Source organism: Rattus norvegicus, chromosome 20 (genome assembly GCF_021556685.1).
Source record: "Rattus norvegicus strain SHRSP/BbbUtx chromosome 20, alternate assembly SHRSP_T2T, whole genome shotgun sequence".
Taxonomy (NCBI): domain Eukaryota; kingdom Metazoa; phylum Chordata; class Mammalia; order Rodentia; family Muridae; genus Rattus; species Rattus norvegicus.
In genome coordinates, this window is record NC_141553.1 from 10,430,669 (window position 1) to 10,571,892 (window position 141,224).

The window sequence follows — 141,224 nt, forward strand, 5'->3', positions numbered from 1 at the left end:
ACACTCAGGTGGCCACTGCATAAAACGAGTGAACTTAGACAAGCCAGGCAAACTGAGGGCTTCCATCGCTCTGTCTTTACAGCTATCAGGGAAGCCACGTGTCCCGGGGTACGCTGCTGCAGATGATCTGGCTAGGCAAAGCTCCAACTAGAGACATTGTCCACTCCTCCTGAGAAAAGGCTCATTTTTTTTTTTGTCCTGAAGTCCTAACGGACCAGATGTCAGACCTCAGTCACTTCACGGTCAGTGGTCAGTTCCATGGTCAGGTTCCAGGGCAGACATCTCAGGCGCTCTGTCCTCCAGTCTTCAAAGGTGAATGACTACCCCTTCCTCTCTCCCTCCCTCGCCGCGCGCCTACCCTAGCTCCAGAACCTTGATTGCAAGGCGCCGGTCAGGACGAAGAGCTGGAGCCGGGAGGCCTTGAGTAGAAGGTCCTCAGATGGTACAGCCCGTACTCCCCGCCCGAGCTGCAGATGGTTCCACCCAGCTCCACAAACCTTTTCCCGAAGGGAGGGAGCAGAGGAGTGAGCAGAGAAGGCGTGGTCTGTAGCCCTCTAGGCCACACCCACTGCATGGTCCTGAAATGTAAGCTCTGCCTCTGGGGCGGGGCAGGCTGCTACTGGCGCCGGGGCTGGGCCACTGGGTGGGGCCAGGCTGAGTGCGCGCCGCGGGGCGGGACCGGCCTCTGCCCCGCCCCTCCTGGGCCCTCCCCGCCCCCTGCCTCGCCCCCGCCCCGCCCGCCCCGCCCCCTGCCCGCCGTCGCGCTGGGCGGGGGCGGGGCCCGGGGCCGGCAGGCCCCGCCCCCGCGGTGAATATTGATGCGGCGCGCGTCGGCGTCGCCCTCCTCCCATTGAGCGAGGCTGTGTCGCGTGGCCCGGCGTCGGCGTGACGGTTGGACGCGGGCGCGGCACTGCGGGTCCCGATTGCTGCAGCCGCTTGTCAGTGTGATGAAGATTGGCACCCAGGTAAGCTGTCACTCAACCGCTCCGCCGCCGCCGCCGCCGCCGCTCTCGCCGCCGCCGTCCCTATCAATCACACCGGCCGAGGCCGCCGCTGCCGCCGCCTCCGCCACTGCCTCTTCCGCCGCGGGCCAGGCGGGCGGTCGGGCGGGCGGTGCCCGGGGCCCCACTTGACCCGCGCCCGGGGCGGGGGCGGGGGCGGGGGAGGGGTGCGTCGATGGGGGAGGGGGCGCTGAGGCCGCGGCGCGGGGGCGCGCCCGGCTTGTTTTTCCAGTGTGGGTTCAGGGGCGCGGAAATTTCTCGAAGGCGGCAGGGCCTCCGCGCTGGGCCCGCTCGAGGCGCGCGCCTAACCGTCGCTCACGGAGCGCGGCTCGCGGGCTGCGGGGGCGCGCGGGCCGGCGGGGGCGCGCGGCGGCGGGCCGAGGGCCGGGGGCGGCGCGGCAGGAAGATGGCGGCGGGGTCGGTGGCCCTAAGGGGCGGCCCGAGCCGGTGTGAGGCTTCCCCCGGGAGTCCGCGGACGGTGACAGCGTGTCGCGCGTGTCCACCGCCCGTTGGGAAGAGCTTCTTGGGGAGTGTTTGTCCCGCTGTGCCTGCTCCGTGTGTTTCTGTAAAGGGAAGCTGTGCAGCTAGGAGCACCGAGCCGGGCGACGTCGCGGCTTCAGGCTCCGGAGGCCGCGGCCTGCGCGGTTGGTCCCGCCGTGCCACCCGGGAGCGCGGGCCGCGGGGGCCAAGTTTGAGCACACATCAGGGATTCTGGATAGTTGAGACGTAGGTGTCGGCTCGACAGGGAAGGTTCTTCCAGAAGTGACTGGGTTTTTTTGTTTTTTTGGTTTTTTTTTTGTTTTGCTTTTTTTGTTTTGTTTTAAAGATGTGGGTGCTTTCCACTAAAGGATGGAAGAACACGCCCCTAAGCAAGCCGCCTGTCTTGGCGCTAGAAAAAAAATGAGCTTTCTCTAAACACTCCAGGGAAGGATCTGACTGAGGCGGGAACGCGTTGCTAGCACGCTTTTTGTTGCTCATTCTATGTCCAGGTGAGGCAGGCAAAAGAGTCTGCAAATCCTTCCAGCCTGTGGCCTGTGTGTGCGGGGCATCCCGTTGGCAGTAGCGCGTCGAGTCTTAGATCCACCATTGTGTGAGGTACCGTTGAAACCCACGGTTCTTCCTGGCGAACTTGGGCACCAGGGCACCAGCAGCTGATGCTTCTTAAGAGATTTCCCTGTGCTTTAGAATAGAGGAAGCATGGCTGGAAAGATAGCTTGTTCCCCACAACGGTCTCTGTGATTCAGGGGGCAGCAGGTTGCCTGGCCTCCAGTTTACATTTAGTAACGGTTCTGTCGCCTTGTATCCTAACTTTAGGAAGTCCGAATTGTGAATTGTGGAAACAAAGTCACTACAAGAGTAGTAACATTCAGTTACAAGCTTGACTTTGGCCTGGCGTTGTTAAAACCAGAACTGTTGAGAGGAAAAGAGATTTGCCAAAGTTCAAAGTGTGGATCCAGAAGCTGAAACTTTTCCCAGGGTCAAAAAAAGTACCAATCGGGGCTGGGGATTTAGCTCAGTGGTAGAGCGCTTACCTAGGAAGCGCAAGGCCCTGGGGTCGGTCCCCAGCTCCGAAAAAAAGAACCAAAAAAAAAAAAAAAAAAAAAAGTGTAAAAAAAAGTACCAATCATATTGAAATAGCTCTCAAAGTATCTGACCTAGCAGGGAGGTGGTAGTGGCATCCCCCTAATCCCAGCACTCAGGAGGCGGAGGCAGGTAGATCTCTTTAGCCTGGTCTATAGAGTGAGTCCCAAGATAGCCATGAGTGCATAGAGAACCCTGTCTAAAAAGAAAAGTATTGGGCCAAAGTGTGGAGAGTCTCACTGTGCAGCTGGTCTGAGGAGAGCCCTCTAAGTCCTTTGGGACTGTGGTGAGAATTCTTTGACAACTCAAATGTTTTGTAGACATACCTCACACTGGCCCTGCTCATCTCTTGATCTGATTGCCTTCCTGGTTGAAGCTACTGTAGATAATTTTGTTTTTGTCAGTTTCTGTCCTTGTTAGAAACCCATGTACATTCAGCTGTCTTTGGTTGGAATACGGATGAATGAATGGTTAGGGCCTTCTTCATGATCTGGCTTTTTGTTGGCAGAGGTGACAAGTAATTCAAGTCATACAACAGTCAGGAGAATTTGATGTCCTGATGTCATGGTGTGGTCTAACTGTGGTGGAGGATAAGAGAGGTTAGCCAACAGCCTTTGGTGTGTAAGGCTTCCAGATAGCTATGCTGAAACCAAGTGTCTGAGTTCTGTTTCAGTCTTGTCTAGAGTGGAAGTATGTTGTGTGTAGAAAAAGTTGATTGGTAGAATGAACAGAGTCTGGACTGGATGGTCATTTGGTGCAAAGCAGACACAGGCCTGGCCACAAAGGCTGGTAAGTGTTATATTACTGAGAGGATGCTAGGTACCTCGCCTGCTACAGCCCCTGCTGTTCAGCTATTTCTGGGAATTTCCCCCAGAAGGCAGGCAGTGTAGTCAGTGTGGTGGCTGGCTTGTGGTTGAGAACTGTTTCTCTGACGTTCTTTGGTTCTTGGGACAGCATCATGGGAAGAAGATGGAGTAGCTTCTTATTCCAAGTATTTTCAGGGAGGTGTGGGGGGTGAGGAAAAACATCTGCAGAATCCTGAAAACCACAAGGTAGGAGATAGAGTTCACTGATAGAGCTCTTGCTTTACAAAGCCCTGATGTGATTCCAAACATCCCTACTCCAGATGATTTTATCATCTTGGGCCTTTCTCTGGAATGAGAGAGTGTGGTCACCCTGATGGGTAAAGTCACGAGGCCATTCTTCCCTCTTGAGTGTAGACATGGGTTGTCAGTGCTCTGTGTATATAAGGTAATTTCGGCTCAGGGTAATCCTGTCACCTAAAGGCCTCTATAAGTTATTTGGCCCACCTTCCGATAGAGGTAAGCCTTCTCTGCTGACTATACATGTGCTCAGTGGGGTAAGACAACGGAATCCAGTGGGCTCCCTCTGTAGTCACCATGTTGTCGGGTCATCACCCCGCTCCACCTCACCTTCTCTCAGTCCTCACTTTTGCCTTTTCCCCTTTTGTTAGCCATGGACATGAGTCTTCTGAGCGCTGTCTTCCTACATATCACCATCTGCACACTGACCTCTGTGCTCGAGCTGCCTTTTTAGACATCAGACGCCCCTTCTTTTTCTTCCAGCACCTTTCCGTATGTTCTTCCAGCACCTTTCTGTATGTCTAAAGGTGCCGATTTTAGATACCCCATGTAAGTGGAATAATAATTTTCCTTTTTGTGGTTGACTCATTTCACTTAAATTTCACTAAAATTGCATAATATCTTAGCTTGTGTTTGCATTTCTATTTTTTTTTTCCGGAGCTGAGGACCGAACCCAGGGCCTTGAGCTTGCTAGGCAAGCGCTCTACCACTGAGCTAAATCCCCAACCCCGCATTTCTATATTTTTAAGCCTAACAAAGTTCCATTCTATGTATGCCCTGCATTTTGTTCATCTACCATTGCTGAAATTTTGGTTCCGCCTGCGTTTTGGCTATTGTGGGTAATGTGGCCATGTACACGAGTGTGTGGATGTCTGGGCTCTGCTTTTGGGGCGTTTGATACAGTCTCGGGAGTAGATTTCCACATGTCATTGGTTACACATTGGTTAAAGAGCCATTGTGCTGTTTTTCCAGTGCTGTACTCAAGGTTTCCAGATTCCCCCCATCCTGGCATTTGGGTGTTTGGTTGTTTTGTGGCAGTAGACCAGAGCTTTGTAAACAGACAGGCTCGCCACCACTGAGCTGCACTTACAGCATCAGTTCTCTGTGTGGTTGTTTTTTAAATTGTTGTCCTTGTATGTGAGGTGGCACTTTATTGTATTAATTGCATTTTCTAATGATTGGTGAGGTTGGGTTTATTTGACATTTGTGTGTTTTCTTTGGAGAAATTCTTTAAGCTTATGTGCATATATTTTATATAAATTGTCAAAAGCATTTCTGTGTCTGGCAAATGCATGTTAACATTAATGTTTCTTACTTTAAAAATTTAAAGTTGGGCCAGAGAAATGGCTCAGCAGGTAAAAAAAGTTGTCCCCAAGCTTGACAAGCTGAGTTCAGTCCCAGATCCCACATGGTTTAAGAAGAGAAATGATTTCTACAAGCTTCCCTTTAACGTCCACACTAGCTATTACATTGTACACACATACAATAAAGAAATTAATTTAAAACAGTGTTAAGTGTCACAGTTTGGTTTTTTTTAATATCTTATGGTTATGCCTGACATATCAGGGCCTTTGAGCATCTAACCTTTGACTTTGTGTCTTCAGTCTGAAAACTGGCTTTCTTCTGATCCACTCAACATGGTACCAGCTGGCTTGACAGGGAATCTGGTATGGAAAGCAGCCGCTGCTGGAAGAAGGGCCCACTGGGGCCTCTTTCTACCATGCATTGTCGGTGTCCCTGAGCAACACTGGCAGTGCCCAAGGGAGAAAGTTTGTCCTGGGGACAGCTATGCAAGTTTTGTGTGGCAGTTTGTATTGAGGTTGGTTGGACTCAGCCTCAAAACAAATTCTAAAACCCATAAAATGCCCTTTGTTAGGGCCAAGGAGATAGTAGGTAAGTGCTTGCTGCACACGTGTGAGACCCCAAGCTCAGACCCCCAGGAACCCACATGGGGCTGATGTGGCAGCACATCTGTAAATCCTAGCACTCCCGTGAGGTGGACTGCAAAGAGACCGAGAATCCCTGGGCCAGCCTGCCTGGCAATGCAGCCACAGACAGAGTGGAAGATGACTGACCTGCATACACGAGCTGTCACATACATGCCAGCACTCACCCTCACACTAACACAGGGCCTTTGTCGTTAGAGTTTTGTTAGGTCTTTAGTTGGATTCTGTACATTTTTATTTGTTGTGTAGCCCAGGCTTGCCTCAAACCATTCTTGAGTCTCCCATTGGCTGAGCTGTCTGAGTTGGGGGTTGCAAGCATGCCACTGTGCCTGGCACAGCTTTTGTTTTAATACGATTTAATATCTGACTTTATTTGGATGTCAAGCTTTAAATGGTATGTTTTCAAGCTTTGTTTGAAAAGTAAAGCGATTTCTTGGCAGATGTTTTCCTTCAAACGAGTTACTCATTGACTGGCCATTTCTGTGCTGGGGATGAGAACCAGGGTTGTTTGTGATTTATGAGCCCTAGTCACTTGGGACTTGATTTATTTTAGGGTTTTTTGTTTTTTGTTTGTTTTTTTTTTATCATTTTTTTCATCTTTATTAACGGGTATTTCTTCTTTACATTTTCATTGTTATTCCCTTTCCCAGTTTCCAGGCCAACATCCCCCTAACCCCTCCCTATTTTTTTTTTTTTTTTTAGATTTATTTTAAGTATATGAAATACACTGTAGCTGTCTTCAGACACACCAGAAGAGGGCATCAGATCCCATTACAGATGGTTGTGAGCCACCATGTGGTTGCTGGGAATTGAACTCAGGACCTCTGGAAGAGCAGTCAGTGTTCTTAACTGCTGAGCTGTCTCTCCAGGGCCACTTAAGATTTCTTTTTTTTTTTTTTTTTTTTGGTTCTTTTTTTCGGAGCTGGGGACAGAACCCAGGGCCTTGCGCTTCCTAGGCAAGCGCTCTACCACTGAGCTAAATCCCCAACCCCCACTTAAGATTTCTTACACAACAAAACTCCCTTGACTTTGTGCTTAGGTGACTAATGCCCTGAAAAAGCTCCTAGAGAAGGTGTCCTTTCGAAGACAGACCTTTGCCAGTTTTCCTAGGGTCCTGGCACTTTCTATTAAAAGCAGGTTTAGTTGGGACAAGGACCATCAATTGGTAAGGAGGATTAGTAATAGAAGAAAATGTGGAGACAGCCTAACACACTGGAGTGCAGTCTTCAGCCGCCTTCTGCTGTCCTGTCTGTCTTTAGTGCTGAGTCTGCTTTCCGCAGACACTAGAACTGGGCTCGTCTAGAGCATGCAGATTTCCAGATTGCCGTCATTGGGCTCCCTTTGAAAGCAGGCAGGACGGGGAGCTGTCCTGTGTCAGCATCCTGGAGAGGACCACAGGAAGCTGGGCTACCCAGTGACCTGAGATGCCACCACCTGAGTTGATAAAGATTTTAGGTGGGTGAGAAGTTGAGTATTCCAGAACAGCTAGGGCTACATAGAGAACCCAGTGGGGAGAGAGAGATTAGATTCTCCTTGGTTAGCTGTGGTTTGTGTTTATGTGGCCCAAGAGCTAGGAGTTATTTTGTGACTATTTGTATGACCCTATAGCTAAGGGGCAATCAGAGAGAGGTGCGGGGGAGGGAGTGCAACGAGAGCAAGCGTGCGAGCATTCATGCATGTGTGTTGGAGACCAGCCTGATTCAACTTTTTTTTTTTTAATTGTGTTCCCTTGTACATTTTAGTGGATATTTTAAAAAGATATGTGTATGAGTGTTTTTCCCCACATGTATGTTTGTGTACCACATATGTGCCTGGGGCCTATGGAGGTTAGAAGATAGCACTGGATCCCCTGGAAGTGGAGTTACACATGATTGTGATCTGCCATGTAGATTCTGAGAAGCAGACGTCTGTCCTCTTGAGCATCATCCCATGTTGCCCAGGCTCACCTTGAACTGGGCACGAGGGATTGACCTGAAGCAGCTTCTTGGGTAGCTGGGAATGCAGGTGAGCACCTGTACACCTGCCTGATAAACATGTTTATGTGTAACTGATAATACAGGATTGTTATGGAAACCAACTGGAATCGAAGGGTTGCTATTGACTTTAGTTAGTGTAGTGTGAAAATAATCAGTTGATAACTGAAGATAGGCGAGGACAGGGACCATACCACACATACAGGATGACCAGACAGAAAAAAGTTTGTTTTTTTATGAGATAGGTTTCTTTTGTGTAATAGAGCCCTGGCTGTCCTGGACTTGCTTTGTAGACCAGGCTGGCCTCAAACTCCCAGAAATCTGCCTGCCTTTGTCTCCTGAGTATTGGAATTAAAATCGTGTTCCACCAAGCCCAGCCAGAAAGACTTTTTAACAAAGGAGAACTGGGAAATAAGACCAGGTGACATAAGCCCAAAACATCAGGAATCACAACTAGTTTGAAGGGACTCAGTCTCTCATCTGATAAAGCTCCAAATCAAGCAGAAAGATGACATCTGGCCGAACGATCTGGCTATATAAGGCAGCTACGACTGACAGGTAGAAGGGAAATAAGGGGTGGAAACACAGCCTACCAGGAGCAAGTGCTGGGCAAGACAAACTCCTAGTGTCAGTACTAGACAGAAAAGTCCTGGGGGCCACTGTGTGTCACTCAGAGTATCAGTACTAATGTTAAACTTTCTATGTCTCATTATCTTTACCCAAACTGATTATAGCAAGTATACTAACATACATACACTGGCAGACAGATGTCTCCCAGGTGGGGGTGGGGGGGAGAGTTAGTTTCAGGAAGGACATGAGTCAGGTCACTCTGTCAGGATCTCACATGCTTCACTAATCAGAAATATCTCTGGATATTGCTGGATGTCCCCTGGGTGCCAAAATTGTCTACCGTTGAGAACTGCTGATACAGAGGATTTAAACAATATGGCAAACGAACCAATAAACATGGATAGAAATTTGTGTTTAATAAATAAAATGTAAATTGTCTTCACCACATAAACACTTAGCAAAATAAGCCCTGTGTTAGGATTAAAAAAAAAAAAATCTCAAGTTTCAGAAAATTAAATCCTAGCCAGGTTTTTAGCAGTCATGAGGCAGAGGCAGGAGAATTGCTGTAAGTTCAAGGATAACCTGGGCTACACAGTGAAATCTTGTCTTAAAAAAACAGACCCATCCCCTAAAATGGAGAGAAGAGAGACTGGGTATGGTAACGTCTGCCTGTGATTCCAGTTCTAGGAAGTAGAAGCCGCATTGGGGGTTCAAAGTTCTCTTCAGTCACAAGAGCTAGTCTCAAAAACTTGAACAATCAATTCTATAAATGAGAATTTGAGACCACAGTAACACAACCTAGTTAGAACTTTGAAAGGGAAGCTAAAGATTCCTATGTAGGAACTTTGTGTGTGTGTGTGTGTGTGTGTGTGTGTGTGTGTGTGTGTGTGTAACTTCTGTGTATTTCTTGGAATAAAGAGATTGGGGGTTGGGGATTTAGCTCAGTGGTAGAGCGCTTGCCTAGGAAGCGCAAGACCCTGGGTTCGGTCCCCAGCTCTGAAAAAAAGAACCAAAAAAAAAAAAAAAAAAAAAAAAAAAAGAGATTGAAAGCTGGTACAACCACTCTGGAAATCAGTCTGGTGGTTCCTCAGAAAATTGGACATAGTACTACGCTACCTGAGGACCCAGCTATACCTGTCCTAGACATATACCCAAAAGATGCTCCAGCATATAACAAGGACACATGCTCCACTATGTTCATAGCAGCCTTATTTATACTAGCCTGAAGCTGGAAAGAACCCAGATGTCCCTCAGCAGAGGAATGGATACAGTAAATACTGATTTACACAATGGAGTACTACTCAGCTATTAAAAACAATGACTTCATGAAATTCATAGGCAAATCGATGGAACTAGAAACTATCATCCTGAGTGAGGTAACCCAATCACAAAACACACATGGCATGCACTCACTGATAAGTGGATATTAGTCCAAAAGCTCAGATTACCCAATGATACAATCCACAGACCACATGAAGCTCAAGAAGAAAGATGACCGCTGGGGATTTAGCTCAGTGGTAGAGCACTTGCCTAGCAAGCGCAAGGCCCTGGGTTCGGTCCCCAGCTCCAAAAAAAAAAAAAAAAAAAAGAAAGATGACCAAAGTGTGGATGCTTCAGTCCTTAGAAGGAAGAACAAAATAATTATAGGAAGAAATACAGAGTATGAGGGGTTGGGGATTTGGCTCAGTGGTAGAGCGCTTGCTAGGCCCTGGGTTTGATCCCCAGCTCCGAAAAAAAAAAAAAAAAAAAGAAGAAAAAAAAAAGAATAAAGAAATACAGAGTATGGAGCAGAGACTGAAGGAAAGGCCATCCAGAGACTGCCCCACCTGGGGATCCATCCCACATGCAGCCACCAAACCCAGACAATATTGCAGACCCCAAGAAGTACTTGCTGACAGGAGCCTGATATAGCTGTTTCCTGAGAGGCTCTGCCAGAGCATGACAAATACAGAGATGGATGCTCGCAGCTAAACATTGAACTGAGAATGGGGTCCCCAGTGAAAGGACTGAAGGAGCTGAAGGATGGATGCTCGCAGCTAAACATTGAACTGAGAATGGGGTCCCCAATGAAAGGACTGAAGGAGCTGAAGGGGTTTGCAACTCCATGAGAACAACAACAATATCAACCAACCAGACATTCCAGAGCTCTCAGGGACTAAACCACCATCCAAGAGAACAGGGAGGGACCCATGGCTCCAGCTGCCTATGTAGCAGAGGATGGCCTTGTCAGCCATCAATGGGAGAAGAGGTCTTTGGTCCTGTCAAGGCTCGATGCCCCAGTGTAGGGGATTGTCAGGGCGGGGACATAGGAGGGAGTGGGTGGGTGGGTGATGGAGCATCCTCATAGAAGCAAGGGGAGGGGGGATGGGATAGAGAGTTTCTGGAGGGGAAACACAGGATAGGGGATAACATTTAAAATGTAAATTTAAAAAATCCAATAAAAGGAAACAAAAAAAGAGATTCAGAAACTATCCCTTTGAAATGGGGTTTAATCTCAGCACTCACCGAGCAAAGCCAAAAGGATCTTAAGTGTTTGAGACCAAGACACATGGTGAGTTCCAGGCCAGTTAGGGCTACCCAGACCTGGTCTCAAAAAACGGAACTCTTTTTCTGACTCTGAATAAACAACGACTATAGCTGTTTTCTGTCTTACAAATGAATAACTACAGTATACATCCTCACCACCAGGATAAAGCAGACAGTATTCTGGAGGAACTAAATCCACAAGTGTATTACTGGAAAATAAGAGCATAAGCAGATTGAAGTAATCCAACGAGGGGAAATCTGATTTGGTGTTTGTTAAATTTGATCACGAAGAAATTAGAGACAGATACTTTCAAAAAAGATATGAAGGTAGATTGAAGGTGACAAATAGGAGCACATCACATTGGGCTGGAGAGATGGCCCAGAGGTTAGGGGCACTGGCTGCTCTTCCAAATGACCTGAGTTCTGTTCTCAGCACCTGTGTGGCCGCTCACAACTGTAGGAGTTCGTGGGATCTGGTGCACGCTTCTCACTTCCGAAGGCATTGGGCACACACATGGTACACAGAATGCAGGCAAAACATTCATGTATGTATAATAATAAAAGGAACACACATGCTGCTCGATGGCACTGCCTCTGGGGAGCTGTGGGTCATGTATGAAGAAAGCAGGGTTTGAGCTAACCTTCCAGGTAGAGAGCATCTTGAACAGGCTCCAGGCACAGAGGAGGGAGCTCTATGGAATTTTCGTAGAACAAGTAATTCCTGTATTGTTCAGACTTCAGGAGTCACTTAACTAAATAATTGAGCTCCTGCTGTGTACCCAGCGTTGGGAATAGTAGATGACTAGAAGCAGCTAAAGTTCCTGTCTGGAATGCACCGAAGTTTGTGCCTGGAAGGAAATGAGCTCATCAGCGACTCATCAAGAGAAGTGGTTTAGGGGGTTGGGGATTTAGCTCAGTGGTAGAGCGCTTACCTAGGAAGCGCAAGGCCCTGGGTTCGGTCCCCAGCTCCGGAAAAAAAGAACCAAAAAAAAAAAAAAAAAAAAAAAAAGACTTGGAATCTAAGCAAGAATGAGAGCTCATTAAGAAACATTAAACCTTGTAGGGCATGTGCCATACCTAGGCACCTGGTATCCTGATGGGCCCTTGAAAGGGCTTGGGCAGCTCTATAACTTTAGTTTTTTAAATCTTTTTTTTTTTTTTTTTTTTTTGTTCTTTTTTTCGGAGCTGGGGACCGAACCCAGGACCTTGCGCTTATTAAAATCTTATTTTTAATGATGGTTCTTAAACACTTGAACTTCCCTGTTGGCCTACCACCCAACCAGAGGTAGTGGGAAAGAAAGGATATGGGGGAAATGGACCTATTTAGAAAGGTTCTTTGGAGCAACTCCTGTCTGGGTTGTCTGGAAATCGGCAGTTCAGTTCACAGATTAGCAGGCAGCGGCAGCTCGATCCACTCGCAAACACCTCACTGATACACCAGCAGCCCAGTTTTGTAGAGTCAGGTGACACGATGACTTGACCTAACAGAGACAGCAAGGCCTTTGCCTCTGCTCAAGTCAGCAGGAGGGAGCTGGAGGGACACCAGGAGAAGTTCAGGGAAGCAAAAATCAGCAAGACTCAATCCACAAGTATTGCACAGCTGGCTGTACAAGCAAGCCAAGCCCTCTCTTCATCACGCCATTTAGTTCTATTTACACCCTGCAAACATCACGTGTCCTCCATGTGCCTTGCCTCAGCTGCCATCACTGCCAATCAGCCTGAGTCTGTGGAAGTGGCACACCACCAGAAGTTTCTCTCTAGGGAGTCCCCACAAATGCAGCTCAACTCTGCAGTGCAAGGCAGACCAATACGTGCGTGTCCTTAGCAAAGAATCCTTCATCGCGTGTCCTTTCACATGCTTGTTTTAGCAGAACACCCTCTCTCCTGTGTCTGCTTCAGGAAACAGTCCTTCATGAGTCTGCCTGAGCCTTTCACACCTGTGTCGACTTTCACACGTTTGCCCCAGCAAAACACCATCCAACTGACTTTCCAAAGCACCCTTCCATTTCCACTTCACAACTCCACCACTGGATCTGCTGTTTGCAGTCCTCATTCTTAAGCTGGCTCCATTCATTGCTTGTAGCTTTCCCCACAGAAATTCTGCACCATCGGTCTCCCACATATAGGGCCTCCCATCTAATGTCAGTTAATGCTCAGTTTCACATTTCACCCGGCCTCCTAGACCTTCCTTTGAACACTGGGTACAAGTCTCTGTGAAGGGCCCTGTAAATCTTGCATTTGTCACATTGGGGGTCAGAGGAGCCTGGCCAGAGCCAGGAGGAGTGCCCCACAGCCTCTCATTCCAGTCAGCCTAGGGAAGCTCCTGCAAGTTTGAAGTATCCTCCCTCCGTTTTTGAGCATAAGGTCTAGGCTCATGTTATATACCATTGCTGTTGGTACTGTGTCCCTTCAGTGGGTGGAACAGATATGTGTGGGTGCATATCACCCATGCATATCTACTTCTGTGTTTCCCTGTGTTAAAACCACGCACTCACACTCACATTCCATTTCCACAGCACTGTAGAGCGCCTTGAGCCCACCTCTGTTCCCCATCACTGGGAAGCCTGGCTCTAGTAGGGAGCTCTGGTATTTCCCTTCACCTACTGGAATCTCCTGGTCTTAAAAAAGCAAAAACAAAACACTAAAAGGCCTCCAGCATATTCAGTCGTTCCCTACCTTAGCCCAAAGTAGGCCCCTCAGTCTGTCAGTCACTTGTTTGCTCCAGGGAGCTCTGTGTAGACACTTGTGCAGGGCCTGCTGGGCATGCATTGTGAGAGGGGTTTATAGGAAATGGCCATTCTGTTCTTGGAGGAGTTGAGAGCAATTGCAGAGCTGATCTCTGTGTGGGTTGTGAGAGTCACGCAGTCGGCTGAGGATGCCTGTCCTTTCCGCTTTCAATGTTCCCTCCGTCCCTACGGTAGTGGGAAAATACGTCATATGTGTGGGTGTGTATTCATGGGTTCAGATGGGAGATAGGTCTCTCGGTCACTCTGTTCTCCCGTATCCCGATCCCCCAGGATGATGCAATAAAAGACAGGTGTCTCTGGAAAAGAGCTATGCGACTGTGAGACTGGGGACGACTGTAGGTACTAAATACTGGCCCAGTGTACCCAGGGAGTGTGACCCAGTGGTGTGTCACTGAGTACAGCCATAAGCACACATGATGTGCTCTGGAGAACAGGCATGGGGAGGCGAAGTCTCGGTTGTTGCACTGTCCCTGGCTTCCCACACGTGTCCACTGGCCATCGTCTTTAGCCGGGTTTGCCCAGGAAGCCTCCTCAGTGAGACTTAAAGTCGTTTGTGGAAAACTATCTCGCAGCAGTGGCCCCCTTGCCACGCATGGGAAGTGTCCATCGAGAGCTGTCCGGAAGCAGTGCAGCACCAGCCATTTGTGTGACGCAGTCACTTCCAGACTGACCTGATTTTGAAGGAGAACTGTCAATATACCAGTGGATTCGAGGGCTGACTACCCTGGAAGATACAGTGCCATCCACAGCCGAGCCCCTCTTCACCCAGCATGGCCGGGGAAAGGGAGTCCAGTGACTCTAGCTATTTCTGGAAAGCAAGTTGTTTAAAATACTTTTAGAAGAGGTTGGGTATGGCGGCACACACCTTCAATCCTAGTATACAGGAGGCAAAGTTGGGCAGATCTCTGAGTTCCGGGACAGCGAGAACTATGGAGAGAAACCCTATTTCAAAAACAACAACAAAATTTTATAAGGATTGTAAATGATTAAGAGCTTGCAGGGGACCTGCTCGGTCCCCAGTCCCCACGTGACAGCTACAGCTCTATTCCCTGAGGTTGTGTCCTCTGGCCTCTACATGGTACACATAAACTCACACAGGCACATACACACACTAAGATAAACTTTTTAGAGATTTTATTTTATGTATGTATGTGAATATACTATCATTGTCTTCAGACACACCAGAAGAGGGCATCGGATCCCATTACAGATGGCTGTGAGCCACCATGTGGTTGCTGGGATTTGAACTCAGGACCTCTGGAAGAGCAGTCAGTGCTCTTAACTGCTAAGGCAAATCTCCAGCTCTACCGTAAGATAATTAATCATTAAGAGCGATACTTGTATGGCTTAAGTATCTCAGACCTTCAGAGACTTACACCCCCAGCTGACTGATGGTCGAAGACCCTCATTCAGTCCCCAGCCTCCATGTGGGCTTCTGGCTTCTTAGACAAAACCCAGGAGGAAGGTGGGATGGATGGTAGAGCTCATAGCCAGCCATGCACACAGAATGGAAGAGAGGGTGGGCAGAGCTGCTGGGGGGTGGGGAGGTAGGACACTCCACCACTGGGGAGAGAATGAAGACAGGGTGGTGGGTTCAAGGGTGTGTGCCCTTGGAGACGAGAAGGAAGGTGGGGTGGACTGATGGCTGGGGATGGGCTTGGGTAGAGGCAATAGTCATGTGCCCAGATTTGCATTGTAGAAAGCCAGGTTTGGAGCAGGGCGGGACTCAGGCTCTGGCAGGCAGGTGGAAGCTGCAGAGATGGAAGCCGGAGGGGACTGTGCTGTGCTGGAGCTGAGGGAGAAGCCAGAGCTGGAAGATAGCCAGAGTGACCACAGCCAAGGACAGTGAGAGATGCTCTGGAGCAAGCTGCAGGCCTGTGGGTCTCTGTCTCAAGAACGGGGTCCGGGGATAGGTGGAACACAGATTTAACAGACGTAACAGCATTTTAGATTCAACTTGGAAGCCAGGCATAACTGCATATGACTTTAATCCCAGCACTTGGGAGGCAGAGGCAGATGAGTCTCTGAGTTTGAAGCCAGCCTGGTCTACATAGTGGGTTCTAGGATAGCCTGGGCTACACAGTGAGACCTTGTCACCAAAGGAAAAGACAAGAATATTTTTTTTTTCGGAGCTGGGGACCAAACCCAGGACCTTGCGCTTGCTAGGCAAGCGCTCTACCACTGAGCCAAATCCCCAACCCCAAGACAAGAATATTTAACTTAGTTGCCACAGTGCACTCACCCTGTCTTCTGAGTGGTTGTTCGTACACTGCTCCTTTAAAGTGTTTTCCTCCCCCTCCCAGTACAGACAGCTCATAGGAACATGGTGCTATGATGGTAGGGTTTGGGGGCCATGGTTCCTTTTTTGTCCCCCACAGTCCTTCTGCTTACCAGCTGTTGACTCAGTCCTCCTCTTCCTGATCCTGAGGAAGTTCTTAACATGGTTGGCACTCCCCCACCATGGCCCCCTGTCTTATGTCGAGTAAGCAGTTCTATTCTGATTCTCACATCATACTGTGCCCTCTTATCCTCTGACCTCCAGGTTGTCCCCTCCCACACTGTCTTCTGTCTTCCTTTTGGTCTCTTCAGTCCCTTAGCTTCATATCGTGTGTTACGTGCATTTGCTCTCTCGGGCTGCGGTGCCAAATGACCACAAGCTGGTCTACTAAACTCACCACCACCACCCTCCCACCCCCGGAAATGGGCTCTCTCATGGTCCTAGAGCCCGTGGTCAAGGTGTAGACAAGACTACTCTCCCTCTGAAGGCTCTGGTGTCAGTCCTTCCCTCTTGCAGCTTCTGGTGACCGGAGCAGTACATAGGCTTCCACTTCAGTGTGTACCGCCATCTTGCCATGGTGAGCCTCTTAGTGTGTCTCAAATCTTTCTCTCTCCTCTTATCTAGACAATCAGTTTCTCCATCCCAAGTTCAGTGGCATTCCATCTGTAAGACCCTGTTTCTAAATCTGGTCCATGCTTAGGTGCTGGGTGTTAGAGTGGGACGTGTCTTGTGGAGGACTCGGCTTATCTCCATGTGTACCCCCTGTACCCTGATGATGACCAAGTGATTCCAGCCCAGGCTCCTCTGCTCAGTTTCCGGGAAGGTATCTTGAGACCCGTCTGCAGCCTGAGATGTCCTGCTTTGTCTCCCTCCCAAGCCACGGAGCTGTTCTTAGCTGTTTGCTCACCTCGGGACCCACGGCTCTGTTCTTCCAGGTGCTCAGGTGGGAAGCTCGGACCCATCCCTGCTCCCTTAGTCCACCTGCAGGTTCCTGGCTCACCGTCTCTGACTCTTCTGCCTACAGCTCCCCACCTTGGTTCCTGTGCCCCTCAGCCATTCACTGTGGTCCGTACATGCGGTCAGCGAGTGAGTCACCCACTGCTCACACCTGCTGTTGCTTTCTATCCACCGACTTGCTGCCCTCACTGTAGCCACAAACTCCCCTGACCAGACACATCCCTACCGTCTGCTCCACTCCCTCCGTTCAACTATCTTGTCTCCTGGCTTCCTTCTCACAGGGGTGGTAGGTGACCTGCTACCACTTCAGTAGGCAGACCCTCCTCTAAGGTGTCTGCTCCCATAATCATCCTCCATCTCAACCTGGACCCTGTACCTCATCACTCCTGACACTGACTGGCCGCTTTGTCAGTAATTTGTGTCTGTGCCCAAGCTATCTGTCCTCATAGCGTCCAGTGAATTTACGTATTAGTTCCTTCCCCTAGTGTTAGGTCCTGGGCCTGTGAAAAGCTCTGGTACCTGAGGACAGCCTCAGAGCGAAGCTGCTGAGATGTATCTAGCTCATGTTTAATCAACCATGTGGCCTTGGCCCCATTATTCTGACTTCTCAGATGTAAAGTGAGCATCATGTAAGAACCCCCAGGGGCTACCATGTGCTCAAGAGGTGGCCTAGCTCTTGCTACCACTACATTGCTTTAGGGCAAAACACCTCACCCTTCTTTGAGCTATCTCAAGGTATGCTGCTCATTCTTGCCCTTGGCTTGCCCTGCTCGGGGCTGTATCTGCTTCTGTTTTGCACAGTATCGAGTATAACTGTGCTTCCTTTGGTGACCCTTAGTTGCTTGTGCTAGTGCAGAACAAGCCATATCCTTGGCCTTGGAGTGACTAGGCAAGCTCCAGCTTGCTGGTCCAGGCCAGCTGGGGCTGACCCTGTGCTGTTGCACTGCATCAGCCGGTCCCCCTCCCGTGCTTGTCAGACCCTGGCCGTCATTGCAGCCCTGTCTGAAGGTTTCTACCTCCGCTGAGCAACGCCCACTGCTTACTTACTTGTCTACACACAGATCTGTCGGGTGTTGACTGTCCTACGGGGCTCATTGTTTTCACCTTGCCCTCGCTGTTTCCTTTTTCTTTTCCCTCTGCTCTCAGCAGGTCATCCAGCCTTTCTTAGATGGCCCTTCCCTGGGGAGCCCTGCTCTGCCCACACATCCTGGGAACCCCTCCATACCTTCCTTTTCTCCTCATGCTCCTGTCTTGTGGTGCCCCTGGTGTCTCTCCTACTGTCTCCTATTCTGCCCCCCATTGTCATATACTCAAGGAGGGCTGGGCCTCTCTAGGCTGACTCCAGTGTTTATGATTGTCCCGGGACCCTACCCAATGCCTTTTATGTGGAGGAATTTACTGGCTCCTTGTTAGGGGATAAAGGGTGTGGTTGACCATATACTAGCGGGTTGGGGCCCAGCACAGTAAGATGAGTGGCTGCTAAGCAAGTGTAGTGTTCCACGGAGGGTTTGCTTAGAGTTAAGGGATTGCCCTCTCCCTGTAGAAGTATGGTTTTTAGACATTACATGGTGCTGTGGGATGAAAGACAGGGCCTGTCGAGGCAGTGTTAACCGGTGCTCTCTGCTCTCTTCCCCTAGACACCATTCGCTTCTCACTCAAGATGATCTGATGTCTGAAGTGAACTCTCATCAACCATGATGGCTACACAGACGCTAAGTATAGACAGCTATCAAGATGGACAACAAGTAAGGCCCTGACTTATTCTGCATCCTGACAACTGCCAGGCAGCCTGACCATAAATTCACACAGCACTTTATGTGACCGTTTAGTGTCCATGCTCTTGCACATCCAACTTTAAATGCATCCATTACTTACCAGAGCTAAGAGCTATTGGCTGTTTATGCTAACTCCTGAAGTGACACCACCTCCTGACCAGCCACCAACCGGTCTATGGAGGGAGTTCCAGGACAGCCAGGGCTACACAGAAAAACCCTGTTTCAAAAACAACACAATACAAAACAACAACAACAACAACAACAACAAAAGCCAAACCAAAACAGGCACTGACCTAGCATTTGTGAAGACCTGGGTTGATCTCAGCTCTGGGAAGGGAAAAAAAAAGACAGAAAAACTGGATTTTTTTTTTTATTGTGTTTTTGCAGTGTTAGTAATAGAGTTTAGAGCCTCATGCTTGGCAAACACTTTATGCCGGTCTCCTCGGCTAGGTGTGCTGAAGGTTTTGATGTTGAGACAGTCTTTCTGTGCAGCCGAGACTGGACTTGACCTCTCGATCTACCTGTGTTGGTGTCCTGAGTGCTGGAGCAGAGGTGTGCACTGCACACCTGGCTCTGGTTTGCTTAGAACGCTTGTTTGTTGCATTTAGGTGCCTGTGTACCGCAGGGCATGTGTAGAGGTCAGAGGACAAGTGGCAAGAGTCAGTTCTCCTTCCACTGTGCGGGGGCCAGGCTCTGAACTCTGCATGTCTGTCTTGGCAGCAAGTGCCTTTATCGACTGAGCCATCCGGCCAGCCCCTATTTGTTGTTTGGTGAGACAGGGTCTCAGGCTCTTGGCCTTGAACTTGTGACAGTACTGCCTCGGCCTTCTGAGTATGAGGTTACCAGTATGGCGTCCTGGTCTGGAGAGATGGCACAGCATTAAGATTGTATGCTTCTCGGGGTTGGGGATTTAGCTCAGTGGTAGAGCACTTGCCTAGCAAGCGCAAGGCCCTGGGTTCGGTCCCCAGCTCCGAAAAAAAGAAGAACCAAAAAAAAAAAAAAAAAAAAGATTGTATGCTTCTCTTACAGAGATTCTGAGCTCAGAGACTCTGAGATACCCTGGCAGCCTACAACTGCCTGCAACTCCAGCTCTGTAGTACCCAGTGTGCTCTTTTGGCCTTCAGGGTCACCTTTACTCATACTTACATATACCCACCCACCCCGTGCAGACGCGTGATTTTAAAATATAAGTAAATCGAAATAAAACAAGATGGGAACCCTGTGGCTTTATCTTCCCAGTGTAAGCACAGGCTGGCACCATCCCAGGAACGCCACCCTTAGTGGAGCTTCACTCCAGACCTTGTGTCTTGTGTGTGCTTGCACTGCTGTGTTTTGATGTTGGTAACCTCTTGCTGGTCCGCTCACTGAGGCTGTCACTGGACAGTGTTCTCATAGGTGCCGTGTGTGCACCCACAGCAGCTGAGGAGAAGCTCAGCTGACGGACTGTCCCCTCCGTACAGCTGGGTCCTTCTCAGTGCTCCCTGGGTGTTCCCAGTTGGGCTGTTGAGTGCCTACCGGACAGAGTTGGCAGAGAAGGAACGCCACCTGCCCTCTTTTGCCCCAGCCACAGGATTTGAGGGAGACCAGGGAGTCTGTCAAGGGTGTCTGGAAGCTGAGGCAAGCTCTGCCTCCCTTTCCTTGGTGACCAGTTTTGCACCATTTCTGTCTGTTTGCAGACACTTTTCTTTAGTGTTTTTACTATTTCGAGTCTGCCTTAGACCTTTTTCCTCCCCTCCCCTCCCCTCCCCTCCCCTCCCCTCCCCTCCCTTTCCCCCTCTCCCCTTCTTTTCCTGCTCTTCCTCCTCCCCCATGCACTTCCCAGTTCTCTAGTTATTGTTTTAGTACGGGGAGGGCCTCGTGTGTGGAGCTCAGGTTGGCCTCAAACCTTCTTGGTGTCTGTGGATGGTCCTCCAGCCTCCCTCCTAAGTACTGGAATTACAGGTATGTGCTACCACACCCAGCACTGGGTGGTTTTTTTTATAATGCAAATCTAATAATATATCTCCTCCCTAAGGCCTGGAATGATCCTCCACCCATGTCAGGCAAGATCCGAACTGCCCCAGCTCTGCGTGCATGCGCAGGAGCAGGCCGGATGGAGCGCCGGGGCAGCCATCGCCTTCAGACGGCTCAGGAATCTCTGCCCGGAGGCTCTGCCTCTGGCTGCTGCAGTTGCCCTCCCTCCAGTCTTTAGGTCTTTGTTCAGACTAGACCTGCCTTCTGTGTGTATCTTGTACCAGACAGAGTGGTGACAGCCTCCTGCAGCACGCCCGCTGCTCTTTCAGGGACATTCCATGTCCCCTGTGTGGATAGTCACGGCATCCTGTAATTTTTTTTTTTTTTAGTCTTTTGTTGTTTAGGATTCTTTTTTTTTTTTTTAAAGATTTATTTATTATATATGAGTACACTGTAGCTATCTTCAGACACACCAGAAAAGGGCATCAGATCTCATTACAGATGGTTGTGAGCCACCATGTGGTTGCTGGGAATTGAACTCAGGACCTCTGGGAGAGCAGTCGGAGCTTTTTTTTTTTTTTTTTTTTCTTTTTTTCGAAGCTGGGGACCGAACCCAGGGCCTTGCACTTGCTAGGCAAGCGCTCTACCACTGAGCTAAATCCCCAACCTGCAGTCGGAGCTCTTAACCACTGAGCCATCTATCCAGCCCCCTGTAATGCTTTTTTAAAAAGTATTTATTATTTTTATTTTATGTGCACTGGTGTTTTGTCTGCATGTATGTCTGTGTGAGAGTGTCAGATCTTAGACATACAGACAGTTGTGGGTTGCCATGTGGGTGCTGGGAATTGAACCCGGGTCCTTTAGAAGATCAGTCAGTGCTTTTAGCTGCTGAGCCTGTGATGCAGCCCCTGTGATGGTTTTTTATACACACGGTCAGGCCACCTTTAAAGGATTGTCTGTTAGGCTTTCATTACATATTTATTCATTTAATTTTCTGAGATTCTGAGATGGCATCTCACTGCATAGCCCTGGCTTGCCTGGAGTTCACTGTGTAGACCAGAGTGGCCTTACCCCCCCCCCCCCCCCCCCAGTGCTGGGATTAAAGGTTGGCCACCTTGCCTGGCTCCTGGCTTTGTTATTATGTGTGAGCCTGTGTGAGTGAGCTTATGTGTTCCATACCTGTGGAGGAGTCCTCAGAGGCCAGAAGAAGGTACTGGGTCCCCTAGAACTGGAGTTCACAGGTGCTTGGAGTTCTGTGGGTGCCAGGAACCAAAACCAGGTTCTCTGGAAGAATAGCTAGAGAGCGCTCTTAATTCTCTAGCCCCAGGTTGCCTTGTTTTTTGAAAGGAAAAACAAAAAAGAATTCTCCAAGTAATTCTAAAGATGGCGACAGAATGGATGTCCTTCTGGGCTGCCGGAAAGCATTGGGGGCAGCGTTGGGGGTGGGGCCCCTGGCTAGTGTGGAGACAGGGTGGCCTCTTCCTAAGATAAGTCTATCTGAGAGGCAGAGACATAGCTTGTGTAACACAGAGAACATGTTACAACCCTAGTAAACACACCTGGTCTCTTCACTGTCTGGATAAGCTGCCCTTTGTTTAAAGCTGTGTGTCGCGGCTCACTGGTTAGGAGCTCATCCCGTTCTTGCAGAGGGCTGGAGTTCGCTTCCTACAACCACGTGGTATGGTTTACGACCATCTATAACACCACTTGTGCGTGCACACAGACATACACACACTGTCTTATGCAAAACCGTGTATACGAGAGTGTGTGCTGGGGTCAGATTAGGAAGGAAGTTGCACACGAGCTACATGCCCAGCCCTTGTTCATATTTGCATAATGGCGCAGGGTTACACGTGGGAGAACCTGAACCCTGTCACAGAACTGTAGTGTTGCGTTTGAGGTTTTTGTGAGTGAATATAAGAAGAGCAGACCTTCTGTTCTCCCTCTCCCCAAGTTACTCATTGGGAGAGTGGCTAGAAGAGTCAGCTTACACTGTGTCCCTGTCAGCCACGCACAGGGCTTGGAAGCCATCACACTTCCTCATACATTTGCCCTTCATACTGTCTGCTCTTGGAGCATACGAGAGTCAAAGGTTTGCCGCTAGTGTTGTTCATGTTATGGGCAGTTATCTGATCTTCTGACAGGATAGCAGCACTGTACATGTCTTCTGTAACAGAACTTCTCCTTTTCCAGATGCAGGTGGTCACTGAGTTGAAAACAGAGCAGGATCCCAACTGCTCTGACCCGGATGCAGAAGGAGTGAGTCCTCCTCCCATCGAGTCTCAGACCCCGATGGATGCCGACAAGCAGGCCATTTATAGGTAGTGACTGGGTGTGGACTAGAGAGAATACAGTGTGAGGTGGAACTCAGGGCTGGGATCTACACTGAGCCCTTTGCGGATTGCGATGGCTCTTATAATAACGCACGAGTAGTAATAGAGACCTAAACTCAGGTAACCTTCCAGGAAGTCTTCAGAACAAGCATGGTGGTGCACACTTAGACTCTCAGCACGGGGATAGACAGTTCAAAGCCAGTTGCAGGCCAGTCTGGACTACCTAACAAAACCCTAAAAGGGAAAGAGGAGGCCTAGAGAATGGGTCAGCAAGGAAAGTCTTACCATGTAAATGAGATGACCTGAGTTTGAGTCCTAGAACCCACAGAGGGTGAGGAAAATGCCATAGATTTGTCCTCTGACCTCTACATGCAGTTCTGGAAACTGTCATTTTGCTCTCTTGACCTTATACCCAGGTATCTCCTGAGTGAGGACTCACTTCAGTTAAGTAATATCTTTTCTTGACTGGCTTCCTTCACATCAAATGGTTTATGTGAGGACTGTAATATAGAGCCTGCTGGGACTTTCTTCCTCTTTGAGGCTGTATCCTGTTTATACACCACGTTTATCCTTCAGCAGATACTGGGCACTTGGGGTTGGGTTGCCTCGTCCTTTTTAAGATGGGATCTCTCTGTAGTCCTAGCCTGCCCTGGAACTCACTATATAGGTAAAGCTGGCCTTGAACTCACAACGATCCACCTGCCTCTACCACCCAAGTGTTCTACACACCCGGCTGTGCGTCCTCCCTTTGACTGTAGTGTCCTGTGAACACAGGTCTGTAGATGCACAGCTAGCTGTACACGGGGTGTTAGAAGCTTCACTCATGATCCTCAGACTAGAAACAGCCTGGATGTTTCTCGACAGTGGTGGGCCCATGGAAAGGAAGGTATATGGCTGCAACACGTGTTCACAGGAACCCCAGCTATCTTAAGCCCTTCTCAGAAGCCTTGCATTTTGTATAATTGCTTTTCCATGACACCAAGAGAAAACTTGACGATGGTGACCTCTGCTGGAACTAGGGCTTCCAGCATGGCACACGGAAGGGAGAACAAGAAAGGCTGGGTGTCCTAGAGCTGCTCTGTGTCCTGTTTACAGTGGTGACTAGACACACTTGTAAGGGTCTAAGAACCGAGAATGGTCCATTTTATTGTTGGATAGTTCACACATACAAATTGAAATCAGGCATGGTAGTCCATGCTATAGCCCAGGCCTCAGAAGGCTGGCCTGAGAGGAGCAGGAATCAAGGCCCGTCTGGACTATGTAATAAGACCCTGTCAAATAGCAAACAAATAACAAGGAAAAGTTAATGAAATGATTAGGAATTTTGAAAAGATATTTTCATATAGTGTAAAGCTAACTCATTAAAAATATTTCATGAGGGGTTGGGGATTTAGCTCAGTGGTAGAGCGCTTGCCTAGGAAGCGCAAGGCCCTGGGTTCGGTCCCCAGCTCCGAAAAAAAGAACCAAAAAAAAAAAAATTTCATGAAACAGTTCTACTCAGAGTAGCCATACTCTGACTACTAAACGAATTAAAAAACAAGTGATGGATGGGTTGAGAGAGATGGCTCAGTGGGGAAGAGCACAGATTGTTCTTCCAGAGGACCTGAGGGATCTGGCGCCCTCTTCTGGCCTCCATGGGCACCAGGTGTGCGTGCACATAGCATAAAATTGTAAAAGAATATACAGAAACAAGTAACAGGCTGTTTAAACATCATTCATACAGGCCAGACAATGCACATCTGTAACTTCAGGGACTTGAGGCTGAGGCAGGAGAGCCTCAAGTTAGAAGCCTGACTGAAAAACAGATCCCTGTGACAGTGTGGGCAGAGGCCCATTGGTGCACACATCCCAGAGTGTTCCTGGAGGGATGTGGCACACCCTTGCTCTGTTTCCCCACAGGCACCCGCTATTTCCATTGCTAGCTTTGCTGTTTGAGAAATGTGAGCAGTCCACACAGGGATCAGAAGGCACGACGTCCGCCAGCTTCGATGTGGACATTGAGAACTTTGTCAGGAAGCAAGAAAAGGACGGGAAGCCCTTCTTCTGTGAAGATCCGGAAACAGACAACTTAGTGAGTAAAGTTGGTGTTTTGTTTCTACTTTTTGTGATTTAAATCTGTTCTTGAAGTTTACCTTCCTGGTCTCCTGGTTTCTAGCTAATTTTCCCTTTAACAATCTAACTAATTGTGCCTCCTCGTGAGGTGGGGCTCACCTCCTCGTGAGGTGGGTGTCTGAAGATTCCTTGGGGCCGACTGCTCCCACAGGGGGCGGGGGGAGTCTGCTCCACTTGAGCCGTGAGTACAGGTCTAATCTTAGAAACAGGCTTGAGTCGTCATCTGCAAAGCAGCTCCCTCCCAACACTGACACCAGTTGCTCTGCCTTCTTCCTGTCCAGCGCAGTGGAGAGAGGTCTTTGAGGACACAGCGTCCTTCTTCAAGGCACCTACACTGCCTGCCTTTGAGCCTGAGCCTCTGCCAGACTCAGATACCCCACAGCAAGGCCTTCTCTGGGTTTTGTGAATTCCCTGTGGGACTCAGGACTCAGTGGGTCTTTGGAAGCGTTATTGTCTGTGGATAAAGTGTGTCAGTGTTAGGTCTGATGCTTTACATTTCTTACTTGATCTTTACCACCTGAGAGGCTTCCGAGGTGGGCCGTGTCAGACTCTGCCTCGTGTGCTCTGAAATGCCTGTCATTTGAGCAAGAATCAGAAGAGCTTTTGGTTCTGGCCCATCCCTGGCCTGGCTCAGTCGGTGTTTTGACTGGCAGCACCATCTAAGCCCAGTTCACACTCCATAGCTTTTGCTTCTGACCGGTCTCTCACTGCATCAAGAATGTAGATGACTTCATACATGAGCCTGTGGCTGAGGGGCTGGCCTGTGCTCCCAGCAAGGAGTACCAATGACAGGGCACTGTTGGCATTTGTGACCCATTGCTTGGGAGCAAGTCTCCTCGGTGCTTGATGACATCATATTAAACAGGAGAGAAATAACACAAGAGGTTGGGATCTAGAGCTATGCAGAGTTCTCAGACTTGACACCAGACACATGATCCAGAAAGGGCAGAGCTGGAGGTTGGCCTTTGAGAGCCACCTACAGGACAGATGAAGATGTGGAGATGGAGTAGGGCGAGGCTGCAGCACAGCCATGCTGAAAGGGGCACCCTGCTCTGCGTGCGGCCCAGGTGCAGCCCGAGTAGGGCAGAGGCCAGGACACAACGCTGCTCCTCTCCTCTCGCTAGCACTGCCGCTGTCTCCATCTAATAAGTAAGCAGTGTATGACGATGGCAGCTTCTCATACAGACGATGGCACACTGTTTCCCACTTCAAAGTCTGTATTTTCCCTACCTCTAGATGGTGAAAGCAATCCAGGTCCTGCGTATTCATCTTCTTGAACTGGAGAAGGTGAACGAGCTCTGTAAAGACTTCTGTAGTCGGTACATTGCCTGTCTGAAGACAAAAATGAACAGCGAGACCCTGCTGAGTGGGGAGCCTGGAAGTCCGTACTCCCCAGTGCAGTCCCAGGTACTTTGGGGCCCAGTGTGCTTCTTGGTCATTGTGGTATTGGTCACTTGGCGTTAACTCCCGACCTCCTGCTCCTACACAATCGCTGGCTTCCGTGATGACGTAAGACCCTTACCTTGTTGTCGTCACTGTAGCCATTTCAGGGAATGTAGTCAGGGTACCAAGTGCATCCTCACTGTTGTGTAACCATCGCCACCACTGTAACTCCAGGACTCTCCCGTCTTCCCAGGGGAAGTACTCTCTCATTAGATACAACTCCTCCTGCTCTCCATGGCCCTGCCATTCTCTTTCTCATCTCTGAATTGACTAGCTGGGTTCCTCACAGAAGTAGACTCATACAGTATCTGGCAAACTTCTCAGAGCTCCCTGAAGCCTAGTCAGGGATGAGGCACCACTGTGGTATGTGCTGTTTCGTCATGAACTTTGTTTGTTTATCCCTGACAGCAAATGGTATTTTCACGTGCTGATCTGCCGTCTGTGTGACGTCTTTGCTAAAAGACGGCTTACGTCTTTGCTCATTTTGTAAACTTTTATTTCCCTTAAATTTCTGAGTTTTGAACGTTCTAATTGTCTGCCAGTGTTTATCTGCTTTGACGCCTGCTGCTAGGAGCTCTCCTGCTGGACTGCTTTTCCTTCCTGTTTGTCAAAAGCCGGGTGGGTGTTTGATGTTCTGTACCATGAGGCCGGCTGTGATTATTACAGCTCTTGGCGAGTCTCGGGCATCGGAGAGATGGTCTCCTCCCTCTACATTTTCCTTGGAACTGTTTTCGCTCTCTTCCGGTGGCTTTGCTCTCCCATATAAACGGTCAGTGCTGCTGTGTAGACCTATAGAACAAATGCCCCGTGGGCACTGACAGAATGCACTGACCCTGTGCCTCGGTTAGGGGAGCTGACTTCTTTACTCTGTGACTCTTCAGTCCAGAAACACGGCACACGGCTGCATCACCGGGGCCTTTTCATCAGTGCTTTGTAGCTCAGCACAGTGACCCCTGAGCTTTCGGAAGTACACACGAGGAGCTGGGTGTAGTGGCACCCCTAGCGCCAGCACGAGGGAGACAGAGGCGGGCAGATCTCGGTGAGTTTGAGGCTAGCCTGGTCTTCCTATAAGTCCTAGAGCAGGCAGAGCTACACACGCTGAGACTCCGACTTAGTGCACAGGGGTGTTTCTCTGAGTGACTGTACATGGGTTGTGTTTGTAAAGATTCACTTGTTTTTAGATGTGTGGGTGTAGCCTACATGAATACCTACCTTGTCTGGATTCTGAGGAGGACAGAGGAAGGTGTCAGGCTCCCTGGAACCACCGTGAGGGAGCTGCCATGTAGTTCTGGGAACCAAATCCTGCTTCCTGGAACCGCCCTGTGTGCCCTTATCTCCTGAGCCGCCCCTGCAGCCCGGGATGGCAGTTTTAGGTTTTTGTTTTCTGAAGAAAAGCAGTTAAGTTTTGGTTTGGTTTTCTTTTTGTTTTTTTGAGGCATGGGTACTTTGTGTAGCCCAGGCTGCCTTAGAACTCTGTATCTTGGGCTGGAGGGACTTATCTTAGCTCAGAGGTTAAGAGCACTGACTGCTCTTCCAGAGGTCCTGAGTTCAATTCTCAGCAACCACATGGTGGCTCACAACCATCTGTAATGGGATCTGATGCCCTCTTCTGGTGTGTCTGAAGACAGCTACAGTGTACTTATACATAATAAATAAATCTTAAAAAAAAGAACTCTGTATCTCTGTACACCAGGCTGGCCTCAAACTCATAGAGATGTGCCTGCCTCTGCCTTCCAAGTGCTGGAATTAAAGCTGCACGTCACCATATGGCTTCTTTCTTCTTTCTTCTTTCTTTTTTTAGGGTGGGGCTAGTTTTTAAAGTGCCCTAGGAAGATTCATAAGAAAACCATACAAAGCATATAAGCCTGTGTGTTTCTGTAAGCAGGTGTCGGTTGTAGAAAGTAGTGGATTTCATTTTTTTAAAGAAAGATTTGTTTATTTACTTATGCATATGAGTACACTGCAGCTGTCTTCAGACACACCAGAAGAGGGCATCAGATCCCATTACAGATGGTTGTAGCCACCATGTGGTTGTTGGGATTTGAACTCAGGACCTCTGGAAGAGCAGTCAGTGCTCTTAACCGCTGAGCCATCTCTCCAGCCCCCATGGATTTTATTTTGACATTCCACACATGTGTATGCGATGCTTTGGTCATGCGTACGGGTCTGTTAACTTTCTTACCCTCTTCCCCATCTGTCAGAGCCTCTCCCAACAGTGGATGTTTGCTCTCTGATCCTGTGGCCCTGATGAGTTCATTTCTCCACCCTAAGTAAGGTGTTTATTTGGCCATTCCCTAGTTTGTTTGTTCCTTTCACTGGGTTCTGTACACATAGGAACAGCTCTGTTTGCTCCCTTCCTGACCTCTGTGCCATTTGTTGGGGTTTCTTGCCTCATTGCATCAGCTGAAGTGTCCAGTGCTGACTAAGTGCGAAGGCAGACTTCCTCCTCTTGTCCCTGGTCGATTCTGGTGCCTCCCAGCCTGCAGTGTCAGCTTTTCTTGTGTTCATTCTGTCCTGAAGGGTTTGGTCATAGAGAACTGTTGCCCAAGCCGCGTCTAAGGAAGCTGTGATTTTTTTTTTTTTGGTTCTTTTTTTTTCGGAGCTGGGGATCCAACCCAGGGCCTTGCGCTTCCTAGGCAAGCGCTCTACCACTGAGCTAAATCCCCAACCCCGGAAGCTGTGATTTGAAGCACGGTCTCTGCTCACCTCCTTGGCTTGAACAGCAAGATGATCATATGCAGTGTGGTTGGTTGCATCTCTCTCGTTCCCAGTGGGACACTTGCTTTCTAGAACCCTGCCAGCTGAGTCTACTCTGGGGCCCTGCCCCCCCTTCCTTATCGCAACCTCATTATGATATGGCTTCCTTTGGCGTTTCGAGCATGGTTTGTCTGTGTTGTAATAATTCTCACGATGCGACTGTTCTGCCATTCAGCAGATTCAAAGCGCCATCACAGGCACTCTCAGCCCCCAGGGAATCGTGGTGCCAGCATCAGCCCTGCAACAGGGGAATGTAACCATGGCAACAGTGGCAGGTAGGACCACGTCAAATGGACACTTTTTCCACAAGCCTTTGTCTTAGATTTATTTTTATAATAAAATCATTGTAGGACAAGGGCAGATGAGGCATTTTCTGCTGTGTAGATGACTGCAGATAGAAGTATCAGGAAACGGGACCGTTTGTAGGGAGTGACAAACGTGCTCAGCATGGGTCACAGAGCCGAGTAAAGGGGACAGCACCAGAAAGAGAACAGTTACTATGAGACATAACTAGGGTGCAGCGTGTAATGTACCAGAAGGCAGAGGCAGGCGGAGTTCCGTGGTCTCCAGGACAGCCAGGGCTATATGCAAGACTCTGTTTCTAAACACAAACGAAAAGGAAAAGACCACCAGAAGACTGGAATGACGGTGTCCATTACCCAGTATTTTTAACCAAGCTCTGCATATGTGCTATCTGTAGGAGAGGGAAGCATAGACGAGAAAAGGAGGGACCTGCCAAGGGCCTGTGCTGGGGGGGATAATTCATCTGACCAAATAGTTTGACAAGTATTGCTGACCATTTGCAGTTGTTAAGAGGCTCACCAACTGGCTTTTTATTTCTTCCATAAGCACATCAGGAAGAATGGCTTTAACGAATGGCTTTAATGACTGAAACGTAGTTAATCTTAAATTCTCTTTTCCTTCTTGAGGTGGCACAGTGTACCAGCCTGTCACCGTCGTCACTCCACAAGGCCAAGTGGTCACGCAGGCATTATCTCCTGGGACAATTAGGATCCAGAACTCGCAGGTGTGTGCAGCCTTCCAGACAGACTCATTATAACTGCTGCTGGGTAGGGAGCAGTGTTGAGGGCTAAGCTGTTGTCTCCTTGTGACTGTTGTTGTCCAGTTTGTTTCCTTTCATGCTTCATCCCCTTATTGTGGAAATTTGCAATCTTCAGAGCAGTCTGAGACACCAGGGAAGCTATTCATGGCCCTGGAAGCAGCCGTGGCCAGAGGCAAGGCTGGCTTCCGTGAGTGTCCGCTGTGTGTGCTCCGCAAGACTCCCAGTCCTGGAGGTGCAGCACAGCCAGGCAGAGTTTCCAGAACCACAAAGCCCAGTCTGTACCCCTAGCCCAGGGCAGCACCCCAAGCTCTGGAAGCATCCCAGGGCTCTGCTTGGCATCCTTGGCGTGGCTGGGGTTCTGTGTTGGAGCCAGGCTCTCACCTTCAGGCGTTTGGCTTCCAGAACAAGAGGTGACCTGTGACTTGCCATGGCCATGGTCATTCTGCAGTTCCTGTTCCTTTGACCTTCCTGACTGGAAGACCCCGGAAGTTCTGGAAGCGTGGTTTTTTGTTTGTTTTGTTTTGTTTTGAATAATTTAAGACAAGGTTTAAAGTATAGTTCTCACTTGGTGCACACAGATTCACTTTGTGAGGTCTCTGTCCATGTCCTCATGAAGGATTCTCAATACCGAGCCCTGGTGTGGTCCTCATGGGCTACAGTGACTCTCAGTGTATGGGAAGTCTGGAGCTGCCATCAGGCCACACTAGAGAAAGAGACGCAGGCGACACTGACATAGGTGGGGCTTCAGAGCCCGTCTGAGCTGTGACCGCTCGGGCTCAGGCGTAGCGGAGAGTTAGGTCTCCCTGACGCTGCCGCATCTCCATGCCAGCCCTCGTCCCTGGTGGCTTTCCATGTGAAATGCTGGCAACAGCAGAGCCCTGTCCACTTTCTGACGAGTTTTCTAGGGTTGAGTTGTGCTTCCTCTAGGAGGAAGCTGCTCTAAGTCCGATGATGAGCTAGAACTGTACATGTACTCATTTGTCTTGTTGGAAAAGAAAAGGGTTTCGTTTGCTTCGGGGGATTGGGACAGGGTTCACTCTGTACCCTGCCCGGCCCGGAAAGTCTTCCATGTGCCAGAATTTCCTTAGGACATAAGGTCACTCGCTTGAATAGCAAACATTCCAGGTCTGAGCGCTTCGGGACGGGCCATGCTTTCTGACCCCCGTTCCCACAGCTTTCCACCAACTTCCCGTCACTCGGATGCCCTGTGTGGCACAGCACATGGCAGACAGGCTCTGGTCAGAGAGTGCTGGAGTTGCTGCTCTCTGGGGGGATGTCAGCCTGGGTCGGGACACTCTGACCTGGCTCTGTATGGCCTGGTAATGACAGCAGACGAGAGCTGGGACTTCCGGGAGGCGCCCACTGAGAAGTCTTTCCACTGCTAGGGTGCACCCGTGGAAAGATGGTTTTGGGAGTGAGGAGAAGGCAGAGGGAGGTTTTCATGAATCACAGGCTGGCCTTAGCCTCTGTAGAACGAAGAATAACTGTGAACCTGTCATCCTCTGCCTCCACCTTCTCAGTGTGTCATGGAGCTCGAGTCCCTGCATAGCTGCAGCCCCCTGTCCGGCAGCCCTTACCACCAGACTGGAGTGTCAGGCTTCGACTCCTCCCCTTTCACCCTTACTTGGGGTGTTGTATGAGGTGGAGTGTGTCCTCAGGGTGCTTAGCCCTCAGGGTGCCCTAGACAGACCACAGATCTGAACAGTTCTCCAGCCTTCCCAGGCCTGCTGAATCCTCCAGCCCTTTATTGCCATGCACTTGTAAGGAAAGCTTACCTCTCAATGCCCTGCTCGCCACCTTTCACTGCAGCAGGGCTTCTCTCTGACCCACACACCGTCTGTCTGCAGTTGCATCATGCCAGCTGCATTGGTGGCACCAGCAGCAGCCCGTGCTGTGCGGTCAGCAGCAGCTTTGTGCTGCACTGGCTTGCGTGCTACTTTCTTTTTTTTTTTTTTTAAACATTTATTTATTTATTATGTATACATCATACAGCTTTCTGCCTACATGTATGCCTGCAGGCCAGAAGAGGGCACCAGACCTGATTATAGATGGTTGTGAGCCACCATGTGGTTGCTGGGAATTGAACTCAGGACCTCTGGAGGAGCAGTCAGTGCTCTTAACCACTGAGTCATCTCTCCAGCCCCCTGCGTGCTACTTTCTTATTCTGTTGTGCTGGTCCTTATTCTGAAGGCTGTGGCAGAGGACACAGACAGAGATGGGAATAGTGGGGTGTGAGAGCTCCCAGGGTCCCCTCTAGTGTGGCACCCTCCGGGAACATGGAAGCTTCTTGACATAGTGGGGTACATGAACCCACACTGACAGTTGTGATCACCCTAAACTGTAGCCCCTCGGTGCACTGCAGAGGTTGGGATCTGTGTCCAGTCCCGGCCTGGAGGTGTAGGTCAACAGTCAACAGTTTAGTCCTTATCAGTGTGAACACTCTGAGGACTGTAGGGCTTGCATGATGAAAAAACGGGAATGAACCCAAGTGCCAGGCGTACCGTCAAAAGGTTAGTCTGCCCGGGGTTTCAGCACACGCCTCGCTACTGTAAGCAAGCCCAGGAGAGCCTTGGGAACGCCCCATCTGAGTGGTAAGCTATTCTGTGTGTTGGCATCTCAAGGCCTTGACGTTATTTGTCGATTGTGTGAAAGCTTCAATTGCAGTTGAACCAGGATCTCAGCATCTTGCATCAAGAGGACGGCTCCTCCAAGAACAAGAGGGGCGTCCTGCCGAAGCACGCCACCAACGTGATGCGTTCCTGGCTCTTCCAGCACATAGGGGTGAGTGTGCACTGGCTACACCACGAGGGACCCTGGGATGACTGCCCTCCTGGCTGTGTCCCTGGGGAGACTGACTAGCGCTGATTGCAGCCTAGGTCTAGGTGTTGATACTATGCTGCGGCCACAGTGGGGATTGAGCACAGGTCCCTAATAATGGCTTCAAGAAACTTAAAATGCGGCAGGGATCCCCACTGGTGGAAAGAGAATCAAGTCACTTGTGTGTCTTTGGGTCTGATGGGGCTGACTGGAGAAGAGGCAGAGGAAAGGACGTCGGAACAAACAGGCCAGCCATGGATCCAAGAGGGAGATGCCGGGAGCCACGGGCACATTTGGGCACAGTGAGGAGAGCCCATTTAGTTTATTAGTTTATTTAGTTGAAAATGAGTGACCCAGGCGGAAAGGGAGCACACAGTGTATGTGATAGAGCTGCCAGTGAGGGTGTGTCGGGTAAAGGACAGGAAGTGACGACCAGTGCAGTGATTGTGTGTGGTGCCAGTCAGGGTTCCTCACAGAAGTGCAGCATTGGGAGCGCCCCCTCCCTATTCAGCTGTCAGTGTCTTAGCACACTTCCCCTTAGTGAGTTTTTGATTTCTCCATCAACCCTGTCATAAGGACCAGTGAGGACCCCTCTCCTGTCAGGCTGTGCTGCCGATTCTCCTTGTCCTCGTTTCTTTACAGCACCTAGGTATCTAAGCGGTGGGCCGCAGTGACTACTGTCTGAGGCTGGCTCCGTGCTTCTGTGTCTGACCGCACTTCTCATCTCTTGTTTTTACATGTGTTCTAAGGACAGGCAAGTGCTTTCCTCTGGCTAATTTCTGGAACAAGCTCTCAGTGTGTGGCTAGCTGGCCTCAGACTTGCTGCTCTCCCGCATCTCGGTGCTCATGCTGCAGGTTTGCACAGCACTGCTGATCCCATTAGTTTATGAATTTTGTGTAGGACAGTGGTTCTCAGCTTTCCTAACACTGCGACCCTTTAATACAGTTCCTCATGTCGCGCTGACCCCAACCATAACATATTTTCATGGCTACTTCTTCCTTTTTTTAAAGATTTATGGGGCTGGGGATTTAGCTCAGTGGTAGAGTGCTTACCTAGGAAGCGCAAGGCCCTGGGTTCGGTCCCCAGCTCCGGAAAAAAAAAGAACCAAAAAAAAAAAAAAAGAAATCACTTCCTAGACAAGGCTGGCCTCAAATCCACAGAGATCCACCTGCCTCTGCCTCCTGTGTGCTTGGGTTAAGGGTGCGCACCACCCTACCTGGTGATACTGCTTTTTTACAGGTGCCACTCACACCGGGGCCCAGCGCTCCAAACTAAGGGATTTGACCCTGTGGTTCTAGAGAGCGTGGCTTCTTTGTCTCCACACACAGCAGTCATCAGTCCTGAGGAGTGGTTTGGGTTGTTTTGTTTTGTTTTAGTGGAATCAAAATTATTAGAGTATGTCCAGGCGTTCTGATGCTTATTTCTGGCTTAGGTTTGGGCTAGCCTGGGTATCATTCTTGGTGTGTGCATGTGTGTGTGGAGACCGGGTGTCAACACTGGGCGTCTCCTCCGCTGCTCTCCAGCTTCCGTCACCATCCTGCTCCGCACAGGGATTCCAGGCCACTCGCCATGCTCAGGTTTTACATGGTGCTGGGTCTGAGCTCAGATCTTCATCCTGGTCAGAGGCACTCCACACACGGAGCCATGGCCCAGCCCCTCGTTCTGCTTTCAGTTTTGTTTTCAGTGAAGTGTTCTGAACATGCGTCAAGGGAAGACAGTAGAGCGGACACTCTCTACCCAGACTGGCGCTTAGTTCGTTTCTTTACCGACCACATAGGTATCAGTCTGCTTTCCAAAATTATAATCGACATCTGGGACAGCCACCTCAAAGGGGAAAGGGTTTGCGTTGGCTCACAGTTTTAGAATCCCAGCCCGTGATTGGTAGCATCATGATTGTACGCCTTCGGTGGGGGTATCTAATGGCTATGGTGGGACATAGAACAAAGTACGCACCTCACAGCCAGGAGGTAGGAAAGGAGAGGGTTGGCTTCCAGTGTGCCTTTTAAGGGGACAAGCCCCGGTGGCATAAGGTCCTCCCCTTTTCACCAGCTCACAACAGTAGCAGCACAAGGGGTGGTCAGGGTGAGTACTTCAGCTTCATGTGAATCCAGCAGACTTGACCATGAGAAAGCGCTCAGTGATGTCAGCCCACCCAGGCGTCAGTTTATTCTCATGGTTGAGGTAGGTGTCATGTGTCACTCATGCATTAAATCTCAGTTGATACAGATGTGCTGTGTCAGGGCTCCGCTGACGCTGGGCACAGAGGACACCCCAGGCAGGGCTGCAGCTCGCACTGCCATTCCTGCTACTTGAGCACCGTGGGACCCTGGCTGACTGACTGTCTTCTCACCACACACTGACGGCTGCTCTAGTGCTGGATATTCTCGGAAAGAGCTGCTGCCTTCCTACCTGAATGTTTCCAAAACAAGGACTTGTGAGGCTAGAGTCCAGTGTGCTCATGTTGTGGTGACCCCCAACCACAATGTTATTTTGTTGCTACTTCAGAACTCTAATTTGGTTACTGTCAGGAATTGTAATGTAAACGTCTGATATGCAGGGTATCTGATTTGTCACACCCAAAGGGGTCACGACTTACAGGTTGAGAATCACTGGCCTAGATAATCTTGGGTTTCCCTTTCTAAAACAGGAAAGCCCATGGTAAGGGTAACTGTCTCTATTTTTAGCATCCCTACCCCACCGAGGATGAGAAGAAGCAGATTGCTGCTCAGACAAACTTGACACTGCTTCAAGTCAACAACTGGTAAGATGGCTGCTCCCACACCGCACCCACCCCTTCGCCAGAGCCCGGTCTCCTGACGTGTTCTGCGCTGCGTCAGGGACTGCGGCCAGACACAGCGTGGGTTGGGTATACTGGCGTGTGTTTTTACCTGTCCAGTGTGCTGACCCAGTGACCCTCTGCTCTCCTTTAGAAACTTGCACCTTTAACCCAGCACTCAGGGGGCAGAGCCAGTGGATCTCTGTGGGTTTGAGTCCAGTCCTGTGGTCTATGTTCTGAGTTCCAAGAGAGCTTTGTCGAGAAACTCCATCTCAAAAAAAAGCTGTACTATTACTCTCAGCCCACAGCTCGGGGACCCAGTCCCACACGAGTCTGCAGTCATTCTGCTGCGTGGCAGGACTTAGAGGTATTCCCCAGAAAGGCCCGCCTAGAGAAGCCCCCCGTGCTTACAGGCGAAGCGTCTCTGCTGAGCTTGGGTCACACTGTTGGGTGGTCGGGGGCCTGGGCAGGCGCTCCCTGTTGTGAGAGCCAGCATCCATCAAAGTAGTGCACACGTGACGGCTGCACTCTGCTGTCCATCCTGTGTCTCCCTGTCTATGAAGTTGTCAGCTTCATAGAATTAGCATGCATAAGCACACGCTTCCACTCGGAAGCATTCCTGGCCTCATATCATAGCTGTGCCACCGTGCCTGCCTGTTGCAGTTCTGGAATAACCGTCAGTCAGCCTGTTTAGTCACACAGAGGTGCAAAGGCGTTGCATTTGGTTCATTATTTATTATTTGATTAGTAATTATTTTGATCATGCTGCCTGAGTCCTTTCCTACTAAATCCTTTAAATGCAATGCTGGCAAACATGTCCAGGGATCAAGCATGTCACTATGAATACTGGGAACTGTTCTTAGCTGGCTGACCCTCTGCCCCCTGCCCCCTCTGGTGGGGTTATTGGTGACATAGTATCATGCTGTGTAGCCCAGGCTGGCGCTCCTCCTGTGACCATCTGAGTGCCTCTGTGGTTATTTTTACCTGGTTACAACATGGTGTCACATTTAGTTGATGCGTCACCCACTGACAGATGTTCCGAGAGGCGACTGGTGCTGCTGGGCCTTCTGTCTATTGGACCTCGACCTCCCCATCCACTTCCTAGGTCCCCACCTTGCCTCTCTGCCCCCTCGCAGGACTGTCTGCTCTGGAAGGATCAAAACCAGCTTTCGGTGTTTAAAGCTAGTGAAGTGGCCTTGGAGCTGGAGTTGTAAAAGCTCCTCATGTCTGTAGCCCCTCTCACTTGGCTGACCTTCCTCTTGTCACGTGGGGGTGGGGATGTGCCCAGTGTTAGCACCGGCCTCTGAGCACCCAGTGAAGCCCTGAGATGGCAGCCGGGGCATTAATTGTCCTCAGGTTGTTGGGTAGGAATCTAGGACTTCCGTGACCTGTTCTCATCCTGATACTGCACAGATGAGGGTTCTCAGAACCTGAGCACAAAGGCCGGTGCTTGTCTCTGAGTCCAAGACATTGTCTGGCTCCTGTGGAGGGCTCATGTGAATGTAGGGTGGGCCAAGCCCCTCATCCCTCTCAGCGCTGAGGAGGGTGAGCAGAGCAAGCCTGTCACAGGCTTGTCACTCCAGGTTCTGATGCGATTGGAGCAGGGTCACCAGGAGAGCCCCAGGCAGCAGGTGTCCGCCCTAACAAGCCAGCATCTGTGTCAGGAAAAGCTGACTTGGGGGTCTGGGCTCCTTCCTGTACCCCACTCGCCACATTCTCATGTTTAAAGTGGACTACTTTGGTGTCCTGGAGGCCAGAGGTTAAGCTGTGTCTTCTTAGCATGTAGTCAGTGGGAAGCTGTGTCCAGCCTGGTCAGCTCTTCTGCCTGCTGCTCTGTCTGTCTCTGTGGTTCACAGCTCAGGTGAGTTCTTGGTCTCACAGAGCAGCAAGACCTACAGTGATTTCATCACGGCGTTCGAGGGCTTCGCTGCTGGGGTGAGGGGCAGGCAGTCCCAGTCTTCTCGTTTGAAATCGTCTTCTTTACACATCCTTTTATGTGTGCATGATGGGGTGGAAGATCACATGTGCTGTGACACGCGTGTGGAGGTCAGAGGAGAACTTAATGGAGTCGGCTCTGCCTTTGCACCTTCTGTGAATCTGGAAATGGAACTCAGGTCAGCAGGGCCTGTACCAGTTGAGCCATCTCACTGGCCCCAAGACACACTTCTTACCCCAGACCCCAGCCTGTGGTGACCACAGAGCGCTGATGGTGGCTCAGCCTGCTGCTGGTAGCACAGGCGGAAGAAGGTTCTGCAGCATAGCCCCTAGAGGCTCCCTACATTAACATCTCTAGTCTTCAGAGAAGAGTCAAGTCCATGGGTTCATGTTATTGTGAATATATAATTATATATAATCCACAGGAGTGAATTAGACAGGTTAAACCATGACAGCATCATGGAAAAAATGCTTTTCCTCCTCCTCCTCTTCCCCTTCTCCCTCCTCTCCCTCCTCCTCCTCCTCCTCCTTTTTCTCTTCTCCTTGTGTAGCCCTGGCTGTCTAGAACTCACTCTGTAGACCTGGATAGCCTCGAACTCACAGAGAGATCCATGTACCTTTGCCTCCCAAGTGCTAGGGTTAAAGGCATGCGCATGCCACCATGCCCAACTAAATTAAGTTTTTAAGAAAGATCTGCCCCGCTTTTCTGTAGACCTAGACAGTCTGTGCTTGTTTGTCACTTGTTCCTCTTGTCAGCATGGCTCCTAAAGGACGCCGTCCTGTCCCAGATCCTCACAAGCCGTTTGGCTTGGGTGCCCCTCTGTCCATGCTCAGGTTCATCAATGCCCGAAGACGGATTCTCCAGCCAATGTTGGATTCCAGCTGTTCAGAGACTCCAAAAACAAAGAAAAAGCCTGCTCAGAACAGGCCAGTTCAGAGGTTTTGGCCGGATTCTCTTGCATCAGGAGTGGCACAAGCAACACCCGGAGAGCTCGCCATGTCGGAAGGTACGTCCGCCACTTCAGGTGGTAAAGGTGGGGACAACAGCCAAGTCAGCTGCTTGTCAGCCGTGAGCCCACGCAGAGCTGTGTGCCTGAGTACAGGCCCCTGTCTTTGCATCTCAGATTCAAGGCTGGGAAGACGGCTCACTGGGTAAAGGCATTTGCCACCAAGCCTAATGACCTAAGTTAGGATCCCAGGGGAGGACCAACTCTCACAAGTTGTCCTCTGACCTGCACACCAGGCCTAAAGTATATTATACTCTCACATGCTCATGGAAGTGAGCAAGATGGGAGGAGATGGTCACGGGTGGGTGTGGAGGCTCACCCGGATGGGGTGAGAGGGAAGTAAGGCATGTCTGCTGCCCGTGAGAACAGGTGCCCGTCTCCAGGCGTCCTCTGCACAGCGCTCTCCTCCATCCAGGTTTGCTTTGCTCTCCAGCCTCAGCATGGACAGCAGTCAGGCCTGTTCACCTGGCCGCTTTCTTTGTGCCCGTCTCTTGCTTTTGACCTCCTCCTCCTCCTCCTCCTCCTCCTCCTCCTCCTCCTCCTCCTCCTCCTCCTCCTCCTCCTCCTCCTCCTCCTCCTCTCCCCGTCCCAGCCATCATTCCGACGTGTCTCCAGCAGCAGCCGTTTGCGTGAGCTCTGCAGAGTCTGGCTTCTTTTGTATGTGATGAGTTTTGTTTTGGGACAAGGCCCAGGCATGCTGCCCTGGGTGGCCTTGAACCCCTGGGCTCTGGCTAGGGTATGCACACCTGCAGCTGGGTGTGTGTGAGTGTCTGTGCAGAGCCCCATCTTCCCCACCCCCATCCCCATCTTCTTCCTTCACTATGGCAATATTCTGCTATGTGCAAGGAGCTTTGGGGACAGTTTTTAATTTATGTTTTTGGAATGCTAGATGTGGAACCACTGGCCTCACTGCTACTGTCCCACTGAGCCCACCCCAGCCCCCACGCACGTGAGAGTGTGCGTGCGCCCACACACACACATGCACACAGCAGTCATTGGCATTGGTGTTCTTTCCTATCTGCTTCATGCTGAGTTGTCTCTGGAATCCTTACTGCCACTGCCCTTCCTTCACATGACACTGATCCTGTACAACATGACTTTCTCTTAGTCGTTCTATATACCTCAGCTTTCCAGAAGTGTGTGGGGGTTTTGTGCCCTCCTTTCCTGACTGACACGCAGGTGTAGGCTGAACAAGCAGGCCAGCTGTGCTAAGTGCTTTGCTCTGAGGACCTCGAAGGCAGTGACACTGTGTGCTCTGCTGCAGGTGCCGTTGTGACCATCACCACACCTGTAAACATGAATGTGGACAGCCTTCAGTCCCTGTCCTCAGACGGGGCCACCCTGGCGGTACAGCAGGTCATGATGGCGGGGCAGAGTGAGGACGAGTCGGTGGATAGCACAGAAGATGAGGGTGGCGCCCTGGCACCCACACACATCAGCGGGCTGGTGCTGGAGAACAGCGACTCCCTTCAGTAGGAACGGAGTGGAACGGCCAGTGTGGAGCCTGGACGCCGGACTCTTTACTGTTTGCACAGCAAACATTTTACAGTTTTCTTTGTAACATGTTTTATATGTAGATATAGAAGAGTGCACTTTTGTATCTCACAGCTTCAAGACGTCTTCGCTGGTGCAGCAGCTTCCTTCAGATGTGCGTGTATGGGTTTTTAATGCTAGAAACGTGATGAGTGGCCCCTGCCCCTTGAGTCCCTGACGAGATTAAGGAACAGTGCTGCCATTTTCTAAAAAATTATGCAGTTGCAATTGAGTTCTGTGGTTTACAGCAGGTCTGGGGGCTGCTGCCAGTGTCGCCCACGGGTCTGAAAGATGACCTGCACTCGGGCTGCAGAGCGAGAGGACGCTGGCCCTGGTGGGCGGTGAGTGCTCACAACACACTTCAGTTCTCTCGGGCAGCATTTGCCTGTTTCATTTGCTATATAGAAAAAGAAACTCCTATTTTTACCTTGCTGGGATTATTGGATAAAAAGCTATTTTTATAAATCAGTTATTAATTGGATTATGACTATATTGAGGATAAATTTCTAGAGAAGCAACAGCACACGCTTGTCTTTCTACTCGGAAAGTTGTGAAAGGCAGCCACCCATGCATGGCCTCCTGCTCCCTGCGGAAGAGGAGGAGGCTCACCTTAGCTGCTAAAAGGGAACAACTGTCACGTGAGCTTTGATATCTCCAGTTTCTGTTCATATATGATGTGCAGATTGTGTTTTACACTCGCTGTAGCATCTCACAGAGTGTGCTAGCATCTCACAGAGTGTGCTAGCATCTCACAGAGTGTGCTAGCATCTTACAGAGTGTGCTCTGTAGGACGTACGGTTAGTGAGGGCTCTGCCGTGCCTCGTCTGACTGCAGTTACGTGGCTGCCGCCTGGCCATGTTAACTGGGTGGTAATTTTAGATTTTTTTTTTTAGTTAAAACCCGTTATACATAGAATGTTTATTATAAACTAATATAAAGTGTGCTCTACACCACTGGCTCAGAGCTGGGGTAAACAGCAAACCCCTAAACTGTCCTTCTGACTAGAAGACACCTGGAAGTTAGAACTGTGGAGGTGCCATGGCGGTGGGCCACTGGTGGCTCTCACTGCCACTCCCCTCCTTCTTGGGTCCTCCCCTCTCCGTTCCCACTCCAGCTTCAGGACAGTTTGGGAACTTCATTTCCCAGTGTCAAGGCAGAGCAGACTGTAGGCTGAGGTCTGGTTTGATTCATTTTGGTTTACTTGGGAAGCTTTCTCTTAGGAAACAAGTGCCCGCTTCATGCTGAGCGTCTGTTTCCACAGTGCGCCGAGGCCCACCTGCTGAAAGGGAACCGCTGTGCCTTGGGCCCCATGGGTGGTAATTGCTTATGGACCAAGGTTACCCTAAGGGGAGCTCGTTAGCCAATTCACACTTTTCTGGAACACTTCACAGTCCCCCCAAATGTCTTGATTCTCTTCAGCCATTGAGCACACCTGGACAGCCAAGTAGTCAGCACGAAAAGTGGGGGCTCCTTTAGAACCACTTACGGTGCCTCCACTACAAGAAAAAGAAAACAGCAAAATAAACAAAACCTAAAAGCTCCCAGCAACTCCTTAGAGGAGAGAAGGACATCTTAAGCAGCCCTTCTCCTCCCTATTCACGACTGCTTTAGGATTTAAGTCAGGCGCACGGAAGCCTCACAGTCAGCTGGCTACACTGGGTTTAGAGCAGAGGTACATCACCCTGCGAGCCCTGCAGAAGTCTGCCACTCCCCTCCGCAAAGGATGCACAGCCCCTGCCGTCCCGCCTCTGTCCCAGCTGCTCTAGCTGGGATTTGAACACCATGACTCTCGTGTCCTTCCCAGTTGAGATCATCTTCCCTAAGCACTGAACTCTCACCTGCTAACCCCAGAGGAAACCATGAAGATCATAAGAGATCCTGGGCATGGTGACACACTCCTGTTATCCCAACACTCAGGAGCCTGAGACAGGAGGTAAGCCTGGGCTATTTAACTTGACCCTGTCTAAAAAAAAAATAAAAAAGGGTTGTAAAAGAGCTGGCACAGGGTCATATCCTTCCACCTCCCCATGCATAGAGATGCATAGAGTGAGTCCTGTGAGGCAAGCCTTGCTGGTTCATAGAGTTCCTGTCCAGCAGACTTGTCTCCCCGTTGCACCTTTTCAAGACACCTGATTACTGGGCATTGTGGCATTTGCCTGTATACAAGCACTTAGGAAGCTGAAGCAGGAGGATTGCTGGGAGGTTGAATCTGCCTCTGGTGCCTAGGGAAACCCTGTCTCACAAAACCAAGCAAAATTCCTGCTCTCCTTTCCCCTGGCCAGTGGAGAAAACCTGAAAGTACATCTCCTTTGAGCTTTGTTTAAATGGCCGGATTCTAGCATTCGTTCCCGTTAAAGTTCTCCCTAACATTGGAGCCCTTTGAATGTCTTCTGAGACCTACAGTCAACCCGTGTCATACCTGCTGTTTGGCTGCCTAGCAGAAAATCTAGACTGGTTGACCCACCCATCTGGTGGGCTCCGGTTTTCTGCTTCCTTGAGTCCAGATTGTCGAATAGAAGTGTATATGCAATATGCACCGTGACCCTTCCCGCTAGGGCTGATGGGCCACTGTGTAGCCTGCTGCGTGGCCGGCGCACCTGTGGGGGCTGCGGGAGACTTGCTCCTCCCCCATGGCTGGCAGGGAACGCCCATCCCGCAGGCCCCTCCCACAGGTAGTGACGGAACCCGCAGGCTGCCTTCTTCAGTTAAGTTCCGTCTTTGAAACTGACAATCTTTAAAATGTGAATACTGTAACAATATGTTTTCTTGGATTGTTGTCTTTAAAAGGATTTTTTGTGAAGCAACTGATTTATCAAAGAAAAAAAATTAAAACCAGAAACATGCCTCGTGGCTGATTGATTCTGTAAAGCTTGTGCCACCAAAGCGGACTTCTTCACTCCTAGGCGAGACTCTCAGAGTGCCGTACATCTTGCAGTGACAGTGAGGGTGGAACAAGCCGAGGCTACCCAGCTGTTCAGCCACATTCACACCTTCAAGGGTGTGGGCTTCCATTAGTTGGCATTTTTTAAGGAAAAAGTTGTGAAGCCGATTTTTCATTGTAACTTTTCATACGCCAAACTGTTTTGACGTAACAGGAGAATGATTCATGGGTGCAGACCTGTAACCTTTGCTGGTCCCACACTGTAAAACCCCTTTCAAGGTGTATCATGGGCACATCCAGGTGGACAGGATATGGTCCAGGGGTTGCAGGTCCCCAGCTTGTGCTTAGAGCAGTGGACCAAGGGGCCTCTTTCCTTCAGAAGTGTGTCTGAGGGCTGGGGGTGAAGCTCTCACTTGCCTGGCATATACAGAACCCTGGGTTCAGTGGCCAGCACCCATAAATGCGGCATAACCCCATAGTCCTGGCAGTTGGCAGTTAGAGGGTCAGGAAAGCAGAAGGCCACGCTCAAACCTGACTGCATCCTAAATCTGAGACAGGAGAGACCTTCTCAGACAGAAGGACATCTGAGATTAGGACTCTGGGTGGCCAGTGGCAGGAAAGGAAGTATTTGACTTTCAGAAGGAAGAGGCCTGCCGTTGTTGTCTGCTGTCTGAGGTGAGTAGATGAGACCTTGGGCCACCAATACCAGGCTCTCAAGGGTTTCCTTGGTGAGAAGGGAGAATCTGGCATCTAGTCGTCATCGAGCGTTAAAGTGACGTCCGTGGCTAACAAGATCCAACCTAGCTATTTAGACAGACACAAGCAGGTGAATGGTGGCCTAGCAGATACTTCAGGTAGGCGACACGTTTGGATTAGAGCTTAGGGTTTCGCATTTTGTTGACTTATACAGTGCTTAGCCCGCAAGCCTTCCTGTAGACTCAGAGGAAGCCTTTGCGTCACAGTTATGTGTCCCTTGTGCTGTCGGATCTCTAACCTTTGCTGGGTCCTATTATGAGCCTCTTCCCTTTTTCAGACCTAAATGTTGCCGGTACAGTGTCTCATGCCGATAATCCCAGTATTTGGGATGCTGAGGCAAGGGGATTGCAGTTCCAAGGATAGCCTTGGCGACAGCACATGGAACTACAGAAGCCGTAAAAGCAATGTTTAGTACATTTGGAGACTTTGCCAGGACTTTGATGGATCAGGTCTCTATTTTCATCTTGGTGGATGGTGCTGTAGTACATGCTGACATTCATGGCCTGGATGGTACTGCCACCATAGAGTCGGTTGTGCTAAGGTCTGGGACCCTGTTAGACTCTTCCCTCCCAGTCTTTTCCTTTCTGGCCTCTTGATGGTCTGGAGGGCCGGCGTGACCCGAGCTCAAGGAACGGTCTGGTAAATATTTGATAGGCAAGCAGCAGTTAGTGGCATAGTCTATACGAGGGTTGCCATTCTGAGTCCCATTGTTTGATCTCCGCTTGGCCATGTAAAAATAGCAATGGTAATCATACCTGGACAGGTTTTGATTGTTTTTTGAAGATGTATCTGCTTATGTCTTATGTATCTGAGTGCTCTGTTTGCATGTTTGCCTGAATGACAGAAGGGGACTAGACAGAAGAGGGCATCAACTCCCATTATAAATGGTCGTGAGCCACCATGCGGTTGCTGGGAATTGAACTCAGGACCTCTGGAAGAGCAGCCAGTACTCTTAACTGCCAAGCCAGCCCAGTTTTTAATAATTGTACTTGTATGGGTGTTTTGCCCGCACGGATGGCCTAATGCCCATGGAGGCCTCAGATTCTCTGGAGCTGGTGTTGCAGATGGTCGTGAACCACCATGTGGCTGCTAGGAGTGGCCCTCTGGAAGAACAGCCAGTGCTCCTAGCAGCTAACCCGTCTCTCCGGCCCCTTAAACGACAACTTAAATGACAGCAGCGGCTCTTAGTTACCTCCTCGCCTTTGGTAGAACTGGAATAGGGACGTATGAAATGGAGCTGGCCACCCAAGTCCTGAGAGAGACCCAGTTCTCCCCGTAAGCCATTAGACCTAGTCACATATGGCTGGGACCTGCGTGAAGCCCACGTGGACTCCTGTTCCCGATGTTGCCGGTTGGACGCAACAGCTCAGTGCCCACATCTGGTGATGTTGCCAGTCGTCCTCTGTGGCACATCCTTCCAATCTCCCGCTGGCCTCAATACCATGGGTTTGGCATGCATTTCTATGTACGTGTTGCCTGCATAGCCGAATAGCTGTTTCCCGGTTTATCCTTTCATACCCCATCTTTCATCCCTGTCTGCGTACTCCCTACCAACTCCCAACTCTGGCACTGCTTACCTTCCTCAGAGTGTGAACCTTTACCAAACCCCACCCCCTCCTGGGGCAGTCCGAGGAAAACGTTGGGAGTCCGTTCTCTTCGACCATTTGGGATCCAGGAGTGAAGCTCAGTTCACCAAGCTTAGCAACTGCAAGTCTTTCCCTGCTCAGCCACCACGCCGGCCCGGGTACTCTTTAAAATGTTCACACAGATTCGAAACAAGTCTCGCCACGCAGCTCTAGTTAGCTTCAAGACTTGTGGCAGCCCTGCCTCAGCCTCCTGAGTCTTGGGATCATATGTCACTGTGGATAGCCAATCTCTCCTCTTAAAATGCAACAGTGGGCACAACTCCTAGCAAAAATGGCTGACCACGCCTTAGATGTGGTGATGGGGATGACACCAGAAGAAGAGAAATAGGTTTGACCTCAGCAAAACTAAGTGAGGTTGAGGCCATCCCGGGCTACACAGTGAGACCCTGAGGCCCCGCCCCAAAGCAAAGTCCCTCCAGTAAGTACAGAAACAAAGACCCAACTTAAACATGGGCGGAGCACTGGGAGGTGGTGGTGGAGGGATGTACAGTTGCTAGGCAACAAATCCAAACCTTGGGGCAGGACAGGACCACAGGAAAGAGTAAGAGAGACCCAAGGCTGGGGAGGACTGAGAGCGGTGCCCAGGGACACACTTGTGAAACAGTGCAGCAAATGAACACAGGACTGCAGTGAGCCCAACCGGGCTACACCCCAGCGGGGAAATGTATTCAAGCATACCGATGCCCAGAAAATAAGAACCACCCATCCACACAATGGGCTCCCTCAGCCATGGAAAGGAACGAAACTCTGACACAGGCCATAACAGGAAAACACAAGGCACTCACTCCAGGAAAATTAGGTAGACATGACCACAGGTATGTGATTCATTTATAGGAAGAGTTGAGACAGAAAGTAGGTGCTTGTCGGGAAAGGAGGGAGATGTGAGGAGGAACTGCTAAGCAGGGTCATGACCCAGGTGGTGACACTCCGTACAGGCACGACGTTTACTTCACAGCTGTGGGTCTCAGGTCACTGGAACGCACCTTCATTTAAAACCCACATGCTCCCTTGCTGGGGCCAGCACTGCCCCCTGAGGATGAGCACAGTCAGTCCAGGGTTTGCCCTTTCTCAGGCTGGAGCCCTCTCTGGAGAGGACACTTTCCTAGGCACCCTGAGTCTTGTGGCGAGTGTAGTCTGTGCCTATCTTTCCTGGCTGCCATTCCTTGGTTCTGGGACACCAGAGGAAAGCCCACGTAAGCTACTCGGACATAGAGGATTCCTATAGGGAGCTGAGCGTTAGGAGGGGAGGGTGCTGGCCTCAGCAGCCACCTGCTGGACTTGGGTGTGGAAACCAGTCGGTGTCTCTGAAAGCCAATAAGTCCCAGCAGGGAGGATGGAAGCCAGTCCTGACTTCTGAACTCTATTTCCGGGTCTGCTCACGGGCTGCCACGAAGTTTAGCAGGTCAATGGCGGTGACAACACCAAACACCATCAGCTGCTTGCTGGACACGCCATTGTTGCGGTCTAGGGAAGAGAAATAGCTGCTGGATTAAAGGTGACAAGGCGGGACACAGAGCTGTTCTGAGGCCACCAAGAGACCATTCCCCAGACTCCAAGCTGGAGCAAAGTACCAGCTACCCTTGTTCCAGCTGAGCCACGTGGATGAAGCCAGAGAGCAGCTCCTCTCACCAGCAGAATGCTGAATGCTGTCTGGGACAGAGAACCGGAAACCAACCCAGGCTCCCCAGAATGGATGGCCTGGCAGGTGCCTCTTCTCAGCCTATGTCCACAGGCCATGTGCAGTGCCACACTACCAGGACAAGCCTCAGGCTCTCTTTCTGGCCCAGAACCCTGCCTGGCAACCAGGACGTTTTTAGTTCACTTCATCTGAGGAGACCGGAGTTTCATAATCAGCTTGGGCCTGGCCCTATACCCCACGGCCTACAGAGAGGGCCAGGCTAACAGTTTTATATCAATTCGGGAGGATGCAGGGAGCCCAGGCTTCTGTCCACACAGTCATCCAGGCATGTGAGGGCCTGAGAGGAACATAGGGGCTTCCCATGAGCAGGGCCTAGGACCTGGCCTGGTTCACCAGTTCTAAGGGGCGCTAGGCTGCCAACTCGGCCTACAGTCCTTGGCATGTACCCATCACCATAATGGTGGGCTGGGCCCTTGGTGCCAGATCCCTCTCTCTGCAGATACATGTCCTGTCAGGTCTGTCCTCAGGAGAGCCCATGCTGGCATGACTCCTCGGGAGGCTCAGCAGTCCACACAAACGAATTAAGACAGAGGCCCCCTTGGGGGAGACCCATCAGGGACAGGCATCTCACTGGTCTATCTGGAACCCCAGCAAAGGACAGAGAAACCCTGAAGAAATCAGCTGTTGCATGGGAAACACTGAAGCCGAGGGACCATTTGTCTGGTTCTGGGACCCCCACAGAGCAAGCCACAGCAAGCTCCAGTTAGGCAGCCTAGTTCCCCACACAGGGTTAGGGAGTTGTGGTAACACTCGGCTCTGTCTTTTACCCCAGCTGCCCCTGTCATTGTTGCTGCTGCTGCTGCTGCTGTTGTCCTGTTTGTTTGAGATGTTCAAAAATTAGGAGTGTCCCCACCCCCCTTAACCCAACTTTAGAGGTCCAGGTCCCTAGATGCCCTTGAGAAGCTGTGACTCTGACCCTGAGGGCCGCTTCCTAGGGGCTGGGATGGGCGAGTTGTACATACCTGTGGGCCCCCCCACCACTCCTGACCAGGCCTGGTCTCGTGCTGTAGAAGCCAAGGACGGGAGAGGGGTTAGACAAGGGGCCATCCCCCACATGCAGGCCAGCCTTAGGGCCGGATATAAGGCCCTCCCAAAATGGAAGAATGAAAGTCTCACCCCACTGAGACTTAAGGGTGTCATCCCCTCCTATGGATGTTGACATTGGAAAAGGAGCTGAGAGCAGGAAGGACAGACTGACTATTCCATACGCACAGCCCGTGGCTCACAAGATCAGTATCTCCTGGGGAGTGTCATCAAGGGTCAAGAATGTCCGCTGTCCCCAGTTCCTGTCAGACTGGTCCCCCAGCGTCCTTCAGGCTGCCTGCTGTCTTAGCCTATGGGTCTAGTATAATTCTATTCTATTTAAACAAGTGACATGGGGACTCACTGGAGCAGGAGGTGCCCTTTGGGCACGTGACTAGACTTAACAGGCACACAGGGAGAGACTCAGGATGTCAGAAGCTACGGTGGGAAGACGAGGACCATGGACTCCCCATCACCCACTAGGGAGCATGTCTGGCTACCGCACATAGCACGCATGCATACCACGAGAGCCTGGGCCAGGCATGGCCAATGTCCAGGGCTTGACATCCTGCCCCCCCACCCAAAAAGAACCCAGCACCAAAAGTGGGGTTCCACTCACATTGGATCTGCTCATGGACCACCAGGGCGAAGTGGTCCATCTCCAGGATGTGGGAGAGCATGCCCAGTGTGTCGGTCAGGTGGATCTGCAAGAGAAGCTGTGTCCATGCTGGCCCTCAGAGCCATCAGCCCCCCATAGACTGGAAGGCAAGACAGCACGACACTCTCAATAGCTGCTCAGGTGAGATTCAAGTAAACAAAAAGCCACGAGCGCACAGAGCCGTATCACGTTCAGTGTTCTGGCAACCTGCCTGAATGCTGCCTTGAGATTTGACTCCAACCCCATGGCTTCTGTTTGGAGGCCAAACTAGCGGGCAGGCCAGTGGTTGTGAGGTCTATAAAAGATGAACCAAGAGTCTAGAGTTTTTACTGGACTGCACCCAAGGTTTATGTGACAGTGGTGACCTTCAGCTGAAGGGACCTTGAACCCCGTAAGCAAGCTGTCTGGTTTCCTAGGGATGGTGAAGGTCAGGACATGATATCCCCCCTGCCTTGAAGGCCCAACTTCCTTCCGCCCCTCTGGAAAATCGTACCGGCTTGAACTGCTTGTAGAGGACTTTGCAGACTTCGTCTGATGGCCGCACCTTCCCAGCAAGCAGGGAGGACAACATGTTCCCGAGAGTCACCATCCCTAGGATGGCCCTGGAGAGAGCACAGGATTTAGCGGGGGAGAGAGACAAGGGTGAAAGAGGGGGTCTCTGGCTAACATGGAGTTCCTCTTAAGGACCTGACCCAAGAGCTGGAGAAATGGCTCAGTGACCAAGAACACTGACTGCTCTTTCAGAGAGAAGACCTGGGTTCAGTTCCCAGCACCCGCATGGCAGTTCACAACCATCTGTAAGGGCCACAAGCACTAAGCATACAGGTGGTGTACACACACACACACACACACACACACACACACACACCACTCGCTCTCTTTTTTTAAGATTTATTTACTTATTTTTTAAAGATTTATTCATTTATTTTATATAAGTACACTGTAGCTGTCTTCAGACACACCAGAAGAGGGCATCAGATCTCTTACAGATGGTTGTGAGCCACCATGTAGTTGCTGGGAGTTGAACTCAGGACCTCTGGAAGAGTAGTCGGGTGCTCTTAACCACTGAGCCATCTCTCCAGCCCAAGATTTATTTATTTTATATTTATAGATGGTTGTGAGCCACCATGTGGTTGCTGGGAATTGAACTCTAACCACTGAGCCATCTCTCCAGCCCACACCACTCACTCTCCCCCCCCCCCCCCAAGTGGGGGACCGAACCCAGGGCCTTGCCAAGCCAAGCCAAGCGCTCTACCACTGAGCTAAATCCCCAACCCCTCACACCACTCACTCTTAAAGGGGCCAAGCCTCCCACCTGGCTCTGTTGCTAGGAAACCTCATCAGGCTTCGGTGTCTGGAACTTTTCTCAGGCCATGTGCTTGGATTATGTGCCTCTTCGTTGGATGGCAAATATCTTTGGACTGTCTTAGACTTCCCAGATCCCAAATAATGACACCAAGATTTATTATTATTTATAAAAGCTTAGGCACCACACACACACACACACACACACACACACACAGAGGCAAAACACTTGTACGCATAAAAATGTAATTGGGGAGGTAGAACAGAGGAACCCACAGAGGAGGGACATAAAGCTTGGGGTTGGGGATTTAGCTCAGTGGTAGAGCCCTTGCCTAGGGAGCGCAAGGCCCTGGGTTTGGTCCCCAGCTCTGAAAAAAAGAAAAAAGAAAAAAGAAAAAAAAGAAAAAAAAAAGTTCTATGATGTCTCCCCAGGGGTCCAGGGTGACCAGCCATCAGACTTTATTTATTTATTTTATGTATAAGTACACTGTAACTGTCTTCAGACACACCAGAAGAGGGCATCAGATCCCATTACAGATGGTTGTGAGCCACCATGTGGTTGCTGGGATTTGAACTCAGGACCTCAGGAAGAGCAGTCAGTGCTCTAACCACTGAGCAATATCTCCAGCCCCGCCATCAGACTTTTGAGGATGCTGGTCAACCAGGCCTCCTTACCATGCATTCTCTGGGTGCCACCCCCTTCTTCCTAGGGCAGTCTGAGGGCCTGCATATTTCCAATGAACTGGAAGGCAGGGGGACAGAAACACTGAGACCTGAAGAGTTACTATGGCCCAGTGTCAGCTGCTCAGGGACAAGGTGGTCAGCAGGCTGTCTGTGGCTCTGGACAGCGTACTCGAACTGACCACGCTCAGCCTGTCGCTGTCCTTCCCATTTAGTGACACGGAGACAGAGACCTGGGGAACGGGATCTTGGATCCTGGCACAGTCTAAAGTCAGAGCCCTGGACTGCAGTGAGGGAGAGACTGACCCAGACTCGTTGACCACAGGTGCCTGGTCAAAACCCTTCTCCCGGAGGATGGCGATGGTGTGCTCACAGGTGACAGTGGGCAACACGGTCAGCGGTGCTGATAGGCTCAGCTCTTGGACACGCAGATGCCACCACCTGAAGGAAGGGGCGGGACAGGGCAGCAATGGAGCAGGAGATAAGGCCAGGAGAGAACCACCACGATGGGATACCGGAAGGCCTCCTTTCCTGCTCACCCAGGGATGGGGCAGGGCATTCTTACCAGGGTCTCTTCACGGAGAGCTCCTCCTTCATGAAGCCTTTCTGCAGCATCCATTTGTCACTCAAGAACTTGGACCTGCAGGGTCAGTGTGTCACCAAGGCCTCTGACCCCAGTTGGAGGTACAACCATGGTCAGGGGTGAGGTTCTGTCTTGGGTCTTACTGTTTCTGCATATATCGAAAGGATGCCAGAGCTCCAGGGAGACAGAGAACTCAGGGTTACTGGGTATCTGGATCGAAGGTCCTGAGTTCAAATCCCAGCAACCACAGGGTGGCTCACAACCATCTGTAATGGGCATCTGATCTATAATGTGATCTGATAGCCTCTTCTGGTGTGTCTGAAGACTGCTACAGTGTGCTTTAATTTTTTTTCTTTTATTTAAATTTACAATTTAATGTTTTTTTTGTTTTTTTTTTTTTTGCTTCTTTTTTTCGGAGCTGGGGATCGAACCCAGGGCCTTGCGCTTCCTAGGCAAGCGCTCTACCGCTGAGCTAAATCCCCAACCCCAAATTTACAATTTAAATGTTATCCCATTTCCCCTCCAGAAACATGCTATCCTATCCCCCACCCTGCTTCTATGAGGGATCTCCCTCACCCACCCACCCACCACTTCCCACCTCCCTGCCATGACATTCCCCTACACTGGGGCATCGAGCCTTGGCAGTACCATGGGTCTCGCTTCCCATTGATGTCCAACAAGACCATCCTCTGCTACATATGCGGATGGACCCATAGGTCTATCCCTATGTTCTCTTGGGATTGGTGGTTTAGTCCCTGGGAGGTTTGGGGGGCGGTGTGTCTCATTAGTTGATATTGTTGTTCTTCTTATGGGGTTGCAAACCCCTTCAGTGTACTTATATGTGATAAATAAATCTTTATTTTTAAAAATGCAACCAAGGAGGTTGCTTCTAGAAGCCTCTGTGATCAGAACCTCTCTTGCAGGTTCCTGGGCAGGCTCCTCCTTGGACCCCTAGGTCTGCCCAGAGGCTGCTGAGAAATGGCAGTACAGGACAGAGATGGCCACTACCCCCCAGCACACACTCATGCACTCTCATAGAAAATGCCCAAGGGGGGTTGGGGATTTAGCTCAGCGGTAGAGCGCTTGCCTAGCAAGCGAAGGTCCTGGGTTCGGTCCCCAGCTCCGAAAAAAAGAAAAAAAAAAAAAAAAAGAACGAAAAAAGAAAAAAAGAAAATGCCCAAGTGCTTTGGGACCCTTGAACACACACATGCTCTCACCACTAGAACCATGCACAACAGGCCCGCCATACGTTGGGAGAGACAGATGGCTTCTAGTTTGTTTGTCCCCCTACCTGGAAGCCAGCAGGATGCCCATGGACCATGCCTGGTCCTGCCAGGCTGAGAAGCTCTACACAGACATTACTCTATATAGCTCACACAGTCTGTGGGTAAAGCCCAAGGTGAGGAAAGTGTGGGTTTCCCATCTCAACCGCTCCCGTTGCTTGTGAGCCCTGTTGCAGAGTGGCTCCCCCTAGCTCAGCCAGGAACCCCGGGCATCTGGCAGAACTTCAAACCTGCTGGACACAGGTGGCCAGGCAGGGAGCTGGGGACTGACCTGCAAGTGCTGTTATCTATTGGTACCAACAAGCTTCACCGGCTACTTACTGAGCGAGCGCATCCCGAAAAGTCCTATGAGAACCCAGCCAGGGAACACTCACCCTCCCAGGTCCAGTTTAGGACAGCCAATGAAGTGGCAGAGCTGGTGAAGGGGCGGAGAATCATCCCATGTCAGTACAGCTTGGCCCAAGGCACCCAGAAACCCCCAAGGGTTAACGAAGCCAAACGGAAGAAAACAGGACAGAAGGGGTACATAAGGAGAACACTTATCCGTCACTTAAGCCGTCGCCATGGACACACGTAGAGCGCATGTGCGCACACACAGGCTCAGGATGGAGCGGTACAAAGTGAACACTGGCTCCGAAGACATAGAGGATCCTGGGACTCGCAGGCTTATGAGGCCCAGCTCCCGTCTACCCCTTTCTCTGCATCCCACAGACAGCGCTTAGGGGACAGCAGCCAGGAGGGCGATGGGGACCAGGGGTGTGCCTTACATGTAGTTGCGCACAGAGTCGGGCAGGATGACCACACAGCGCTGTCCTTCCTTTAGCTCCTGGGCAGCCTTCACAGCCACGGCCATAGCGCTGCCTGAACTCCCACCTGTGGAGAGGACCGTCAGACCTGCCCATCTGTTTGCACCTGCACGTGTGTTTGCACACACATCTATGCCAACACTGTAGAAATATCTGTGGGAGTCATTCACACATAGATATGAATACCCCATCCCTGTGCGTATCGCGCATGTCCATACGTGCTCTGGAATGATTTGGACACGCTCGGGAAGGATCTGTAGGAATCTCTAGCCAAAAACCGAAAGGACACCATCACTCTGGATCACCTTCCTCCTCACAGTCGATGAAGCTTGTGCCCATCTCCTAATTAAACCCTCACTAAGGCATTGATTGGGGAGACCCTGGGGCAAGTGAGCCTTCGTGCTCAGCCAGAACAGGGGCTGATGGCAGGATCCTCTGAGCCAACGCCTTGACCTAAGCAAAGAGCCAACCAAGGACGTGTGTCTCACTGACTACCCATAACCGCCACGCAAGGCAAATAGGTGACATTAGGGACCATCGTAAGAGCCCCAAGCTCACTGCGACACTGACCATATAGAGGCCTAGACCTGGGACCTCCAGAGAGAGCCAAAAGCTCTCCAATTGGGGCTCATCAGGGTTTAGAGAGGTCATCCTGGTGTCTCTCACAGAAGACCGTGGTTCTTCTGGAGGCCCAGGGTTATACCACTTACACCAAGGGCTCAAGTACCCCAAGACTCCCCGTAGTGGTTACGCTCAAAGTTATTTTCAGTCAGGAGAGAGGGCTTATTCCCTTTCTTCTGAGTGCTTGGCCATGCTGGGGCTGACTGCCTTCCCCTTCCCCGCTCCAACACGGCTAAAACATGGGGCCATATTTATAGAGCAAGCCCAGGCACACTTGGTGTTCGCCACATGTCAGGTTTAACGCAAGCCACTAGGGTTTCTGCTGCCCTGCAGTCAGGCAGTGGTGAGCTGTCCACCCTAAAGAGAGTGACCGAGGAGCTCGGGGTGGGAGGAAAGGTGGAGAGGTCACTTTTAGATGTACCTCAGCTGCACAGAAAACTAGGAAGGCAAAAAGTGCTACCCCAGTTCCCTCTGGGCTCTCTCCTCAACTCCTTCAAGGGACCAGGTCCCAGCATGTCCTAACCTGGAGCTGCTATGGACTGAGCCCCACTCCCTCATTCCAGGGATAGGAAAAAAGCCAGAAGAGCTTGCCCCAAAAGACTGGAAGGTGGTGGCGGCTCACACCTTCAATGCCAGCACTTGGAAGGCAAAAGGAGGCAGATCTCTATAAGTTCAAGACCAGCCTGCTCTACAGAGCGATTCCAGGACAGTCAGGGCTGCACAGTAAAACCCTGTCTCAAAAACAACAACAAAAAACAAACAAAAAAACTAGAAGTGTGGGGAGGCTAGGGGGAGGGAAGGCAACTACTGGAAAGATGGCCCAGTGGTTAGAGCACTGACTGCTCCTCCAGAGGTCCTGAGTTCAATTCCCAGCAACCACATGGTGGCTTACAATCATCTGTAATGGGATCTGATGCCCTCTTCTGGTGCGTTTGAAAACATCTACAGTGTACTCGCATAAAATAAATAAATAGATTTTTTAAAAAAGATTTATTTATTATATATAAGCACACTGTAACTATCTTCAGACATATCAGAAAAGGGCATCAGATCCCATTACAGATGGTTGTGAGGCACCATGTGGTTGCTGGGATTTGAACTCAGGACCTCTGGAAGAGTATAGTGCTCTAACCACTGAGCCATCTCTCCAGCCCATAAATAAATCTTAAAAACAAATTAAAAACCTAGAAGGTCTATGCCTGTGCATCCTGCCCTGGTCTCCACAGGTGACTCCAGGGAGCTGCAGAGGACAAGCAAACTGAGCTAAGGAAGGTAAGAAGAACCTGGACAGACAAACGCCCCCAGCTGTCACCCAGCCTCAGAATGACCATGAATTTCATACACTTTTTCCTCGAAGGCAGCACACACATCCTGGATGGTCTTCTACCCAGTCGCCCACGGGGCTTGCTCAGCCACTCACCGCACAGCAGTCCCTCCTGGGAGATGAGCATGCGGGCGAAGGCGAAGGAATCGTCATCATTGCTCTTGAACCACCTATCCACCACCTGTGGCAACCGGGGTCAAGGCCTGAGGTCAGGACAAAGGATCTGGGGGGCGGGGCAACCTCACAGAAGACACGCCCCCAACCCATCCCACCCCTGATCAGCAAGCCTAGACTTCTCTGCCCTTCCGAGACCCATTATGCTTTGCGGAGTAACTCAGACCATCAACATCTTTTTTGGTTTGGTGGCCTCTGCTAACATCGCCTTTGTCTGTCTGTCCTTCGCCTGCCTCTGTCTGTCCTTCCCTTTGCATCTCAGAGCTGCGTCAGACGCAAACTTGAACAGGGTATTGTGTTTCAGCCTGTCTCAGCCCCTGTACCAGCACCTCCCTCTTCCGTCCCTCAATATCTGGGGCAGCTGGAGTGCCAGAATGCAGAAGTAAGTTAAGGACCCGGCAGCAGCCCGTGGCTAGCACTTTGGCTCAACCTACCGCCCTGTCCAGGACGGTGGGGATGAAGTCGTAGCCGATCCCTTCCACCTCATAGGCTGTTTGCTCCGTCTGGTTCAGCTCCTCGGGCTCCGCGAGGATGGACCCCTCGGGATCTACACCGATGATCTGCAGGGTGGGCAGCTTTAGGGTTCAGGTCATGGAGAAGTCCAACCCATCTGATGGCCACTCCCATCAGAAAGGATATTGCCCCACTGATATCCATCTGTTAATGACTGGCTCACAGGATGCACATGCTAGTCCCAGATCAGAGGAGGGTAAGTCTCCCAGAATCCCAGGCAAGAAACAGGAAGGCCACACCCTACTGGGGCTATTATCCAGCACAAGGTATTTGGAAAGGTCTTTCCAGTGCTGCTCTAGGAAGGGTCCCAGTCGTGGGCATTTGGAGAGCCTTTGGGGACTCTGGACACTGACCTCTTCCTGGAGGGTGGGCAGTCTTATGGGGTGAAAATGCCTGTTTCTATGTGCCTACCCCTAGCCCAGTGGTTCATAACCTTCTTAATGCTGAGGCCCTTTAATACAAGTTCGTCAATTATTTGTTGTTATTTAGTAACTCTAATTTTGCTGTTATGAATCATAATGTAAACATCTGACATACAGGCTATCTGATATGCAATCCCCTAAAGGGCTTGTGACCCACAGGTTGAGAACCATCGCCCCCTAACCCAACCTGGGACTGTGTTAGGTGGCTTCTGGGCTAATCCAAAGGGTTTCATCCCACTCAGGGGAGACACCTAGCAGCTATGCGCCTCTGAACACAGGTTAGGTCCAGGCCCACCCTCTCAGACACCCTGTCTGTGCCAGCACCACCCAGCCTACCACACTCACTTTACAACCTGGGCACTTCTCCTTCAGCTTCCTCGCGATACCCGTGATGGTGCCACCCGTGCCTGCTGAAGCCACCAGCATGTCCACCTTCCCTGGAGGAGGGAGGACATTCTCAGGCCACAGCCAAGCCAGCCCACCACTCTTCTTGTTATTTTTAAGATTTATTTATTTATTATCTATAAGTACACTGTCACTGTCTTCAGACACACCAGAAGAGGGCATCAGATCCCATTGCAGATGGTTGTGAGTCACCATGTGGTTGCTGGGAATTGAACTCAGGACCTCTGGAGGAGCAGTCAGTGCTCTAACCACTGAGCCATCTCTCCAGCCTGAGCCCATCACTCTTAACAACCACTCCATCAGGGGGTTGGGGATTTAGCTCAGTGGTAGAGCGCTTGCCTAGGAAGCACAAGGCCCTGGGTTCGGTCCCCAGCTCCGGGAGAAAAAAAAAAAAAAAAAAGAACCAAAAACAACCACTCCATCGAAATCAGGTCAGTGAGATAAACTTAAACATCGACCGTCACTGCCTCTGTCTGTGGACGGGATGACTACAGGGCTGCTGTCTGCACTGTGTCCTTGGCCTTTGAACTACCCATGTAGGTGAATCTACAAGGATGGGACAGCTGGGGAGCTCAAAGTCTGGCAGAGGTAAGCTGTGGATGGTGTGCCTTCCTAGGCCGTTTGATTCTTGGGCGATCGCAGAGCAGCAAACTAGATTTTTACGACACAGGAAAAATGGCCAGCGTTGAGGCTGAGAACTGACCCAGACTCTCACATCGCCAATGCTCAGCACCTGACAAGTCTGAGCCAGGCAAACTCAGGAATGTGCCTGGAGCCTGCCAAATGAGAGAATTCTCACTCATAAACCTGGGTGAGCAAACACTTGGGCTTTTACCATCCAGCTCCTGGGCATGGAACGAGTCTACACCCAGGACAATGCCAACATCAGGTTCCAAATGGGAGGCCAAGGCTGGTACTTTCCAGCACCTTCTCTCACCGAGGACCTTTTAGAGACATGTGTCCCACCAGTCCCAGGAGCTAGGCAGTCAGGATACATCTCATGCCTATACTGAGAGGAAGCGAGTCGCAGCTATCACCATGGAAACTCTGAAGGTGAGAAAAGCTAACCGCCAAATTCAATGTCCCTCGATCCCCTGATAGGAAGCCAGCACCAGCAGGAGCTGAACAGTTTCTACAGCCGGGAGGACACAGGGGTGGAACACAGACTGAGCCCCGTGTCTCAGACACAGGTGAGGCAGAGGCAGAGGGCAAGAGGGCTCAGAGGAAGGGGAAACTTCTCTAGAAACCATTTCCCAGAGAGGGATGTTTAGGCTGAGTTTAACAAGGAGCAGGGGGGGTTGGGGATTTAGCTCAGTGGTAGAGCGCTTGCCTAGGAAGCTCAAGGCCCTGGGTTCGGTCCCCAGCTCCGAAAAAAAGAACAAAAAAAAAAAAAGGTGTGGCTGTAATCAAGTTGGGTGGAGGGGTAGGAAGCACGCACCGTCACACTGCTGCAGGATCTCCTCTGCGGTGTCATCGTAGTGCGCCAAGGGGTTGCTGGCATTGCGGTACTGTGCGGGAAAACAGAGTTGTGAGCTGGTCAAAACAGCCGGCATCGTGCATGGACACTGGACGGTGAGCTCCGTGCTGGCCAGCAAGTTCCACAGCAAACGGCCTAAAGAACCTTATCTCAGGCCCTCACATACAAGATATTAAAACCTGGTCGCCATAGTGTGAAAGTAATCCAGAAGAGAAATGAACAGAGGGGGAGGCCTTGGGGAGCAGAGGGCAGGTTCTTAGACATTTTACATCTTCAGAGCTGGGGGTGGGGGTCATCTGAAGGTCCGGGGGTTGTGTCCAATGGGACAGCTCTCCAACGCTGACACTGAGACAGCAGAAACCAAAGGCTCTACCACTGAGTATGGCCTGGAGCAACTCCCCAGAGGAAGAAGTTTGTTGCTGGGCAAAAACCAATCCCTCGGTCTCCCAAAAGAGTCCCACTTGAACACAAATCTCTGACCACAGATTTGCCTCCTCGGGCATTGAGCTGGTGGAGAAGACAGCTGACCTGGTCCAGAATGTGAGAATTGGGGATTTCGTTCTTCAGTCGCCATGCCACTCCTACGTGGGACTCGGGGGAATCGAATCTGGCGTTGGTGGGCGTCCTCACAATCTCAGCTCCCAGAGCTCGCAGCACATCCACCTGTCCCGGGGTGGGAAAAACCACGCCTTTATCACTGTGCCTGGGCACCGGCCTAAGTGGCACCCTCCGGGGTCCCTGCCCTTGCACCTACCCCAGCTCGCCTTTGCTTTTAGTTGGTAAAGAAAGACTTTTATTAAAGCTGAGGTCACACAAGGACGCAGGCACGCACGCGGGCACGCACGCAGGCACGCATGCAGGCACGCATGCAGGCACGCCCCCGCCCCGCCCCGCTCCCGCAGCTCTATCTGAAATAGCAATAGCCCTTCAACCCGTGACCTCCCGCCGGCCACGCCCTCCACCTAGTCCCTTGCTAGGCTACCCTTGGTGCACCTTCTCCATACTCATCTTCTCAGGCATCACGATAATGCAGCGATAGCCCTTCACAGCAGCTGCCAGAGCCAGCCCGATCCCTGAGGGTCACATGCGGAGCGTTAAGAGGGGCCTGTGCCTAAAGCCCTGTGCCTCCCTACCACCTGCCTGGGATACCAGGGATAAACCCCAGAAGCACGGAAGGTCAAAGGGCCCCTGTTCTGGGAAGGAACCCCACACTCTGATGGCGATCTGACAGCCAGGTACACCAATGCGCTTCTGGGTCTTAGGCAGAACAGAACATGCACATCTGGAAAGAGGCAGCCAGTGGCTAGCCTTTTGATCTCTCTATGGGTGTGCATGGGTCAGGGACCTTAAGCCTCTGCTCTGCCCCAAGCGGTCCTGCCCCCACCTGTGTTGCCAGAAGTTGGCTCAATGATCGTGTCTCCGGGCTTCAAGGTTCCGGCTCGCTCAGCGTCTTCAATCATCCGGAGGCTGATGCGGTCCTTCACACTCCCACCGGCGTTGAAGAACTCACACTTGGCCACTGAGAAGCAAACACGAGGCAGAGAAAGGACTCTGGTCCCAGCACATTCCTACCATCCTCAGCTACCTGATACGCGTCCAGGATGAAGGCTGGCCTTGGTGTTTGCCACTCCATATCCACTGGCCCCCTCTGTACCTGGACACTCCTGGTTACAGTGGGCCTGTCTCCCACCTGCCCTGCAGACCCAGGGCAACACTGAGTGAGAAGACAGTCAAGAGCCCGTGGGTGGGTGGTTGGAAAACGTGTCCCAGCAGCAGGAGCACACGAAGCAGGCGTCTGGATTTGAGGCCCCACACTCCAGCAGCGTAGCCAGCTCAAGCAACCCCAGTCAGACCACCTTAAGCCTCTGCCTCAGCTGCCCCAAACTTCTCTATCCTGGAGTGCTTCTATCATCCTTGGTCAGCTAGCCCAACCCTCACGCTCAGCCCCGCCCCCAGCGGACATCACCTCCTTCCAATCTGGACCCTTCCTCCCACCACAGGGCTGGATAAGCGCGAGGTACTCTAAAACATGCACAGACCGCCATCTTGGCTGGTTCTTGGTTCTGAATCCTACCACGAACACACTGTCCCCTAGAGCTGGAGGAGATTCTGTGGGCACAGAGGGGCTCTGACGTCTGCTCACTTGGCCCCAGCCCTAGGCCACATCATACATCTCCTCAGATCTGTGACACTGCCCTCCAGGCCGAGCCAACTTAGCCCTTACCTCAATTAATAGCGCGGGCTATGAATACCTACACCCCTGCTTGGGAACAGCTCCCATTCCTGGATGAGCTGCATTCATCTGGGACCTAATCCCACTCTAGCACTTGGGAGAGAGAGGCAGGCAATCTCTATGGTTCAGGGCCAGCCTGGGCTACACAGTGAATTCCAGGTCAGCCAGAACTATACAGTGAAACCTTGTCTCAAAGCATAAAACAAAGTGGGGCACTGGTGGTGTATGCCTTTAATGCCAGCACTTGGGTGGCAGAGGCAGGTGAATCTCTTGAGCTGGGGGCCAGCCTGGTCTGCAGAGTGAGTTCCAGGACCGACAGGGCTACCCAGAGAATCTGTCTCAATAAACAAAAAAACAGGGTGGAGAGATGGCTCAATGGTTAAGAGCACTGACTGCTCTTCCAGAGGTCCTGAGTTCAATTCCCAGCAACCACATGGTGGCTCACAACCATCTGTAATCTGTAATGAAATCTGATGCCCTCTTCTGGTGTGGCTGAAGACAGCGTCTATCTATCTATCTATCTATCTATCTATCTATCTATCTATCTATCTGTCTGTCTGTCTATCCATATATCTATATATCCATCTGTCCATCCATCCATCTATCATCTATCTAGTCTATCTTATGTATGTAGTATGTATATATGTATGTATCTATTTATCTATCTATCGATCTATCTATCTGTCTATCCATATATCTATATATCCATCTGTCCATCCATCCGTCTATCATCTATCCAGTCTATCTTATTATTTGTAGTATGTATGTATGTATGTATGTATGTATCTATCTATCTATCTATCTATCTATCTATGTATCTATCTGTCTATCCATATATCTATATATCCATCTGTCCATCCATCTGTCTATCATCTATCTAGTCTATCTTATGTATGTAGTATGTATATATGTATGTATCTATTTATCTATCTATCGATCTGTCTATCCATATATCTATATATCCATCTGTCCATCCATCCGTCTATCATCTATCCAGTCTATCTTATTATTTGTAGTATGTATGTATGTATATATCTATCTATCTATCTATCTATCTATCTATCTATCTATCTATCTATTGCTTCACTTCTACCTTTGCCTTTTCTCTGCAGGACCTTACCAGACTGCCACCATAGCCCCAGATTTCCCTGGCCATCAGTTGGAAAGGGACCATCTCAGTCACTAACACACATCCTTCATCCCAGCAGGACTCCCACTGCCGGCACCCCCAGAGCCTCAGCTAAGGGTCACCCTAGGGCTCCAGTCCAGGATGGAGGTAGCTCCAGGAGAGCCAAACACTCACACAGCTCGCACTTGAGTCCTGCATTCTTGGAGATCCTGTTGATTCTGACCATAGGGGTGTTGCCAATTTTCCTCAGAATATCTGGCAAAATTTTCGGGGATTTTGTCCTAAAACAGAGAGAAGAGGCCATTCGGGAAACAAAACAGAGTAACAGTTGAGCCTTGCTGTTGTGGGATATTTGATCACACTGTGAACCCCGACATTGGGTCATTTACTGAAGAAAGCAGTTTCTCGTTGTGGTGCGGCTCAGCCTTATTCCTCTGGCTGGAATACAGAAATGCTCTTAGCACACACCTTTAATTCCAAACAATGAAGGGAGAGTTAGGGTTGGGGATTTAGCTCAGTGGTAGAGCGCTTGCCTAGGAAGCGCAAGGCCCTGGGTTCGGTCCCCAGCTCCGAAAAAAAGAACCAAAAAAAAAAAAAAAAGAAAGAAAGAAAGAAAGAAAGAAAGTGGCAGACAAAGAGACAAAGTGACAGATTGGAGAAAGATTTGACAGAAGAGGATAGGCCCAACTCTTAGGAAAAAAGAGAGAAGAGACTACTTAAGGGAAAGGAGTGGAGAGAGAGAGAGAGAGAGAGAGAGAGAGAGAGAGAGAGAGAGAGAGAGGGAGAGAGGAAGAGAAGGAAAGAGAAGGAAAGGGAGAGAGGGAGAGACAGGTTTTCACAGGTGAAGACAGAACAAGTCAGAGAACGAGAAGGAGCCAGAAGATTAGAACAGATTGCCAGAGTTGATTTGAAGCCAAGCAGAGCAAAAAGTCAGAGGTCAAGAGAGAAGGCAGATTGCGTCAGCCAGCCAGATGTCAGAAAGAACTAGGAAGGGGTGAGCTGATTCAGCAGTAAGTCTCAGAGGCTGAAAACACTCTAGGACTAGACTAGCTTGTATGGAGGCTAGAAGCTTCCAGGACTAGGCCTAGGTCACCAGACAGAGGCCTTAAGCCTCCGAGAGGACAATTACTTCAGGCAAATAAAAGATACTGTTATACCCTGGCATGGTGTGCATTTAGGAAATCAAGAATTAAAGGAGTGCCTCGGGTAAGGCCTGGGCTGTGGAAGGCCTGGCAGATCCACAGCCGGCATAAATAGCACACACAGTCACCCACCCAAGGACAGTGACATTTGAAGCCAGTTTGAGGGACTGGACCTCCAAGTAACTTCCATTCCCTGGGTCTGACTGTGCCCTTGCATCTCATAGGATGTTATGGATAGGAAGCTAAATTAAGGACATGCTCCCCGCCATGATAGTAAAGAACTAAACCTCTGAGACTGCAAGCCAGCCCAATTAAATGGTCATGGTGTCTCTTCACAGAAATAAAACCCCAATTAACACACCTCTTCAACGTCCAGTTTGGTTAGTTTCTTCCAAAATTCCTTTTATTACCCTTCAAATGGTCCTACAAGATAGGCACCGGCTCTCCCTTCCAGATTGGCTCACAAAACATCATACTCTACACTGGGCCAAAGGACAAAAAAGAAAGAAAGAAAGGAAGGAAGAAAGAAAGAAAGAAAGAAAGGAAGGAAGGAAGGAAGAAAGAAAGAAAGGAAGGAAGGAAGAAAGAAAGAAAGGAAGGAAGAAAGAAGGAAGAAAGAAAGGAAAAGAAAAAGAAAAAATCCCAGGGGGTCCCTCCTCTCAACAGTGTCACAAGTTCATTATACCAATGGACTCCAAAGTCCCTCTCTTGTTTTCAGCCTCTACTCAGCCTTCTGGAAGGACTGGTATCTCACAGGGTTACAGCTCCAGACGGGACTATCTTAGGGATGACAACCATTGCCAACCACATCTGTGCTGTCTCTCACCCCTGGGATCCCTCCATCTCCTCCTCCTCTCTCTAAAATGCCAGTCTTCCTCAACTTCCTGTCTTGTGACCTTATGATTGATCAGTGAGGCCGACTAGCCACACCCATGTCCTTATCGAGACCTAAAACAATTCGAGAAGACATCTGCTCCGTGCTACCACACACCATTAATGACTTGGCTTTGCTAATCTGTCAGAAAAAGACATGTAAAAGGCCAAAAGTAAGATCAAAACGCTGCTTGTTCTAATAACAAGTGTGACTACTTAGGAGTCTGGCTCCTGGTGACTTAGTGACATCTTACGTTGATACAAGGGACCTAAGGCCTGTGACTCCAGGCCAGGCCTCGCCCTATGCTTAAGTCACCTTCTGCTAACTCCTAACAACCTGTGCTACCTGAATGAATGGCTACCCTTAAAAGAGACATGCTATAAAATTACTTAACAAGGGTTGGGGATTTAGCTCAGTGGTAGAGCGCTTGCTTAACAAGCATAAGGCCCTGGGTTCAGTCCCCAGCTCCGAAAAGAAAAAAAAATTACTTAACGAGAGAGAGAATGGCACCCTGTCCACAGACCCAAATTCAGACCCAGTGCAGACGGCCCATGAGGTGAGACCATGTGTGAGGATGGCTTATAAATGCTCGGCCCAGAGAGTGGCACTTTTAGAAGGTGTGGCCTTGTTGGAATAGGTATGACCTTATTGGAGTAGGTGTGTCACCGTGGGCATGGGCTTTAAGACCCTCATCCTAGCTGTCTGGAAGTCTGTATGCTGCCTGCAGCCTTCAGATGAAGATGTAGAACTCTCAGCTCCTCCTGCACTATGCCTGCCTGGACGCTGCCGTGTTCTTACCTTGATGATGATGGACTGAACCTCTGAACCTGTAGGCCAGCTCCAATTAAATGTTGCTCTTTATAAGACTTGCCTTGGTCATGGTGCCTGTTCACAGCAGTAAAACCCCGACTAAGACATCATGTAACTTCTCCCTAATTTATAGGAGAGCTCTCAGCAGGCAAAATGGCACACTGTAATTCCAACCCTTAGGACACAGAGCTGGACAATCTGGGTTTCCAGGTCATTCTTGGCTACATAATGACTTTGAAGCTAGCCTGGAGATACATCGAGATCCTGTCTGGGACATCCGTACCCAGATCTCACTCCCTCTCAGCCTCATGGTCCCTCCCTCTCTGGGAATTCACCTGCTATAGATAACACATTGTAGTTAATTCTCTCTCTTCCTCTCTTTTGAGCCCTGGTAAAATTCTTTGACTGCTCACGTCACCAGTCTTCCGGTTGCTGTGTCCTATAACAGCAAGCGACTGTCTCAAACTACAAACAGCCAGGCATGATGCCATATGCCTTTAATCCTAGCTAGTACTTGGGGAGGCTGAGGCAGGAGGATTGCTCTAAGTTCAAGGCCCAGGCCAATCTAGGGTTTAAAACAAGACCTTGTCTCAAACGCCCTGCCTTGTAGACCATAGACCCAGCCTCTGTCTTGCTTGAGAATTTTTTTTTCTTTTTTTTCGGAGCTGGGGACCGAACCCAGGGCCTTGCGCTTGCTAGGCAAGCGCTCTACCACTGAGCTAAATCCCCAACCCCTTGCTTGAGAATTTTAACCCTCTGATCCCTCAGCCCCGGGCCGCCAGAACATCCCAACTGCCTTCCGCTCAGGTCCCTCGCAGGGGTAGGTCCTCCGGTATCATGCTCTCAGAGTCCCCAGAAGCCTGGCGTTACCGGGCCAGCAAGGCAGAAGTGGTGCCAAGAAACAAAGGGCCCAGAGCTATAAGCCTGTGACGGGTCAAGCCTCTGGCAGCATTTCGACGGTAGCACAGTGTGACCAGAACGGTTTCCAGAGCAGTCTCTCCATGCTCTCCATGCACGGCCTCCAGGCTCCGGGGTGGCTGCACGCCCACGCACTCCCTGCCTGTGTTACACTCATCAACCCCGCTCAGGCTTCAAGGCTTGCCGGGCTACTGGGCCCTGGCTTCCTGCCCTCCTGCCCCAGGCTTCTCACACTGGAGCCAAACTAACTAACTAGAGAGAAGCCTCAGTCACCTTTGGCCCCGAGTCGGGGGAGGAGTCAAGAAGCTGGAGTGTCGGGGTGGAAGAAGAAGCTGCCTGGGGGCCAACAGGCGCAACAGGTTGGACTCTAACCAGATCTACAAGAGAGGCAGAGTCATGTCATGGAGAAGAGCTGGATGTGTTCTCTTCCTGGCTGTCCTTGACCTGAACCCCGGGGAGCCAGGCAGGGACCGGCTTTAGGATACAGGCTCAGGCGTGCTCACTCCGCAAGTTATCAGAAGTTTGTTCAGGTGATGGTCTGTTATCCATCCCAACTGTCTGTACTTTGCCAGCGCAGAAGGGCAGCTCCGCGGGGTCTCAGGAACCCCAATTCCTCAACAGGGCTGCCTGCAGCCTACCTATCCCTCACTCTGCAGTTACAGGCATCAAGAGCCTCTGGAAGTGGGTGGTTTGTCTCACCCTAATCAACCTGTCTCATCTTTCTCTCTGCCCACATCTGCCCCCATACCAGGTGCCCGGAGCCAGTGCCTCCCAGCAGAGTGTGGGAGCCTCCCAATGACTCTTAACAAAGCAGGGCCAATCAGCGGGATGACAAACCTGCCCTTAAGTCATACACATCTTTGAACAAGCAGTTCCCAGGCCCTCAGGAGCCCTTGGGAGGGGTTGAAGGATGGGGTCAGCTCTCTTGTGCTTCCTGCAGCCGCAGGGCTCTCACCCCTTGCTGTGTTGTCCTGGCAAGAACTCATCTAACCAGCTCCCACTTGTCTCCTGACTTCCCAGAACTGGAGTCCATTCAATAGGCAGAGATTCTAGTTTACAAATTTTCATTTTCTCCCCCCTCTGGTCCCTTAATAAGTGCTACCTTCCACACCAGGCCAGGCCTCACTCAGACTTCTGAACCAATATAACCATAAATGTTGGCGGCCACCCACAGGGAACAGGACTCCCAAATTTAAAACACAAATCCTTTCACCCACCTGTTTGAATTCGAAGACATTAAGGAAATGACAATCCTAAGAGTTTTTTACAACCAGGGTGGGAACCTGCATGGCTTTAACCTGGGTGCTTTAGAACAGGGCGGGACACTGCCCATGTTCCTAAGCCAACTAACTACTGACCTAACTGACTGTGTTTGGAATGGTTTCTATTATCTATCAGTGCCAAAGACAGTCTTTGCCCAACCATAAAAGAAGCTCACCAGAGCGAAACACACAGTACCAAAAGAAGCCTAGGCCTCTCTTGGCTTAGCCTTCATTGTTTCTAACCCCCCAACCCCCACCCACACAGTGATCTGCAGGTATGGCCTCCACATCCCTCCCCCACCCCCTAAGGAAATAAACCCACCATCTTGGGATCAAAGACAGAGACTTACGGCACTGTGTGGTAATGTGGGGAATCCGCCATGGGCCTGCCCAGCTGCCAAGTACATCTGCTTGGGGTATCAGGCGAGATCCAGACTCTTTCCTTGTCCCCTGAGGCTCCCTTCTCCAGTTGCCCTTTTTCTGGCTGTACCTCCAAGTCCTGGGGGCACCCTGCAGAGCCATCTTCACACTGGGATGTCCCTGAAGGCATGCTGGGATTTGCTGAGGTCGCAGAAACCTGTTGGTTTAGTAGTTGACTCTCCTGTCCCCCTCTGGGCGTGTTGGCTCCACTCAGACAAGCTTTGCAAGGATGGGAGACAAGGAGCAGGGTGCAGCTGCTGTGGAAAAACGGTTAGGTTCCTTTCAGAAAGTTAAACATAAACTGAATGACCCAGCAATTCGATCCTGAGGCAGAGATCCAAAAGCCACGAAAAGAGATATTTATAATGGCTGTCCCAGCCCAAAGGTGACCATCACCCAAAGTCACTGAGGAATGGCTGTACAAAAATGTGTCCTGTCCATGAGACAGAGTACTCTCCAGCCACATAGAGGAATGGCTGGGGGCTGGAGAGATGGCCCAGCGGTTAAAAGCGCTTGCTTTTATGACCATGAGGACTGGAGTTTAGCATGCATGTACACACAGTCATAGACACAAATAAGTAAATCTTCTTGTGTTTTTTTAAAAGGGATGGACTAACTCCAAAGGCAGAGTGTTCAGCGAAAGGAGTCAATCATACACTCAAGGAGGTTTCGTTTACACGGAGTGAGTGGAGTAATCAAATGTCCTGTGATTTCACATCTGAGGGTCCCAGAGCAAGTAAACCAATGGGAACACAGCAGAGAGGACATTAGAGTCTGGCAAGAATGTCGTGGTTTATAAAAAAGAAAAAGAAAAAGAAGCCAGGGATATGTTTGGTAGAGGCTCGGTATGGTGTGGGGGAAGGAGTGCCTCTGCGAGTCCATGCTGAGGTATCCCTTGCCCCTGATGGTATAGTATAGAATAGAGTTCATTTAGAGTATGGAGAGGGAAGTTGAAGGGGTAGTAGACACACACACACACACACACACACACACACACACACACACAGAGAGAGAGAGAGAGAGAGAGAGAAGAGGCTGGCCAATAGCACATGGGGGCGGGGAATAAGGAGAGAGGGAACAGAGAGAAAAGGAGAGAGCAAGAGTGAGAGAGAGGAGGGGGCCAGCAGCCCCTTTTACAGAGTGTCAGGCACACCTAGCTGTTGCCAGGTAACTGTGGGGCAGAGCCTAGACAAAATGCCAACAGAGATTGTTGAATGCTCAGGGTCTTTGAAGATGATGAAAAAAAAATACGAGTCTGGTCCTATTTTTCATTCTGTAGCTGTGATTAAAACAAAACAGAACACACTGACCAAAAGCAACTGCAGGGAGAAAAGGTTTATTTCGATTTCAGTTCTAGGACCGTCAGGGAAAGCAGTAGTCACACTGTTTGTTTCCACAGTCAAGAAGGGAGAGAAACAAAGGTACCCATGCTGCCTGCTCTCATCTCTCCTTCCCTGGCCTTATACATACAGTTCAGGAATCCCTGCCTGGAGGATAGTGCAGCTCACTGATCGGCTCTTTTTACATCAAGTAACGAGCAAGTCAATTTTCTACAGACCTGGCGCCCCCCCCAGGCCAGTCTGACCTAGGCAGTTCCTCTGTTGAGACCCCTTCTCAGGTGACTCTAAACTGTGTCGAGGTGACATTTAACATGAGCCAAAGCCTTGTATAGACAGCGACAGCAGTTGCACAATCTTCTGGACAAAGTGGAAAGGTGCAGCCTTCCTGTCGGCCATCTCTGCACATCAGACTAAGCTGCAGATTCAAATTATCCAGAGGTTGGATGTGTAGCTTGATGGGAGGAGATGTGACGGCTGTCAAGTGCCAAGCCAACTAGCAAGGGGGAAAACGTGTGTGCACATAACATGTACACATTTTCTTGTCATTATTCCATGAAGAGAGCAGCATCACAGCTGCTTTGGAAAAAAAAATTTAAGCTGGGTGTCATAATCCCAGCATTCAGGAGGCAGGTGACACTCTTGTGAGTTCAAGGTCAGCTTGGTCTACTTAGTAAGTTCCAAGACAGCCAGGGCTATGCAGAGATCCTGCCTCAAACAAAAACAATGAATTTTTTTTTTTTTGGTTCTTTTTTTTTTCCCGGAGCTGGGGACCGAACCCAGGGCCTTGCGCTTCCTAGGTAAGCGCTCTACCACTGAGCTAAATCCCCAGCCCCCGAATTTTTTTTTTAAGATTTACTAATATGTATGGGGGTGTTTGGCTCGCATATATGTATGTGCACTGCATATGTGCCTGCTGCTCTTGGAGGCGGGAAGAGAGGAAAGGGTCAGATCCCCTGGAAATGTAGTTACGTATGATCGTGAGCCACTAGGGCCTTCTGCGAGAACTGAAGGGCTCTTTCTTAATCACTGAGCCATCTCTCCATATTCCCGAACTTTTGTTTGCCTAACATGGACACCTTGAGGGTGTTCTAAGTATGCTAGATGTGACCTAGCACTCCCATGTGAAGTCAGGAGCCTCACCTAGCCCTGCCCCATCTTATTCCTTCCCTTGGCGGAGGAGGGGCAACTAACATTAAAACGCATGCGCCCAGTCGGTGGCCTAGGCAGGTGCTTCTCTCCTTAGCTTCAAGACCCCTCTCTAAAACATCCTCTTGCTAGGCGAACAACTGGGCTGCAGAACTCTCCAGAACCCGCATTTCGCCCAGTGCCATTCCTTAAGTGTCCTCACGGAACAGAAAGCCGTTGAACAACCCAAACCCAAACTTGTCTTGGCGAACGTGGCCCAGGGCATCCTGCATCCCTCCCGGCTAGCACGGAGAGGCCACTCTTCCAGTAGGTTTTTCGTAGGACTATCACGTTCCAGCACAGACCGCCTGGCCACTCGACCTTCGGAAGGGGCGGTGGGCTGGGGACAGTGTGTGGCAGTGATGTGGGAAACCCTCCGCAAGTTGCAAGTTGTACAGCCCTAAGTCTCGCGCCCTCCCCCGCCCTCACCAGGTCCCGCACAAAGTGGAGGACCTGCCTTCCCCGCGCCTCAGCCACCCCGCACGACACTACTTCAATATTTACCCCCACCCCGGCACCAGTGCCCCAAAGAACAATTTGCGAAACAGCGGTCTCCATCCAAAACAGGGGAAATCGATGACCGGTACCGGGGCATCGCGTCACCCTAGAACCCGGCTCCACGCTCAGAGACACTGGGTCGTGGGGCCTGGGGCCACGTGGGTGCTCAGCATAGGGCTGCGGGGAGGTGGATACTTGCGGGAAGTGGGCAACGGATGCAGGTGGCAGCGGAGTGGCTGGACAAGTCAGGCCCCCCCGGTGGGATCACGGGGACCTTAGCGAGCCGGAACACCGAGCTCGCGAGCTGGCACTGCTCTGCGCATCTAGGTGCAGCTGAAGCCAATTCTGTGCCCAGGGATGGGGAGTGCCCGCGGGTTACCGAACCCCAGCGAGGATCTCGCTGTGTGCGCGACGTGGGAGTCAGTGCAGCCCGAGCTCACCTAGACTCAGACGCGGGAAAACGGCTGGACCTGGGCTGGGCTGGAGCGCGCGCTCGGACAGGATCACAGCTCAGATGGGGACCCGTGGGAAGGCAGCCGGTTTAGCACCGACCCGGCCACCCACAACAGGCTCAGGTGATTGGCCCAGAGACGGGGGCGGAAGGCTGGCACCCGCCAATCCCCGGCCGTAGAACGGCCGCCCACCCACCCCGCCCCCACACACCCCCTTCCCACCCCCACTCTGGCTCCCCCCCAGGGGCCCGCTGGACGCCCGGCCTCCACAACGGAGTGTCTGCTTGCTCTTTGAGAATTCAGGGAGCTGTGCTCGAAAAGTTTGAAAGGCTCTGCGGTCTAACAAACGTTTGTCGTGAAGCGCTGGAAGGGCCGCAGGTCTGTGCCCAAAGGTCTGCACCCTGCGGCACAGCCTGGCCAAGTGTGTCAGGGAGCCTCGTTTCCCAGGACCCGTTCCACTCGAGGACGTGCCTCGTGGGGCTTCCTGGCTTGGCGTGGTCGAGTCACGCATCCGCTGCTCTGAACGGCAGGAGCCTGACGCTCACAAACTCTCCCACAGCTCTCCCAAGCAACCGGCCTGAGGGGCCTGGATCAGTGGTGCCACTGCAAGGACGCCCCAATAGCGATATCCGTAGGACGTTAAAATGGGCGTGGTGGTGCATGCAGTCCCAGCCTGTGGAATGGGGTCCAGGGAGGAGAATCTCAAGTTTGAGTTCAAGGTCAACCTGGCCTATATAGAGACCTGGGGGGGAAGGCTAGGGGAAGGTGGAGAGTCGGGGGGGGGCACCTATATAAATGGGTTGGTTTGGACAAGTCTCATCCTGTGGTTAAGTAGGTGACCTCAGTTCTCTCTCTCTCTCTCTCTCTCTCTCTCTCTCTCTCTCTCTCTCTCTCTCTCTCCTCTCTCTCTCCCCCTTCCATCCATCCTTCCTTTCTTCCTTCCTTTCTTTCTTTCTCTATGTTTTTCGAGACAGGGTTTCCCTGTGCAGCACTAACTGTCCTGGAACTCGCTCTGCAGACCAGGCTGGAACTCAAAAGATTTGCCTGCTTCTGCCACCAGAGTGGTGAGATTAAAGCTGTGCGCCACCACGCCTGGCTCTTTGTAATTTGTTTTGCTTTTTTATTTTATTGCCAGGCGGTGGTGGCATACATCTTTAATACCAACGGGGGAACTGGGAACCAAACTCCAGTTCTCTCCAAGAGCAGCACCCGTTCTTAACTGGTGAGCCGTCTCTCCAGCCCTGTGTTTAGCTTGTTGAAATAGGCTGAGCTCCAACTCCAGATCCCCCTGCCTCCTCAGAGCTGGGATTGCAGATCTGAGCCACCGTGCCCAGCCGAATATGACATTCTGTTAGAAGGGCCACCTCTTGTTCCAGGAGGAAATCTTCTGGGCTGGAAAATGTAAACGCCTGGGGTAAGAGCCTGGTGGGTCTGACAAACCTCGTGCCAATCCGGAAGGGGGCTGGAGAGAGGGGGGAGGGGTGGAGTTTGAGGCTAGGGATCTGGAAACCAGCTTGAGAGGGAGGTTGCTTGTTAGGGAGCCGGTTACTATGCAGAGCTGTTTTGCCTTCCAGTGTATCTTATTTTGTCAGTGCAAGAACGCTAACCGGTGGGTTCGGTCCCCAGCTCCGAAAAAAAATTTTTAAAAAAAAAAGAACGCGGGCTGGAGAGATGGCTCAGTGGTTAAGAGCACTGACTGCTCTTCCAGAGGTCCTGAGTTCAAATCCCAGCAACCACATGGTGGCTCACAATCATCTGTAATGGGATCTGATGTTCTCTTCTGGCGTGTCTCAAAACAGCTACGGTGTAGCAACATGAAATAAAAGTCTTAAAAAAAAAAAAAAAAGAACGCTAACCGGAATTCCCAGGAACCCTTCTCTCCAGGGTTTGGCCCTTGAAGGTTTGGCCAGGTCTCAGGGATGTAACTTAAACCTATGGTTATGGGCGACATCCTTAAGAGAAGGTGAGAGGGGTTGGGGATTTAGCTCAGTGGTAGACCGCTTGCCTAGCAAGTGCAAGGTCCTGGGTTCAGTCCTCAGTTCCGAAGGAAAAAAAAAAAAGAGAGAAGGTGAGAGTTTGAATGGAGAAACAGCCCTGTGAAGATGCAGGCAGACACTGGAGTTAGTGTAGACGCACAAGCAGCCAGGACTGCTTGCCCCTGGCCTACTGCCACCTCCAGCAAAGAGGAGGAGGAGGACGGAGGAAGCCCTTCCCCCCAGTCTCCAGCATCCTGAAATACTGCCTCCCCTCAACGTACCCCAGTTTGCAGTTCTGTCCCATGCAAGTATTTCAGTTTTAAATCAAGTTTCTGATAAGTCTCGTTTTGTTTAAAATTGACAATTTTGACCTAATTTCAGACAGTCAGAAAAGTGGCGTGGATAGTATTTGGTTTCACACTCAGGACAAGGGACTGAGGTGAATATTTTACATACCAAAGCAGACCTGACTTCCAGGCTCTCCCAGAATCCCTCAGTCCCTACCTGGCATACCCTGTCCCCAGCCCTGAACTTCTCAGCCGTCCTTCTGTATACAAACCAGACATTCATTTTGGTGTCTCTCTCTCTCTCTCTCTCTCTCTCTCTCTCTCTCTCTCTCTCTCTCTCTCACACACACACACACACACATACACACACACACACACACACACACAAACGCACACATGCACACACATACACATGCACATACTCACACATGCGTGCATGCATACAGGTAAGACACTGTCCTAGTTTGCTCTCCCTTGCTGTGATAAATGCCATGACCAAAGTGACTTGGAGAAGCACAGGTTTTTATGGCTTACAGGTTAATAGCTCGTCTTTGGGGGAACTCAGGAGAAGTCGAGGTGGAAACCCAGATGCAGGAATGGACGCAGAGGCCATGGAGGAGTGCCGCTTACTGCTTTACTCCTGGCTTGCTCAGCCTGCTTCCTTACAGCACCCAGGACCACTTAGTGGCCTGGACCCTCCCACATCTGTCATTAAGAAAATTTCCCGGGGTTGGGGATTTAGCTCAGTGGTAGAGCGCTTAACTAGGAAGCGGAAGGCCCTGGGTTCGGTCCCCAGCTCCGAAAAATAGAACCAAAAAAAAAAAAAAAAAAAAAAAAAAAAATTTCCCGGGGTTGGGGATGTAGCTCAGAGGTAGAGCGCTTGCCTAGGAAGCGCAAGGCCCTGGGTTCGGTCCCCAGCTCCAAAAAAAAAGAACCAAAAAAAAAAAAAAGAAAGAAAATTTCCCACAGGCCTGCCTACAGGCCAGTTTGATGGAGGTTCTTTTTTCCTTCTCAGAGGACTCTAGTTTGTGTCAAATAGACTAAACAAAACAAAACAAACAAAACCTAGCCCTCACAGTCACCGTTCCCCCCCCCCTTTTTTTTTTTTTTTTGGTTCTTTTTTTCGGAGCTGGGGACCGAACCCAGGGCCTTGCGCTTCCTAGGCAAGCGCTCTACCACTGAGCTAAATCCCCAACCCTGTGCCGACTTATTGTTAAAGGGTTAGCATTCGTGCATTCGTGCTCGTGGGTAACTCTGAGTTTATAGCCGACGTGGTGTGTGCATGAACTACCTGGAAGCCAGAAAAAGATGATTTCGGATTCCCCTAGAAGTAAGGTTACAGGTGATTTTGTGAGCTTATTGTATTGCTTCTGGGAACTCAACCCAGACCCAATGTTCACGGTCTGTGTCTGTCTGTCTGTCTGTCTGTCTATTTTTTTTTTTTTTTTGGTTCTTTCTTTCCGGAGCTGGGGACCGAACCCAGGGCCTTGCGCTTCCTAGGCAAGCGCTCTACCACTGAGCTAAATCCCCAACCCCCACCGTTCCCCCTTATACTCAAGTAGTTCCTAAAAACAGGACAGCTTTCCATACCCACAATGCACCTGCCAAATCAGGACCCTGACAGGGTCACACACTGTGCTCCAGTTGCCTGCCACTACTCAGAGTTTGCCAGAATCCCCAACATTACCCTCTGCCAAGTCCCTGGGTTTGTGCCTCCCCCCCCCCCCCCCACGCCCCACACACCCTTTTTTTTAAAAATCTGGAACAGTTCCAAGGTTACTCTGTGTTTGAAGAACAGCAGCGTTTTGCAAGCGCCCGGGACAGCTTGCAGAATATCCACTCATTTTAATTTGTGTGCTTTTCCTTCCTCTTGCCCAGTCACAGGGATGACGCACTTTTCTGGGAGCTGGTGAAAGAGATGCTGAGTTTTGAGCCCACAGCTTCCATCAGGGCTTCTCTTGTCTCCTTGCTGCTGCCAACTTTTTGCTCATGTTTGCGACAAGATTTCCTGCGGTCCAGAACAGCCTTACGCTCCCTGCATAGCCGGCAGTAACCTTGAATTTTAGATCTTGTCTCGCCTCCTGAGTTCCTGGAGGAGAGTTTGTCCACCGCTTGACATCATGCACCCTTGGCCAGCATGCCGACAACTGGGCTCCATCTCCAATTCTGAGGCCAACTCTAAGGGTACGGCTGAGGCGATCTGCCCTCTATCTTCTTGAGAAGTCCCTCTGCCACCCTTTGTACTAAGTATCTGGTGAGGAGATTTTGTAACCATGGAGACACTTCGGTCTTTCACACTCTAAGATCAACATTGAACCCATTTTTACTGACAGTGTTAACAATTGACTTTTTTTTTTAAAAAAAGATTTATTTTATTTGCATGAGTACACTGTAGCTGTTTTCAGCTGTTTCGGATCCCATTACAGATGGTTGTGAGCCACCATGTGGTTGCTGGGATTTGAACTCAGGACCTCTGGAAGAGCAGTCAGTGCTCTTAACCACTGAGCCATCTCTCCAGCCCAACAATTGACTTTTTAATCACATCATTTTCTACATTAATCATTGGCCCTTACCTGTAAGAGTTGCCCTCATTCGTGGATCATTGATTGTATACTTTGATTTTGGCTTTTTGGTTTAGACAGAATCTCTCTCCACAGCCCTGGCTGTCCTGGAACTCCCTATGTAGACCAGGCTGGTTTCAAACTCACAGAGATCCTCCCACCTCTGTCTCCTGAGTGTTGCCATTAAAGGAGTGTGCCACCAGGCCTGGCTCTTTTAGTACGTGTTTTGAGACAGGATCTAGCTGTCCCGGAAGCCTAGCTACCTCAGTAGTGATGTGCTTCTAAAAAGGTAAAGAGAAGGGGGATATGTTCTATGGAGGTGTGGTGAGGTATGGGTGAAAGGGGTGCCTCAGTGGGCCCGTGCTGAGACATCCCTTCCCCTTGAGGGACCAGTCACATGATGGTATAATATAGAATAGAGTTTATTCAGGTCATGGGGAGGGGAGTTAAAGGGTAGTAGAGGCAGAGAGAGAGAGAGAGACAGACAGACAGACAGACAGAGAGACAGACAGAGAGACAGAGAGAGAGAGAAGTAGAGGGGTTTCAGCCATGAGCACGTGAGGAGGGGGAAAGGAAATGGAGAGAGAGTGGGGGCAGGAAGGCAAAGAGCAAGAGAGGAGCAAGAGAGAACAAGAGAGAGAGCAGGGGGCAAGCAGCGCCTTTTATAGTGTCAGGCAAACCTGGATGTTGCCAGGTAACTGTGGGTGGAGCTTAGACACAACGTTACCAGGTAGGAACTGAGATTACAGGAATACGCCACTGAGGTGGCTTACTCATTCGTGTGTCTGTGAATCCATTTTTGTTGTTGTTTGCTTGTTGTTCGATTTCAGGACTAGGACTGAAGTGAATATTTTACATAACTAAGCGGACCTAGCCTTCAGGTTCTCCCAGCCTCCCTCAATCATGGCATACCCAGCCCCTAACCGTGAACTTTCCAGGCGCCCCTCCCCCCCGGCTGGGCTGCCCTTCCCCCACGAGGCTCCTCACTGTACAATCCAGACATTTTGGTCTCTCCTCCTCTCTCCTCTCGGTGTGCAGGCGCCCTTTTTGTCTTTCTCTTCCCCCTTCCCACTCCCCACGGTGAGTTCCCTGGTCTCAGTCCTGGGGCCAGGGAACCCACCGGAGAGCAGCTTCCCAATAAACCTGCATTTAATAGAACCTAAACGGAACCGAATTGGCTTATTCCACCAGTGAAGAAATGGATTTATCACTTGTTACCAAGCAGAATTTTATTATTGAAAATGCACTGTGGAATCATTTGTTTTTATAGACCATCACTGGGTAGCTGAGGCTGGCCTCAGACTCAGAGTTTTATAACACTCCCCCCCACCTGTGCTCTCAATGAAATTTAAAATAAACACAATAGTGTTCATAGAATCTCGACATCATTGTCATTTAAGTTTTATACTCCATCAACTCCAAAGGAAACCCAACATCACCGACCTTCACTCCCTGCCCTCAGCTGGACCAAATAGGACCTTATGCTTCCAAATATTTTCATTTCCCTTTGGGACAGTTCATGATCTGGATGAGAAATCACGGGACAAAGCCAGAGAGCCCTTAACCTGTCCCTCGTGAAATGCATACTTTGTGTCTCTCCTTTTTTTTGGTTTTGGATTTATTTATTTGTTATGTATGTGAGTTCACTGCCACTGTCTTCAGACACACCAGAAGAGGGCATCGGATCCCATTACAGACGGTTGTGAGCCACCATGTCGCTGCTGGGATTTGAACTCAGAACCTCTGGAAGCAGTCAGTGCTCTTAACCACTGAGCCATCTCTGTTTTCCATTTTTGTCCTCGCTGGACAGCCATCATAAGCACTTGTGTGCCTGCTTACTGTCTGGGGAGCCCGTCGTCACTCACAAGCCACAGTGGCACACATGGATAGGAATGAGTGGTGGAGAAAACCCTTGTTCACGCAGTGTCCCTGTGAGGCTGTCTCCAATACGTCAGAGGAGAATCCTTATCTTTTCTCCAATTTGACTTACAAGTCACTGAGTTTGGAGACCACACAGCTGTGCAGTACCAGTATAAGGTCCAGACCAGGAAAAAAAAAATCCTTCAGAGACTCCATTTGGCCACAAAAACTGAGACAAAATTTAACCAAAAAAAAAAAAAAAAGCACCAAACATGAATTTAACCAAAAAAAAAAAAAAAAAAAAAAAAGCACCAAACATGAATTTAACCAAAAAAAAAAAAAAACTGAGACAAAGAGCCAGGTGGCGGTGATGGACACCTTTAATCCCAGGACTCAAGAGGCAGAGACAGGTGTATCTCTGTGAGTTCGAGGCCAGCCTGGTCTACAGAGTGAGTTCCAGGACAGCCAGGGTTACACAGAGAAACCCTGTTCCCTAGCCTCCAGCCCCCCAGATTGAGACAGTGGACTCCATGGGTCTGGAATTCCTTCAGGAGTCCAATGTTGTGACAAAGCCAACGAGAAGGCAACTTGTCACGCACACACAGAGATTTCTCTCAGTTCTGACAACTTGTGAGAAAGCCCTGCAGGAGAACCTTGGAGCTGAGAATAAAGACAGGCAGGAGCATGCCTTGACGAGACACCTTTGCTGTTCACACCTCTGGCCTCCATTCAAACCTAAACTTCAGGCTGTTGATGTAGATGCCCCAGGAAAGGCACTCAAGTCCCAGAGCCTTTAAAAAGCCAGATAAGGGGCTGGAGAGATGGCTCAGCGGTTAAGAGCATTGGCTGCACTTCCAGAGGTCCCGAGTTCAATTCCCAGCAACCACACGGTGGCTCACAACCATCTGTAATGGGATCCGGTGCCCTATTCTGGTGTGTCTGAAGAGAGCGACAGTGTTCTCACATACATACAATAAATAAAAAATTAAAAAAAAAAAGGCAGATGTATCTGTGCGGTACAGATCTATGGAGACTTGGTACTCATAGCAAGAGGCTTACAGCTTATGGGCCAGCTAGCGTGGACTGAGTACACAGAAACAAGGAGACCCCGACCCACCCCCATTAGGATGGGACTAGAGGAGACTCCGCCCCATCAGGGTGGGACCAGATGAGACCCCGCCCCATCACACCTCAGGTGGACGCAGAACCAAATCCTGAAGGTTGTCCTTGAACTCCACATGTGTGTCACCACATGTGCACCCTCCACATGTAATAAAAGAACAAAATGTCCATCCTGGAGTCCCTTGAAAAAGCTGAGGCGGTGGCAGGGGCGGTTGTGAGGTTAGGGGAGGGGGCAGTACATCAAGCTGCTTTGACTCGCTTCTCAAGCCGGCCACGTTCAATAAATTTCCCTTTTCTACCTTTCCCTATTTATTTTTAATTGGCCTCTTGCGTGTGGGCAATGCTGGTCTGTTAAGGTTGTCGTCCGGCCAGTAGACCGTGAATGAGCCTCGCACCAGGTCACGACCCCGACAGTTCACATTCCTTTGCAGAAACTTGAGAGCCGCTTTTGCTAAACCAAAGAATGCAAAGCAAAAACCCCCACAACCTTTTACTTGAACCTGTAGACATTGCCAGGTGACAGGAAGGGGACAAACGGCTTGATCAGAGGTAGATTCTGACTCAAAGTTGAGGCGGAAGAGGTGTCAAACACCCATCATTTTTTTTAATCTTTATTAACTTGAGTATTTCTTTTTTTTTAAAAGATTTATTCATTTATTATATATAAGTACACTGTAGCTGTCTTCAGATACACCAGAAGAGGGCATTGGATCTCCTTACAGATGGTTGTGAGCCACCATGTGGTTGCTGGGAATCGAACTCAGGACCTCTGGAAGAGCAGTCGGGGCTCCTAACCACTGAGCCATCTCTCCAGCCCCAACTTGAGTATTTCTTATTTACATTTCGATTGTTATTCCCCTTCCCGGTTTCCGGGCCAACATCCCCCAACCCCTCCCCCTCCCCTTCTATATGGGCTTCCCCTCCCCATCCTCCCCCCACCAAACACCCATCATTTACCAGACGTTTTGTTCATGCCACGGATACAAGGTGAACTTGGGACAGACCCTGTTGGAGAAGACACTTTTCTATCTACCTGCATTGGTGGCTTTTCTTGAAACTTTGATCTCTGACCAAGGTAACTCGAAGGCTCAAGGTTTGATAAGGTACAGCAGCAGGTGGTGTCACAGCCTTCTGATGTTACATCATCTTCAGGACCGAACACTGTCCCTTTCTCAGGGGAAGGGAAGTCACGGTTCTTTTCTTCTGCCAGGAGGGCTTGTTTTGCTAAATAGGTTGTTAACATTTACTCTCATCATTTTGATGGGAAAGTAGTCCCAATCGGGAATTGTGACAATGACATTAATGAGATTTAGAAACAGATCTCTGGGCACATTCGTGAAGATTACATTAATTACAGTGGGGAAACACCCTAAATATGGGCTGCACCCTGACAATGAGGAAGTGAGCTGAACAGTGGCGTTCATCTCTCTCTACCTCTTCATTGTGGACATGCTGGACCTCACACTCCTGCCCCACCATGTCTCTCATAGCACCATAGGCAGTACCCCTCACATTCTGAGGCAAAATAAACCCTTCCCTAACACGGTTTGAAGACACTGCTGATGCCATTTTGGCTTATCCTGCAGACTCAGAGGAAGAGCTAAGTCTAGTCTAGGTTGAGTGGTTCTCAACCTCCCTAATGCAGTGATCTTTTAATACAGTTTCATACAATTCTTCACCTTGTGGTGACCCCAACCCGTGAAACTGTCCCTGTTGCTAGTTCATGTAACTGAAATTTTGCTGTTATGAATCATGCTGTGAAAGGGTCATTTGACACCCAAAAGGAGTTGTGACCCAAAAATTAAGAACTTCTGAGGGGTTGGGGATTTAGCTCAGTGGTAGAGCGCTTGCCTAGGAAGCGCAAGGCCCTGGGTTCGGTCCCCAGCTCCGAAAAAAAGAACCAAAAAAAAAAAAAAAAAAAAAAAAAAAACTTCTGAGTGCTGGAGAGATGGCTCAGTGGTTAAGAGCACTGACTGGGGAGAGGGAGGGGATGGGGGCTTATGGACAGGAAACCGGGAAAGGGAATAACATTTGAAATGTAAGAAATATAATTAAAAAAAAAAAAAGCACTGGGGTTGGGGATTTAGCTCTGGTAGAGCGCTTGCCTAGCAACCGTAAGGCCCTGGGTTTGGTCCCCAGCTCCAGAAAAAAAAAAAAAGAAAGTAAGAAGAAGAAAAAAAAAAAAAGGGGCTAGAGAGATGGCTCAGTGGTTAAGAGCACCCGACTGCTCTTCCAGAGGTCATGAGTTCAATTCCCAGCAACCATATGGTGGCTCACAACCATCTGTAAGGAGATCTGATGCCCTCTTCTGGTGTATCTGAAGACAGCTACAGTGTACTTATATATATATATAATAAATAAAATAAATCTTTAAAAAACAAAAGAAAATCAAATAGGATTAAATTTAAAAAAAAAAAAAAAAAAAAAAAGCACTGACTGCTCTTCCAGAGGCCCCGAGTTCAAATCCCAGCAAACACATGGTGGCTCACAACCATCTGTAATGAGATCAGATGCCCTCTTCTGGTGTGTCTGAAGATAGCGACAGTGTACTCATATATAATAAACTTTTTAAAAAGAAAAAAGCAGTACATGTTTTTAAACCTTTCTGGATCCTGTCATAAAGCATGACAGACGGGGTAGTAACTCCTGATGTGTTGTGAGGTCTAAGGACAGACCCATGTCCTCTTACCCTAAGAGCAATGCTCTGAACATATCCAGTGACCAGATACTTACCAGAGTTATCCATGGGACACCCAGAGTGGGTTCCAGTCCAGGGTGAAGTTGTCCAGATGCCACATGTGAACTCTCAGAGGTAGCTAAGTGTCACTCAGGCCTGGCATTGAGGTGTGGTGTGGCCGAGGTATGTCAACCCCTCTCAGAACCTAGGCAGCAACACCCTAGCTCCCAGCACTGGTGGTTTAGGGCAAGAGACACCACACAGAAAGACCTCAGACAATGGTGAGTGATGGGACATTTTCACTCGGATCATATCCTGGGCATGTAAACACACGCCAGTCATCCTGTCCCTCAGTCCCTGGCCTGAGGCTGGGTGTTCAAAGGGTTGTATAGCAGGACAATGGTTCATTGGCTGTTGACCAGCAGAGAAAGGCAGAGACCCCACAAGCCTCGAGGAGAAACTCCTGGTCACTAAGGGTACTAGAGAAGCTCCTTACCCTCCCTCACCCCTCACCTGCTGGGATTTTATGCCCCAGATTTAAATTTTTGTTTATACCAAGTGATATAAACCTACTTCAAGGACACAGGGCTAGCGCTTTTTCTAAAAGTTGTAGACAAAGACTTTACAAGACACACCAATACTGTATCACTACAAATTTTATTCAGAAACCCATCTTTGTTTTTTTTTGTTGTTTTTTAAAAAAAAAATCCCACTATGAACTGGCTTGCCAACCAACTACAACACTGTCTAGCACATGGTAAAAACGGCTCGGCTCAGAATCGCCCAGATCTCTCCCGGTCTCTTGACCGCCTCCTGTCACGCTCACGTCCTCCACCGCCTCCACCTCCACCTCCACCACCGCGTCCACGGTCTCTCGATCGGGAACGCCGCTCCCTGGATCGGGACCTGGATCTATGCCTGGACCGAGAAGAAAATGGCATCAGAAACAGAGTGACAGCCCTGACTGCAGAGATGACAAGAGGTCAGTGGATGCTGAATATGATATAGCTTTCAGAACCCCAAATGTTGTGGGCAGCCACATCGCAAATGCAGGCTGGCAGCAATGAATTCTGGACGCACACCCAGAAAACACCCACTGGCTTGCTAAGCTTAGCCCTTCTCCAACCTGGCCCACCTCATCACTTGCTAGGTAGAGCCTATCAGGCCATTTTTTTTTTTAGGGTAGGAGAGAACCATCTAGAATGAGTAGTCACTTGATTCACCCTGACTCTCGCTGTGACACAGGGCCAGGAAAACAGAAGCACAGTGCCCATCTGTTAGCAGTATAGCCAAGATGGCCCTAGTGCCACTGCCTACAGCAGGCAAAACCAGATCAGAATGCCCCTCTGTACAGCAGGGGCAGGAGTCTTCCAGGCATTTTATATTTGAGACAATGCACCAGGGTCTGAGCAAACATACTAGGAACGAGGCAGTCTCAGGCCTGGCTTTCCTTCAGCCCTGGGGAAGCTTCCCAGTTCACACCTCCACCCCGACCCCCACTTCATCCTGCACCCAGGAGGACTCACTTCTTGCGCCGGCGCCCATACAGCTCCCGTCGCAGCTCTCTTGAGATCGGCTTCAGATGCATGAAGTTGCAGAAGCCCCCTCTTGTGCACTCCCTGTGGGTCAGATCCAGACATGTTACACCATGCCCCCGCTGACTGAGCTCTGCCCACCACACCAGTCACATAGGCTCGTCCTTACCCCATTTCATACTGGCGGCAGCAAGCTTCCCTGAAGTCAGTTACTGGGGACAGCTCTGCGTGGATTGGCTGCCCATTAAACCAGCGGTTGTTCAAGTCGATCACTGCTTTCTCCGCATCCTCCTCACGTCGGAACTGAGAAGGCAAAACAGAGTGTTTGACACTCCACTGCTTTGTTTCTAAGGGTTGATTCTCCACCCCACGCCTGCCACACTCACTGAGCAGACACTTATGGATGCTGCAGGCAAACTAAACTAGCCAACGCTTCCCGCTCTGCCCAATGGCATCCAGGACAGCCCAGTATTACCTTCCTTTTCAAGTCTAACCCACTATGAGCAGATGTGAGACTGTGCCCACAGTTACTTAAGAAAAGGAAACAAAGTAATCAGGCTAAGCCATGCCAATCTGAGCAGCTTCAACCCTAGAGCTCTTACTCCTCACTAAAGCCACAGCCACCAGGATGGCAGCCCCCAGCCCCCACCAGTCTGTACCTTGACATACACATTCCCCACCAGGTGGTCTCCTAGGTTGTCACAGACGTTCATCTCCTCGACCTCCCCATACTTCTCTTCCATCTCAGTGAAGACTTCCTGAAGGAGAACACGAGTTGAAGCACACTGCACAGAGCCCCATCTCTCAGGACCACCCCTGCCTCGCACCCGGCACTTACCTCAAAGAACTCGTCATAGTGCTCCTGCATCTCCACGTCGCTCACCGCACCTGCAGTCAAAGACACCCAGCTGGTGAGCCCTGTGGCCTGGCTGCTCTCAAGCTCAGCTGCTACAGTGACTGTCTAGAGGACGCCAGGCCAGAGCTGCATGCTACAGGAGCACCGACTTGCTTGTGCCTTGGAGTTGCTGAGATCTTAAATGCCCACAGCCTCAGTCCTGGCTATCAAAACCACAGCCAGCTTTAGTTGGTACCAAAAGGACCACGCAAAGTTCACGGGAAAAGGTGACTCTTGGATTAAGACCTTTTAAAAATAAAAATGTATTCCTTAAGACTGGAGGCCAGGAAGTGCACTGATTTCCCCTCTGTTAGGTCAAAATGGAAGCTGAAACACGGGTGAGTGATCAGGAGCTCGCGTGCCTTTGAACACTGCCAGCCACTGAACGCTAGCCAACTCTTCCTGATGGGATGGAAACCAAAGCCACCAGACTCCAGCAGTTTGGATGTCTTGCTATAAAGATAGTTAGACCCTGTTGAAGGTGTTCCCAACCTCTGCACAAGTTTCCTCTCCACAAGCCACATGCAGTAACTGAAGTCACGCTGCTCGCGGGCACTTCTGCCCAACCTATCCCAAAGACCACTCCTCAACCTCCGCCCAGGACACCACACAACTGGTGTGTTAATAGTCAGGCTCCAAACAGCTGGGTGAGGAGCTGACAAGGACCTTACGGGGTGGGGGGTTTGGTGCCATGCTGGGTCTGAATTCAATCGAACCCTTCTATGAGGCACATTCCTGTGCGAGCAGAGAGCTCACGGGCCTCTTTGGTGCATCCCACAATAGGCATTAGGTTGGGTGTGGGGCAGTACCTTGAAGTCCGCTCAAAACTCATTTGGTAACTGAAAGTGAGAGCTAACCTATGCTCTGACTTGAGTAACTGCAGCTCCCTTTCCAACTTATCTGGAGTTGTTTTAGCTATTTTGACTTTTGAGGAAACAAATTGGCCTGAAAATCCAAATATTATTGAATGCACCAGCCTCTCTTGACAGGAGCTACCTGACCAAACCTTCAGGGGTGTCTGGCCCCACCGGAGAAGGAAGAGGTCACAGGCAACAGCCAAAGTCAGAGAAGCTGCTCCAGAGGGGACTGTAGCAGCTAAAGTCAAAGCCTTCTGCCCTCAGGTCGAAGGAGAACAGGGAAAATATTGCCATGCTCAGAGCTGACAAACACTTGCTGGTGGTTTCATGACTGACCCTACTCTGTTCCAGTTCCCATCTGTTAAAACGACCCAAAGGCTGAGGCCAGCACACCAAGACCCTGGTCAGAACACCAGTGGGCTCAGGATATTTTAAGTACTACAACGTAGGAAATGACTACTTTTCTTACAGGAATATTATTCTTAAAACTGAGACTCCCATTTAACTTTATTTTGTGCATGTGAAGTGCATTTTTCTACACATGTCAAGCTGGGAACTAATTGTCCCTAAAATAAAGTTAGTTTCATTTACTTTCTACAACCAGGAGGGACCCCAGGACTGGAAGATTTAATAAGAGCTGAAAATTAAGTTTACAGTACACCCCCAAACATACTGTGAATTGCAAATAGAGACAGCAAACACAACCCTGTCAGGAAAGCAGAGTCCCCAAGTGAACAACCACTGTTAGCAATCACCTGTTTTCCATTTGCTTGTACCCCAGGGCAGGGACATGAACAAACGTTACTTAATAAAGCCACACATAAACATTCCCCCCCTCCTACAATCCTTATTTCTAACAATAAAACAAAACCGAGTATTTAAGCCAGGGACTGACTGCCAGGTGAAGGCTGTCCCAGTCAGTTTAGAGCGCTCTATCGTCACATCAGGGTTAGCATCACCAACACCCAGCACCTCAGCAGGAAAAACACATGGAAAGCCCCACCTACACAGACACGTGCACCAGAGGTTCCCAGCCTGGGCAGTGCCAGCAGGCGGTGGTCCTGGGACCATTTATTTACCCAGGGCAGGACAAGAGATGAAGGTTTGGTGAGGGGTGTGGTGGACTTAGCCTGTGGCCATCGAAGGGGAGTCTATCTGGGTTTGGACACAGCTGCACCCCAGTGCTCCACTGTAGAGCCACAGGAGAGATGCGCACAGCTTACTGTTGCCCCATGGAGCACCCTTCATCACCAAACAACGCTCTACCTCCCGAAGCTCAAGATGCTGCCTATGGAAAGCGGTGGCTAGGCACCGAGCATGGCTCCTGCCGAGTGCGCTCTGGTTAGCACACCTGCATGGGTCAGTGCGGGCTGCAGACCCTCACCTGGGAAACACTCAGAACAAGGCCCTCACACAAGAGCATGACCTCTGACATGCAGCTTATGGAAATGAGGCTAACGAGCAACAACATCTTAAAATTTCTAAGCAATTTCCACTCGAGGTCCAGAAAGCGAGAGAGCCATCAGATGCCGCCGCTCTTCAGAGGGAAGAGCAGACCTCCAACTCAGTCCCAGTGCATCCCAGGGTGACGGTCCTTGCGGAGGGAGCAAGAGCAGTGAGTCCCAACTACTTCAAGGGTGCCCGTGCCAGTCACTGTCATCCTGACTAAGGGGCAGGAGTTCAGCGCTCCAGCAGGTCAGTGGGGACAACAGCTCCTGCCATGTCTAGGACGCGGTTCTTGACACTAGCACAGCAGACCGGGTGGATGGACACTGAGCTCTGACACGCAAGCCCAGGGAACCAGGGAAGGAACTTGTATGAACTTACAGCGCAAACCGTCAGCAGACTGGGAAGAGTTTTGAGGGTTACGGTAAATGTTCAAGAGGGCAATGGTCTGAAATACAAAACGCAACAACTTTATATTATGGAAATTAAATGTACACACTTAACCGGCTGCCTGTGACGATCGATCACTTCAGTTGAGTCAGTGCTGAAAGAGAGCAGGTTATTTCCCTCGAGCAGGTGTCCCCTTAGTTGGTGGCTGTCTTGAACTACGCTAACACTGCAGTGCTGGGAGATCTCATGAGATGTCAATATCGCACTTCTGCCCACAGCGGACTCTCCACTGCCAAGTGCCAGCCGAGCAAGGACGGCACTGGCTCTTAGCTGACCGAGACTGAGAGGAAAAGTGCTCGCACCTGCGACGAACCAAGCGCTGTACCAGAGAAATACAATATCTCATGTCATGAAATCTCCACTTCCTAGAGGAAAAATTATAATGGTGAAATAAAACCCACACGTACTGGGCAACTTACCTTGTTGACTCCTTAAAATTCCTACCATTTTAACTTTACAGAAAGAACTTAAGAAAGGCCAGGGTTCAAGTCACAGTAAAGGCCAACAATTGGCTACCCGGGTTAGGACCCGCTTCGTGTAGGCGGACACTCTCGTGACAAACGTAAGTCAACAGGAGAGGCCGGCCAGTGACTTTCCCTAGGAGAGAGCCTCCTGAGCGCTGTGGCCCCTGTCAAGTTCTGGCTGTGCGCCACGAGGTTCCAGCACCGTGTCCTGTTTGCAACAGCTCTATGTCAGCAGCTCAGAGCCAGCGTTATGTCTCAATTAAGAGTGGGCTCTTGAACACCATCGTTTAAAAAAATTTCTCCAACTGTGGGACTTACAGTGTGAGCCGTCAGCCGTCTGTGCACTGTTTTGGGGATTACGATAGATGTTTTGAATCAAGATGGTCTGCGGGGAAAAAAAATAAAAAGGGGAATTCTACTGGCTGCTGTGCATATATTGACAATTGCAAAGAGACAGTTTGTTTGCAAACGGTTAACGTTTGTTTGTTGTTTTTCTCACAAGTCAGACACTTGTGTCTTGTGCAGAGTATACCAAAACCATCATATTATGAAAACAGAGTTTGAGCAGTGACTTGGGTCAAGTCAGCCAGCAACCAAGAAGGAATTGTATCTGTTGTTTTGAGTGGTCCCCGTTACCAATAATAAAGTGCTTCAATACAAGATAAGAAAACACTAACACTTTCTTGTACTTCAAGCCAGCACACATATTAAAAAAGTCACATAATCGTATTCCCCACACAAAGTTATCGGTCTTAACCAAATGCATACTTCAACTGTATGCAGTACCAAAGGTCTCTGGTCTCTTAGCAAAGCAGCCACGCCAGTTGTCTTGGATACCTGAGTCTTATTTACACTTTCTTGGTGGGTCTCTGTTTACATAATACAATAGTTAAAACATTTGCTCTTTTGCGATCCTTCTTTTTAAGGAAAAAAATCCTTTTAACCCTTGTGCTTTTAACTGGATCAGGCAGACTTGAAACCTTACACTGTACCGTTCTTCTTAAAATCAAGTTGTCTGAAAAAACAAACCATGTTTAAGTTAGTAAGCTAATATGGTACATCAATCTCACGTCCACATCACTAGAGCTTACAAAGAAACCCACCCTGAATTCACTACGATTATGCTAGCCAACAGACTGCATGACCTACAGCAGACTGCCTCTCAACAACCTGCAGGAAAGCAAGCAGTTCTAAGTGCTCTGCAGCCCAGAGCTCAGCTTCTAGCTGTGCTCAAAGGGCGTAGGGTGTGTAACAGTGTTTGGGAGGCAGGTCTGCTGCTGGAACCCACTTGGGAGGAAGGCTGAACATCAGACCACTTACACCGGACCACTGAGTTAAAGTAGCCAGCCCTCAAGCACCCTGGGGTGGGTCTGCACCTTCAGGGCTTTCCCAGAGCTGAGTTTACCCAGCTTCCTACTGGGAGCATAGTAGCAAGCAGATGGCTGGTCCCCTGCAGGTCTCCCCAAAACTGGGGCAGACAAAGGCTACTCGATATAGGGAAAGCAATGTAGAAAGGGGAAGCTGTAGTTCTCTGACTAGTCAACCAAATCCAACTGAGGTAACTGCTGTAGTGTTGAGCTCAGCACAGTATATGGGGCCCACCTCCCTGCTTTGTTCTAGGCCACAGTGCTTAGTGCTCTTGAGGTAACTATGCAGCTCTGGCTCAGAGAGCACGGAGAGCAGCCTGTCTACCCGCCACCTCACATGCCTGTTGACCAAGCACAAAGACACCGAAGGCATGCAGAGTCAGCAGCCTAAGACCACTGGGTCAGCTGGGAGATTTTGTAAATAGTCAGAAAAACAATACACTCATAACAGTTTAAAGCAGATGCTTTGATAAACCTTACAAATCACAAAGAAAAGGGCCCTTTAGGGTCATTAGAGGACTGATACCTCCTATACTAACCATGGGGTAGTCAAGGATGAGTGGGAAGAAAAACCTATCATGCTCTCCCCTCTAAAGACATCAATGTTGTGGTTTCCTGGGGACTTAACATTCTAAAACAAGGTTCCTTTATTCCTTGTATCTCCTTGTATAGCTGGCAAATGTCTTAACAATCTACAGAAAAAAATATAGTACGCAAGAAGGAAAAACACATGAAAGATGCATCCTTTAAAAAGATGCATCTGTAGCTTTAGGGTTGCTGTAAGGAGGCCGGGACTGGACAATGATGAACTCAACAGTCCAATCTAGACAGACTCAGTGAGACTTTCCAATCTCCCACCTCTTCATTTATTAGCAAGTCTGTGCTAGGACCAAAATGCCTTATCCCAACAACCCCTACTGCTCCAGCAAACGAAATAACATGGGACTAAGTTTAACTTGGGCAGACCTAAAAACCTAAGCTAACAAACACATCTCAGTGAATCCAAAAAACCCTGACAGGATCAATTTATGCCCATCTTAAGTTTCTATGCCCATGATGCCTTGTGGTGTCAAACCATGGGCCTCACTGGGGCATGAGCACGCTGGGTCTGCTGATAAGACACCCATGACAGCCTGCCTCACCCAGTGACTGCACCACTACTGACTGGTGAGCAGAGATCTCTCTGCATCCACTGTCTCTCCGTAAGGGAGAAGAAAAGGGCAGAGAACTTCAGCCAACACCCAACCATATTTTAAGAAGCTCCTCTAAGGTCAAGAACAAGAAGACATCCCATTGGGGTAGGTCCATCACCCTCTGCAACAAATGCAAAATAAAACCAGAGGGAAGATTTGACTTGCTGAGTGTTGTGGGAACATTAGTCACTCCTGAAAGCACAAGAACTGTGGATAATTTGTGAAAAAAATAAAATAAAAAACAAAAAACCCAACAACACACAAACCTGGCTAAAGGTCGGTTTATTGTGCAACCGAGAACATCTGTCTCCATGACGACACGCTCCAATTTTGAAATAAAATGAACAGTTGACTCTGTAAAGGGAAAATAAGAACTGATTATTTCTAGGAAGATGTGGCAGACACATCATGAACTCGAAGCTACTTCCCAGCTACCCTCTTCCACGATGTAGAAGTCAGGCAGCTCCTGCTGGCTGTGTCCCCTTGCAGCCAGTATGAGAGAGATCACTACTCTAGCTCCCCACAGAAGGGCTCTAATTCTAACCTGCCTCCCTCTAACCCAAGCCCCCTAGCCTTTGAACATTTTCTTTCCCTTCAAGATTGGCCCATTCTGTGGGTCCTGGGTACCACCTATAGATGAGGACAGTGCCATGGAGGCTCTGTTCCTAAGACGAGGATGTGTGCTTGCTCACAGGCCTGAGTGCCATCATCATGTAAGGAAAACAGAAAACAAAGTCCAGGCTCTCTCTAACTCATGTACCAAACCAAGAGGAAATTTCCAAATTGGTCTGAAGCAAGCAGGTCTCTTGGCTTCACCTCAGTGCAAATGTGCTATGTGGAGAGCTAGCCTACCTGACAAACCACACATGATCATTTCACCTGCCAAAAAGTCTTGCTCTGCAGAGCCACAAGCAACCAGACTCATCAGGTGCTGGCTGGTCTACAAGATCTGTGGCTTGAACTGCTGCAGCTTCCCTATGCAGAGGCAGGAATGCTGCCCCATAGATACTTTTAGCAAGAGCCGCATGCTTAAGTCCTTGCCCTGGAGTAAAGACTGAAGGTTGGTCTCATAGTAGACCATGAAGACCAGTTATCTATCCTCTGTTGATATCAGACACTAAGTCTGAGTTTATCTGGAAAGGAGAATGTTTGCTAATAATCTCCTTACTTTACACAACCTAACTCCACTAGGTGATCTCTCTCTAGGAAGATCAACAGAAACCAAAAAACCTGTTTAAAAAAAAACCTCGGAACGGACAAACTTCTCTCTGAAAATACCGGAGTGTTCCACATGAAATAGCTCTCAAACCTGCTCCCCCAGCAGACACTCTGCTTTGGCACAGTGGTGGCACACACCTTTAATCCTAGCACTCGGGAGGCAGAAGCAGGGAAATCTGAGTTTGACACCAGCCTGGTCTACAAAGAATTGCAGGACAGCCAGGGCTATGCAGAGAAACCCTGATTTGGGGCAGCCAGGAGAAGTACAAGGAAAAGGGTGATTTCTGCCAGAAAAGCTGAGTCTAGCAACAAAGTCACAGCTACATTTTCCGTTGGTAAAGACTCACCACATAAAAAGCCCCAAATAGGCACCCCAACATTCCTGTTTCAGCTAAAATAAGTAATCTAGATTTAAAAAGAAAAATTCTGAATACTTTGCTGAGAAGGCCCTTCACTACACAGATATCAACACAGGGCCAGAACTGCTATGCCTCTGGTTTTGAAGCCCCAGCCTTCGGGCACCAATGCAGGGAAAACCTCTTGTGTCAGAGCTGGCACACACATTTCACCACGTTCCAGGCCCATCTTCTCTGTAATGTCAGAACTTGGAGAAGACACTATTCCATGGAACCAAACACATTTACAGGTATTTCTGAGATAGTTGCTTTGTCCTGGAACTTGTTATGTAGACCAGGCTGGAACTCAAGAGCTCTACCTACCTACCTCTGCTTTCTGGAGTGCTGACACTAAATATAACCCATCACACCTGACTTTGAGTGTTGATTTAAAGTACTTTAAAGGTCTTATTTTATATTACATATATGGGGGGGGGTATGGGTGTATACCCAAGTGCAGGTGCCTGGGGGAGCTGGCATTACAGGTGGCTGTGAGACATCAGATTGCAATGAAGGGGATTCAGGGAGCCAAACTACTGGTCTCTTGAAGTGCAGTTCACACTCTGAACGACTGAGTCATCCCCCCAGGCCCTTCAATGTAGTTCAGTCACCCTTAACACAAGGCACAGCCTTCCTCCATGACTTCCTGAGAACCCAGACTTCAACCCATCTGATTCTCCAAGACTGGCCTAGACCTGACATCCAATAAAATGTCTCCCGAGTGACTGCCGATTCGGGCATTAGGCTTTTAGAAACATCCCCTCTTTTCAAACACTGTAGACTGTATAAAGGTGCCTGATCGGACAGCCTCCATCCTGGAAAACAGAACATTTTAACAGTGAGAATGTGGCACCAAAAATGATACCTATCGCAAAGGCTTACCACCATGACTGACATCTGCATGAACCTTGTACAAGACTCGGAAACATAAAGATGGTGACTACTTACTGGGAGCAGGCAGATTAAGCCAGACACTTAAATCTTTAGGTTTCCAAAGTAGGAATTATCCTTCAAAGCGTCTGAAGGCATTCCTCATAACCTAAACTTCAGCCAACACGCTGGAAATGAGTATGTGCCACGGCGGCATACGAATACAGGCGGGAATATTGTTATTTCTTTTCCTCTTACCCTAACAGTTGGCTACGGATATGCAAACATTAATTTAAAATGAAAAGCGGGTCCGCCAACGCTTAGGCAGGCCCGAGGTTTATTCGGTCGAAACCGCTCCCAAAGGTCGGCCCCAGCGACTGAATGCTAGCGAGGATGGTGCCATAGCACTTCCGACACGACCACTCAAAGCCTAAAGTTGCAAGAAACGTGTTATCTCGCCACAGAAGCCCAGGGCAGCGGTGGGAGCGCGGCGTGGAGCAGGGTCCCGTGTAGAACCCGGGAACCGTGGAGCGCCCGCCGTGGAGCTCTAGGCGCTGAGGCCCAGCTCGAGCCGCCCGCCAGGTCCCGCCGCCCGGCCCACGAGGCGGGGGCGCCTTGCCGCGCGAGGCCGCCAGGCCCGAGCCACCGGCTACGCCTGTACGCCCGCGCCGCTTGCCTCAGCCGGCACCCGCTGCCCGTCGCCCTCCTAGCTCAAGTCCCGGCAGGTCGCCCCTACTCACTTGTCTTTCTCGGTGCCGAAGATGGAGGCCAAGTATTCCGCCATTTTCCAGCGGACGACTCCGGCACGGCAGCCGACGCTGCCGACTGTGCCGACGTTCCCCCGTGACGTCACCGGACGCGACGACGCTCTCCCCGCCCGTCGTAGAAGTTCTGTCCAATTGAGAAAGGCGCTGTCAGCGCGGGGGCGGGACGAAGAGCGCGCGGAGGCTCCGCCCTCCTTCCCCGGCGCCTGCGTACTCCCTGCTGCCCGGGCGGGTCCCGCGCATTGCTCGCTGCTTAGGCTGTGGGCAGCCGCTCCGCGCGTGCTCAGCACCGCTGTTTCCCGCTCCTGCCGCTGGAACCGCGCCCTCTCCCCTTGCTGGCCCTCCTGTCCCAGGCCTCCCACTGGTGCGGCTGTCCATAGGGGCCTTGTTAGGCCTCCTGGAGGGGTTTAAGCCCACAGCATCCTCACAGTCACCAGCTCACCTTCAAGTCACTAAATTTCCAGGCAGAGCCTGATCTTGTTATCCCAGGCTGTTGGGTCATCTTGGTTTGATGACTTTGTTTGCTCTCTCTGGCTATAGAGCCAGTTCCACCCGAGGACGAACCGTGGGAGAGGGTTGAAGAAGTTGGGGGTCTCCACACAGGCTCTTACGAATTAACCTGGTTACTGGAACCAGGACCGATGACCAGACCATTAGTTTGTTCATCGTTCTGTCGTCCTATACGCCCATTCACCCCTTACTAATTAATCCACCCAACTATCCATGTCTCATTCATCTACTCATGTCGCATCTTTTTATCTTTTATTTGGAGACAGAAGAGCAAGCCCTGTGACACGAATATAGCTCACATATATATCACAGGCTCCTGTGGTACTTCCTTTATTGTGCGTGTTTTGTTTTATTTCTCCATGAGATGGTCATATGTAAGCATCAGGCTATATGGCTACTATGACCTTGAACTTCCGATCCTTCTGAACCTCTACCTCCTGAGTGCTAGGGTTACCGGTGTGCGCTACCAGACAGGTTTATATGATGCTGTGTGTTAAGCAAGCACTCCATTACAAAAGCAACTGAATTACATCCCCAGCCTTGGCTGGTGTGGTGCTTAATCTTTAAGTGGACTTCTCTAAGTTATGGAGAAGAGGCTTCTGGGTAGGTCCGTGAAGGCAAGTGCAGCCACTCCTTACTCCTTCGTGTGTCGTATCATTGGGCTCTATCCCTCAACTGAAAGGAACTAATACAGCTGGGAAGACAGATGCCCACATAGGAAGTTCAGTAACTGGTCCAGCTGACAGAGTTTAAAAGAATACAGACATCAATTCCTGCTGGTGGTCCTCCACGGCTCCCAAGGCCCTAAGTATACAGCATCTTGTCACTTCTTGTTTGTTTGTCTGGCTGGTTTTGGTTTTCAAGACAGGGTTTTTTGGGGGTTTTTTTTGTTTGTTTGTTTGTTTGTTTGTTTTGTTTTTTTGTTTTTTCTGTGTAGTCCTGGCTATCCTGGAACTCACTTTGTAGATCAGGCTGACTTGAAACTCACAGAGATTCACCTGCCTCTGGCTCCTGAGTGCTGAGTTTTAAAGGTGTGTGCCACCACCACCTGGCTTCAAATGCAAAAAGTTTAAAGGGGGGGTGGGTTGGGGAGCAAGGCATGCTGATGCACACCTTTAATCCCATGTTTGGGAGACAGAGACTAGTGAATATATATGAGTTTAAGGGCCAGCCTGGTGTACATAGAGAATTACAGACCAGAGAGATCTACACAGTGAACTCCTCCATAAAGGAAGGAAGAGGGCTGGTGGAGTTACTCAGTGGAACGAATGCTTGTTTAGCATTCATAAGGCTCTAGGCTCAGTCCCTAGCAGCTTTGTTTTTAAGGATACAGATAAAGGAGTGACTCAGTGATGGTACAAGCCTTTAATCTCAACACTTGAAGCAGAGACAAGGGGTTGGGGATTTAGCTCAGCGGTAGAGCGCTTGCCTAGCAAGCGCAAGGCCCTGGGTTCAGTCCCCAGCTCCGAAAAAAAAGAAAAAAAAAAAAAAAAGAAAAAAAAGAAGCAGAGACAAGCAGATCTCTGTGAGTTCAAGGCCAGCCTAGTCTATAGAATGAGTCTGGGACAGCCAGGGCTACACAGAGAAGCCCTGTCTGGAGGGGGGAAAGCTGCAGATAAATGGAATTTATAAGTGCATATGTAAGAATATCTTTGCCAGCAATGGAGCTGGCATGAGGATGCTACCATATGCCAGGGAGAGCAGTAGTCTGGCCCGTGACAAGCTGCAAAGTAGCAGGAGCAGTTGATCTTTAAAGGTGAGCATGAATATGCAAAAATATGCAAAAGTGCCCAGGGGTAAAGCAACCTGCTTAGAAGGGAAACTTCTGATCCAGAAGCAGCTGAAAACCACACTGACAGGTTTTCTGTGAATCTGCTACATGAAAACTAGAGTTTGAACAAGCACCAGGGGCTGAGGAGACAGCGTGCTGTGCCGGCTCCATTTCTAGTGAGGCAGGGTGGGCTAACAGAGGAACAGGTGGCATCTCAAAGCTTGGCAGGTTGGAAAGGCTACAGGTGTAAGCATGGGCATTTTGCCTCTTATGCAAAGGAAACCAGGAAATGTTTCCTGCTTGACTTTCTGGTATACGTCCCATAAATGCCTAACAGATAAGCTTGGAAGAAAACCCAGCCTTTGGTATTCTGCACTGCCACTCAATGCATCCTGAATGTCTTTTGAATAGTCATGTTCTTGACATTTACTTTCCTTCCCTTTATGAAAGGAGTTTTATATACTTTAAGAAGAGGGAAGATAAGTGACTGGAGAAGTATTGGGATGGCCCATCACTGACAGATATTGGCACTGTCTTTGCAAGGTCAATACCAATAGTTACCACTTTCACAATTGTAAGTGTTTAGACAATTGGCTAATCCCATCAGCACATACTTTCATGGTCTCTGGTTTTGTTTTTTGTTTTTTTCTAAAATATTTATTTAATATATGTGTCACTGTCATCTGATGAGAGGAGGGCATCAGATCCCAATTACATATGGTTGTGAACCACCATGTGGTTGCTGGGAATTGAACTCAGGACCTCTGGAAGAGCAGTCAGTGCTCTTAACCTCTGAGCCATCTCCCCAGCCTTCTGGTTTTGTTTTTATTTTGATAGTTTTTCAACACAAGGTTTCTTTGTACTCCTAGTCTACTCCCTCTGTAGACGAGGCTGGCCTCGAACTCAGAGATCCACCTGCCTATGTCTTCCGAGTGCTGGGATTAAAGGGAAGGGCTACTACTGCCTGACTTTGTCTTATTTTTTTTGAGACAGGGTCTCACTATGCAGCCTTGGCTGGCCTAGAGTTCACTCTGTAGACCAGGATAGCCCCAAACTGACAGAGATCCACTTGCCTCTGCCTTCCCAGTGCTGGTACTATAGGCATGTACCACCATACCTAACCTGGGATCAGTGTGTTAGAAACAACCCAAGTCAGAGCCAAGCAGCGGTGGCGAAAACCTTTAGTCCCAGCACTTGGGAGGCAGAGGAAGGCAGATCTCTTGTGAGTTAGAGTCTGCAGATGAGTTCTAGGACAGCCAGGGCTACACAGAAAAATCCTGTCCCGAAAAACCAAACCAAACCAAACTAAAAGTAAACAAACCAGAGTAAACCAAAACCACTGATATCATCACCACCACAACTAAATCAAATCAAACCAAAACGCTACAGCCTAGCTTTTGCCTGGTAGCAAACACCTTTAAGCCCGGTCCTCAAGAATCAGAGCCAAGGGTTGGGGATTTAGCTCAGTGATAGAGCGCTTGCCTAGCAAGCGCAAGGCCCTGGGTTCAGTCCCCAGCTCCGGAAAAAAAAAAATCAGAGCCAAAATCTCTTTTAATTTGAGGCCAGCCTGGTCTACATAGCAAGCTACATGACAGGCAGGACTAATAGAGACCCTTTCTCAAAATCAAAACAAACAAAAAACAACCAAACAAATAACAGGGGAAAAAAGACCAACCCAGTCATAAATCTGGCGATTTGCTGTCTTGGGCAGAACAATACCTTCTTGATGCTGCTCAGAATTTGAGATTTCTACTTAATCCCTCTGATGCTCACCATTAACCTTAGGGCCATCAACACATGATTGCTGGCTCATAAGATATCAATACAGACTGGCATTTAGCTTCTAAGTAGCCCACTTAAGTCCAACTCCTCCTTCCCCAAATCAGCATAAGAAATGTTACAGTGTATAATTATCTTGCTGTTTAACAAGTTACTTTGTTACTATTTAGGGAGTAGTGACGGGATCGTCAACTGGAAGCCAGGTATAACACTAGCCCTCTGCTATTTATCTCACAGAGAATAAGTAATTTAATTATAAAAATGTGAATGTATTTGGTTTGAAATCCTGGCCCAGGCCTGGTGAAATATATACTATTTGTTCTTAGTTTTCATTTGATACTGGATAGTTTGTTTCAATATTTTCTGAAAGACTGCCCCTAATTTCCTTCTAGTTCCAAGACTCCTGCAAATGAGACTTTGTAACTATGTGTGTCAAAATGTATCCTCTTAGGGCTAGAGAGAGTTCAGTGGCAGGGCAGTTCAGAGCTGCCGGTAATTCTAGTTCCAACGCCTCCTTCTGGTCTCCTTCTGCACTGCATACACTCGATGTGCACACCCACATGTAGGCACACATTCAGACGCACATAAAATAAAAGTTACAATATTTGGTGTTATAGTTTTGTTTTTTAAAGTGACTTCTGTTTTTAACTTCCTTGAGTTTGGCATTTCCAGAATTGCTTCTGCACACACATGTGGCAGAATGAACTTGTGGTAGAGTGACTTTGGCTTCGGTCTGAGCCTGGGTTTCCCAGGACTGGGTTCTTCCTGTCTTGGGCCCCTAGCTGCTGTGTAAGGTGCCTGGCCATTCTGTGGCATGTGGAAGTTAAGCACTCACCGACCACCTAGCTGTCAGGCTGTTCAGACTGACTTGAATACCGCGTAAACTATTGGAACAGTGGCAGGGCTACAGCAGAACCCTGCCTGATCCACATTATCTCTTGGTAATTGCTGCTTCATCCTTCCCGGAAGGAGGACATAGGGAGACTCGAAACAGGAGCTGCCAGTTCCCAAGACTGCTGTGAGCCAGTGTGGAAGAGCTTTGGGGCAGGTGAAAGCACGCAAAGCAGCTGCCACATCACCCCAGTGGGACCTCACTCCCCCAGATGACTTGGCATCCTGTACTATCTTTGCTGACTGGGATGGCTTCCACAAAGTATGGTCTTTCTCATGTTCTAAGGAGAAGGGCATGCCAGCAGCATGTACACCCCCTGACACCAGTCTCTGCCTCCCAAACATGGGATTAAAGGTGTGCATCAACATGTCCTGCTCCCCAGCCCCCCTTTTAAACTTTTGGCATTTGAAGTCGGGTGGTCATGGTACACACCTTTAAAACCCAGCTTGCTGATGAAAAAGGAGACACGATGTGCTCTGATGGTTTAGCATAGGTGAAAAGCTGGTGCTGGAACCATGGCCCCAGCCATTCAGAGCACTGGCTGTATTTGTAATGGGATCTAATGCCCTCTTGTGGTGTGCACTCATACACACATAAAATAAATAAATCTAAAAACAAAACAAAACAAAAGCTTTTCTAGAAGACTAGAGTTCGATTCTTGGGCCCCACATGGCAGCTCACAAGCATCTGTAACTCCAGTTCCAGGGAATCCAGTGCCCTTTTCTGGTGTCCTTGTGAACTGCACAAATACATGGTACACAGACACACATGCAGGCAAAGTACTCATATGCATTACAAAGAAAATAGAATCATAGAAAAGACCCAAGGCAACATCAGCCCACCCATTACACTAACAACACCCCCATAAGGCAGGATAATAAACTGCAGGGATTTTTCAGAAGTCAACCACTTAAGAAAGAAAAGCAAGCCCTTAAGAACGGGCATGAGGTGCACATCTTTAGTCCCAGCTCTTGGGAGGCAGAAGTAGGTGAATCTATGTAAGTTCAAGGATAGCCTGGTCTACAAAGTAAGTCCAGGATAGCCAAGGCTCCGTTACTCAGAGAAATCTCGTCTCAAAACCAAACCAAACCAAACCGAACCAAAAACAAACAAACAAACAAACAAACAAACACCCGGGGTTGGGGATTTAACTCAGTGGTAGAGCGCTTGGCTAGCAAACGCAAGGCCCTGGGTTCGGTCCCCAGCTCTGAAAAAAAGAAAAAGAAAAAAAAAAACCCAAAAATCAAACCAACCAACCAAACAAACAAATAAATGGCTAGAGAGACGACTCAGCAGTTAAGAGAACTAACTGCTCTTTGAGAGGTCCTGAGTTCAAATCCCAGCAACCACGTGGTGGCTCACAACCATCTGTAATGGGATCTGATGCCCTCTTCTGGTGTGTCTGAAGACAGCTGCAGTGTATTCATATACAATAAATAAATCTTTAAAAAAAATAAAGAACTGGTCAGGTCCTAGGGTTTTCCTAATTGTCTCTCCTTTCGTTTCTCCGTGTATACTTAGGATCCTTTCCCAGAAACCCTAGGGCTTCAGGCACGAAAGATTCCAGGGCAGGAAACCAGGGCTTGATTCATGGGCCAACCACGCTCAGTGAAGGAAAGACAGCCATTGAGAGAGATCCCACTGATAATTCGAGTTGATGTTGGGAAAAAGGATGTAGAGGGGTGGGAGGGGGCGTCTGTACCGTTGAGCAAGGGCCCGGGGAGGAACATTGGTAAGCCATTCTAAGTCCATCCTGAAGGGGGCGCCACTGAAGAGTTTAACTGAGAATGGAGATCTGATCTATGCCTTTACTATTTATTTTGGGGGTTGGTAAATCAACCAGACCGGCCTAGAACTAGCCTTCCTGAGGCAGGATAGAAGGTAGGGGAAATTACGCAGCTACGAGAATGGAAAGATGTTTCTTATTTCAGAGTTCTAGTGAAGCCTCTTGCCAGCTGAGAATCAGGAATTCCAGCACAATTAACATTGGCTGAGCAGACTGCCAGCATGGAGACAACATTTCTTCCTTTAGTAGTAGATATCAACCACTAGCAATTGAGTATACGTGAACGATGCATTCTGGATACTATCCCTCGCCATTACCCTCCCACCTTTGCCTGTTCTCTTTTCTTTCAAATCCTCTGCCATATTTACTAGTTTGAGTTTTGTTTAGCGTTCCATGGAGTTTGTTTTCTTTTAAACTGTTTTTTAAATTCATTTTAATGTTTTATGTATGAATGTTTGGCATGCATGTATGCCTGGGAACCAATTGCATGCCCAAGGAAGCCAGAGGAGAACAACAGGTCCTTTGGAACTAGATTCGCAGGGTATTTGTGACCCACCATAGGGGTGCTGGAATAGAATTTGGGTCCACAGAAAGTTCTTCCAACCTTGGAGCCATCACGGCAGGCCTAAAAACAACCCCCCCCCCCCAGCTGGGGACCAAACCCAGGGCCTTGCGCTTGCTAGGCAAGCACTCTACCACTGAGCTAAATCCCCAACCCCTTAAAAACAATCTCTTTTTTTCTTTTCTTTTTTTTTCCGGAGCTGGGGACTGAACCCAGGGCCTTGCGCTTGCTAGGCAAGCGCTCTACCACTGAGCTAAATCCCCAACCCCTAAAAACAATCTCTTAACTATTTGTGATTCTAATTAGTTGCCCAGCCAATTTTTTTTTCTTTTTTCTTTTTTTTTTTTTTTGTGGTTCTTTTTTTCGGAGCTGGGGACCGAACCCAGGGCCTTGTGCTTCCTAGGCAAGCGCTCTACCACTGAGCTAAATCCCCAACCCCGCCCAGCCAATTTTTTAAAAAAGATTTATTTTACGGATCTGAGTACACTGTTGCTATCTTTAGACACATCAGAAGAGGGCATTAGATCCCACTGTAGATGGTTTTGAGCCATCTTGTGATTGCCGGGAATAGAACTCAGAACCTCTGGAAGAGCAACCAGTGCTCTTAACTGCTGAGCCATTTCTTCAGGCCCTACACAGCCAGTTTTTAAACTAGATTGCTTTCTTTCTTTCTTTCTTTTTTTAAAAAAATTATTTATTGGGGCTGGAGAGATGGCTCAGCGGTTAAGAGCACCCGACTACTCTTCCAGAGGTCCTGAGTTCAATTCCCAGCAACCACATGGTAGCTTACAACCATCTGTAAAGAGATCCGATGCCCTCTTCTGGTGTATCTGAAGACAGCTACAGTGTACTTATATATAATAAATGAATAAATCTTTAAAAAATTATTTATTTATTATACATAACTACAGTGCTGCTATCTTTAGACACACCAGAAGAGGGCATCAGATCCTATGACAGATGGTCATGAGCCACCACGTGGTTGCTGGGATTTGAACTCAGGGCCTCTGGAACAGCAGTTAGTGCTCTTAACCTCTGAGCCATCTCTCCAGCCCCCCCCCCCCTTTTGATTGGTTTTTTTTTTTTTTTTTTTTTTCTTTTTTCTTTTTTTCCGGAGCTGGAGACCGAACCCAGGGCCTTGCACTTACTAGGCAAGCGCTCTACCACTGAGCTAAATCCCCAACCCCTTGATTGCTTTCTTTAGGTTTAGGTTTTAAATGTGTTTATTTGTGTGTGTGTGTGTGTGCGCGCGTGCGTGTGCGCGCAGATTTAAGACTGCCCAGGGCGAGGGGAGGACAGCAGGGGATGACCACTCATGAGTCTGGTTGCTGTTTTTCACAAGATCTCACAGGTTTGCTAACCCTCGGGAGGGTTGGGGATTTAGATCAGTGGTAGAGCGCTTGCCTAGCAAGCACAAGGCCCTGTGTTCGGTCCTCAGCTCCGAAGGGAAAAAAAAAAACGACTGGGGAGCCAGATGTTTGGGTGAAAGTCTGCTAGCTCAGAGAGGCACAGAAAGCACACAGCTGACCTTTCTTTACAGCCTATGTCTCCAAAAGGGGGTTCTTTACATCATCTCAAAAAAAGTCTCAAACAGAATGCCCCTCCCTTCGACTTCCGTTGTACTTCTCTCTATGTCCTCCGGACTTCCTCTTGCTCTGTATTTTTTTTCTTTCCCCGGTGTTCGCTTCCGGTCAACTGGCTGCTTGCTCCGCCTCTTGACCTACTGTTGACTTTCTTCAATCCTGTACATTATTCAGGCAGAAGGATCTTGGATTAAAGGTGTGTGTGACGACTGAGCCACACCACAACTAGGTTTTCCCAGTAAATAACAAAATCTCGGGGGTTCACAGGGTGATCGAATATTCTGCAACCGTCTGGGATTCCTTTTGGGGGGGTGATAAATACATCCTGGAACTTGCTGGGTGTGGTGACTCACATCTGTAGTACTAGAATTTAGGAGTCCGAGGAAAGATTCAGTTCAGGATTGTCTTGGGCTACTTAGTTTCAGATTAACCTGGGGGTCGTAATAAAACCCTGTCCCAACCAAATAAAACAAACAAACAAAAAACAAACGGAAACCACCACCACCACCACCACCACCACCACCACCACCACCACCACCACCACCACCACCACCACCACCACCACCACCACCAGGCCAAACAAGCAAAGAAATCAATCCTGAGAGTATCCGGGAACTTGGTAGTGGGGAGGGGAGCGTGCGACTCTGTGCTACTTTAAACACGAGGCACTGGTTGCTCTTAGAGGCTGAAATTGATGGTGTGTCAGACATGTCTCAATACTAGTGCTTGAGAAGTGGAGCTTGGGATGCTGGGAGGAGGATACAGGAGGAGGGTGCAGGAGGAGATGGGTGGGGTGACTCCTTGGGGGAGCAGAAGAATTTAGAACCAGGAGGAACCTGGTGGGAGGCTAGTGGACACTCAGGAAGGACACTCCGGGGAGTTTGGGCTGGGCTGGGCTGGGCTGGGCTGGCCTGGAGGCAGAGGCCATGGGCAATCAGGGGAAAGACTTTTATTTGGGTTGCCTGGGTATAAAGAAACCATGGCTGGTGGGTTTCTGCTGGGTTCTGCCCACTTCTCACCAAAGCAGTCAGTCCAGCTGCCGCAGCCTGCCCAGGCAGATCTCATGTGGGAAACCTAGTCCCCAGTGCCACCTAGTGGAGAGGAGGGGCATTTTCAAGGTGTGAACCAAGAGGGTGACCAGATGAATACTGCTATTTATGGTGATGGTGGGGTCAGGGTCCTGATAAAGGTGTCATGGGTCTAGTGTTTTTCACAAAATCTCACAGGTTCAATGTTGTCAGTAAAGACTTGGGAGCCAGATGCTTGGGTGTTGTATTAATCGTGGTTCTCAAGAGTCACAGAATGTATGGATAGTCTCTATATAGTGAGGGAATTTATTGGATTGACTTACAGTCTACAGTCCCAACTCCCCAAAAATGGTCAGCTGTGGATGGGAAGTCCAAGGATCTAGTAGTTGCTCAGTCCCACGAGGCTGGGTGTTTGAGCTGGTCTTCTGTAGAAGCAGACTCCACCACATGTGCTGGCAAGTAAGTGCAAGCCAGGGGAAGAAGAGTGAATCTTCCTTTTTCCAATGTCCTTATGCAGGTCTCCAGCAGTAGGTGTGGCCCAGACTAAAGGTGTGTATCACCACCTGTGGATCTGGGACTTGTTTTGTTCCAGGCTGACCTTGAACTCAGAGATCTCCTTGCCTCAGTCTCCTGGGATTAAAGGCATTCACTCCCTTTCCTGGGTCTAAGCTTTTCATAGCCACCATGTCTCAAGATCTCCATGCCAAGATCCAGGTCAGAAACTGAAAGACCCCCCCAGAGCGGGGAGACCCTCACTCAAGTCTCGGGATGACGCGACCCCCCAAGAACACACACAAGGCCATCCTTGTTGTAATCACATGAGGTTTATTGATAGGAACCAGTGCACTGGGGTAGAGACTCATATCCCACACAGGGGCAGTGGAGTTCGACCCTGAGAGGCTGGGAGAAGAGGTATTTAAAGGGAGAAACCACAACCCGAGGGGGCAGGGATGGCGTCATTGGAAGGTGTGTAGAATAACAGTGAAAAATCACAAGGAAAAACTCTCTGTTTTTTCAAGATTGTTTCCTAGGAGAAGCTGTCTCCTGCTTCTCAGATTGTTTAACTTCATGGTCCATTAGTTCCTAGGAGAAGCTTCCTGGAACATACAATTCTGAGGCCTAACCTGTTTCTTCTGCTCTAAACTTTGTGTCTAGGGGGGCAACTTTAAAACTTTTACCTTTCAAAACTTGTGTCTTCCAGCCTCAAGACCTGGATCACAGGTGAGCCCTCCAATTCTAGATTGTAGCTCATTCCAAGTGTAGTCAAAGTGACAACTAGGAATAGCCATTGCAGGGGTCGCATGCTTTTCCTCTTTCCTATTCCCTGCCCTTCTGCTTTGTGTTTTGTTGTGGCATGATGTGGCACCAAGATCTTTGTCAGGTGCCAAACCTATGCTCCTTGATTTCTCCACCTCAAAAACCTTGGTCCAAATAAGTCTCTGCTCTTTATAAATTATCTGGTCTCAAGCAGTCTGGTAGAGCAACAAAAAAAATGGATATCGAATGAATATTCTCTTTTTTTTTTCTCGGAGCTGGGGACCGAACCCAGGGCCTTGCGCTTGCTAGGCAAATGCTCTACCACTGAGCTAAATCCCCAACCCCTTGAATGGATATTCTTTTAAAGTCCTTAAGCCTTGTTTCTGGGACCCTCTGGATCTTGGCTCATTGCAGGGGTCACCATAGAAAGTCCTTTGGTCAAGAGAATTAATATCCTTTGGTTGTTGTTTTTCAAGACAGAGTTTCTCTGTGGAGCCCTGACTGCCCTGGAACTGAAAGATCCCTGAAAAGAGACCCTTACTCAAGTCTCGGGAAATCGCGGACCCCAGACACAGAGAGGCCATTTTGGATGTAATACGCAAAGGCGAGGTTTATTACAAAGATCTATTACGGAGATCTCCGGGCCGACACATATCCCACGCAGGAGACAGAGGTGTCGACCCCGAGAGGCTGGGAGAAAGGGTATTTAAAGGGAGAAACCACAACCCAAGGGGGCAGGGGTGGTATCACTGGAAAATCACAAGAAGCTTCCTGTCTCTCAAGATTGCTTAACTTTGTGTTCCCTTTAGTTCCTAGGAGAAGCTTCCTGCTTCTCAAGGTTGTCCTCTAAGATTCTAATCTAACTTTATGGTCCGCTAGTTCCTGGGAGAAGCTTCCTCTTATCTTTACTAGGTTGGGATCACCTATCTTAAACCCTTTTATCTGGATCCTGGGGGGAGCAGGCTCAAGAAATGTGACCTTTTACTTACAGGTAGAGGGCAGGGTCTGGAATTTGAGGTATTTAGGGCTTTTTTAAGCTTCTGACTTTTTTTTTTTAGATTTATTTTTATTTATTATATATAAGTACACTGTAGCTGTCTTCAGATACACTAGAAGAGGGCATCGGATCTCTTTACAGATGGTTGTGAGCCACCATGTGGTTGCTGGGAATTGAACTCATGACCTCTGGAAGAGCAGTCGGGTGCTCTTAACCTCTGAGCCATCTCTCCAGCCCAAACTTCTGACTTCTTAGCTGCATTTTTTATTCTTTCAGAACTAGCTCTGTAGAGCAGGTTGGCCTCGAACTCACAGAGATCAGGCTCAGGTCAGGATCACAGAGATCCTCTTGCCTCTGCCTTCCAAGTGCTGGGATTAACAACATATGCCGGGGTTGAGGATTTCTCTCAGTGGTAGAGTGCTTGCCTAGCAAGCGCAAGGCCCTGGGTTCGGTCCCGGGCTCCAAAAAAAAGAACCAAACCAAACCAAAACAAAACAAAACAACAAAAAAAAAAAACATATGCCACCACACCCAGTGGGAGGTTTTTTTTTTTTCTTTTCCTTTTTCTTTTTTTAAATTCCAGATAGCTAAAGAGGAAGAGCCCACCCTGAATGTGGGTGACCGCATTCACGGGCTGGGCCCTGGCTCGGATGAAAAGGCGAGTAGGAGCTTAGCATTGGAATGTTTGTGTTGATTGCTCTCTGTGCTTGCCCAACTGTTGATTGTGATTCGTTCTCTGGAGCTCCTGCTGGTATGACGTCCCTGCTAGCATGGACTGTTACCTGGAACTCTAAACTAGGAAAAACCCTTTGGAGTTGAAGGCATTTGCCTCTCTTCCACAGGACCTGAGTTTGGTTCCCAGCACCCACATTGGGTAGCTCTCAACCATCTGTAACTCCAGGTCGAGGGAATCTGATGCCTTTACATGGCCTCTTTGGACATCCACACAAAAGTGGAATAGCAACACACACACACACACACACACACACACACACACACACACACAAATGAAAATACATCTCGAAAATAAAATAGTTGCTGTTGGCACATACCTTCAATCCCAGCACTCAGAAGGCAGAGACAGGTGGATTTCTGAGATGGAGGGCCAACCTGGTCTACTGAGTGAGTTCCTGGCCAGCCAGGGCTACACAGTAAGACTCTGTTTCAAACAACAGCAACACCAAACCAAACCAAAACAAAAAACCCTTCTTTTTCCCCTAAGTTGCTTTTGTCAGGATGTTTTTTTTTTTTTTTTTTTTTTTTTTTTTTATCACAGTGATATAAATGAAACTAAGACTCTGTCTGTCTGGGGCTGGCAAAATGACCCAGAGGTTAAGAGCACTGACTGCTTTTCCAGAGGTCCTGAGTTCAATTCCCAGCAACCACATGGCTCACAACCATCTGTAATGGGATCTGATGCCCTCTCCTGGTGTGTCTGAAGACAGAGACGGTGTACTCCTAAGTAAAACAAATAAATCTTTAAAAAAAAAAAGACTCTGTCTGTCTGTCTGTCTGTCTGTCTACTTAGCTACGACCTGTCATCTCCCTTTGGTTCTGTTTCCCTGTTGTCTTAGGGTTTTCTGCTTTGAACAGACACCATGACTAATGCAAGTGTAATAAAGGACAACATTTAATTGGGGCCGGCTTACAGCCTCAGAGGTTCAGTCCATTATTATCAAGGTGGGAACATGGCAGCGTACAGGCAGGCATGGTGCTGGAGGAACTGAGAGTTCTACGTCTTCATCTGAAGGCTGCTAGCAGAATACTGGCTTCCAGGCAGCTATGATGAGGGTCTTAAGGCCCATGCCCACAGTGATACACCTACTCCAATGAGGCCACACCCACTCTAACAAGGCCACACCCACTCCAACAAGGCCACACCTCCTAATAGTGCCACTCCCTGGGCCGAGCATAGCAAACCATCATACTTGGGGATTCTGCACAATGGCCTAAGGCAAAGACACCTAAATGAGGCAACACTGCAGATGCCTGTTGCACACGTCCTGCAGGGCACAGCCGTAACGGGAGTCTCAAGAACCAACAGCACAGTGAAGCCTCACACAGTCATGGCATACAGTCAAGAAGGTCTGTATGGCAACCTTATCTCAAAGAATTTTAGGTTGAAGCCTGGATTTTGTGCCCATTCACCCTTTTTTTTTTTCTTTTCTTTTTTTTTCAGAGCTGGGGACCGAACCCAGGGCCTTGTGCTTGCTAGGCAAGCGCTCTACCAGTGAGCTAAATCCCCAACCCCCCATTCACCCTTTTTGCCCCAGGTATTCCTCTAGAAAGTGTGAGAGTTTCTTCCAGACCTACATGGCTTTGCATAGTCCTACCTATCATCAATGAAGAATTTTCTCCTTGTTCATGGATACTCTTGGAGGTGAATTCATTTCCTCTGGGCCCCATACCTGACTTTGGTGATGTAAATGTCTTTGCAGGTGGCCTTTCCTTCTCCTCCCCATGTCTAGAACTCCCTGAAGACAGCACTTCCACCAGCCCTCTGTCAACAGCGGGGCTCTCTATCATCTGCAGCATCAGGACCTGGAGGCTCCCTGGAAATAGAACCTCAATCCATCTGGAGCCCGGAGTCGGGTGCATTCTGGGCTCTGGGGCTGGGTTCTTGTGCACAGAAAAGCCTCCAGTACTCTGGAAGTTGGCACAGTGAGGGTACACCTTCTGGCTCCTTGGGTGCAAATCCTGCCATCTGCACTCCCACCTAAACTATTTCCTGGAGATTTTGGGATCCACTTTAGCTTCAAACTTTTGGGGAGAATCCAGTTGTGTCACTGTGGGCCAGCTTCCTGTTGCAGCATTCTGGGGCCCTAGGGGGAGAACATGGCCGACTAGGGTAGGAGTGGAACCATAACAGTAGCTTTTCCTGCAGCAAGGAAGGTGTGTGACCACAAAGCCAGGGTCTCCTGTAGCCCAGGCTAGCCTCCAATTCACTATGCAGCCAGGCTTTTATATCTTAATTCTCCTGCCTCTAGCATCTACCCACATAATATGATCACAGGCATGCAGTACCCTCCCTATTTTAACCAGTGCTCAGTATTGAACCCTGAACCTCATGCATGCCAGGCAAGCACCCTACCAACTGAACTATGGGGTCCTGTCTCACTCAGGCTCCTTAAAGCTTGCTCTTCTTTTGTGAGTTCCCTGAGGCCCAGATCTTGGCCTGACTACTTCCCACCAGGATCCCCAGGCTCCTCCTAAGGTGTGGCCAATCAGCAGGAGAGGGCATAATGCAGCCTTGAGAAGGAAGGAAACTCTTACCCATCCTCCATCAAGGGAGAACCTTGAGGTCACTGCACACAGTGGGATTAGCCAAGCAGAGCAAGATGGAGCTGAGTCTCCCTCAAAGACGCACTTGGCTGTCAGTCCGATGAACACAGATGCTTAGCTCCCTGTGAGAAACATGTGGCCACGAAGGTACGGCTGCTTTTCTGGTGATCAGCAGAAAGGTTCTGTTGTCTGAATCCATAGTGGGCCAGCAAGGAAGGTTTTCCCAAGAAGCAGGGTGCCCTGACCCACGGCCATCTGCGCTGAGGATGCTGGATTTCTGAGCCTTTCTCTCCCGGGACTTTGCAGCCATCTTGTCGTTGGGGACACCTGGATGACCTGGGATGTCTTCTCAGAGCAGAACCCTGAACCTAAGCATAGCCAATATCTTTTATTGCTCAGGACAGGAAAGTGTGAACATCTTGACGAAATGCAAATGTTGGGGTGTCTTTGAGAGCCGTGGAAACTTTCTTGGCTCTTGGTGAACTTGGGTTGGGAGGCAAGGGTACCAGCAAACCAAATGTCACCTAAAGCCACCCTGAGCTAGAGGCTTTTCTGTTTTTGGTTGTTTTGGGTTTTTTTTGTTTGTTTGTTTTTGTTTTGTCGTGAAAACCTGAAGAATTTATGGATTATATAAGAAAGTCTTTTTTTAAAAAAAGATTTATTTATGTATTTTAGGAATATGAGTGCTCTGTCTTTACGCAAATCAGAAGGAAACACATCCCATTACAGATGGGTGTGAGCTGCTACGCTGTGGTTTCCGAATTGATCTCAAGACCACCTAGGAAGAGCGCTCAAGTGCTCTTACATGCTGAGCCCTCTCTCCAGCCCCCACATAGGGTACTCTTTAGGAATAAATTTAAGGGTTGGAGAGAGGGCTCAGCGGTTAAGAGCACTGACTGCCTTTTCAGAGGTCCTGAGTTCAATTCCCAGCAACCACATGGTGACTCACAACCATCTGTAACAGATTCTGGTGTATCTCAAGAGAGCTATAATGTACTCATATACATTAAGTAAGTAAGATATTTTAAAAAAGGAATAAATTTGATATAGATTCATAAGTAGGAGCTTCACAGGGAGGGAGGGAGAGCAGGGATGGAGGGTCCAGAGTTCCTGAATTGCAGGAAACAGGGGACCATGAACTCTGGGGCTTTCTAAAGGATTTTGGGCAGAAACTAAGTAGGGGGAGGGATGTGAGCTGCTCAATGCAGTTGGCCCAATTGTGAGGTGACCAGGTGCCTCCTTCCAGTTTCAGGACATCAGGTACATCCTCTAGGCAGAAGTGTGGAAAAAACAGGGAACTAGAATGGTCTCCTTGGTGTTCTGGTCTCCAGTGAGGATATTCTCAGAACTGCAGCTTTGAGGTGCCTGACTTAGCTGACTACCTGGCCTGCTTCCATTTCCTGTCTCATCACTGGACGAATTGCATAGCCCAGAAAAATCAATGTGAGGTATGCCAAAAAACCCCTCCTTGGAGTCATTTGCTACCTGTAAAAGCAACCAGAGTGGGGACTGGAGAGATGGCTCAGTGGTTAAGAGCACTGACTGTGGGGTTGGGGATTTAGCTCAGTGGTAGAGCGCTTGCCTAGCAAGTACAAGGCCCTGGGTTTGGTCCCCAGCTCAAAAAAAAAAAAAAAAAAAAAAAAAAAGCACTGACTGCTCCAACAGAGGTCCTGAGTTCAAATCCCAGCAACTACATGGTGGCTCACAACCATCTGCAACGGGGATCTGGTGCCCTCTTCTGGTGAGTCTGAAGATGGCAACAGTGTACTCATAAATACATACATACATACATACATACATACATACATACATACATACATACATACCTACATCTTAAAAAAAAAAAAAAGCAACCAGAGTGGATGCCAAGAGGAAGCGTCTGCTCTGTTTGTGGAAGATGCCTCAGTCTGACCAAGAAGGTTGCTATGGCTTTGAAGCATGGGTTTGTTCCCTTGAAGCTGCTCTGCTCCCTGGTGCGTATCCTCATCTGCTGTGTGTGGGAGAGGTATCTTTGGGGTGTCCTATATGGTAACTCCCCACCTCCAGAAGGGTTCAGCAGGTGTGCCCAGATTCCTCTAAAGGTAGGATAGTTACACACTGTGGTAAATACATGTCACGAAATTTTCCTTTTCTGATCTCATTCACGTGACCAGCAACACCACAGATTGACCTACCTGGATTCCAGCTCTCCCGTTCCCCCCAAGTCTGGCTACATTTGTAACTTTTCTGTCATTGCGACAAAGCACCTGTCAGAAGCAACTTGAGGAAGGTTTCTTTTTGGCTCTGGGATTCAGCTCCTCATGGAACTAAGAGCACGGGGCAGGATGTGAGGATGAGCAGCTGTTGACGTCATAACCAACCAGGAGGCGGAAAAAGGTTGATTTACCCACTAGCTAGGCTTCATGACTCCACAAATTCTACAGCTAACCAGAACAGCGTCACCAGCCGGGCATCAAGTATTCAAGACATTACAGACCCAAAGGATGGGGGTGGGGTGGAGGGAGGACCAGGAAGAAGTGGAGGCAGTGTTTCTTGCTCTATGGAGGAGATCTTTCTAGTGAGAGAGATGCCAAGAAGCACCATATGGTGCCCTGAGAGATTCTAGGCAAAGGCAGCCATCATAGTCTACTCTCACATGACCCTTCGTTCTGCTTATGACATATCCACACCTAAATGTTGCCCTAGGTTCTGGTTTCAGGGACCTAGGATAAGGCAGTAACTAAGCCAGGCTGAGTAGGTAAAAAGAAAAAGGCAGACATGGCTTTTCCATGATGCAGAAGCAGTGTTAGAAGGGCTTTGCATAAGCTAGGAGGTGATGGTGCGTGCTTTTAATCCCAGCACTCAGGAGGCTGAGGCAGGCGATCTCTGTGAGTTCAAGGTCAGCCTGGTCTACAGGATGGTGAGTTCCACGACAGCCAGGCTCGACATGGAGAAACCCTCTGTCTCAAAAACCAAAGATACAATGAGATCAAACAGAATAAAATAAAGCTTTGCATAAGAACCAGAGCAGGGGGGTTGGGGATTTAGCTCAGTGGTAGAGCGCTTGCCTAGCAAGCGCAAGGCCCTGGGTTCGGTCCCCAGCTCCGGAAAAAAGAAAAGGAAAAAAAAAAAAAAAGAGAGAGAACCAGAGCAGGGAGTGGGGCTAGGGGTATCTGAGATCAATACAAAAGGACCCACGTGGAATAATCAGGATCATTTGATGCAGGTAGTTGCAGGCAGTATCTGGTCATGCCAGCTACACTATGGATCTTGTGCTCTTACCAGGAAATGCATGTATTTTTAAAAGAATTGCCTGGAACATGAAAGACAGCAGAGGTTTGGTGACTGGGTTTTGCTTTAAATGATTAATAGGCTGGGTGTGGTGGTGGATCCTCCCTTCAATCCCAATACTTGGGAGGCAGAGACAGGCAGAGCTCTGTGAGTTCGAGTTCAGCTTGCTCTATATAATGAGTTCCAAGGCTATATAGTGGGCCCTTGTCAAAAAACAAAACAAAACAACCACCACCACCACCAACAAAACCCCCCCAAAACTGCAAAAAACCAACCAACCAAACAACAAAAACAAAACAAAACAAAAAACAAAAAAACCCCAAACCAAACCAAAACAAAAAACCCCAAAAACCCACAGAACAAAACAAAACAAATAACTAATAATTGAATAAATGATGATGATGAAGGAGGAGGAGGAGGAGAAGAAGGAGAAAGAGGAGAAGGAGGAGGAGGAGAAGGAGAAGGAGAAGGAGAAGGAGAAGGAGGAGAAAGAGGAAGAGGAGGAAGAGAAAGAGGAGGAGGAAAAGGAGAAGGAGGAGGAGGAGGAAAAGGAGAAGGAGGAGGAGAAAAAGGAGGAGGAGGAGGGGGAGGAGGAGGAAAAGGAGGAGGAGGGGGAGGAGGAGGAGGGGGAGGAGGAGGAGGGGGAGGAGGAGGAGGGGGAGGAGGAGGGGGAGGAGGAAAAGGAGAAGAAGGAGGAGGAAAAGGAGAAGGAGGAGGAGGAGGAGGAGGAGGAGGGGGAGGAGGAGGGGGAGGAGGAAAAGGAGAAGAAGGAGGAGGAAAAGGAGAAGGAGGAGGAGGAGGAGGAGGAGGAGGAGGAGGAGGAGGAGGAGGAGGAGAGGAAGAGCAGCACTTGGGGCAAACCCCCAATTTCTGAATCTGGCCCGATGCCCATTGTGCTGTTTTTCCTACCTCCGAGACCCATGAATATTTTTGTAATGAAAATAAAACCACCGAGACAGCATTTTACCCCTATGTCAAAATCAATGACACTAAGTATGAGGGAGCAGAGGGGGTGGGAACCGTGAGCCAGATGTGCGGAGCCAGGGTCCGTCTGAGTCCTTAACGAGGGTAAGGTGGGATGATTGCTGGTCCACTCCCACGCTGGCCTCTTCAGATGTTTGGTGGGGGCATCCCACCGATGCGCAGCCATGGCTTTGCCCTGAGAGGGGTTGGCAGGCATGGCTGGCCCTCGTTCCTTTCCCGGATGTGATGGTTTCTGCAATGGAGCGTCCTGTCTGACCCGCTGACCCCTGAGGCTGGGGCCAGGGCTTAGCTGGGCGCATTCCTGCTGTCCCACCACAATGCTGGTCGTTCTGTGCTTGCTTTGTACAGGAGCCCTGGCCCCTGGGGTGGAAAATCGAGCGAGGTTTTCTGACTGCGCAGCAGACTGCTGGCGTCGCGGGAATCCTCAGGATCAAGCATATGTCAGCTCAGCCAGGGTGGGATGGCTGAGCTGTGTGCAGCCGAGCCAGAACGCTGAGGTTGGGTGGAAGGCTGATGGGAGTGCCCGGAAGCAAGTCCCTAGAAGAATTATTTATGCATATGAATGCACTGTCGCTGTCTTCACACACACCAGAAGAAGGCTTGGGATCCCATTACAGATCGAGCCACCATGTGGTTGCTGGGAATTGAACTCTGGACCTCTGGAAGAGGAGCCAGTGCTCTAACCACTGAGCCATCTCTCCAGCCCCCACTAGGGCCTTCTTGCCAGATGTGCTTAGACACTGGAGAAGAAGGTCTCCATGGTGGAGGCTTACACTCCACTTTCACACACATACATATTTACCCCCAACTCTACCCTACCCCACTCCATAGACACAGAAGCACACACATGAAGTACACACATATTACATATATGCCACATGTGTATCACTCAGATCACATACCCCACACATCACAGACACACAATCAAGCACACATCCCACGCTCAGCACACGCGGCACGCAGTAGAGCCGTAGTCCAAACACGTGGTCCACTGGGGTTCTTCTCTAACGCCCTCCATTTCTGTCTCACCCTGGCTCCTGGAACCTCTTCTACCCTCATAATATCTGGCACCAAGCCCACACTCTTCATCCCTTGATCTAGAGTGACTGGTGCTCCTGCCGCTTAAGCAGCCTGAGGCCTACCTTGTAGGTTTTCCCTTTTCCCTACAGCCTGGATTGTCCCAGAGGCTGGACAGAAGTAGGTAGCTATTCGCATCTAGGCTTTAACAGCCTCGTTCTCCAGCATGGATCCAGGATATAAATTTCCAGATAGAGGGAATCATGTCTTTTCTCAGATTCTCTCCCCTAGGAGATTGGTATTTTGTTTTTCTTTGGTTTTGGGGAAATAGATTTTTTTTTTCAGCCTGCTAGTGGGACGTCATGTTGATGGGATATGCTGGGCTGGCCGCTTCCCAAGGTCAAGTCAAGGGGTCGAAACTGCTGGCCAGCGCCGCTGTGGTTGTACTCCTGAAGGCCAAACTTTTCTTAATAGTGTCCCACAGCTCAAGTGTAAAGCTGGCAACTGGTGTAAGCCAAAGAGAAGCAGGGAATTAAGCCTGTCACCCCTCTGGTGGCAGAATGCACACGGGTTGCTTGTTTTAGGAACACTTCACCCTTCACGGGACAAAATTAGTTCCAGTGGAATCAAATGTTAGCTGTGGATAATGGCGTTTTTTTTTCCCCATTCCCATTTTTAAAGCGATTAGCAGTTAGGAAGACGAGTACATTGCTATTCAGTGACGTATGTCAGGCACAGGCCAATGTTTGCACTTAAACAAGATGTCTGGTTTGGGCTCAGTTTCACAATCTTAAACTTTAAACCTGCTGTAAAGTACAAAAGGTCCCAAGGGTTCCGGAATTAGCTCTGATCCAATAGCTCCCCCTCCCCACCGGCCCCACAAATGAGATAATTTGAAATCCGTTGATTCGAGCAGATCTGTGGAGTAACGGGGATTCTTCTGAGCCCCCAAGAGGAGTTCTGGACTTTCAGATCCATCTCAGGAAAGCTTTGTAGCCATTGCCCATGCGGGAGACAGTGAGCTCTCTACACAGCAAGCCTGCAGGGCTGTGGGACAAGGTTAGGGACCCCTCTGTTCTCCCCACAGGCAGGCAGAAGTACGTTCTAAGACCTTAGACCCACCTTGTAGGGTACCAAGCCCTGGGATGGGGGCTCTTTCCACAGTCACTGCAGTCTGAGGGGTGACAGCATGAATTCCCGACCCCTGCCTCCCAGTTTCACGGCTGGGATGTTCTTACTAGAGTCTGGCAATCTCTGTGGAGTTAAGCACTTTCTCCTTTTCATCCACGAGAGGCCTCTCAGCTTCTCGCTGGTTTTTCCAGTCGTCAGCATTGCTATGCTTGTCGTGGGGGATTAGCAAGTAAAAGGGGTGGGGGGGGACAGCACAGGAACACTGGGATGTCACAATAGTCTGTCTCTGACAATTCACACTTTGGAGGTGACTGAGGGCTGGTAGCACATAGCTCAGAGACACTGGGCAGACGGATGCTACGCAGCAGACTCGTCGGAACAGTATGTGCTTCAAAACACACAGATGCTCTCTCCTGGTTCCCCTCCCTCCACCCCGAAACCTTCCATATCATGCTTCTGACCACGGTTGGTGTGCAGAAAGCAAAATCTTAGTGAAGGGGTGGGGGCAACTGCAGATGTCCAAGGTGAAGACATTAGTGGAGCCCATGGTCCCTGAGGCTTCCCTGTTTGGCCTGCAGAGCATCCTTTTGGCTGAGTCTTGATGTGGTCTTTCCTGTGTACATCTCCAGTCTTGTTCTATATGTCCAGATATATTCTACGGGTTGGATTAGGCTCTGCCTGTGTCCACATTTGTTAGCCTCTGAAAGGCCTTGTCTTAACACACCCTCTAAAGGTATTGAAGGTTAGGACCTTGAGTGTGAACCTGGGGGCTCAGCTCACCCGTGTGAACCATGGAACACTGACACCTGTTTGCTCAGATAACATGTGTGACACCAGAATCAACAGGTACGGGCCCTTTGCCATCTTTTGAAGATGCGTGGAGAATGGCGGAGAATTTTTCTCTAGGCAAATTTTTTTCTCAACAGAGTTAACTGGGGACACTGTCCCCTCTCAGGTGTCATATTAGCAAAGCTTTTTCATATGAAGCTTATTTAGTGCCTTAGAAGATGTATTTTAGGCTGGGTGGTGGTGGCTCATGACTTTAATCCCGGCACTCAGGGGGCAGAGGCAGGGGGATCTCTGAGTTCGAGGCCAGCCTGGTCTACAGAGCGAGTTTCAGGACAGCCAGGGCTACACAGAGAAATGTCTTGACCCCCTGCCTCCGGGATTCATTTTATTTATGTGTACATGCAAGTCTGTGTGAGTTAATGCTATGTGTGAGGGTGCCCATGGAGGCCAGAAGAGGGCATTTGATTTTGTTTTGGAGTTACATGTGATTGTGGCTGACTGTGGTGGGTGCTGGGGACCAAACTCAGGTTCTCTGGAAGAGCAGTAAACACTGTTACTCTTCAACTCATCTCTCCAGCCTGCTCCCCACCCTCCCCTTTAGAGACAGAGTCTCACTAGGTAGTCATGGCTGGAACTTGCTAAGTTGACCAGACTGGATTCACAGAGATATTTCCTGCCTCTGCCTCCTGAGTGCTAGGATTAAGGGCACATGGCTTCCCCTACAGCTAAAGCAGAACCTTCCAGAACAGAAACATGCCTGGCCAGACACTGGGCAATGATACTTTTGGGATTAGCAGCTCCTAAAATTTTCTCCACAGAGTAAATGTTTTGTCTTTGAATTATTCACGGTAACTTTAGGGTTCCCATAGCCATGCTGTGACATCATGGTGTGTCCACATCTCACCTGGACGGTCGGTATAGTAGCAAGCAGGGACAGACCCTTCAAGGAGCCAAACACCTGTTAGCCCAGCACTTGGGAAACTGAGGCAGAGGAATCTCGAGTTTGAGTCCAGTTTAGCTCTGTAGTGATTGCCTGTTTGAAGAAAGGCCTGTGAGACCTTGGCTGGGAAAAAAGTGTATATTTTGTAGATAGCATTCAACTAGTCAAGGACTGAAGACATTTTACACGCAGCTAGGTGGCTGTGGGCAGGGGCTCAGCCTTGGCTGGAGGAGAGGCCATGGAGCCTGAAGGTGAAAATAGGAGTCCTCAAAAAACTTAAGATCTGGGGCTGGAGAGAAAGCTCAGCAGTTAAGAGCACTGACTGCTCCTCCAGAGGTCCTGAGTTCAGTTCCCAGCAACCACACGGTGGCTCACAACCATCTGTAATGGGATCTGATGCCCTCTTCTGGTATATCTGAAGACAGTGTGCTCATACATAAAATAAATAAATCTTAAAAAATTAAAATGCAAGATGAATGAAGTTGGGTGTCCCATGACCCCCTTGCTGTAAGCTGGTCCTTGTCCTAGTGACATAAAGGTAAGAAGGCTAGAAGCTACCCTCTGTGACAGCTCATTTTACAGATATCCTTAACTGTGGCAGGCAGAACAATGGTCATCCACGTTATAAGCTTTAGAACCTGGATCGTGTCATCTCACAGGACAAAGGTGAGTTAAAAGCTCCTAGATCCCCGATCCCAAGAGTTACACTTGGAAGAAGGAAAGTGCGGCTGTCTTGGGGTACAGGGCTGATCCCAGCTCCTCCTTCTCCCATTTTGAACATTCTTTGACAGTTTCATACATCAATATAAACATCTTGATCAGGGCTGGGGATTTAGCTCAGTGGTAGAGCGCTTGCCTAGGAAGCGCAAGGCCCTGGGTTCGGTCCCCAGCTCCGAAAAAAAGAACCAAAAAAAAAAAAAAAAAAAAAAAAAAAACCCATCTTGATCATCTCCACCCCCAATCTACCCTCCCACTTCCTTTGAGCCCCCAATACTTTCCTTCCTGCCTTCCTGGCTTCTTTTATGTTGTGTCTTTGTAACTCACTGAGTCCTACAGTACCGTCTGCACGCTCATGGCTGTGCACAGGCATCCGCTCAAGCCTGGCTACACCCCCCCAAAAATGACTCCCTTTTGCTCAGAAGCCACCAACTGCCAATAGCAGTTTTGTTCTTTTCTGAAAGGGTGACTGTCTTGGTTCTGTTCAGGTAGCTACTGTGTGTTCATAGGAACATGGACCATGTCATGTCCAGATGCCAGCATCCCACAGTTTATATCCCTTTCGCCCCTTCTTCTGCGATGCTCCTTGTGACTTAGGTGTGGATGTTGACGTAAACGTCCCATTTCCTCGGTGCTACTCAACTGTCACTTAGTCTCCTCATTGACTTAGTCTCAGTACTCTGACTTGTTAGGAGTCTGCGCAGGTTGTTACTTGTAGCAAAAAGGAGTTTCTCTGAGGCAGGGTGAGAGCAGCACTGCTCTATGGGTCTGAAGGTCAGCATTTAGAAGGTGGTTTGACAATGTGTCCATTTAGTGAAACGTAGTAGCCGGTTTCGTGCTAGCACCTAGGCCTTCATCCGCCATGAGCTTTTCATGAGGTTTGCAGGAGTTGAGCTGGTCTCAATCCTATGCAGAAGGTGTTTGGTTGCTTCTGTAACAGACATGGCACTGTTACAGCAGTAAGCTCATCTTGCCTGGAAAGCTGGTATTGTAGTATGCAGGGACAAATCAATCAATCAATCAATCAATCAATCAATCAATCAATCAATCTACCTACTTATCTATCTTCCTTCCTTCTTTTCTTCCTTCCTTCCTCTCTTTGAGACAGGGTTTCTTTATTTTTTGTTATCAATCATCTTCTTTATTATATTCCAGATGTTGCTCCCGTCCCAGAATTCTTCATCTCATTCTCCCTCCCCTTTGCCTCTGAGTGGGTGCTCCTGCCGCCAGCATCTCCCTTCTCTTGGGGCATCAAGTCTCTATAGGATTAGGCCCATCCTCTTCAACTGAGGCCAGACAAGGCAGTCTTCTGCTACATATGTTACAGGGACCTCGAATTAGCCCATGTATGCTCTTTGGTTGGTGGCTGGGAGCTTCTAGGGGTCCAGGTTAGTTGGCGCTGTTGGTCTTCCTATGGGGTTGCCATTCCCTTCAGTCTTTCAATTCTTCCCCTAACTCTTCCATGGGGGTCCCTGACCTCAGTCCAATGGTTGGCTGTAAAGATCTACATCTGTCTCAGTCAGCTGCCTCAGTAGAGCCTCTCAGAGGACAGCCATGCTAGGCTCCTGTCTATAAGCACAACAGAGCATCAGTCATAGTGCCAGGGTTTGGTGCCCACCCATTGGATGGATCCCAAGTTGGGCCAGTCCCTGGATGGCCTTTTCTTCAATCTCTGCTCCATTTTTGTCCCTGCATTTCTTTCAGACAGGAACAATTCTGGGTCAGAAATTTTGAAAGTTGGTTGGTGACCCCATCCCTCTACTGGGGACCCTGAGACAGGGTTTCTTTGTGGAGCCCTGGCTGTCTTAGAACTAGCTCTATGGACCAGGCTGGCCCTAAACTCACAGAGATTCACCTGCCTCTGCCTCCCGAGGACTGGGATTAAAGGTGTGTGCCACCATTGTCTGGCTGAGACAAATCTTTCTAAGAAGCTAAGAGAGTGAGAACTGGAGCGGTGGGATGTTAGACTTTAGCTCCAAGAGATACATTGCGGATGTCTAGCTTCCAGAGCTTCAGGACAACACGTCTGGGTTGTTTAAGTCACCCAGAGTGTGGCTTTGTATCCCAGAAGGCACAGGATGCTCACACAGGAACCTGAGCTGAGGTAGAACGGGTGGGACCTTCTAGTTTCCCTCTGTAGACTTCACTGTTCAGTGTGTTCTCAGGCCTGGCTATGCCGACAGCAAGCCCTGTGGTGAGAGCTGAGCTTCTCATAGCCCACGGAGCCCGTAGCACGTAGGAATCCAGCATCTTTCTAGGAGCAGGAATATGAGGGGTATCAAAGCTTGCTTTATCCTCCCTTTATCCTCCATGACACTAAACCGTGTGACCCGCAGGAGAACGTCTCAGGCTGGTACCTTGGCCTTATTCCTGCATGCAGTACCAGCTTGGTCTCCGTCCACACACAGGGTCTGTTTAGGAGACAGAACAGAATATTGTCCTCTCTGTTCAGTGCTGTGGGTGGGGATTGAAAATACACAGTCCTTTTGTCTTAACCCAACATTGTTTTTTTTTTTTTATTTATTTTGTTTGTTTTAAAGACAGGGTTTCTCTGTGTAGTTCTGGATGTCCTGGAACTGACTCTGTAGCCCAGGCTGGCTTCGAACGCAGAGATCTGCCTATGTCTGCCTTAAAAGCATGAGCCACCATGCCTGGTCCTTAATGCAGCATTTAAAGGAGTCAGGGTGACTTAAAAATAAATCTATGATTAAAAAAAGATGAAAAAAATGTTGAAACTATTGTGTGTATGTGTGTGTGTGTGTGCACGTGCATGTGTATGTGTGTGTGTGATACTGGCGAGTGAACTTAGGGGTTTATTCATGCTAAGTAGGTAGATGTTCCACTACCATAATCTTCCCCCAAGTCTTTATTTATTTATTTAGATTAATTTAGTTTATGTATGAGTACACTGTAGCTGTCTTCAGGCACACCAGAAGAGCGCATCAGATCCCATTACAGATGGTTGTGAGCCACCATGTGGTTGCTGGGAATTGAACTCAGGACCTCTGGAAGAGCAGTCAGTGCCAGCTCTCCAGCCCATTTAATTGATTGATTGATTGATTGATTGATTGATTAAGTATAGGCAGGGTTTCATGTAGCTCAGGCTGGCCTTGAATGTGCTAAGTAGTCAAGAAGGACCTTGAACACCCAACCTTCCTGCCTCCCCGCCTCCTAAGTGCCAGGGTTAGGATTATGGGAGTGCACTACCACACCTAGTTTCTGTGATGCTGGGGATCAAACCCAGGGCTTCATGCTTGGCAGGCAAGCGTTCTACCCACGGAGCCCCATCCCCAAGCCCTTCTTGCTTTTCTCTTGAGACTACTCACTAAGCTACTCGGTGTGACCTTGAGCGTCCCTAGCCAAGGTCGGCTTTGAACTTGGGATCCTTCTGTCTTAGCTTCTGGAGTAGCTACCAGGCTCCAAAGGTTAGAGTTGATAGGGTTTTTTTGTTTGTTATTAATAATTGATAGTAATAATAATTGTGTGTGTGTGTACGTATGCATGTATATGTGGCCACCTTGTACAGAGGTTAGAGCTCACTTTGTGGAATCCATCTTCTCTTCCAACCCTCTCATGGGTCAGAAATGGGCTGTGCTGCAACCTCCCTTGCCTCCTGATCCATCTTGCTGAACCCCAGATGACCAACTGTAAACGAACACTACCGTCTTGTCTTTTCTCAAGCTCTAGGACAGCCCCGAATAGCCCTGACCATGGACCTGGTGTGACCGAGCCTCCCATGGAGGACATAGCCCCTCTCAACTTACCAACTCAGGCCCTCTACATAGCAAGGTGCCCCTCCCTACTCACCCCTTGCCACTACCTAGATGTTAGCCCCAGATCAATACGCAGCCGGGTCCTCTGCCTTGGATGCCCTTCCGTTCTTCCAAGTGGAGTGATGTGGTCATGCGGTTGAGCCTTCCTAAGCCCCACTTTCTTGGTTTGTAAAGTGGGGTGATGTAGGGGAAATAGAGGTGCCTGTGCTCACAGATAAGCACCAGGAGAACCTGGAATCTTAGCACGCAGGGCCGTTCCTTCAAGGGAAGGAATGCGATATCTGTCACTCTCCCAGAAAGCCAGGATCAGACGTGTATTCTAGCCTGGTGACCTTGGCAGTATCTATGTGCCTGGAGACCACACTAGACCTTTCCCCGGACCCTTATCATGAGTTTCTTTTTCTCAATCAATCTATAGACCCCCATCATCACAAAAGGTATAGGAGGTGTCATACATACTTGAAAAAAAATTTATTTATGTATATGAGTACACTGTCACTGTCTTCAGACACACCAGAAGAGGGCACCGGATCCCATTACAGATGGTTGTGAGCCACCATGTGGTTGCTAGGAGTTGAGCTCAGGACCTCTGGAAGAGCAGCCAGTGCTCTTAACCCCTGAGCCATCTCTCCAGCCCTGCCATCCATGTTTTACAAAAAATGTTGATGTGGTCATATCTGATATGTATTTAGCTTGCTTTGATTCCCAAAGAGATTTATGTGCGCTCTACTGTGCACATGGGAGTGAATTCATTATCTCCAGAAAATGTCACCAAATTGTGCTGTGCTTAAATAAGCCTAAAACAAACTGCCCTGGGTCAGACTCCTGAAGTTTGAACCAACACCAGCTACTTAGTCATGTTAAAGTGAACGGCTGCTTTGCCTCCTGAAGACCATTGTTCTGCTCTACACAGAGATTCCCTGCAGGTGATGTTGGACCTGCCTCCTAGTGTGGTCTAGAGAGCTGCTAAGTTATGGTCAACAAGAGGCAGACTGTGGATTGCCCATTGCTTCCTGTAGCACTTACCACGTGCACCCTAGCGTTGCTTCTAGAACCCCAGGAAATCACTCCTTTGGGGTGACAAGTTTTCAGGGCAAAGGTCTTTGAGGCCCACCAGACAATTTCATCACATCTGCCAGTGCCACATTCAGCTGGAGTTCAGGGATGTCTTTTACCTGGTGGGACCTGGATGAGAGCCCCAGGCTGAGGCCATAAGAACTTAGAAGACCTCTGAGCGATTTGCGTTTACAGGACTGGGCAGGAGCAGCTGGTTTAATACCCACATGACACGAAGTCATGCTGGGAAGACTTGAGGCTTTGCTGAGGATGCTGGCCACAGGGAGGTGAGCGCAGAGTGAGGTGCACAAGGGAAAGTCCAGAATCACATCCAGCATACAGATACCCCGGAAAGGGCAGGAACCGGGGCAGGGTTTGGATGGGATTCTTGGCTGGTTTCTTCGTTGTCTTCTCCCTGCCTTGAAACCTTGTGAGTTGTGTAATTTTTGTTCTGAGCAGGAAAAACAAAAACAAACAAAAGGGTGTTCTTCTTTGAAGGATGTGCTTTCACTGGAGGTTTTGACCTCGGCGGATGACCCGTTAAGCTGTGCCTAGGTCTCCTCAACCGTGAAACAGGGCTCCGAATTCTTCCACCAAAGGAGGCCAGGAGGATCCCTCAGTACAAGGTGTGAAGAAATAGTGATGTCTCAGGCCTGGAGGATAAGACTCTCTCCCCAGACCTTCTTGGCGACCTCTGTTCTGAGAGCTGTCTCCCGCGTGTGTCCCTGGGGTTGGGCAGCGGGTGAGCATTCCAGTGCTGACGGTGCAGCCTCCCTCTCTAGCTGAGCGTAGGCATTTTGGGAAATCCCTTAATTCCTCCATTCTGTGCAGGCGTATATAAGGAGGGCCAGAGTGCTAGCTAGCCACTGCACTGCCCAGAGGCTCCTGCCTGACTCATTGCCAGCCTTCGGTCCCTGCATCACCAACCAGAACATGGACGTCACCATCCAGCACCCTTGGTTCAAGCGCGCCCTGGGGCCCTTCTACCCCAGCCGACTGTTCGACCAGTTCTTCGGCGAGGGCCTTTTTGAATACGACCTGCTGCCCTTCCTGTCTTCCACCATCAGCCCCTACTACCGCCAGTCTCTCTTCCGCACAGTGTTGGACTCCGGCATCTCTGAGGTAAGACGCAGCCACACCAGTTTGTCCTAGTTGCTCAGAGGGGTCTTGGTCTTGTCTAGAGAACAGCTAGGGATCCTCGAGGGGGCGCTACGACCCTGTGCTCTCCTCAAGCAACGTTCCTGCCTCTCCCAGCCTCGTACCCCGTAGAGGCTGGGTGGGTGCCCACATGCCTATGCCAAAGCCACCCACATCACTGGGAACGGGGTCGGAGGAGGAGACCAACCAGCCCGAGCCCGACTGCTCTCTTTTCCTCCCATCAGCTCATGACCCATATGTGGTTTGTAATGCACCAACCACATGCTGGAAACCCCAAGAACAACCCCGGCAAGGCAAGTTACGTGGCACAGGCAAACGTGCTGGGCCGGCCACTCCCTGTACTTTTTTTTCCCCTTGGTGTGGGGGTGGGATGTCCTGAAGCCCAGAGAGGAGGGGCTTTCTGACAACAGGGCAGGAACCTTCGGTAGCTGGGGCTCCCTTCTAGCTTCCTGGATGCCCCAAGAATGGCCACATCCCTCCCTACCCATGTGAGACACAGTTCTGGAAGAGCTGTCTCCCTTCGCTTCAAAAGAAGGCTCCCGGGGCAGATTCAGCCATGACTCTAAGGAAGCAAATTGCCCACATTCAGGTTCTAGCCAGGGTAGGAAGAGAGGAGCCGGAAATGCTTTGTGTTAGCAGTCGGTAGTGTGGCCAAACGGTTGGTAGTATGGACGTGGGCTCCTGGGGCTGTGGATATACCACAGATTTTTGTCCCACCAGCTGACCAGTCCCAACTAGCCAGGCAAACAATCCTTAGTGAACCCGCCACCCTTAATCAACCATAACCAACCAGCTACCCTGAATCAACCAGCTACTTAACCCATTAAGACCCATCATAACCAGCCACTAGACCATAACCAAACAACCGGACAACCTATAACTGGGTGGTCTGACGACGACGACCAAGCCACTTATGCTAACCCATAAGCAATAACTTGGAGTCTAATCAGCCAAGGCACCCACTGACCAACCAGCCATTCTACTCTAAGCAACCCTCCAATCTATAACCAATTAGCCAGCCAGCCTATAATCAGTTGGCTGACCCAGTATACACCCAGCAATGAATCAGCACTGCTCAGTCCTTGGGTCTGGCGGTCAGTGGGGAATCTTACCTGTGGGGCCAAGTGACAGTCCCAGACCCAGGACACACCAGCCTTCTTGACTTGTGAAAGTAGAGGAGTGACTACCGGTTCTGATGGCTGGGCTCTTCCTTGTCTGGTCTCATCCAACCCATCAGGGCTCATACAGCTGTTTCCTTGTCCTTTGTCCCTGGAGCTGGTGGCCCTTTGGGGAGCTCCACACGTGGGTTTGGGTTTCAGGTCCGATCTGACCGGGACAAGTTTGTCATCTTCTTGGATGTGAAGCACTTCTCTCCTGAGGACCTCACCGTGAAGGTACTGGAAGATTTCGTGGAGATCCATGGCAAACACAACGAGAGGCAGGTGAGTTCGGGCAGCATCCCCATCCCCACCCCCTGAAAGAACATGGGAGGCTGTTCTGGCTTAGCAGCTCCTGCAAGCAGGGGCCACATCCTCCTGTGCTGTGCTGGCCCCTCCCAGGACTATGTAGATCACTGTCCTCAGCCCTAGCAGGGCCAGGCAGCAGGATAAGTGAGACTCAGGGATGCAGGATAAGAACCCTTGTATGAGCACAAGGCTAGCTCTCCCACTGGATCTTCCAGATGACAGGATTAGCAATGATCACAGGAAAGGAAAGAGCTGAAGATTCAGACCCCCTTCCCAAATCTGACAGTCATGTTTTTCACAAACAACCTGGCCAGGGAGGGGACAGAAGAGCCGGCTTTGCACGCACCAAAAGTTGAGCAGTCCCCTGCAGTATTTCCGTTAGTGGGTGGCAGTCCTGAGGTATAGGTAGGTCCCTGGTCAGGAGGGGCAAGCTTCTCTCGGGCAGTCACCCACCATGCTCCATGGCTCCCGATCATGTGAAGGACCCTCAGGTCTTTGGATCGAGGAAGCCCTGGGCACTAGAGCCGGCTGAAAATAGTGTCTCCTGTCAGAGCTGGGACTATGCAGGAAATTCAGCGAGGCTGGCTAGTTGTGTCATGCCCATGGCACATAGGAACAGAGAGGGGCCAGGAGCGAGGTTCTCATTCCCAGTATGAGTCTCTCTTAGCTGGGCTTTCCCATCAGCATTAGAAGGGGTATTGGATAAACCACAGTCTTTATGTGACTGAAGCCAGGACAAGGCTTCCCTGACCTAGGCCAGGCTGGAGGGGGGAGTATATCTTCTACCCTTTGACCTTTGCCTCTTGAGAGGGAGGAAGTTGGGGCCAGGGAGCTGAATCTAGAGGCCCAGAATTCTACAGGAAGTGAATTTTCTGCCTGGCTGAAGCTTCCCAGACAGTCCTTGTAGATCCTTGTAGTATGAGGTAGCTGGGGAACATGCAGAACTAGGATAGTGTAGTTCATTGGAGTTAGGACAGAGTCTGCAAAAGCTGTTTCAACACCTGAGCCCTGAGCGGGTCTATCCTCTGTGGCTGGTCCTTTCTAGAGGTCCTCCGGGAGCTTGCTGTAAGCCCAGGGTTTAAGGAGCCTGCAGCTTTGTAGATCTCATGGAGAGGTAGCTAGGCACTGGTGCTCTGGTCCTAAAGCCCAGCCCCCGTGAGATCACCTGCACCCTTGTGTGGTCTGAGAGGTTCTTCCCAATGTGGGATGGTGGCCACTGATGCCCATCCTCCCCTGATATGCCTCTCCCTGGTGGCCCCCTAGGATGACCATGGCTACATTTCCCGTGAATTTCACCGTCGCTACCGTCTGCCTTCCAATGTGGACCAGTCCGCCCTCTCCTGCTCCTTGTCTGCGGATGGCATGCTGACCTTCTCTGGCCCCAAGGTCCAGTCTGGCTTGGATGCTGGCCACAGCGAGAGGGCCATTCCCGTGTCACGGGAGGAGAAGCCCAGCTCGGCACCCTCGTCCTGAGCAGGCCTCGCCTTGGTTGTCCCCTGAGGCCCCTGATCCATCCAGCCCAGGGGCCACAGCAAAGAGTCTGCCTTCCTGACTTCTTTTCTTTCTCTTTGTTTCCTTTCCACTTTCTCAGAGGGCTGAGGATTTGAGAGAGTGGCTTAAAGAGCTTGGGGGGTCTTGGCCTGAGATGGCTGCGGGTTCAGGGTGACCCAGGCTCAACACCAGCCGGTCAGAGGGAATGATGGCATTGAACTCTTAAGATTTCCTGTCCTCCTGGAAAGTGGCATCGAGCTCTGCTCCAAAGGCAGAGTGAATGGTGGCTAACCAACCCCAAGAGCCCTCTGCCAAGCCCCTGGATGGCAGCCTCCCACCCCCTTTGCCCACACTTACCGCAGGCGTATATGCTGGGCTCCAACAGTCCGCTTCTCTCATGCCCTCTTCCTGTGACTTTCTCTACTATGTAGTATCGCTCCTGGGGACCCTGGTCACCCATGAGAATGGAGCCCCTGGCAGACAATAAAGAGCAGGTGACAAGCAATTTCAGTCTGGCGTTGTGCTGTCTCCCTTTGGGGTGGGGCGCCTGGGAGGGTGCAGGAGGTATTTCCTTCCTGCCCCGAGAGGGTTTCTGACATCCCATCCTGCCTCCTGAGCCCATGGTCCCTTCCCCAGCTAGCTCTGTAATGCTATGCAATGTCCTAACGCATGCTGGAGGTGGTGCCCTCCTCCTCCTCTCCCTCCTTCCCCACCATAGTAGATCTGGGACCTTGAAGTTCATGTCTACATGTGTACAGCAGCCTGTTCAGATCCCAGTGGTGGCGGTGGTGGGGGTGTTGTCTAGAGGATCTCAGTCTTCCACTCGGGGTGAAGCGGCAGGCGGCAGGTTCTTAGGGGTAACAACCAGGCTCTGCAGGTGGCCCGGCACTCAGGAGATGCAACGCACCCATTGCCCATCACATGCATGACACATGCCACAGTGCATACCACATGTCACACACACACATGCACACATACACATGCACCACTCATCCCAAACATACAACGTACCACACACGCTGCACAGCACCCATGCAGTGTACTTATGTCACACATACAGAACCCATCGGACACGTCACATCCGACACACTCTGCACGCTGTGCACACGTCCACCACAGCACACAGCACTCCCACCTGTTGAATTTGTCTAAAATGGCTTCCCTCCGGGGAAGACACCTCCCCCCCCTCCGCCATGCCCAATCCCTACCTCACCACAGGACACCCACAGGCTATGCCACCACTTGCATACGGTAGGGAGTTCCCACCATGGCGGAACCCCAAACCCCAGGTTTTGGGGTTGGTGTTGGGAAATCTCTATCCTGAGCCAGGTATTGACTACCTGGCCTATCCCTTGATGTCATGGGGGTGGGGTCTTGGGTGCTATGGCTGCCGCAGGAGGCTGAGCTGTACTTGGACGTTCAAGCCTTATGACCTTCATAGTTGTTTGGTTGTGTGGGCTGTATCGGGACCATCCAAAGTTATCTGACCTGGTCCTCAGAATGAAGATGTCTTTGGGGACAGGATCTGTACGGAGTGATTGGGTGTGACAAGGTCATCAAGTGACCCCTGACCCAACCTGACTGTGTCACTGCACCAAGAGGAGAACAGGGCTTCCCATTTCTCCTCCCTCCCTCCCTCCCCCCTCCCTCCCCCCTTTCTCCATTTCTTTCCTATGCCTCTCTCTCACCCTCTGTGCACATGCCTCTTAAACTTGGGAGCCCTAAAGGCTATAGTTGGGGCTGCTTTCCCCTCTAAGATGCTCTGGGCTCTTGGGGTGAGGGGAGATCCCCAAGAGACTCCCCTTTCTTAGAACAGGCAAAACTAATCTTGGGACCTGGCTGCCCACTCCTTCTGAGGCTGCCTGTAGCCCATGTCTCCCCAGCTGCCTGCCCTACCCGGGATCCCAGGCGACTTCATGTCAACACAGCTACCATGGGACCAAGGTCACAAGAGCCTGTGCAGGCATAGAGCAGATGGCCATCCTGAGGCAGCTCTGGGGATCAGTACTGTCGTGTTTGTCTAGGAGGAACCCAGACTTAGTCAGGGATACGGTGAGGCCCTGCAGCAGCAAAAGGCAGGGCCTGGAAATCTGCAGCTCCACTTGGGCTTCTTTCACAGGCCCTACGTATGCATCAGGAGTTGTGGCAGGTGACCCTGACCTTTTTGGGGTCCCAGTAGGAGGCTATGATGACCCAGCTCTAACACATTGGGGACAGCTGTGTCTAGGGCGAGCTGCTCTCTTGGGGTTTGATTAGCTGTTAGAGGTTGCCCAGCCACGTGCGCACCCGGGCTTCTGTCTTTGCTAGTCCCACAGGCTGTGGAAAGAACTCCTGAACCATTGGGCTGGAGAGCCTAGTGACCAGGGCAGGGCATGCCAGCTACGATGATGCCCTAATGGGTACTGGTGATGCTGGCAGAGGCTGAGGACAGCATCCATTTGGATACATTAATAGGCACTCAGGTTTGAGACCTAGCAACCTGATGATGTCATTGCCATCACCCTATCACCAAGAGCACCATGATGTCATCGCCACGACCACCCTCATGGTTCTAGGTCTCTTTCTGTAGCTTTAGTAAAACTCTCTGGCTAAAAGAGACTTAGGGGAGGGAGGGCTTTTTCTATTTACACTTCCAGGTCTCGGTCCATCATTGAGGGGAGTTGGTGTGGGAAATCAAGCAGGGACTTGAAACAGAGATCATGGCAGATGAGGGTGGCTGACTTGCTTCAAGTCTCACATTTAATTAGCTTTCTTTCTTTTTTGTAAAAATTATTTATTTTGGGGTTGGGGATTTAGCTCAGTGGTAGAGCGCTTGCCTAGCAAGCGCAAGGCCCTGGGTTCGGTCCCCAGCTCCAAAAAAAAAAATTATTTATTTATTTTGTGCATATGTGCACACTGTTGAGGTCTTCAAACACATCAGAAGAGGGCATCAGATCTCATTACAGATGACTGCGAGCCACCATGTGGTTGGTGGGAATTGAACTCAGGACCCCTGGAAGAGCAGCCAGTGGTCTTAACTGCTGAGTGGTTGCTCCAGTCCCAACTAGCGCTCTCTCTCTCTCTCTCTCTCTCTCTCTCTCTCTCTCTCTCTCTCTCTCTCTCTCTCTCTCTCTCTCTCTCTCTCTCTGTCCCTCCAGAGCTGAGGACCAAACCCAGGGCCTTATGCTTGCAATCCCCAACTCTCCCCCCCTCCTCCCCAACTAACTTTCTTTTTTTTTTCTTTTTTCTTTTTTTCAGAGCTGGGGACTGAACCCAGGGCCTTGCGCTCGCTAGGCAAGCGCTCTACCACTGAGCTAAATCCCCAACCCCCCAACTAACTTTCTTATACAGCCCAGGATCACCTGCCTGAGGAATGGTGCTGCCCACAGTGGACAATCTGATAAAGATTATTACTCAATTGAGACTCTTCCCTTCCCTCCACGCTTCCCTGCCCCCCAGTAATCTCAGACTCTGTCAAGCTCAATATATGGGTGGTGACCCCTCTGGAGGTTGAAAGACCAGACAGCAGTAGAAAAATTACAGCTATGAAATAGCAACCAAGTTTAACATGGTGTGGTACATTGTATGGCCACCAGATGGCAGCAGAGGCATTTCCCTAAAGACAAGACCGTAGCGAGCACCGACTCAAAAACACCCAGCCTTAAGGGTCACCTTCACTAGGAGACTAGTTGCAATAAACATCCGGGGCCTGCTTCTGGGGACCACTGCCTGTGTGACAAGGAACTGTAGGAGATGGCCCTGGCCCCAGGAGTTTGGTCCAGCAGAGAACCTGAGCTGGAGACCCCGTGGTGTTTCTTCATAATGAGCCTGATGGACCGATCTTTGGAAGGGGAGGTCGCCTAACAAGGTCAGCATCGTGCTGGCCTGCTCTCTCTGCTGCAGCTCCAGCGCGCAATGACGCGAGCTGTGAGCCGGCTAGGCCCCAGGGGTTATAGCTTCTTCCTGGGAAGCCTCTGGCAGAGGCAACCAGAACAGCTTCCTTCCTGCCACGCTGCAGAGACCCATGTGGGGGGCTGGGAGGCGTGGGGGCTGGGAGGCTGGGAGAGAAGGGCCTACGAGGCAGCCTCAGCTAACACGTGTTGTGATCATAGGTTCTGTCCGCCTGACTGTGCTTGCTGTCGTCAATGTCAGCCGGCTCAGGGACCTATGGCCCATGTGGAACAGTCCCAGCTTACAAGGAAAGGCACTAAGGAAGTGTTGGAGGCTGCCTCAGGACACCAGCCTTCTCTGCAGGGTAGAACTCCCCACTCCTAACCTCTATCTCTCCCCCCCAGGTCTCTCACTTCTGGAAGCTTGAGAGGGGAGCCCCATTCATGCTGCCCTAGGCTGCAGCTGTTAGGAGGTCCCTCAGCCTCTGCTCCTCCCTCCCACAGCAGGGGGATGGGGGCTGCTGTTGTTAGTTGAGAGGCTGAGAGCCCCAAGGACATGGGATTTCTTCCAAGATTCCTGGCTGAGGATTGAGTTTACTGAGAGGCAGGCGGGGCACAAGCCTGTGTGTGCAGGCAGTCATCATGAGAGCAGAACAGAAAGGAAAACATGCAGGCACACAGGCGTCGTATCACAGGCATGTAAGAATGCATACGCGGACACACATGTGCAAACGTGTACTACAAACGTACACCACATACTGCACACACACATACATACACATACCAAAACAACCCGCACATACATATGCCATAAATACACCACACACACAAACACCACAAAAACACACTGCGCACAAACACATACACACATGTATATACCACAAACACACCAAATACAAATAAACCACAAACTCACTCTGCACACTCGTACATGCACATACACACAAACACATGCCACCCGCACCAGAAACATACCACACACATATACACACACACCACAAACACACACCACACACATACATGCACATACACACAAACACATGCCACCCGCACCAGAAACATACCACACACATATACACACACACATACCACAAACACACACCACACACACATATACATGCACATACACAAAAACACATGCCACAGACACACACTACGAACACATCACACACATACATATACACACCCCAAACAGATCACACACACACACCACAAACATACCACGTATACACATACACACATATACCACAAATACAGCACACACAGCACACACACATATACATGCACATACACACAAACACATGCCACACACACCACAAACACATCACACACATACACATCACAAACACATAGCATAACATATGCACACACCACGAACATACCACATACACATACCACAGACATACCACACATACACACATATACCACAAATATAGCACAAACACACAGCACACACACATACATTCACATACACACAAACACTTGCCACACACACACACAACCACAAACACATAGCACACACACACACACACACACACACACACACACACCCCACAAACACATAACATACACCTAGGCACACACAGCCATGCTTTGGCCTCTGTTATGTGCCTGTCTCGTGTTAGCTTCCTTCTGTGCCAGTTCGTACTTGAACTTGATGCAGATAGACACACAGATTTTGTTTTTCCACTGAGAATAGTACCTCTCCCTTAGGTTCAAGGGCATCTGAAGGTCACTGGGAAGGAGGGGCTGTGTGGAGTTAGGGGAGGGGATTCCTATTCTTCGTCTGAGCCCCACATCATGCCCTTAGCTCCTTGCAGAAGGGCACATTAGACTTGGAGGGCTAGGTGAGAAGACAGTACACCCCAGATTCCACTTCCAGCTTGTAGGGATGTGGAGGCTCTATGCTAAAACCCTGGTGCCACATCCTTATGGCTGTGCAGAAGCAGAGAGCACGCTCAGTGACCAGCATCAACCAATGGTGGTGGTGTGGGCTGCTGGGTGAATTAGAGTGGGACAGAGCTGGTATTCTTCGCGTGGACCCACTCAGGAACCCCCACCAGGTCGCTACTGAACCCTTGCCTATTATGTGATGTAAAACTGAGTTAATTAAATTCAGTGTCTGGCATGTGAACTCCGGGCTGTCTCTCTGAGTTCCCTGCTTGCTCTACGGACCTATTCGCCTGTGGCTGCTATGGGCTGGGTTTCAGTGAGCCCCGCCCATCGGTGTTCTGGGTGGCTGCTATGGGCTGGGTTTCAGTGAGCCCCGCCCATCGGTGTTCTGGGTGGCTGCTATGGGCTGGGTTTCAGTGAGCCCCGCCCATCGGTGTTCTGGGTGGCTGCTATGGGCTGGCTTTCAGTGAGCCCCGCCCATCGGTGTTCTGGGTGGCTGCTATGGGCTGGCTTTCAGTGAGCCCCGCCCATCAGTGTTCTGGGTGGCTGCTATGGGCTGGCTTTCAGTGAGCCCCGCCCATCAGTGGTCCCTGCGTGCCCCACGCTTCTTCAACAAATGGCCACGAGTCAGTGGTTGGAAACAGAAAAGAACTGAGAGGAGCAAAATCCAAAGTTAACATTCCGATACTTCAAGCTCCTTCTGAGGTGACTTCCACTCTGGGATCAGGAAGCATGGCCCAGCCTCTGCTACCCTCTGCTGTGGTTCTTCCCATCGGTCCCTGCTCCCACTTCTTCTCAAGGTCAATTGACTCAGGATATAATGACTCCATCTTTTTTTTTTTTTTTAAGATTAATTTATTTTATGAATCCACTGTCGCTGTCTTCAGACACACCAGAAGAGGGCACCATTACAGATGGTTGTGAGCCACCATGTGGTTGCTGGGAATTGAACTCAAGACCTCTGGAAGAGCAGTCAGTGCTCTTAACCTCTGAGCCATCTCTCCTGCCCCATGACTCCATCTTTAACTCAGTCATTTCGGTGAAGACTCATTTCCATATAAGGTTACACATTTGGATCTGGATATTAGAAGTAAGTCATATCTTTCTGAGAACAGGAGATCACTCACAAGTCCCTAGTGTCCCCGAGTTTGCCTTTGGAGCTCTCTCTATTGTGCCTGCCCTCCCCAGGAAGCCCCAGCTGTCCGAGGACATATATCAACACATTTTAATGATGAAGAAACTTGAGACCTATAAAAGTATAGGGTGGAGAGCCCCAGGCCTCCAGCTGGCTGAGCCAGGAGCACACTAAGTGGTTCAGGAAGTCAAGGGCTCTAAGTTCATTTATTCTTTTAAAAACTTACTATCTATCGTATTATTCTTTGAGTGTTTTTGCCTGCACGACATGTGTGCCAGGGACTGGGCAGAGGCCAGAAGAGGATGTTGGATCCTCTGGAACTGGAGTTACAGATGGTTGTAAGTCGCTGTGTGGGTGCTGGAAATTGAATCCCGGTCTTCTGGAAGAGCACCAAGTGCTTTTAACTGCCGAGGCACCTTTTCCGGCCCCAGTTCCTTTATTCTCTCGAGAAAAATTTCAAGATTTATTCAGTAAATTAAAACAAATGGCTCGTGGTGCACTTAAAAAAAAAAAAATCAACAAACCACGAAAGCAGCCCAGCCTGTTTTCCCGCCCTCAGGATTCTTTGCAGAGCTGACCGTAGACACGTCTGCTCGAGGCGGTCAGCAAGGGGCCACCCACTCCTGATTCCCATGGACTGAGCTGCACTCTGATGCACGAAAAGCCTGTGTTTCTGTTCTAGATGTTTCTATGGAGATTCACAGTGCACACCCACAGATGATCCCGGTTTAGCGTCCATCCCATGACTCACCTATTAACAGGCTTAAAGGCAACTTCTGACCTAGCCTGGGGTATCGCCACCCTCTGGCCCTGACACTTGTTCCAGGAACCCACGAATGTAAGAGAGCTTCCCCTGAGGACAGGGACCCTGCAGTTTCTTCCAGGAAGGAAACATGACCTTGAATAGTACTTAGGGTCCCTGTTACTCTTCCACAGTTCTGCCATATGGCAGAGACAGTGGCTTTGGCTGGCCCTGAGCACTGGGAGGGGAGGCAGGGCTGAAGGGCTGGGTTGGAGTGGGGTCTTTTGGGAACCTCTGTAGTGTGCATAGTTTCTGGGTACATCTTCCCAGGAAGATGTGTGTGTGTGTGTGTGTGGGGTAAAGGTAAGGGAAAGTGGGAGGGGTTTACATCGATTGGCACCAGGGCCAGGGATGTGGCTTAGCTGGTTGAGGGCTTGCCTAACACGCACAAGGCTGTGGGTTTTGTCCTCAGCTTCTTATAAACCCAGGCTACTGGCACATGCCTGTAATCTATTGGGAGGGAATTAGGGCGAACAAGAAGTCAAGGCTATCCTCAGCTACATAAAGAACTGGAGGCTAGCCCTTGCTATCTGATCAAAAGTAAGGAAGGCAAGAAGGCAGGAAGGCATACCCTTACCAAATTTCAGCCTTCTCCATGCGGTCCTCTTGGCAGCCATCGGGAAACCGAGTCAAGTGAGGAGCTTCGTAACTAGACCCCAAAGGTTCTTGGGAGTCAAGGATACCTAAGGCTTTTGGCTGGAGGCTTGGCTTGACCAGGAAAGGTGGAGCAGGGATGTAGGCTCCCATCTTTTCATGCAGGGTAAGGATGGGTGTCCTTGGAGTTTCTGCAGGTGGCAACGCATAGAGGAAATATCCCCAGATTCCCTGTGGTTCTTTGACAAGGGAGGAAGAGCTGACCCAGAAGTAGCATTGGGAGAGAAGCTGGCCCAGGCTGCCACAGCCCCTGCCTGCTCAGAGCCTTCTTGTCTTTCCTCAGGGCGGCAGTCCCGGTCCTAGGGAGGAGTGAGCGGGGGTGGCATACGGCCACCACGACCACACAGCCCCCGTGCCTGCCATACCATGTGAGGCAGACTGGACAAAGCCTTATTTTGGGGAATGTCCTGGTCAGGTTTCGATTGCTGTGATAAATGCCACGGCCAAGTAAGAGAGGGCTTTCTCCAGGTTACGGTTGTAGCCCTCCATGAAGGGAAGTCAATGCTGGAACCTGGAGGCAGAGACTGAACCAGAGACTGAACCAGAGACCGTGAAGGAATGCTACCTGCTGGCGTGCTCCAAATCGATTGCTCAGCCCGCTTTCTTGGGCTCACAATGGGCTGGGTCCTCATATCAATTAGTAGCCAAGAAAGCCCCTACGGTCTTGCCTATAGGCAATCTGACGGATGTACCTTCTCAGGAGATTCCCTCTTCCCAGATGACTATAGATTGTGTTAAGTTGACAAAACCCATCCAGATCAGTCAGAGGGACACTGGCCCTTCTGGACACCAAGAAGGCATTGCAGGCTCAGTCCCAGGGCAGAGCTGAAGGCTAACTGAAGAACTTACACCATGCCCCATGGCTGTGTCTGCTTTGCTCTGGGCTTGCCCTTTCTGCAAAAGTCACCTGGGTTTCCTGAACTGTAGAATTATCTTCACAGGGGTCAAGGGTGGCCAAAGACTGCTGTAGCTGTCTCCTGGGACTCTGTTACTATGGTAACGCATATACAGCTAGGGGCAGTGTCTTAGTTAGGGTTTTCCTGCTGTGAACAGACACCATAACCATGGCAAGTCTTTTTTTTTTTTTTTTTTTCCGGAGCTGGGGACCGAACTCAGGGCCTTGCACATGCTAGGCAAGCGCTCTACCACTGAGCTAAATCCCCAACCCCCATGGCAAGTCTTATAAAGGACAACATTTAGGCTGTGGCTGGCTTATAGGTTCAGAGAGGTTCAGTCCATCATCATCAAGGTGGGAACATGGCAGCATCCAGGCAGGCATGGTGCGGGAGGAGCTGAGAGTTCTACATCTTCATCTGAAGGCTGCTAGGGGAAGACTGGCTTCCAGGCAGCTAGAATGAGGGTCTTAAAGCCCATGATCACAGCGATATATCTACTCCAACAAGGCCACGCCCACTCCAACAAGACCACACCCACTCCAAAAGACCACACCCCCTAATAGTGTCACTCCCTTTGGCTGAGCATGGACAAATCATAACATGCAGCCTCCATTTTGAGGTGGCTTCTGGGTGATTCTTGAGTCTAGGGGAATGACAGGCATTCAAACTTCCATCCTCTCTGCCTCAGTTCTGTCTGGGTGGCTGCCACTGTGGCCTTTTGTCACAAAGTTTGTACCTTATGGGTGGCAACAGATCTCTTGGCCAGCACTTCTTTGAGGAGACACCCAGGCTCCCTGTCTGTGACTCTTTCTCTAGGGTCTTTCCCTAGGGTTGGCTTTTTGGGAGGAAAGGCGGGGCCTGCAGCAGGAGGGGTCTGGCGGTGAGGATGAGGAGGCAGCTGGTCTCTGTGGGGATGGAGGAACCTGTGTTGTCCTTATGGGGTCAAGTCATAAGCTAGCGGTTGGCAGCCCAGGCCTTTGGTCTCAACCTTTGGTCTCAGTTTTCACACCCGCAGCATGGTGCTGGCCCTGACTTGTGGAGTCTGCTTGTGAGAAAGGTCCACTCTGGAAGCCCACAGTTGACCTCTGAGACCTCACCACCCTGGGGACTTTGTACCCTGCCATGCAGGCTCTGTACCCTCACCGGCAGAAAGCAGAGATAAATGAACACAGCCAATCCGTCATCTGCAAGCTCCCCTCACCGAGGCTCCCAGTTGTCCTTAATGCAAACGTTTTGTCTCCCCTCTCCAAGCCTGAGGTAAGATCAAACTTTCCATGACCAGCGCTCCCATGGCTCCACCTGACTGAGCACGGATCATGGATCTCCGGGGCTAATGGAATTGGGTTCCCCATCTCCCCTGCCCCCAGCTGGCCACACGCTCTACCAGTCCACCCTGCTCTGGGCCTCTGTAAAGGCGGATCCCTTTCCTTCTCTCTCCCTTTGCTGGAAGACCCCCATGTGGAGTGGCTCTCCTCCCAGTATGACTGTCTTCATAGCTCTGAGGTTCTTAGGGTTGTGTGCAGAGACATTTCTGCCTGCCCACCCTGTCTCAGGTGAAGCCAGAGGGCCTCGCTCGTTTAAATTCTCCACCCATCAGAGAGGGCTTTGGGTTCCTTGGCAGCTCTCACCAGCTACTCACTCTTGAGCGTGCATTAGTGCAAGCACATGCTCATCTGGTGGGGGTGGTCTAGAGGAAACAGTCCTGGAGGTGAGTGTGGGGGAAGGGAGGGGGATCTGAAGAGCAGAGGTAGGAGGTAGCAAGCAGAAGGCTGGAAGGGTTTGTTTCTTGTTCTTAGAGGGTTCTCCAGGCCAACCTCACAGAAAGGCCTGATTTAGGACATGCCCTTCCCCTCCCCCACCAACCACCCCCAGGGGAGAGCTAGGTCTCCAAGCTCCTGTAAGGCTCAGGAATCAGGTGTGTAATAATTGGGTGAAATTAGGCTTAGTGATGGAGCTTGCTGACTGGTTTTAATGAAGGTGATCTCAATCATGGCTGGCCTTCTCAGTGCCCTGCCACGATGGCCCATGAAGCCAGCTGGGCATTAGTGATCCTAGCCACCGAGTTAGGAGGGCTCCCCAAACTGCAGGAGGACGCATGGAGGACCCACTTTACAAAAGAGGAGAGGGAGGGCCACAGGAAGTGCTGGCATGGTGGTTGCCTGTCGCCAGAGCCTACTGCACTGAGTGGCTACTGTTTTAAGAGAAGTCTCTCTTTTTCTTTACATCATTGGTTCTCCAGGATCCCCTCCAACCCCCAACAGCAAGCTTGGGCCTGGGGTAATGTCCTTCAAGGTGGAGACCTTGAGCAGGTCACAAGGTCACTGTCATTAGAAAAGCCCCAGGTGTGGGAAGAAGTCTGCATTTCACTTCAAAGAGGTGCATTTACTTCACATCTAAGAGCGACTAGAGGGGCTGGAGAGATGGCTCAGCAGTTAAGAGCACTGACTGCTCTTCCAGAGGTCCTGAGTTCAGTTCCCAGCAACCACATGATGTCTCACAGCCATCTGTATTAAGGGAAGCCGGTTCCCTCTCCTGGTGTGTCTGAAGACAGAATGCTCATATCCATAAAACACATAAATATAAATCTTTTAAAAATCAAAGTGACAAGGGGTTGGGGATTTAGCTCAGTGGTAGAGCGCTTGCCTAGGAAGTGCAAGGCCCTGGGTTCGGTCCCCGGCTCCGAAAAAAAAAAAGAACCAAAAAAAAAAAAGTGAAAAAAAAAATCAAAGTGACAGAAACATGAGGAAGACTAGATTGCAGCGCTTAAAAAAAATCAACACAGATGTTCTTATGTTTGTGTTTATAGGGGGTCACGTGACTTCCAGGGCACAGGGTACTCTGTCCTGTCTCTGGAGCAGGTGACAGGTGGAGCCTATGGAGTAGGCTGGAAACCTTAGGAAGAGCCTTACTACCTAGGCCTTGGATGCTTCTCTTATAGTCTGGCCGGACTGAGCAGGGGTGAATCAACTGGGCAGAGAGGGCACCCACTGGGCAGAGTGTCTAGCTGGAGCTCAGATTCACAGCAGCTAGCTCACCCAGGATGCTATGCCGGGGTGCGGGGTGCGTAGAATCCCAGGGGAGTTGGGGTTAGGGTTAGGGTTAGGCTGTGGGCTCTGGATGAGCAGCTGGCCACCTTTTTTTTTTTTTCTTTTTTCTTTTTTTCCGGAGCTGGGGACCGAACCCAGGGCCTTGCGCTTCCTAGGCAAGCGCTCTACCACTGAGCTAAATCCCCAACCCCAGCTGGCCACCTTCTAAAAGGTTCAGAGCCCTCAACAGGAAGCTGTTATCGCATGGCACTGTTGGCTCCTGCCAATAGAACCCTTTGATACACGGGCTTGAAGGTGGACATCTTACTCTCAGCCCAGAACAAGAAGCTTAGGTAGCAACCAGGAAAACACGCCCAGGACTAGGGTGTGGAGGGAACACAGTTCATTTTCTACCCACCCTTCCGACAGAACCACTCTGGAGATTGGGAAATCTGTAGTCGGGAGGGTTGGGACCGGCTGCTACTAATACCGAGGTTGCGGCTGAATTTCACATGGCCGACAGGGGGCGCCTTCTACCCAGTTCCGGAGCAGAGTGGCTGCCGGTTCCTCTCCTCCCGGAGGACTTATCACTCAAGCTGCCTCAGCGATGCTGGGGTTGACGCACAAAGGTGGGCCACTGGCCTGCTGGGTGGGAGGAGTGGGGGAGTTGTTGAGGAGGACTCATGCAGGGGCGGGAGGATGACGACGGAGTAGGATGGGGTGAGGTAAGCGGTAAATAGTCCCGCTTGGTCACCCCTCTTAGGTAAGGTCACGACCCCACTCTGGAAAGGGGCCCTCTCCACCGCCATCGAAAGCTCTTTGGTGCCCACGCTGTGACTCAAACGTGTGCCTTGAATGTCACCGCGACACCAAGAAGACAAGAATAACTCCGATTTGAGGAGCAGTGACCTCATTCAGTGCCACCTCCCTCTTGCTGGCACCAGGCCAAGTGGCCCACTGCTCTGGGCTTCAGTTTCTTTTTCCTGGAGACTCCAATTCTCAGTTTCAGGGCTGTTGTGGGGGGAAGGGGGGCGGGGCAGATGGAACTCAGCCGGCTTAAAACAATCAAGAGAGCAAGAATGGAGCTGGGGACAGACTGACAGTGGGTACCCGCCAGTAGGAGTCTGGTGTAACTTCTATGTCTTTGCTTTGCTGATTTGAACACGTCAAGTCCCACGTCCCTGGAAGCACAGATGCCCTCAATCCAAGTCCCGTGACAGTACTGTGGGTGGGACCCCATCCCTACAGGTGCCCTACTGTGCCCTGCCTCCACCTCTTGCCAGTAGAAGGCAGGCAGAAGCAGGACTGAATTGGTTCAGTAGACACAGGCAGGCACATGCACAAACTCGCCGAAGGCTGTGGATAAAAGTCCCGGGTGGGGAGAAGGCGCGCATGCGCGCACAGGGGGCGGGGACTGTGGTGTTGGGGGAGCGATGTTTCTGCACAGAGAAATGGAAGTCATCTACATGGTGACCTGAGCCCAGCTTGCTGCTCAGGGGGGTTGTCACAGATCTTAAAGCAGGTAGACCTTTGTGTCTACCTGTGATTGAGATCCTGAGTATGTCTATGGTGTGTGTGTGTGTGTGTGTGTGTGTGTGTGTGTGTGTGTGTTTATTCGTGTGCAGATGTCTGATGCACTCTGTAGAATGTTTAGGCTATGTGAACACAGACCTACAAACATACGCGTGTGTACAGGGGTGGGTGCTCGTAAGTATCGATGCGGCAACGTGTTTATGAAGAACGTGCACTGCACGCCTGTGTGTGTGCCCGTGTGGGGTGCGTGTGCTCCCTGGGACAGAGGTGCATCTGTTTTGCCACAGTGGCACTGGTCTTCACAGTTCTGGGCAGAGAGGTTGTAGCCTGGATTTCATGGGGTGCACCCACAGCTCCTGGGTCCTCTGGGAGGGAAGAGATGAGGGAAGGTGGCTGTAGCTGAGCTCTTGCCTCAGTCTGCCCTAGCTGCGTCAAAGTATCGCCACACGGGGTTGGGGATTTAGCTCAGTGGTAGAGCGCTTGCCTAGCAAGTACAAGGCCCTGGGTTCGGTCCCCAGCTCCGAAAAAAAGAAAAAAGAAAAAGAAAAAAAAAAGTATCGCCACACTTAATGTTAGCCAATCCTGGAAGGGTAAATGCTACTGTACTTTGTGGAGACTGTTCGGGAAGGGAATGTTCGGAGAAGCTTGCTATATATGAATTACCAGAATTTTGGGAGCCCCCTCCCCACCCCGTATACCTGTAAGGCTGTGGTCACTTTTTCCCGGGACCCTCCTTCCCTCCTTCACTCTTGCTTACTTGATTTTTTTTTTTTTTGAGACAAGATCTCTCTACCATGTAGCCCTGCCTGTCCTTGAACTCACTCTGTAGACTAGGCTGGGGTTGAACTCCCAGAGATCCCCCTGCCTCTGTGTCCCAAGTGCTGGGATAAGAGGCATCTGCTTCTGAACTCTGCTCCTGATCAATCCCTGCCCCTACCCTATAGGGAATCCAGAACCCCACCCCCACAACCATGCAGGAGTCACCACTGTGCTCTACCAGGCTCCTCTGAACGTGTGTCCTGTGTGCCCTTTGAGATTGTGATGGCCGGAAGCCAAGGAGTGGCTGGGCCAGCCTCACCATGGCCAGTGCAGTGGTTGCTTAGGAAGGGGCTGTGGCTGCCCTGCCCACCCTTAGCTTGGTTCCTTTCTGCCTCTGGCAGGGCCTCCTCATCACCCACTGGGTACAGAGAGTGCCCAAGTACCTCAGAGGGACACAGAGTGTGTTCTTGAAGCAAGTAGGCATACACACATGCACATGCATACACACATGCACACACACGCACATGCACATTCGCACACATGCGTATGCACACGCACACCCATACATGCACACACATATGTGTACACATGCACATGCACACGCAAAAACATGCATACATGCACACACATGCAATGCATTTATGCACACATACAGGCACACATACATACTCGCACACAGACATGCATACACACATGCACATGTACATGTATAGGCATGTGCACATACATGCACACACATGCACATGCTCACACATACATGCACATATACATGCA

At 50.0% G+C, this 141,224-nt stretch overlaps 4 protein-coding genes across 37 annotated transcripts; 2 read left to right on the forward strand and 2 right to left on the reverse strand.

Moving 5' to 3' along the window:
- Positions 1-841: 841 nt before the first annotated feature.
- On the forward strand, positions 842-43,031 carry Pknox1 (PBX/knotted 1 homeobox 1). Of its 19 annotated transcripts, none has more exons than XM_087597107.1 (13): positions 863-965; positions 16,426-16,660; positions 16,750-16,811; positions 18,320-18,427; positions 22,604-22,731; positions 24,643-24,814; positions 26,092-26,262; positions 29,231-29,330; positions 29,985-30,082; positions 32,771-32,899; positions 35,621-35,697; positions 38,482-38,654; positions 39,919-43,031. In XM_087597107.1, the coding sequence occupies exons 4-13, from the start codon at positions 18,377-18,379 to the stop codon at positions 40,128-40,130; spliced, it is 1,311 nt and encodes a 436-aa protein (XP_087453233.1). In that variant the 5' UTR covers positions 863-965; positions 16,426-16,660; positions 16,750-16,811; positions 18,320-18,376; the 3' UTR covers positions 40,131-43,031.
- Positions 43,032-46,095: 3,064 nt separating this feature from the next.
- On the reverse strand, positions 46,096-70,889 carry Cbs (cystathionine beta synthase). 13 transcript variants are annotated; one of them, XM_087596814.1, is made up of 17 exons: positions 70,696-70,889; positions 67,163-67,489; positions 61,981-62,087; positions 59,829-59,963; positions 59,438-59,517; positions 58,973-59,107; positions 58,406-58,475; positions 56,908-56,999; positions 56,062-56,187; positions 55,550-55,634; positions 53,470-53,575; positions 51,402-51,476; positions 51,143-51,277; positions 49,344-49,452; positions 48,812-48,896; positions 48,132-48,173; positions 46,266-46,934 (listed from the first exon to the last, which is right to left on the reverse strand). In XM_087596814.1, exons 2-17 carry the CDS (start codon positions 67,360-67,362, stop codon positions 46,831-46,833), a joined length of 1,686 nt encoding a protein of 561 aa, XP_087452940.1. In that variant the 5' UTR covers positions 67,363-67,489; positions 70,696-70,889; the 3' UTR covers positions 46,266-46,830.
- A 10,939-nt stretch (positions 70,890-81,828) lies between these two features.
- Positions 81,829-92,715, reverse strand: U2af1 (U2 small nuclear RNA auxiliary factor 1). Of its 3 annotated transcripts, XM_087598322.1 has the most exons (9): positions 92,621-92,682; positions 89,664-89,751; positions 87,156-87,222; positions 86,305-86,371; positions 83,564-83,613; positions 83,385-83,483; positions 82,895-83,028; positions 82,717-82,809; positions 81,829-82,108 (listed from the first exon to the last, which is right to left on the reverse strand). In XM_087598322.1, the coding sequence occupies exons 5-9, from the start codon at positions 83,591-83,593 to the stop codon at positions 81,964-81,966; spliced, it is 501 nt and encodes a 166-aa protein (XP_087454448.1). In that variant the 5' UTR covers positions 83,594-83,613; positions 86,305-86,371; positions 87,156-87,222; positions 89,664-89,751; positions 92,621-92,682; the 3' UTR covers positions 81,829-81,963.
- Positions 92,716-122,633: 29,918 nt separating this feature from the next.
- Positions 122,634-126,393, forward strand: Cryaa (crystallin, alpha A). 2 transcript variants are annotated; one of them, NM_001289737.2, is made up of 4 exons: positions 122,634-122,890; positions 123,151-123,219; positions 124,246-124,368; positions 125,656-126,393. In NM_001289737.2, exons 1-4 carry the CDS (start codon positions 122,702-122,704, stop codon positions 125,863-125,865), a joined length of 591 nt encoding a protein of 196 aa, NP_001276666.1. In that variant the 5' UTR covers positions 122,634-122,701; the 3' UTR covers positions 125,866-126,393. The 2 variants fall into 2 exon arrangements, with proteins under 2 accessions (NP_001276666.1, NP_036666.2); NM_012534.5 differs by lacking the exon at positions 123,151-123,219.
- The last annotated feature ends 14,831 nt before the right edge of the window (positions 126,394-141,224 follow it).

Bases quoted from the DNA above. Each gene is read 5' to 3' on its own strand.
- Cryaa (NM_001289737.2), top strand. From the start codon at position 122,702: ATGGACGTCACCATCCAGCACCCTTGGTTCAAGCGCGCCCTGGGGCCC. The intron at 122,891-123,150 runs GTAAGACGCAGC...TCCTCCCATCAG, and splicing joins TGGACTCCGGCATCTCTGAG to CTCATGACCCATATGTGGTT. The intron at 123,220-124,245 runs GCAAGTTACGTG...TTTGGGTTTCAG, and splicing joins CCAAGAACAACCCCGGCAAG to GTCCGATCTGACCGGGACAA.
- Cbs (XM_087596814.1), bottom strand. From the start codon at position 67,362: ATGCCTTCAGGGACATCCCAGTGTGAAGATGGCTCTGCAGGGTGCCCC. The intron at 57,000-58,405 runs GTGCGTGCTTCC...TCCCTCCTCCAG, and splicing joins GATCCTGCAGCAGTGTGACG to GGAAGGTGGACATGCTGGTG. The intron at 53,576-55,549 runs GTGAGTGGCTGA...TCCTCTCCACAG, and splicing joins CCAGGAGGGACTGCTGTGCG to GTGGGAGTTCAGGCAGCGCT.
- Pknox1 (XM_087597107.1), top strand. From the start codon at position 18,377: ATGATGGCTACACAGACGCTAAGTATAGACAGCTATCAAGATGGACAA. The intron at 26,263-29,230 runs GTACTTTGGGGC...TCTGCCATTCAG, and splicing joins ACTCCCCAGTGCAGTCCCAG to CAGATTCAAAGCGCCATCAC. The intron at 35,698-38,481 runs GTAAGATGGCTG...GTCCATGCTCAG, and splicing joins CTGCTTCAAGTCAACAACTG to GTTCATCAATGCCCGAAGAC.
- U2af1 (XM_087598321.1), bottom strand. From the start codon at position 92,664: ATGGCGGAATACTTGGCCTCCATCTTCGGCACCGAGAAAGACAA. The intron at 83,614-87,155 runs GTAAGTCCCACA...CTTTGACTGCAG, and splicing joins GACGGCTGACGGCTCACACT to GTGCGGTGAGCGACGTGGAG. The intron at 82,810-82,894 runs GTAAGGACGAGC...TCTGACCCACAG, and splicing joins TGCCGCCAGTATGAAATGGG to GGAGTGCACAAGAGGGGGCT.